The 133,246-nt window shown below is 41.9% G+C and overlaps 7 protein-coding genes and 2 gene segments (V, D, J or C); 2 read left to right on the top strand and 7 right to left on the bottom strand.

The window, feature by feature from the left end:
• Positions 1-32,300: 32,300 nt before the first annotated feature.
• LOC117058955 lies at positions 32,301-32,834 on the top strand. The segment is given in 2 exon segments: positions 32,301-32,372; positions 32,521-32,834. Coding segments are annotated over 2 exon segments (366 nt in total).
• Positions 32,835-42,050: 9,216 nt separating this feature from the next.
• LOC117059434 (vomeronasal type-2 receptor 26-like) lies at positions 42,051-47,023 on the bottom strand. Its single transcript, XM_033171175.1, has 4 exons — positions 46,223-47,023; positions 45,351-45,578; positions 44,301-44,427; positions 42,051-42,952 (listed from the first exon to the last, which is right to left on the bottom strand). The coding sequence occupies exons 1-4, from the start codon at positions 47,021-47,023 to the stop codon at positions 42,051-42,053; spliced, it is 2,058 nt and encodes a 685-aa protein (XP_033027066.1).
• Positions 47,024-63,191: 16,168 nt separating this feature from the next.
• Positions 63,192-66,635, bottom strand: LOC117058833 (vomeronasal type-2 receptor 26-like). Its single transcript, XM_033170209.1, has 4 exons — positions 65,838-66,635; positions 65,263-65,478; positions 64,911-65,037; positions 63,192-64,096 (listed from the first exon to the last, which is right to left on the bottom strand). The coding sequence occupies exons 1-4, from the start codon at positions 66,633-66,635 to the stop codon at positions 63,192-63,194; spliced, it is 2,046 nt and encodes a 681-aa protein (XP_033026100.1).
• Positions 66,636-74,642: 8,007 nt separating this feature from the next.
• LOC117058951 lies at positions 74,643-75,617 on the top strand. The segment is given in 2 exon segments: positions 74,643-74,695; positions 75,133-75,617. Coding segments are annotated over 2 exon segments (534 nt in total).
• Positions 75,618-78,828: 3,211 nt separating this feature from the next.
• LOC117058950 (vomeronasal type-2 receptor 26-like) lies at positions 78,829-85,910 on the bottom strand. The gene is made up of 5 exons (XM_033170370.1): positions 85,624-85,910; positions 83,812-84,103; positions 81,891-82,118; positions 80,533-80,659; positions 78,829-79,727 (listed from the first exon to the last, which is right to left on the bottom strand). Exons 1-5 carry the CDS (start codon positions 85,908-85,910, stop codon positions 78,829-78,831), a joined length of 1,833 nt encoding a protein of 610 aa, XP_033026261.1.
• Positions 85,911-95,121: 9,211 nt separating this feature from the next.
• LOC117058948 (vomeronasal type-2 receptor 26-like) lies at positions 95,122-98,629 on the bottom strand. The gene is made up of 4 exons (XM_033170367.1): positions 97,829-98,629; positions 97,126-97,353; positions 96,526-96,652; positions 95,122-96,023 (listed from the first exon to the last, which is right to left on the bottom strand). Exons 1-4 carry the CDS (start codon positions 98,627-98,629, stop codon positions 95,122-95,124), a joined length of 2,058 nt encoding a protein of 685 aa, XP_033026258.1.
• Positions 98,630-104,449: 5,820 nt separating this feature from the next.
• Positions 104,450-109,695, bottom strand: LOC117058947 (vomeronasal type-2 receptor 26-like). The gene is made up of 4 exons (XM_033170366.1): positions 109,405-109,695; positions 107,236-107,376; positions 106,144-106,270; positions 104,450-105,348 (listed from the first exon to the last, which is right to left on the bottom strand). Exons 1-4 carry the CDS (start codon positions 109,693-109,695, stop codon positions 104,450-104,452), a joined length of 1,458 nt encoding a protein of 485 aa, XP_033026257.1.
• A 9,654-nt stretch (positions 109,696-119,349) lies between these two features.
• LOC117058945 (vomeronasal type-2 receptor 26-like) lies at positions 119,350-125,054 on the bottom strand. The gene is made up of 4 exons (XM_033170365.1): positions 124,254-125,054; positions 122,200-122,427; positions 121,478-121,604; positions 119,350-120,251 (listed from the first exon to the last, which is right to left on the bottom strand). Exons 1-4 carry the CDS (start codon positions 125,052-125,054, stop codon positions 119,350-119,352), a joined length of 2,058 nt encoding a protein of 685 aa, XP_033026256.1.
• A 6,778-nt stretch (positions 125,055-131,832) lies between these two features.
• Positions 131,833-133,246, bottom strand: part of LOC117058943 (vomeronasal type-2 receptor 26-like) — a 5,376-nt gene continuing 3,962 nt past the window's right edge. Inside the window, exon 4 of the mRNA XM_033170363.1 lies at positions 131,833-132,731. Within this exon, the coding sequence (XP_033026254.1) occupies positions 131,833-132,731 (899 nt within the window). The remainder of the gene's footprint in view (positions 132,732-133,246) is intronic.

Here is a 133,246-nt window from a genome sequence, read left to right as displayed (position 1 = left end):
CCATTTTGGGAAAACAACGGCTCCATGGTCTGCAAGAAATTTTCTCCGCTCCCATCATCCACAACAAAAAGCCCAACCCACGTCCATCCAAAATGCTTAAGCAAGCTAATAATCCCCTTGTACAGAAGGACTTCATTTGGCACCATGTGGTATAAAAAGTGGCCTTGATCCATGTCAGTCTTCTTTGGTGGAAAGGAGCCGTAGGTGAGCTAAGAAAGTGTTCAAGTATTTACTCTTAAAGCCTGCATATATTTAAAGGTGTTAGTTGCATTATGTGCTATATCATTGTGTGTTTTGTGAGTGAGTTAATAAATGACTAAATATGTGGATTGTACCTAAATATTTGAGACTGTGACAATAATTTCATGCAAGTTATCCGTATGGACTACTTGTAGAACACTGTGTATTAACACTGAATAGATTCATGCCTGCAAAATAATGACTCTGTTGTCTGCAGGATTCCTCAGATCAAACCTGCTCCACATTCATCCAAAATAGCTTTCTTATGTGATGTTCTCTATGTATTGATAGGCTTCATTGTGCTCTATGTGGAACTAGGAAAGAACGTGATCTGGCCTTTTTTCTTTCAGTCAGAACTCACTGAAACTCAGTTCCAGCACCTCTCAGGTGGGTGTCGTAGCCATTCTAAGAGAATGAGGGAGCTGTTCTTGGTGAGTTCCGGCACCTCTCTCTCTCTCTTCTCTCTCTCTCTCTCTCTCTCTCTCTCTCTCTCTCTCTCTCTCTCTCTCTCTCTTAATTTATTTAATCATTTTTTCAGTACAAACATCAAACACAAAAAACACAAACAATAAAAACCATAATAACAATAACAGCACAGTTTGACAATTCAATTTTAAATACACTGGGATACCTAGGACTACACCTTTTTTTTTTAAAGAAACACTGTTCCCCCACCTCTCTTGCCTCCCTCTACCTCCCACCACTGTCCGCCTTATCTCTTAAATATTCATTCAAGATTTCTTCATATTTATCCATTCTTATTTTGCGACGACATGCAATTCGTTCGTATGTAGCTAATCTGTCCATATTATCAATCCATGTGCTCAATGGAATCTTTTTTACGGCTCTTCCAATTCATCAAAACAAGTTTTTTTTTTTTTTTTTGCTTCTAATATAGCACAGTACAACCATTTATTTATTTTTGATCCCCTGAAATATCCCATGTTTCCGGAATATAATTTAGAATTAAATTCAGTTCCCCTAAATAACAATTCCTTTTTATTCCTCTTGCTATAAATATCCTCACCTCGCACCAGAATGATCTTATCATCGGGCAATTAATCAACATATGTACTAAGTTCGCCTTTTTACTCCCACATCTCTAGCAGTTGTCTGCACTTGTTATTTTCTTCTGGTATAATTTTGCTGGAGTCCAGTGGACTCTAAATATTATTTTCTGTTGAATAAGTCTTAGTCTTAAATCCATAGAGGCTCTTTCTGTTGATTTTATACTTGACTCCCATATATCATTTGTTATCTGTACCCCTAACTCTTCACTCCATTTTTGTCTATCATATTCTAAATCATATTTCTTCCTGTTGAGTAGGGTTTTATATAGTGCAAATGTAGAGTATTTTAGTTTTTGTTGAAGATATTAAATCTTGTAGAAAAATAGCACTGAACCTGATGTATATAATTCCAATGTGAGGTATATTAGGTCTAAAAAAAAAAAAGTGCACATAACAAAAAATTATGCACAGAGGAGTTCTTAGACAGTGCTGAATCTATCACAATTTCTCCAACAGATCTTTCTCACAGTCTGGTAATATAATGCATTTGTGGGACAATTTCTCTTCAGTCATGTACGGAAGCACAAAATCACAATGGCAATAAAAATACATAAATCTTTGCATTTGTAATTTTTTTTAATGTCATCTACACAGGGTTAATGAGGATACACACAGGAAGGTGATGAATGGATGATGAAGGTTCCTGCATAAGAGGGAGGGAAGCGAAGATCTCTCAGGATGGAAGGCTGGGAGAAGAAAGGAAAGCTCCCAGGTGACACCTGGGAGGGCACACCACCTTTTGTTTGGGACAATAGTTAAGGTGCACCCATGATGGGGGACTTTGTATTTGTATTTATTCCGCATTTCCTTCACTCCCCCTCTCTCTCCCTATCTGTCTTGTTTTGGTTTATTCCTTCCTTTTCTATTCCCATTTATTGTACACTGAAAAGTTTCAATAAGAATAAAAGTGAGAGAAAAGTAAAGAAAAAGAATTGTTTCTGACAATCCCAACATCCCATTAACAAATCTTACTTGTGGAATCTTGAAGAGACCTAAGATGTCTGCCATAAGGGAAGAGGTCTCAGAGCCAAGTCCCCCAATGACAGCTATGAGCTTTTTATGACTGTCACATCTGTAGTTGAGGACAAATTGATGCGATTTGAAGAGCAGATCTAGAGTGGTTCGGTACGTCATCATGGCATCATAGTAGCTGTCATAGATGTGGAATCCAAGTGTAGCATTAGGCAAGATCATGGGATTTTCGTTGATCTCATTTATGGCAAATGCTAAGGCAAGAGCATGCTGGTAGAATTTTGTCACAACACTGCAAAAAAGAATGTATTTTACTATTTCCAAAGAGAAGCATACAATGTATAAAGATCTTATTGTTCTGTATGTAAATCCTTTAAGGTGTAATAACAGCCTTTGAAGATGTATATGAATTCTGATATTAGTGCTTTGCATGCTTGCTTGACATTTATCTGCTGTAAAGTCTGATACTTTTGCATTTGAAGGTTTCCTTTTTCTTTCACTTATTTCCTCCCCCCCTTCTTCCACTGTGGCTCTAATGGATACTTAAATCCATTGCTCAAAAAATCTAAAATATATTTTAAATTTTTTTTAAAAAAATCCAGTAGCACCTTAGAGACCAACTAAGTTTGTTCTGGACATAAGCTTTCGTACACATGCACACTTCTCCAGATACCTTCACATATTCCAAAATAGAAAGGGATATTATAGGTAAAGTCCTAATTTACTTTTAATTTCATAGAATGTGCAAGGTTTTGAGCATTCTGTGTCACTACACTCAACATTTTTTGTCATGTAAATACACTCAAACAATGCAAAATGAGGAAGAGGATAGATGTCTTTACCATGAAACATCAAACAGCTTCTGAGAAGGGTGTTCCTCAAAGTAAATTTCTTCGGAAACAGAAACTATATGAGAAGTCATCCCACCAATGCAGAGAGCAACTTGGTGGTACCACTCATTGGGAACAGGGAGGGGATCAATCATGGAGCACAGGCTAGAATGTATTTCAAATGTCATTGGAGGCAAGAGATATACAAGTACAAATCCCAACATCATTGCAACAAAGGTTAATTCTAGATACATCCCTCAATTATTTCTACACCCTCATCACTTAAGCAGAGGAGAAGGGATGGTGTGCAACCCGGCTAAAGCACTCCAAAGGAAAGTACCTCAACCTTCAGTTATGTTACAGGGATACAAAGCCATGCCTTCAACAGATGAGATTGGCAATGTTACTGTTTCAAGTCTGGCTACTATGAATAAAGAGAAAACTATCAGAGGTGAAATTAACAGAGCCCAGCCTGCCTCTTGCCTCTACTCCCAGCTTCTACTGGGGTTATTTATAACTACTTTTTAACTTCCTCATTCATTGTTGCCATTTTCTTGTGGAAAACCTTTGGAGCTCTGGGCAGCTGTGCAAATTATACTGATTTGAATAATTACAAAGTTAGAAAAATACTCGTTCAGAACATGGGCCCCAAGTGGCACTTTCTGTAAGAAACATGCTGGTAATTTTCTTCCTAGATTTCACCAATAGTCTCTCCTCTGTAATGGAATGTGAAGTAGCAGGTGAATAGTACACAAACTGTGATGAGGAAATACCAAGAGGAAAGTTGGGGCCTAAGATGAAGACACCAGCTTCACCAGGCACATAAGTCCTTGAAAATGTTGCTAGGTTCTCCTAACTCCACCCCCGCCCTGCCCCCCCCAAAAAAGCTTCATGGCTTATTTTCTGATGTGCAGCTGCTGCTTCAGAGGAACAGAAAAATAAAGAAAAGATCGCAAGACCCCTCCTTTCTCCTTTGCAATCCTTTACACTACTTGGTTAATCTTAAGCCATGTTGTTGCGTGTTGAGGTCCCCAAACCACCCCTCAAATAAATTCACACATCAGACAGAATATTTGTTTGGTTTTTGGCATAATGTTGGCCACAACTTTATTAAAATACAAATAATGTGAGTGGTTGCTTAGGCATTGGTTAAGACTATCTGTCCCACTAGGGACAGAACTGACAACCGTCAGTAAGGGGGAAACACTCTGGGGATAGAAAGGGAGCTGGAGGATCCGACTCTCCCGTCTCCCCAGAGGCTCCCAGAGGCTCTTGCGATGCCTTGGCCCCCGACTGGTGGATACGGACAAAAGCATGTCGAGCCCCTGGATTCCTTTAACGGAATTCCCCGAACACCAGCATCAAATGGAGGGGCAGACACAGTCAATCATCAACCTTCCTCCAACCAACAATAATAACCAATGCCTCACCGCCAACCTTACAAGTTGTGGCTATTTGTATGCAGTAGGCGAAAAACTACTGATCACCGAAGAATTGATGCTTTTGAATTATGGTGCTGGAGGAGACTCTTGAGAGTCCCACAGGCTGCAAAAAGATCAAACATATCCATCGTTGAAGAAATCAGCCCTAAGTGCTCACTGGAAGGACAGATCCTGAAGTTGAGGCTCCAATACTTTGGCAACCTCATGAGAAGAGAAGACTCCCTAGAAAAGACCCTGATGTTGGGAAAGGTGGAGGGCACAAGGAGAAGGGGACGACAGAGGATGAGATGGTTGGACAGTGTTCTCGAAGCGACTGGCATGAGTTTGGCCAAACTGTGGGAGGCAGTGGAGGATAGGGGTGCCTGACGTGCTCTGGTCCATGGGCTCACGAAGAGTCAGGCACGACTGAACGACTACAACAAAGGCGAAAACCCGATGGCACCAGCCAATCAGCCAAATGGAAAAATTCCTACCAGGCCCCTGCCCCAATAGCAGGCAACCCCATGACAGGCATAGCAAGGTCAATAAGCAGAGGCCTAAAATTAGGGAGGGAGGCGGGTGATCCGAAGCACTCAGCCAAGAGGGACTATATAGACGCTGGGCTGTCAGTCACAAGTTGCAATATAGAAATCTCCCCAACAACACCCTTGGGTCCAATCACAACAGTGGCCATCCATACCAACCTGCACAGCAACAAAAGGGGTGATTTGCTTGCCCCCACCGCAACACGTGCTCTCCATGAAGGAGAACCCGCTTTGCCAGCCAGTTGCTCTTTTATAGTATGCACCAATTTAAAATGTTCTGCACTTAAGCCAGATACCCTCTGTATGGGCTGTTAGCTTCCCACCTATTACTATTATTGGGTCAAGGAGAGAACTCTGCTGCATCATGTAATGGATAAATCCTCAACTTCTGAACTTTTTATACATGTCTTTTGCTGACATTTTGGCACAGCTATGCAGGGGGGGTGGAAATAAAATAAAATTGCAGGGGCCTGGAATAGATGACCCTCGGGGTCCTTTCCAACTTTCAAACTCTATGTTTCCATGATATTCTGCAGGTGGCAGACACATGCAAGAAGGAGGCCAGTTAACCGGAGACACCTGGAGATTATCTGCACCTGGCTTTTAAAGCGTCAGGATACTCCATCTCTATTAAAAAATTACTTGGCAATGAATCCAACAGCCAGCTGCGGAAATCTTAGAATGGGATCCAGCCCATAGGATTGGAACAAATGAGTTCCCTTTGGAATCGACTGACCGTTTTCTCATATCCCTCCAAGCGTGAATTCTCCATTCAGTTCATCTCCTTGACACTTGCAGACTCTGCTGCTTTCTACCGCGCTTGAAGAAACACAGTGCATTGGTGCCAACCCCTAGGGGCCAAGTTCCAGTCAGACCCCCAATAAAACATTTGAAGCGGCCAGCTCCCCCCCCCCCCCCCCGAGTAGAAGGACATTGCCATTCACATGGTGTGCATGCTTCGTGTCTTCTGATCATTTATGTGTGGCAGGGCTTAGCTCCCCCCCCCAACCATATTTTATTGAAGTTGGCACACCTGAAACAAGGGATGAGAAACAACTGAGACAAGGACTGGAATGGTTTACAAAAAAATAGAGAATACTGATTCAGGACATATATTTCTAGTGCTATTAAATGGCCAAAACATTACTGACTGCATACTCATGGCCAGCATAGAGTTACCAACATTTTGTGCTACAAAAAGCAGAAATTGAACTCTGTTTTCACATCACTCCCAGAGATGACTTTGGACTATTCATCCAGATACTGATGACCAGTGTAAATTATTCACATTTGCTACTATCGAGCTTACTATCATTTTGTGAGAAGGACAACTGGGATGAGAAGCAATGGAAAAGTTTTTCCCCTTCCACAGACTGAGAGCCTCAAGATATTAATGAGGATTAACAATGTTGAAATTAATGTTTGCATAAGAGAAGTTGTGATCAAGTGCTGGGTGTATAGATGTGATTGTGAAAGAAAAGATATTTATATGATGCATTAAATATATATCCTGTCAAAGACAATACACAATCCAGCAGTTAAAAGAGAGTAAACAACAGAAAAGCCCCCATAAATTTTAAATTTCTATGAAGCATCACTGATGACCTGCATAAGAAGTCAGTCTCAAAGCATACTTGGTTCCCCTTTATGCTGTTAGATGGAATTCCATTGCCAGACTGCTATGACGATATTCTTCATAACAGTGTCCCTATAATTGAAAACTATCCTTTATATTCAACCATTATTAGTTAAAAACAGCTACTCTCATGCTTAATAAACAGTGATATTTTAATATATTTCATTTTCAAATTCTATTGCAATTCAGTCATCAAAATACAAGTGAAGGCCAATACACGTAAGGATTCATCTATCAAGCAGGACAAATGAGAAGCAAACAATCGTGAGCAAACAAAGGGGAGCTCCTTTTTTTGGCTAAAGCCACTCCATACTCCTCATCTGAATTTCAACCAGAAAGAACAAAGAAAAGCATGGGCACATGGAAGGTAATCTGGAAACAATGATGACCAGGCAGTATGGCTATGGAGGAATCACAATTAGCATTCACTTTTTTGGTTTTGTGGTGTTTTCCAATCTTTCTATGATCTTAGTCTGTCATTTTTAATCTCTGAATGTAAATAATAATAATAATAATAATAATAATAATAATAATAATAATAATAATTTTTAAATATTCTTCCTTAACATCTGCTCTCTGCTGTTCAACTCAGGCTTCAAAATCATGATGTAGCATTTAGGAGAGAAGATACAGCCCAATAATCCAGCGCTGGAAGCCAGGATGGAAAAGATCTCCACAGTCACCATGTCTTTTCCTTTGGTGCTCAGGTAGGTTGGCAAAAAGGTGACCCACACACTGCAAAAGAGCAACATGCTAAATGTGATGAACTTGGCTTCATTAAAACTATCCGGTAGTTTCCGGGCAAGAAATGCGACAAAGAAGCTGGTGATTGCCAAGAGTCCCATGTAGCCAAGGACACAATAAAATATGGCAGTGGACCCTTCATTACACTGTAGAATGATTTCTTTTGTTACTGACTGCATGTCTAAATCAGGATATGGGGGAGAAGTTGCCAACCACGTAGTGCAAATAATGACTTGAATAAGGGAAGAGGAAAGGACAATAGAGTGGGACAGGTTTCGCCCCACCCATTTCTTCATTCTGGATCCAGGTTTTGTGGCCATGAATGCTAGAGAAACAATGGTGGTCTTTGCCAGCACGCAAGAAACAGCCACCGAGAAGACAATCCCAAAGGATGGTTGGCGCCGAAGACAGGTCACTTTCCCAGGTTTGCCCAGGAACAGCAAAGATGAGAGGAAGCAGAGCAAAAGAGAGATGAGGAGAGCATAGGTGAGGTCCCGGTTGTTGGCTTTGAAAATGGGGGTATCTCTGTACTTAATAAAAGTTCCTAGCACCAAAGCTGTGATCAGGGAAAAAGAAACAACAGCTGAAGTCAAACTAATCCCTAAGGGTTCTTGGTGAGACAGGAAAACGATAGTTTTGGGGATGCATTGAGTCTTATCATCTCCTGGATACTGATCTTCTGGGCATTTGAAACAAGCAACCATATCTAGAAAACAAAAATGAGTCTGATTTCAATGACTATACACATTGGTGTATAAACATTTCCCACTGTCTGCTGTATGGAAATTATAGATGTTTTAATGATGTCTTCATACGCATCCTGAAATGTAATGGGTGTTAGGGGAGGGTTAGTACCTCTGATGCGGGAGACTTGGTGCTCCTACTGGGACAGTTGGTCCACCTTTGGTCCCCATCCTGTGCTCAGCTATCACCTGTGGCTCTCAGAAGCAGTAACACTGCAGAAAACTGCTTCAACTCTCCCCCTAAACCTGGTGAGGGTAACCAATGGGTCTCAAACCCTCAGTCAGATACGGACTTTCCCTGCACATGAAGACAGACTTCAATGCCTTTTGAACTTTCCATGAACATCTTATTTGCCCCTGTTTGAAGAGAATGCAGGACCAAAGTGTTCTCCAACTTTTGCTCTTCTTACAATAATTTGATTTTTTTTTATTTTTTAAAATAATATTTATTTAAAAATTTAACATAACAAAACAACAACATAACACTACACTAGCAACAAACATAAAAAACAACAAAAATAACTTATTACTTCTTTAAAAAATAGATATTTCCTTACATCTTGGTGGGACTTCCTCCTATCTTCTCCTTCTGCGTCCCTTGTGAATACCCTTTTTGTAACTTCGAGAATCTAATAATTCTATTCTATTTCTAACAACAACTTATCCATTAATATCACTCATCTCTTAACTTATATTATATCATTATCTAATTAATTAAATCTATCTCTAATCCTAACCCTTATCAACTTATATCAACATCAACTAACTTCAACACTACAGCCTATCTTATCCTGAGAATATATCTAATTTCAATCTTACAATAGTCTTTTAGATACAATTTAAATTTTCCCCACTCTTTCTCCACCGCGCCGTCTCTCTGGTCACAGATTCTCCCGGTCATTTCTGCAAGCTCCATATAGTCCATCATTTTCATCTGCCATTCTTCTATCATTGCTAATTCTTCTGTCTTCCAATTCTTGGCTATCAAAACTCTAGCTGCTGTTGTGGCATTCAAAAACAAGTTCCTATCGCTTTTAGCAATGTCTTGACCTAGGATGCCCAGTAAAAAGCCCTCTGGTTTCTTCTTAAACGTGTTTTTCAACACTCTTTAAATTTAATTATATATCTTCTTCCAGAAGTCTTTCACCTTAGGGCACAACCACCACATATGGGAGAAGGTTCCTTCTGTTTGTTTTCATTTCCAGCATTTATTACTTTGGCCATGGTATATTTTGGTCAATTTCACAGGGGTAAAAAACCACCTGTACATCATCTTCATGATATTCTCTCTTAATAAACTGCATGCAGAAAACTTTATGTTTGTATTCCATAGTTTTTCCCAATCTTCCAACATGAGGTTTTGCCCCACATCCTTTGCCCATTCAATCATTGTTGATTTTACCATTTCATCTTGAATATGCCACTCCAGTAACAGATTATACATTCTGGAAAGATTCTTATTCTTAGGCTCTATTAGTTCAGTCTCCAACTTGGATACAATAATTTGATTTAGCTTCTTTGACAGAAAGCTTGGAGTAGTACATTACCTACCTGTCTGGTTGGCAAACTTCCCTTCTGAGCATGAAGCACAATCATAGCAACAAAATTTCTCCTCTTCCTTCCTTTTCTTCTGATTGCCTGGCTGGCAGGGTTCATTACACAAAGATAAGGGACATACCTATTCATAAACAGATATTAAGATGGGAGAAATCAGCCAAGACCCTTTTTCAGTTGTTGATCCTCAAACTAGGACAGCAGTGAAGTGAACAACTTCCAGATTTTGAATGTTCTTGGTAGCACTACATTTTTTGCAGTATTCCTCTACATTGTATTTCTTAGATGTTGATGGATTCCAGCTTCCATCAGGCTCAAATAGTGATAGGCAATATGTCCATTTTGGTTTGTCTCATGTCCTCATTTTTCTAATCTTAAATTGAGTCTCCAAATTTCCAATTAGTTTTTGAAGAAAAATTCAAAATAGAAATTGATCGGGAGTGGAGCTCAAATTCCTCACAATATGCATATTTTATATGCATGTTGGGAGATACCTATGGTTTTGCTAAGCAATTGCCATAAGTATATGTACTTTGGTACACAATACTTTTCTGGATAACTCCCTTGCAAAATTCAGAGAAACCTGTGTTTTGAAGGTTGAGGGATTTTGAGATTCAAAGTTCAATAACATCTTTTACCCAATGGGTTTGGGAAGATTCTTTTACAGTCTCTCAAAGCACCATGGTGGGCAGCAATAAAATAAAATAAAACTAACACTTGATGGCATCAAAATGACCTAAGACAATGCAGAAGCCACACCTGATTGAAACCTCTGTGCCACAAAATCATGTCCTCATCAATGATGAACTCCTTTCCTCCAAGATCATTAGGACCCACCCTTCCAACTTTCACTCTCTGGAAGGAATTGTTTGGGAATATGACCATGTTAGTGATATCAAGTCCACCTCCTATTTCCATTTTTCTATTAAATGTGAACATTTCTCCAGCTGAGTTGTTAAATGAAATGCCATGGAGAGATGAGTGGAGCTAATTGAAAGAGAGAAAAGAAACAAAGGGAGATTAAGGGAAGGGAAAGAACTACATAGACATATTTGTTTATAATTATTTATTCTGGGTCCCCCACCGTCCGCCACCAAAAAGAAAGAAAGAAAAATAAATACAAGAAGAATGTGAAGGAAACATAATCATCTCACAATTCATTTACCAACAATTCTTATTAATAATACTGTTTACAACGTTTCATCAAAAATTATAAAATATTGGCATTGAGCTACATTTATGTGCAATGGAGATTTCATACTGCTTTGTAGATTAAACAGGATTTTAATTCCCCAGGTTTAAGAGGAAATCTAAAGCCAAAAAAGTATTCTGAACAATGTTGGTGGGCAACTCCATCTTGTCAGTTATTCATAAATAAGAAAGCCGGATGGAGGCTCCCACAGAAGTAGTATGATACTATTTTTTCTTATAGTTTGTTTTAGTGACATTACTTGCCAAGGCTGCAGATCTTGAAGTTCAAATCTTTCTCTTCCCAGCATGGCTCTGTGCTTGGTTCTAGTTGAGTAAATGGCATGCAAAGCATGAGCTGCAACGTACACCGCATTATAGATACTGTAGCTATGGCCAGTCATGAGCATCTCAAACTGAGGACCAGGAAGACTTTCCAGCTTCTCCTCCCCAGTGCATCTCACACTGCTGTATTCTGGCCTGTCAGGATTTGGAAATGAACAGTCAAATGCCTGCTCCCAGAAATCATTAACAAATCCATCTCCTTCTGTCCAGTTAGGTTTTACTTTCAGAAGAAATTTTCTGAAAGCCAGAACACCTTGTGAATGAATGGTAAAGGCAATTGCACCTTGAAACATCTGAAGACCCCAGTCTCTTTGAGTGCTGGATAATGCAAAATCCATCTGAGTTGTAATGATCCAAACCTTTCTCAATGACCCATTTTCCTTATTTTCTGGATCCTGCATAAATATAATACCTCTTAACCACATTATTGTCCATGTTTCTCCATAGATGATTGATGTATTGACTTTGCTGTCTATGATACGTACATAATTCTTTAACATCACTTGAAAGTGTTTTTCCATGTCATCAAAATGGGCCAGTTGTAGGATTCTTTCTGTGAAGGCTGAACAGATTCCGTTTTGGGAAAACAACGGCTCCATGGTCTGCAAGAAATTTTCTCCGCTCCCATCATCCACAACAAAAAGCCCAACCCACGTCCATCCAAAATGCTTAAGCAAGCTAATAATCCCCTTGTACAGATAGACTTCATTTGGTACCATGTGGTATAAAAAGTGGCCTTGATCCATGTCAGTCTTCTTTGGTGGAAAGGAGCCGTAGGTGAGCTAAGAGAAAATGTTCAAGTATTTACTCTTAAAGCCTGCATATATTTTAAGGTGTTAGTTGCATCATGTGCTATATCATTGTGTGTTTTGTGAATGAATTAATAAATGACTAAATATTTGGATTGTACCTAAATATTTGAGACTGTAACAATAATTTCATGCAAGTTATCCGTATGGACTACTTGTGGAACACTGTGTATGAACACTGAATAGATTCATGCCTGCAAAATAATGGCTCTGTCGTCTGCAGCATTCCTCAGATCAAACCTGCTCCACATTCATCCAAAATAGCTTCGTTATGTGAAGATCTCTATGTATTGATAGGCTTCATTGTGCTCTATGTGGAAATAGGAAAGAACGTGACCTGGCCTTTTTTCTTTCAGTCAGAACTCACTGAAACTCAGTTCCAGCACCTCTCAGGTGGGTGTCGTAGCCATTCTAAGAGAATGAGGGAGCTGTTCTTGGTGAGTTCCGCCACCTCTTTTTCTAGAAAAATAGCACTGAACCTGATGTATCTCATTCCTGTGTGGGGTATGTTAGGTCTAAAGAAATAAATGTGCACAAAACAAAACAAAAAACATGCACAGGGGAGTTCTATTACAATTTCTCCAAAAGATCTTTCTCACGGTCTGGTAATATAATGCATTTGTGGGACATTTCTCTTCAGTCATGTACTGAAGCACAAAAACACAATGGAAATAAAAATACATAAATCTTTGCATATATAATCTTTATATTGCCAAATAGAGAGTCAGAATGCCTCCTTATTTTATCTCTTCACTCCCCTTTTTATTTTTTTAATGATTTCCTGCTCTTGTCTCCTTCTGTTAATTCTATCTATACCTTTTTAAATGTCTTCTACACAGGGTTAATGAGGATGCGACACAGGAAAGTGATGAATGGATGTTGAAGGACCCTGTATGAGAGGGAGGGAAGCAAAGATCTCTCAGGATGGGAGGCTGGGAGAAGAAAGGAAAGCTCCCAGGTGACACCTGGGAGGGCACACCACCTTTTGTTTGGGATGATAGTTAAGGTGCACCTTTGTATTTGTATTTATTCCCCATTTCCTTCACTTCCTCTCTCTCTTACTCTTCAGAATCGTTTCTGAAAACCCCAACACCCCATTAACAAATCTTACCTGTGGAATCTTGAAGAGACCTAAGATGTCTGCCATAAGGGAAGAGGTCTCAGAGCCAAGTCCCCCAATGACAGCTATGAGCTTTTTATGACTGTCACATCTGTAGTTGAGGACAAATTGATGTGATTTGAAGAGCAGATCTAGAGTGGTTCGGTACGTCATCATGGCATCATAGTAGCTGTCGTAGATGTGGAATCCAAGTGTAGCATTAGGCAAGATCATGGGATTTTCGTTGATCTCATTTATGGCAAATGCTAAGGCAAGAGCATGCTGGTAGAATTTTGTCACAATACTGCAAAAATAATGTATTTTACTATTTCCAAAGAGAAGCATACAATGTATAAAGATCTTATTGTTCTGTATGTAAACCCTTTAAGGTGTAATAACAGCCATTGAAGATGTATCTGAATTCTGATATTAGTGCTCTGCATGGTTGCTTGACATTTATCTGCTGTAAAGTCTGATACTTTTGCATTTGAAGGTTTCCTTTTTCTTTCACTTATTTCCTCCCCCCTTCTTCCTCCATGGCTCTAATGGATACTTAAATCAATCACTCAAAAAATCCAAAATATATTTTATTTTATTTTATTTTTAAATTGTCCAGTAGCACCTTAGAGACCAACTAAGTTGGTTCTGGGTATAAGCTTTCATGTGCATGCACACTTCTCCAGATACCTTTACATATTCCAAAATAGAAAGGGATATTATAGGTAAAGTCCTAATTTACTTTTAATTTTGTAGAATGTGCAAGGTTTTGAGCGTTCTGTATCACTACACTTAACATTTTTTTGTGATGTAAATACACTCTAACAATGCAAAATGAAGAAGAGAATAGATATATTTACCCTGAACTCTCAAACAGCTTCTGAGAAGGGTGTTCCTCAAAGTAAATTTCTTCGGAAACATAAACTATATGAGAAGTCATCCCACCAATGCAGAGAGGAACTTGTTGGTACCACTCATTGGGAACAGAGAGGGGATCAGTCATGGAGCACAGGCTAGAATCTATTTCAAATGTCATTGGAGGCAAGAGATATACAAGTACAAATCCCAACATCATTGCAACAAAGGTTCATTCTAGATACATCTCTCAATTATTCATCCACTTTCTACACCCTCATCACTTAAGCAGAGGAGAAGGGATGGGGTGCAACCCGGCTAAAGCACTCCACAGGAAAGTACACCCACCTTCAGTTATGTTACAGGGATACAAAGCCATGCCTTCAACAGATGAGATTGGCAATGTTACTGTTTCAAGTCTGGCTACTATGAATAAAGAGAAAACTATCAGAGGTGAAATTAACAGAGCCCAGCCTGCCTCTTGCCTCTCCTCCCAGCTTCTACTGGGATTATTTATAACTACTTTTTAACTTCCTCATTCATTGTTGCCATTTTCTTGTGGAAAACCTTTGGAGCTCTGGGCAGCTGTGCAAATTATACTGATTTGAATAATTACAAAGTTAGAAAAATACTCGTTCAGAACCTGGGCCCCAAGTGGCACTTTCTGTAAGAAACATGCTGATAATTTTCCTCCTAGATTTCACCAATAGTCTCTCCTCTGTAATTGAATGTGATGTAGGAGGTGAATATTACACAAGCTGTGATGAGGAAATACCAAGAGGAAAGTTGGGGCCTAAGATGAAGACACCAGCTTCACCAGGCACATAAGTCCTTGAAAATGTTGCTAGGTTCTCCTAACTCCACCCCCAGATAATTACAAAGTTAGAAAAATACTCGTTCAGAACCTGGGCCCCAAGCAGCACTTTTTTAAGAAACCTGTTGATAATTCTCTTCCTAGATTTGAGGAATTGACCATTCTCTCTTCTGTAATTGCTGTTGCTTAACAATGGTTCTTTCTAAAGTATACACTCTTTAAATAAGAACCTTGGGGCACATCAGAAAGCATAGATTTGACATTTAAGGAAGATACTCTTGTTTAGTAGTGCGGTTGATGGAGAATGTCCAAAATTCAGTGAACATGGAGAATAAGTAAAATATCTATGGGGTAATGAAAAGAGGTGTTGATTGTACAGTACATTTCAGACACCACCAGACTTTCTTCCGGGGAATTCAGAAATACAAGAATTCAATGTTCAAATTATTTTCTCAGCAAACGAAAAGCAGAGAAGGACCAGTGGATTTTTTTTTAAAGTTGGCCCTTTGCTTCTTCCTCCTTGTTTCTCCTTTGTTGTATTTTCCTAAATCGATAGAGACAACTTGCAATTTCTTTCTTTTTTTTATATAGAGAATTTATTGGTTTTTCAATACAAAGAACAATATAACACATACGCCTACACAACACATCAAACACAAACCCCACCATCAAAACACAACAAAACAAAATACACCAACAATTCTTATTCTTGTTTCACAAAAAAAACTTTTCTTGTTCACGTCACTACTTAGCGACTTCCGCCGTTTTCCTCTCCTTTGGTTCCAGATCAAATTTACTTTGGTAACTCCTCATCACTGAAATTAAATCATTAATAAATCTAAACTAAACAAGCTTCTTATAATCTTATTTTTACTCCAAAATATTCTATCACTTCTTATTTTATATCGGATCTATTCCAAATATTACTTCACAGTAATTAATAATACAACTTTATAACATAACATATTACTTCTTATATCATATCATATCAAACATCTTCTTTCACTTAGACTGCTGCTAATAACACAAATATTCAAATATCTCTTCTCTAGTTCAAAAGCTTAAAATCTTAACACACCGACTTCAGGGTACCATAATAAACCATCCTAATTTTTATCCTTAATATATTTCACCCTATCCCTTTTCTGACCATTTTCTTACGCCATCTCGAGACTTCCCCCCAGATGCTTCTCCAACTTATACCTCGACCAATTTCCAGAATGTCCTCTTTTCCTGTAAATCCACAGATCCAGACACAGTCTATTACAGTCTTTGCAGGGAGTATCAGGGTACACCAATCCTCATTTTCCAGCATCTCCGCTTCGAAATTCCATTCATCTTTTGATTGTAAGCGAATAAGTCTTTTCCCCATCATTCCTGGGCCCTCACCCCAGAAATTGGATATAAATTGTCTCCTAATCCTGGGACTCTCACTCCAGCAGGACGTTCCATCTCTTCGGAGTTGCAAAAACAATGTATTTTGTACTTCAATAATCCCCTTTAGCTCCCTGTCAAAGGTCTCTTCCAATTTAGCCATGTTCGCAATAGTCTGTTCTGTGGGATATAACTGTCTTGCCATATCCTGGTTCAACAAAGTTAATTTCTGGTTCAGCAGTTCCAATTTCAAAATAATAGTCCTTTGCTCATGCGTGAGACCAGAGTCCAAAACCAGCTTGAAAACAAAGCCCAACATGGTAGAAATGGGCACAGGGTATCAGATTACAGTATTTGCCATCTTAGTCACAGTATTTTTCCATTTCTAACACAGATCTCTGCAGCCATTTTCCCTGGAGTCAGGGTGAAAAGATCACATTCCATCCTTTTTAAAAAGAAATATTTCCACCAACTTTGATCCCTTAAAGGGGTCTGACCGATCTTGCCTGCTAAGTTCGAAACATTTGTATCCTCCATTGTAACAGCAGTCGCCATTGATACAGTTACTTTCTCTTTCTCCAAAGGGAGTCAAAACGGGCTTCCTTTTCATCATTTCTCCCGGAGAGCCAAATATCAGGATAAATCCACTGTTAGAGTACTCACGGCCAACGGGCTTCCTCTGTCTTTCTTTACAAGGTAGAACGATATCGCTCACCGCGAGCGGCGGCCGCCGCTTCGCCGGCCCGGTTGGGGCATTCCTCCTCAGCCCAGCTCCGTAGTCCCTTCACCCCCACTCCCCCTTTACAGGGGGAACGAGGGAAGGGTTCGGAGCTATAGTGGGCTCGCCGGAGGGCCCAAGCCGCGGGACACTCGACCCGCGGCTTACCGGAGCCCCGCTTAGCGGTAGCGGGGCTCCAACCCCCGGGTCGGCCTGAGTCACTTCGCTGCCGAAGCGACCCACGACCGCCCGCGATGGCGTCCTCGCCGGAAGTCCAACTTGCAATTTCAAGTGTGCTTGTTTGTCACAATTCAGCCCTTGGAATAGTGCCAGGTGGTTCTCTGCCCGCCCACCTCTTCCTTTTTTTTATTTTGTTCCCGTTTAAGTGTTGGGATGTCAAGGACCTTGCCATCCAAAGGCATTCTGGGAACCCCCGCCCCACAGTTCAGAAGGCCAGAGATTGTTTAATTAGCCAAAGGCCTGAGAGAAGAGGACTGTTTTTGCATGACACCCAAATATTTGCAATGAAGGTGCCAGGTGAGCTTCCCTGGGGAAAGCATTCCACAAGTGGGGAGCCACTGCAGAAAGGACCTGGTCTTATGTTGCCACCCTCTCACAGACGAGGCACCTGAAGAAGGGCCTCAGATGATGACTGCAGGGTCCGGCTCAATTCCTGAAGTATTTCAGTGCTATAATCTTCCCAAGTAGTTGTAAGGATCCTGAGTCCTAACAAGCAACATGAAAGATTGTGTAAATATGTAGGGATCGTAATTTTATAACTGATCACAACAGAGAGAACAAGTCGTTCTGAGTACTGTAGACCTCTGAAATTAATGACCGATACCCACCTAAAATGGGGGGCACTTTTTGCGGGGTCGCGCGCCACCACCTGATCCTACAGCCTGGCTTTGCCTCCCCAAGCTAGATACCTGGAGGTTCCCGCCTAACCTCAGACAGTTAGCCAATCCTAGCCAGGGAGGTGTTGCCAGGGGAGTTGACATTGTAGGGTTAGGACTTCCCTGCACACACAATAGAGGGTGGAACTTACCTGGGAGTCCTCAGTCGGCTCCAGAGCTACTCCCACCCTGCCCTCCCTCAGTTTATGCCTTCCTTTTGCAGGTTAACCTCTTCTTTACTGGTATGCAGGCACTGCTACGGTCATTGATGGTTGCTGTTGAAGGACCGGGAAGGAATTTCCCTGCATTGGCAGGTTTTGCCTTCTCTGTAGCAAAAAAAAAGTCACAACTTTGGCAGTTTCAGGCCTTGAGTGGAATCCTTTAGTCTATCTTCCCTAAATGGGGGGGGGGTGTTGAAGCAGTGACCCACGCACCTCCCTGTGGTGGCGATCCCACGGTTCCCCATTAAAGGGGTTGTTTGGAAGGCAGTCAGTGGCCATACACCGCTAGGTTGTCAGTGCTCACCCCTGCATTGTGACAAAATGGGGGGAGGGCTCTCTGCTTGAAGAGACATTCTCCAGAGCTAGCCCAATCCCTACACAGTTTGCATAACCCTGATGTTCCCCAGCTCCCCAGCCAGGGACTGGGAGGGGTAAACGCCCAATGCCTAAGCCAAGGTCTCCCTACATCTGAAATTATAATAAAGTTGTTGCCAATTTTAATCCCATAGCACATTGTCATGAGTTATTATTCCTCCCGGGGGTTGCCTGGGGTCGGGGGGGGGGTGTCTTTGCCTGGCCGCACAATTGGTACTGACTTCTCAGTGGGATTTTAATGGGATTTAAAGTCCTGCTTTTTTTTCTTTTCAATAATGAGATGCCATCTTGTTACCATTTTTAAATAAACTTTATTTTTAGGCTCAGACATTGTTTGACTTCATGCTGTAACCCTATGCAATGCATTTCAATTTGCTACATGTATCCTTCACTGCTGGTTGCAATGTGTCAGGGATTTGTCTTCTCCTCGCGAGGAGAGCCCGGGGGGAGGTCCTACTCATGAGGAGAGCCCAGGCGGGAGTACTCCTTGTGGGGAGAGCGGGGAAGTTGACACTGCTAGTGGGGAGGATCGGGGTAGGGAACCTCCTCGAGAGGAGGTCTTGCTCAGGTACAGGGAGCCCCAGCCACTGCTGTCATCTGACTCCTCTCAAAGCCCATCGCCAGAGCTCTCTCCCGCGGAAGAGGAGGAGGAGCCGAGGGTCAGGGATGCTGGGCAGAGACCCAGCAACGCCAGCCAGAGGTGATCAGAGGGGGAGTTGCAGCTTCCAGTGCCAGCACATCATCGGGGGGTCAGGGGACACAGAAGACGTTGTTTCAGGGTGCCGAGGCTTTGGTGCTGGACGGGAAACAGGAGAGGGGCACTTCCGGATTCTGCAAGTGACTGAGCGGTCATGTTTTTAGCTAGCTCTGTACTGTAAATAGTTATGCACAATAAAGTAGTCTTTAGTGTAAGAGGACTCTGTCGTTACTCATGAGCAACACCGTGGTGTACCCTGACACAATGCAGTGTAGATTCTGTAGTATGAGCTGAAGTGCAGGTATAATTGACTGCGATATTCATCAATGAATAGTTACAAAACAACTATTTTCATGTTTGACAAACCATAAAACTCCAAAGCTGATAATGCCAAGGCTGCAGGTTTGATCATCATATGGGATGGCTGCATATACCTGCATTGCTTGAGGTTGGACAAAATGATCCTCAGGATCCTTTCCAACTCCAAAATTCTATGATTCTATTTTTGAAAGTAAACTGATTAAAAAACAGGATTGGGTCAACTCAAAGAAGGATTCTTATAGGAATACAGTACTTCTCAGGTGCTCCATAAGACAATATATGCCGTACTGAGCTCCTATGAGAGGAAAAAACAGGATGTAAACCAAAATAATAATGATGATGATGAACAAGATAGTGTGGGGTGCCTTTGATGGTCCCAGAAAATCCATCCTCCCCATCTAAATTTGAACTTGAAAGTCTAGGGGAAAGTGTGGCTGCATTGAGCTTAAGTTATAAGAACACAGGATTTGTGATATTGCATAATCTCATTGCTGATCATTACATGCTGGTGGAGGCATCAGACTTACCTTCCAGCTTTCCATTATTGTGGAGCTTGACCTCAAATTAGATACCCTTAAATCAGATCTTAACTTGGAAAAGGTTGCACACCATTGAATAAGTAAACTAAAAGATTAATGCTTTTTTCTTATTATTTGCTCCCTGTTGTTCAGCTCAGGCCTCAAAACAATGATGTAGCATTTAGGAGAAAAGATGCAACCTAGTAGCCCGGCACTGGAGGCTAAGATAGAAAAGATCTCCACAGTTACCATGTCTTTTCCTTTGGTGCCCAGGTAAGTTGGAACAAAGGAAACCCAAACACTGCAAAAGAGCAGCATGCTGAATGTAATGAACTTGCCTTCATTAAAAGTATCAGGTAACTTGCGGGCCAGGAATGCCACAATGAAGCTGATGATTGCCAGCAGGCCCATGTAGCCCAGAACACAGTAAAACATGGCAGTGGATCCTTCATTGCACTGCAGAATGATCTCTTCTGTTGACGAGTGCATGTCTAAATCACGGAATGGGGGAGCTGTTGCCAACCACACAGTACAAATACTTGCTTGAATAAGGGAACAGGATAGGACAATAGAGTTGGTCAGTTTCTTCCCCACCCATTTCTTCATTCTAGATCCAGGCTTCGTTGCCTTGAATGCTAAAGAAACAACAGTGGTCTTTGCCAACAAGCAAGAAATAGCCATTGAGAATACGATGCCAAAGGTAGGTTGTCGGAGAAGGCAAGTCACTTTTCCAGGTTTGCCCAGGAATAGTAAAGAAGAGAGGAAGCAGAGCATGAGGCAGATGAGGAGAGTGTAGGTGAGGTTCGGGTTATTGGCTTTGACAATGGGTGTATTTTTATACTTAATAAATGTTCCTAGCACCAATGCTGTGATCACAGAAAAAGAAACAGCAAGCGATGTTAAACTGATTCCTAAGGATTCTTGGTAATGCAGAAAAGTGATAGTTTTGGGGATGCATCGGTTTTTGTCATCACTTGCATACTGATCTTCTGGGCATTTTAAACAGTCAACCATATCTGGAATATAGGAGGAAATCCCGTTTCAGTGCCAGTTAATATATGGACAGTTCTCACTCTGCCTCCTGTAAGGCAAAACAAAATAAAATAAAAAATTCCTTCCAGTAGCACCTTAGAGACCAACTAAGTTTGTTCTTGGTATGAGAAGAAGTGTTCTTGGTATGAGAAGAAGTGTACAACTAAGAACAAACTTAGTTGGTCTCTAAGGTGCTACTGGAAGGAATTTTTTATTTTATTTTGTTTTGACTATGTTTATTTTGTTTTGACTATGGCAGACCAACATGGCTACCTACCTGTTCCTGTAAAGCAGTTGTTGTCATGCTAATATGGTAGCTAAAGTATGCATATTCATGTGAGATTTGTGATTGCATGCTTGTTCAATGTTTCTATCTTAGATTTAATATATTTCAAAAGACTAGTTGCGTGGGGAAACCTGGGATGAGTAAAAATCAGAAGTCTTAGCAACTGGAAATCTGAAAGTGGGAATGTGAGAATTAGGGCAGTTAGGCCACGGAAAGTGGAAAGGGTAGTGAGGAAGAAGAATTTTGAAGTCAAATTTTTGATGGGAGATTGTGATCTAGTTCTGGTCAGATTTAGATAGAACTGAAGAGTGATAGACAAAAGTGTATACTGACTCTGAGGTGCAAAATACAGGGCCAGATGCTTGAAAGGGACTGCAGTGATGCTTTTCATTGCCAGAAGTGACTCAGCTGTGCAAGGATACTATATGCTGTAGAAAACGTATCCCTCCCCTCATCTTTCCTTAAATAAATGCAGGAAAAGTGTTTATACATAATTTCAAACTTCCTTCTGAAACTGTGAACTTCAAGTGTGGCTTTCAAACTAACTCACACCTGCTTGTGGCTGGTATTCCTATGACAACAAGAAAAGAGTCAATTCTGTGTATGGTTGCTCTGAAACTGCAACACTCATCATACTTGCTCAGAAACTTGTAGTTTAATGCCAAATATATGTACACAGAATAGCAACCTCAATGGCTCCTTATCATGATGGCTATATTACCACCAGTATCAGAGGTGATAGGAGTGTGAATACTGGGAAATAACAGAGGGAGAGTTGTGTTGTACTCAGGTCCTCCTTGTGAGCTTTCCATGGGTACCTTGTTGGCTACTGTGTGAAGAGCATGCTAGACCATTGAAGCCTCTGGATCTTCTTATGTTTTCATTATTTGTATCCACATAAATTAGTGGATAAAGGTTTGGAGATTATGTCTGAGTAAGTATGTGCAGGATTGAGCATAGAAATGTGTGCGTGCAAGGAAGAAAGCAAGAACTAGCCAAGGACTCACAAGCTTGCCTGGACAACTGATCACTCTCAAATTTACTCAGCTAAGACAAAAAAATAAAAAATGATTTAGCCTGGAGTAGCACATTACCTACCTGCCTGGTGGGCAAACTTCCCTTCAGAGCATGGAGCACAATCATAGCAGCAAAAATTTTCTCCTTCCTTCCTTTTCTTCTGATTGCCAGGATGGCAGGGTTCATTACACAAAGAAATAGGATGGACCTATCCATAAACAGAATTTACAATGGGATAAGATAGCAAAAAAGTTATTTTTTTCAGTTTGCTGATTTGCAAACAACTAGCACTGAACGAATACTGTTTTAAAGATGAGAGCAGGAGTTTAGAGATGTTTTGCATTTAAAGACTGTAACTAGATTTTGAAAATGATTGGTAGCACTGACTTAATTTCATGGCAGTCATTCTCTATGTGGTGTTTCTTAGATGTTGGTGGATTCCAACTACCTTCAAATAGCTCTAAAATAGTGATCGGCAAATATTTCAATTTCAGTTTCTATCACATTTTCCAATCTTACTTTCAGTCTCTAAATTTGCATTATATATATAAAAAAACACCCCAACCCTCATATTGAAAATCCATCAACATTTGATTTAGTTATTTATTTTATCTATTTTATAAGATTTATACATCACTTGATTGTTTAAAAACACACCTCAAATCAGTTTACAAAAAGAAATAAGAACATCTAGAACCAATACCTTAAAACATACAAAAACTTCAGCTGTGTAAGGGTTATATGCTGTAGAAAATGTATCCCACTCCTCATTTATCCTTAAATAAATGCAGGAAATGTGTTTATACAGGTTAAAATTTAAAGCAGTTTGAGTGCAGATTTCCCCCCTAATATGCAGATTTTATGTGTATTTTTTGGCTAATATGCACATTTTTGTTAAACAATTACCCTGAATGTATGCATTTTTGTAAAAAATATTTTTCAGATAACTCAAATTCATTAACTTTGGTTTTAAATGAAAATTGAACCAATTTTTATCCACCTCTAGTCCCAAACAACATGACCAAAGGTCAGGGAAGTAGGAAGTCGGAGCTCAGCAATTTCACCTGGAAGTAGTTTGGGGAAAATTTCTCACACAGCCTTTTAAAATACCACGGTGGACAGCAAAGAAACTTTATGACATCCAAATGAATACCTCAGAAGCCACACCTGGTTAAAACTTCTGGGCCACACAATGATGTTCTCATCAATGATGAACTCTTTTTCTCCAACACCACCAGGACCGACCCTTCCAACTTTCACTCTTTGGAAGGAATTGTTGGGAAATATGACTATGTTAGTGATGTCAAATTCACCTCCCATTTCTGTTTCTCCATTAAATGTGATAGTTTCTCCAGCTGAGTTGTTAAATGAAATGTCATTGAGAGAGAGGTGGAGCTAATTGAATGTGACAAAGAAACAAGAGAGGATTGAGGGAAGGGAAAGAACTGGAGGGGCATGTTGTGCAATCTCTTTTCATAATATATATATATATATATATATATATATATATATATATATATATATATATATATATATTCCATTTTTTATTTGGGGAGAAGCAGAATGAAAAGGAGAAAGAGGAAAAGTCACCTTCATCATCTCATGGCACTTTTACCAACTTTTCTCTTTATTAATACTGTTTAAAGAGTTTCATCTAATGATGACCAAGTATTAGCATCAAACTACATTTAACGTATGAGTAATGAAGTTTTTATATTGCATTGGAGATGATGTAAATTATTTTAATTCTTCAGCTCAAAGTGGAAATGTGAGCCGATAAAATATTGTCAACAAGTTAATTATGCAACTCCATTCCATCAGTTATTCGTGAATCAGAAAAGTGGGTGTAGGTGGAATCTGCACACATATAAAAAACCATTTCGAAAATGCTTTTTTAATCTATTGTCACATTGTATATTGCACTTAAAACACACTTGAAACGTTTTATTTTTGAGCTGTATAGCTGTCCGTAGTCTCCACTAGAGCTGATACATTGATTAAATTAAAATATTTTGTTGTAGTGATATTACCTGCCAAGGCTGCAGATCTTGAAGTTCAAATCTTCCCCTTCTCAGCATGACTCTGAGTTTGGTTTTACTTGAGTAAATGGCATGCAGAGCATGAACCACAGCATAGACCGCATTATAGATACTGTAGCTGTGGCCAGACATGAGCAGGTCAAACTGAGGACCAGGAAGACTCTCCAACTTCTCTACCCCAGTACATTTTCCAGTGAGGTTTGTTGGACCTAGAGAACTTGTAAATGAACAGTCAAATGCTTGTTCCCAGAAATCTTTAACAAATCCATCTCCTTTGGTCCAAAAAGGCTTTCCTTTCTGAAGAAATTCTTTGAACGCTAAAACATCTTCTGAGTGAATTGCAAAGGAAATTGCCCCATGGAATAACTGAAGACCCCAGCCCCTTTGAAAGCCTGTTAATATTAAATCAATCTGGCTTGACATGACCCACACCTTTTTAAATGATGTGTCTCTCCAATTTGCAGAATCTTGCAGAATTGTAATGGTTGTCAGCCATACAATTGTTATAGATTCTCCATAGATGATAAAGACATTGGCTTTGTCGTCTGTGAAATCTATATAATTACTTGAGAATAAGTCAACAACTTTATCCAAATCATCCAAATTGGGAGCCTGTGGGATTCTTTGTATGAAGGCTGAACAGATTCCATTTTGGGAAAACAATGGCTCCATGGTCTGCAAGAAATGTTCTCCACTGTCATCATCCACAACAAAGAGCCCAACCCACGTCCATCCAAAATGATTAAACAAGCTGATAATCCCCTTGTACAGATGGGCTTCATTTGGCACCATGTGATATAAAAAGTGGACATGGCCTATGACATTCTTCTTTGGTGGAAAGGAGCCATAGGTGAGCTAAAGAATAATATACAGATATTTATTTTAAAATAATGTATATTTGATAGATGTAGTATTTGCATTGTGATTTGTGATGAACACAGCCTAGTTCCTTTTTTATTTCTAACAGTGAGGTTTCTAAATATTTAAATGAATAAATAAATGAATGAATATGTGGATGGTATATAAATATTTTGAGGCTATAGAAGTATATAAAATTATGCATGGCATAGATAAGGTTGATAACAATAATGATTCTCCACTTCCCTCATAACTCTTCAAATCTAGGACATTGAATGAAGCTGGATGTTCAAAGATTAAGGATAGGCAATACCTGTAATTCTTTACACAGCACATGGTCAAACTACAGAATTTGTTCCAACAAGAGGAAGTGATGGCCACAAGTTATGTGGCTTTAAAATAGATTTTGAAAAATCAGTTGGAAGATAACTGTTACATGGCTGTTAGCCATGAAAATTGTTTTCTCTGTCACTTCCTGAAGCATGAAATCACAGTGAGAATGGAGTTGTTTGTGGAAAATTTCCAACACCCTATTCCGAGATCCTACCTGTGGAATCTTGAAGAGACCTAAGATGTCTGCCATAAGGGAAGAGGTCTCAGAGCCAAGTCCTCCAATGACAGCTATGAGATTTTTCTGACTGTCACATCTGTAGTTGAGGACAAATTTATGCGATTTGAAGAGCAAATCAAGAGTGGTTCGATAGGTCATCATGGCATCATAGTAGCTGTCATAGATGTGGAATCCAAGTGTAGCATTAGGCAAGATCATGGGATTTTGGTTGATCTCATTTATGGCAAATGCCAAGGAAAGAGCATGCTGGTAGAATTTTGTCACAATACTGCCAAAAGATTTATTTTACTATTTTAAAAGAGAATCATACAATTGATTAACTTTTTATACTTCTGTAGGTAATCACTGAGGGTGTGAAAATAGTTGTCAAATATGTTTCTGAATTCTGACCTTAGTCCTATGCAGAGTAGCTTGATAGTTTATCTCTTGTGATGACTGACACTTTTGCATTTGAAGATTTCCTTTTCCTTTTCCTTATCCCTCCCCCTCACTCCTCAGTGGCTCTAATGCATGCAAATAGCTTCAGAGGTGCCAAAATCTGTCACCCACACTTTCCAAAATAGAAACCGCTGTTACAACAGAGTCCATGTATATGTTAAATTTAGTGGAACGTGCAAGATTTTGCCCATCCTCTGTTACTCCTCTCAATTTTTTTGTGTGTGTGTTTAGAGCAGGCTCAAACAATAGAAAATGGGGAGTAAAAGTCTTACGCTGAGACCTCAAACAGCTTCTGAGAAGGGTGTTCGTGAAAGCGAACTTCTTGGGAGGCATAAATTATCTGAGAAGTCATCCCACCAATGAAGAGGCCACCTGGCTGGTACCACTCATTTGGAACAGGGAAGGCGTCGTTCACAGAGCACATGCTAGCATATATGCCGAATGTCATTGGAGGCAGGAGATAAATCACCACCAACCCCAGCATTCTTGCAGAAAAGGTTCACTCAAGGATACATCTCCACTTTATCCATTCACTTTCTTCATCCTCATCACTTAAACAGGCTAAATTGGGTGATGTGCACCTCTGCTAAAGTACTCTGATATGTTACATGCCTTGAATAGGTGAGAGTGGCAATGTTCCTGTTTTAAGTCTGGCTACTATGAATAAAGAGGTGGAATTAACAGAGCCCTGCCTGCCTCTTGCCTCTACTCCCAGCTCTTACTTTTACTGGGATTACTTATAGATACTTTTTGGCTTCCCCATTCATTGTTGTTGTTGCTATCTCCTCGAAAATGTTTGGAGCTTTGGGCAGCTGGGCAAATTATATTAATTTGAATAATTACAAAATGAGAAAATTACTTCTTCAGAGCCTGGTCTCTAAAGTGGCATTTTTTTTTTAATTTTGTAACAAACATGTTGGTTATCTTCTTCCCAGATTCAACCAAAAGCCCCATCTCTCCCCCCTACTGGAATGTGAAGTGTTGCAGTTGTTGTTGTTCAGTCGTTCAGTCATGTCCGACTCTTTGTGACCCCATGGACTAGTGCACGCCAGGGACACCTATCCTTCACTGCCTCTCGCAGTTTGGCCAAACTCATGTTAGTAGCTTCGAGAACACTGTCCAACCATCTCATCCTCTGTCATCCCCTTCTCCTTGTGCCCTCCATCTTTCCCAACATCAGGGTCTTTTCTAGGGAGTCTTCTCTTCTCATGAGGTGGCCAAAGTACTGGAGCCTCAACTGCAGGATCTGTCCTTCTAGTGAGCACTCAGGGCTGATTTCTTTAAGAATGGATAGGTTTGATCTTCTTGCAGTCGATGGGACTCTCAAGAGTCTCCTCCAGCACCATAATTCAAAAGCATCAATTCTTCGCCGATCAGTCTTCTTGATGGTCCAGCTCTCACTTCCGTACATTACTACTGGGAAAACCATAGCTTTAACTATACGGACCTTTGTCGGCAAGGTGATGTCTTTGCTTTTTAAGATGCTGTCTAGGTTTGTCATTGCTTTTCTCCCAAGAAGCAGGCGTCTTCTAATTTTGTGACTGCTGTCACCATCTGCAGTGATCATGGAACCCAAGAAAGTGAAATCTCTCACTGCCTCCATTTCTTCCCCTTCTATTTGCCATGTGAAGTTCACATGGAATGTGAAGTAGCAGGTTGATATTCCAAAAGTAATAATAATAATAATAATAATAATAATAATAATAATAATAATAATAATTTTATTTATATCCCACCCTCCCCAGCAAGGCCGGGTCAGGGCGGATAACATCAAAATATATAATACATTAAAACATTAAGTCAAACAGTTGATTAAAATACAGCTTAAAATTAGATTAAAATCAAAATAGAATAATAATAGATTTACCAAGAGGAAAGTTGGGGCCTAAGATGAAGACACCAGGTTGATTGGGCACATCATGTTCTATCCAATGCTGCAGTTTCTTTTGGACAACAGAGTTCCACCAGTACAATTGAATTTCCCACCTTCAACATTCATTCCTTCAGTGCCCAATCACAGAGGGTTGGCTACAACCCACAAAATGGGGATAAATCCTGAAATGGTCCGTACACACCACCAGTAACACCAGTGAGAAAGTGAGTCAAAGCCCTAATACAAGGTAATTTAATGGAATCCATGGGAGAACAGTTCCCAGAGTTCTCTTCTTCCCTGTAACCCTCACACGAGCCCATCACATAAAGGTTTGAACATCTCACAACCTTCTGGAAACATACATGTGAATACAAACATAAAAGGAGCAATGGACCTGTAGTCACCTGAATTGGGTCCAACCAGTTACAGGTAGGTAGTCGTGTTGGTCTGCCATAGTCAAAACAAAATAAAATAAAAAATTCCTTCCAGTAGCACCTTATAGACCAACTAAGTTTGTTCTCGGTATGAGCTTTCGTGTGCATGCACACTTCTTCAGATAGGGTCCAACCAATCTTCTTATTCAGATTGGGTCCAAACAATTAGCCAAGCCAAATCCCACCAGCAAGCTGGAAGACTTCTGCTCAGGGCTGGGATCAGAAGTCAGTGTTGTTGTTGTTGTTGTTGTTGTTGTTGTTGTTGTTGTTCAGTCGTTCAGTCGTGTCCGACTCTTCGTGACCCCATGGACCAGAGCACGCCAGGCACACCTATCCTTCACTGCCTCCCCTCCCCCTCCCCCCCCAGGCGGGTGGGAAGTCAGTGTTACTAGGCAGCAAATCAGGATTTGCTGTGGCTCCTCTTGTTAGTGCCACCTGGCTGTCATGGGGAAAGTGCTGAATGACTGAGGAAGTATAATTGTGCTATTACAGCGGCGGTGCCCCCCAACACTGCAAGTGGCTCTACTTTCCCCTTCCTAGAAATGATCGCTTTCTGTGGTGTTTTGATTCTCAGGAAGCATTTTTATCCCATCTTCATGCTGTCCTTTCCTAGGACAATTTATGCAAATCCAGGAGTACTTTCACATCCTCCTTAAATTCTCAAAGCCTGCCACCCACCGCAGATCTGTGGCAGCGCTTACAGGGTCACTTTGAGATCCAGACCACCCACCGCTCTGCTGCACCATCTTTCTTGCATTGCACTGGGTGCCTCTTCACCATGTGTGTTAAACTTTAGCTTATTTTATTTTTCTACCTATCAATTTGGGTTTTTTTTAATGACATACGTGGGATGTTGCTTCTCAGTTTTAGCTTGTTTCCCACTCTTAATTGTTGTTGTTTTCCCCACTATTGATGTTATGTATTGCAGTTCTCACCCTAGGCCACTAGGGGTGTTGTGTATATAGTTTCACTCTGCCTGCCATGGCTGCAGTTCTCACTCAGGTCCACACATGCAAATGAAGGATTGAGATTGCCACTCACGGATTGGGTAGCTAGAGAGAGAGTCGTTACTGTTGCATGTTACTGAATCTATATATATAAAATGCAAGTGTCTCTGCGTCCAGTCCGTGTGTCTCTGGGTTTGCACTACTGCGCATGTGCCCCAGGGACACAGGGATTGGCGCAGAGAGACATCGGGCCACGAGCAGCGTCGGCAGTTCAAGCGGGGCGGTTGAAATGGAATGTCGACGCTGCAGAGGACGAGGGGAAGCCGAAGAGGGAGGTCACGATGCGAGTGGCAGCTGCTGGGTTTCTTGGAGGTTTCTTTGCCCGTACTTCTCCCCCCCCCCTGCAGTCTCCTTTTACACACAGCAACAGGGGGTGGGGTGGGGGGCAAAGATGGTTCCCCTTCAGGCTGGGTGGTGTGGGTGGATGCTGGTGGGGTTTCCCCTCCCTCCTCTTTCTCTGCTTATTGGGGGAGCAGAGCAGAGGGAGGCGACTGGGGCTCCACGCGGCCAGCCGGTGGGCCAGCAGCGCTCCCTCTTTCTCCTCTCGGCGGGTGGAAAGTTAAACCGCTTCCCCGCCCTCGCGCCCATTTCCCTCCTCCCGCCTTTCCCGCAGACTCCGCTTTGGGCCGCAGCAGCCCGCAGCCATCCTTCTCCAGCGCCAACCCGGCCGAGAGGGGAATAGAGGAGGGGAGGGAGAGAAGAGGAGGGATGGAAGGCCCTCCTAGGCACCTGCCTCTCGTGGCACGAACACCCGCGGAGATCCCGAGGAGCCAGAATGTGCCTGACGTGCGCGGCGGCCAAAAGAAGGCTCCTGGCTGTTGTTGTCCTCCTCCTCCTCCTCCTCTCCCTCGGCCCCTCACCTGCCCCACATGAGCCTGGCTCACAGTCCCGCTCTCGCGCACACCTCAGCGGCTGCTCCCTCCCCACCGGGTCTAAGTGAAGGCAGGCTGTCGCAGCAGCAGCCGCATCGCTCCCGCTCTCTCTCCTTCCCACAACCTGCGTCTCCGAAAGCCGCGGCGACTCCGGAGAGGGAGGCAAGCAGACACCCGCTGCTGCTGCTTCTCGGCCTCCTCAACCCCGCACGCAAACTACGTGACGGCGGCGCCGCCACCCGGACCTGCTCGCCTCAGTCCAGTCTCGAGGCGCAGGCTCTCCCTCCCCGCCAGCCGGGATGTTGTTGCTCTTGCGGCGGCTGCCCATATGTTCTAGCGCCCGTTAATTTAACGGGTTTAAAGCACTAGTACTATATAAGCAGGCTGGCTCAGCCCTTTAGTTCAGTTCTGTTCCAGCCTGGGAATAAGGAGAGCTGCTTGAAAATCACTGTGTCGTCTGCTATGTCCACCCACTGTAGTTTGTTTCTTTGCCCACTACAGGTGCCCTCTCACAGCTGGTTTTGACTCAGTCAGATTCAGTATTGAAGAAACCTGGAGAATCCCTTAAACTGAACTGAATCAGCACCAGGTTTGATATTAATCTGTGACTTTGTATTGTATTTTAATATTTGTTGGAAGCCGCCCAGAGTGGCTGGGGAGACCCAGCCAGATGAGAGGGGTATAAATAAATTATTATTATTATTATTATTATTATTATTATTATTATTATTATTATTATTTTAGTGGCTTTGCAATGTACTGAGTCAAACAGCAACCTGGCAAAGGACTGGAATGGCTCCTGTATTATTATGATATTCATTTTGGGTACAGTAATTCCCCTGCAGACCAGGGGCATTTCACAGTTTCTAAGAGGGGCTCCAACTTCTGTCTTCACATGAACAACCTCAAAGCAGAATACACATCAATGTACTACTGGAAAAGATACGCAGTGAGACAGATCCCATGAGATCTCAGACAGAAACATTTTACTGCATGAATTTTGGCGAAAATTCTCAAGAAGTGCCACCAGAGAACCAGAAAATCATAAGACAGAAACTGCTGAACCAAGAAAAGAATTATCCACTCTCAACTTTGACCAATGACTGCTTTAGGGTTTCCTAATGATTCTCACCCAGACTCCTTTAATACACAATATTTTAAATTCTGTTCCTAATGGGGGGAATTATTAAGTCAAAACACATCTCATTATTTCTTTCTTTTTGTCCTTACATTGTGTTTCCTTTATTACTTCAGAATGAACTATGTATGCTTTGATTACAGTAACTGCCTTCAGTAACTGAGAAGCTCACGTTCCCACTGGTTGTGAACCAACCTGATGTTTAAGAAAGTAAGGAGTCCTATTGGTTCATCTAACACAATATTGGGCTCATCCACACTTCCACTTGCCCCATGCCTAGAAAGCACAGGCCTGAGTGGTTTTCCACTTGAAGTCCATTTTCTAGGCAGAGGTTTGAGTGGTTTCCCTCTTGTCCCACTTCTTTCCCAAGGAAAGTCTGCTCTTTAATACTAAATTGGAGCAAACATCAACCTGGAGAAAACCCGAATTGCTCTTTGCTCCAACTGCATGTTAAAGAGCAGCTCTACTCTGGAGGAGGGAAAAAGAAGCCGGGCAAGAGGATGTGTGAATAAGTCCTCTGTCTACATTGACTGGCTGTGGAACTCAAGGGTTTCGGGTTCAGGTCTCTCCCAGTCCAGCTGGAGATACTGAAGATACCCAGACTTGTTCCCTATCAACAGAACACCACCTTTTAATAGGGACATATGCAAATATTGAGCCTGCTTCCTTCATAAAGCACTCACTGTCAAAATGGAGAATACTCAGGCAATCCTACAGACTCCTAAAGTGTCAAGATTACCATATGAACAGTGAGCTCTTTTCTTGAACATAGCATGAAAATGTTCTCTTGGTATCAATGGGTTGTCCTTTCGGTGGTGTTGGAAGGTATGTATTCCTCTCCACATCCCATAGGCTGAGAACTAATAAGACATTGGCTTATGTTTTGAATTTCCAACAATTTTTAAATCACGATAACATAAATGGATGGAAATGACATTTCTGTTCCCTGCATCTTCTTTCCTTCTTCCTGCAGTTGCCCAGCTTCAAGTTGTTATAATCCAGTCCATGGCTATGGTGAAGCAACCTGGAGAATCTGCCCAACTGACATGCACCATGGACAAAGCTGACCAGTGGTGGATGTCTTGGCTTAGGCAGGAACCTGGGAAGGCCCCTGAGTGGCTGATCAGCTATTGGAAACCATCTGTGACAAACTACTATTCTCCCACCATCCAAGGTCGCTTTACAGTCTCAAAGGATGGCAATAATTTCTACATGCAAATGAAAAACCTGAAGCCAGAAGACACTGCCATGTATTACTGTACGAGGAGGAAGACCCACTGTGAGTAACCCTAAAGCAAAAAGGTCCTGGAATTGTAGGTGCCATCTTCTCATTTTGTCCACCAGGAGGCTTCAGTGGAACTACTTAGCATAATAATGCTTATCAGCTGTATGGAACATTTCAGCCATTCACTTCTCCTATTCATGCATCTCATATGTTGATTCGTATGTTATGTTATGTTATGTTATGTTATGTTATGTTATGTTATGTTATGTTATGTTATGTTATGTTATGTTATGTTATAACATATATTACGACAGGCAGTAACTCTTCAGCATGGCTTTACAGACCCACTATTTACATTTCGTAGAATGGTAGAGTTGGAAGGGATACCAAGGGTCATCTAGTAAAACCCACATAATTCCTGTTAATTTTTTTGGTGAAGCAAGTAATACTTAACTTCATTTCAGTCATAGATAGACAAATAGATAGATAGGCAGTGTTTTAAAAAAATTATAAAACTAAATTAGAAAGAAATGTGTTTCACTTCATTTTCCTCATAATTTGCTCCTTCTTGTTCAACTCGGGCCTTAACAGAATAATGTAGCATTTAGGGGAAAAGATGCAACCCAGGAGCCCAGCACTGGAAGATAATATAGAGAAGATCTCTACAGCTACCATGTCTTTTCCCCTCGTGCTCAGGTAGGTTGGGACAAAGGACAACCAAACACTGCAAAAGAGCAACATGCTGAAGGTAATAAACTTGGTTTCATTAAAACTGTCAGGTAGTTTACGGACTAGGAATGCCACAACGAAGCTGATGATTGCCAAGAGGCCCATATAGCCCAAGACAGTGTAGAAAATGGCAACTGACCCTTCATTACATTGCACAATGATCTTTTGAGATACTGAATACTTATCTAAATCAGGGAATGGGGGTGTGCTTAAGAGCCACACAATGCAAACACTTGCTTGAATAAGAGAACAAGAAAGTACAATTGAATAGGCCTGTCTTTTCCCCACCCACTTCCTCACCCTAGATCCAGGTTTTGTGGCTATGAACGCTAGAGAAACCATGGCAGTTTTGGCCAAAACACAAGAAACAGCCACAGAGAAGATGATGCCAAAAGCTGGTTGTCGGAGGAGGCAGGTTGCTTTCCCAGGTTGTCCAATGAATAACAATGAAGAGAGGAAGCAGAGCAGAAGGGAAATGAGGAGAATGTATGTGAGGTCCCGGTTGTTGGCTTTGACAATGGGGGTATCTTTGTGCTTAATAAAAATTTGTAACACAGAAGCTGTGATGAGGGAAAAAGAAACAGCAACTGAGGCTAAACAGATCCCTAAAGGTTCTTCATAGGAAAGAAATGTTATAATTTTGGAGAGGCATTGAGTTTGGTCATTGCTTGAATACTGATCTTCTGGGCATTTGAAACAGTCAGTTGTATCTGGAAAAAAAGAAATAAGGCCCATATCAGTCCCACTTTCTGTTTGCTTGCAGACAATCGTTGCATGAAAATAGTCCATTACTTTTATGCCACTTATGTGTATGGAAGGAACATCAAGCATTTCTGCTGTGTTTAAACTCATATAAATTCTGCATTGAGCTATCCTAAAATATATAAGCAGCTGAAACACATTAGTTCAATGACTGCTGTTTCCAAGTGGGTATGCCAAGAAGTGCTACTTGATTTGTAATCTGAAAGTGCAGTCCTAAATTAAAGCTTACATAAGGAATTTCAGTACAGACAAATATAAGGCTCTATACTTAGGTAGGAATAGATGCACAAATGTACGTTGGGGACACTGGCTTACTCATAGTACATGTGAAAAGGATCAAGAGGGTCTTAGTAGACCACAAGCTTAGCATGAGTCAACAGTGTGATGCAGCAGTAAAAACAAAACAAAACCACTAATGCTTTCTAGGCTGCATCAACAGAAGTATATTGCCCAGATCAAGAGAAGGAATAGTACCACTCTATTTTGCCTTAGTTAGACAACACCTGGAATGCTGTATCCAGTTCTAAGTGCCATAATTTAAGAAGGATTTTGACAAGCTGGAACGTGTGCAGAGGAGAGTGCCCAAGATGATCAAGGTCCTGGAAACCAAGTGCCTTATGAGGAAGGGTTAAAAGAGTCTGGCATTTTTGGACTAGAGAAGAAAGCACCGGGAAATGATAATATAGTCATCTTCAAATATCTGAAGGGATATCACAAGGAAGATGGAACAAGCTCGTTTTCTACTGCTCCAGAGGGTAGGACCAGAAGCAACTGATTCAAATTACAGGAAAATAAATTCCAACCAAACTTTCTGACAGTAAACTGCTCAACAGTGGAACAAACTACCTCAGAATCTGGCAGCCCCTCCTTCAATTTAGAAGAAGAGTTTGGATTTGATATCCCACTTTATCACTACCCGAAGGAGTCTCAAAGCGGTTAACATTCTCCTTTCCCTTCCTCCCCCACAACAAACACTCTGTGAGGTGAGTGGGGCTGAGAGACTTCAAAGAAGTGTGACTAGCCCAAGGTCACCCACCAGCTGCATGTGGAGGAGCGGAGACGCGAACCCAGTTCCCCAGATTACGAGTCTACCACTCTTAACCACTACACCACACTGGCTTTTGGTTCAAGTACTATGTTTTGGTTCAAGTACTATGATTTATTTATTTTTAAGTGAATTCCATTTTTGCCCTCAAATGCAAACTGAATCAAATATCCCCTCCATCCCTACGGAGATATTTGGTATTTAAATGCTATATCTATTTGATTTTAGCAGATGGCAAATATTAGTAGTAGGTAGCAAATATTAGAGCAGTGTTCCCCAACTTGAGGAAGACTCTCTCGCAATCTGATAAGCCATAGCTGTAAGCAGCTAAGAAAAGAATCACCAATACCCCATTGGTCCACTTGGAGAGCAGAGTTGACCACCACTAAGGATATCCAATTATTCACACCTGATTAAAACCTCTGTGCCACTCAATCTGGTCTTCGTTAATGACGAATTCTTTTCCTTCATGACCATCAGGACCCACTCTTCCAATTTTCACTCTCTGGAAGGACTTATTTGGAAATGTGACTATGTTGCTTATGTCAAATCCACCTCCCATTTCCCTTTTAGCATTAAAAGAGATTGTTTCTCCTACTGAGTTATTAAATGATATACCATGAAGAAATGGGCAGAACTAATGCAGAGACAAACAGAAAAATAAAGGGGTCAAAGGGATGCCTGCAATCCAACTAAGAGCAAGTACAGCACCAATCTATATTTAACATACAGTATGTTATTATTAACTTATTAATACCTACTATGGAAGGATGGTTATTGAAATTACTGGATTTGGCCGAGATGGCAAAATTGACGTGTTTAATTAGAGAAAATTCATTGTTCATATATATTAATGATGAGAAACCCCTTTCAGACTTTTTGCACAAAAAGGGAAATGAATTTGTGATATCTGGGTTTGAAGACTGGGGGGGAAAGGTTGGTTTATGGAAAACAGAAGAGTTGGACATTATTCTGGGGAATGTGTTTTGCATAAGTCCATATATAGCCGATAGGTGGATAATCGGAAGGCTTTCCTTTTCCTTTTCTTCCTTCCTTTCTTTTTTCTCTTTGAGATTTTAAGCTAGAAATACTTGGTAAAAGGTAAAGGTAAAGGTACCCCTGACCGTTAGGTCCAGTTGCAGATGACTCTGGGGTTGCGGTGCTCATCTCATCTCGCTTTACTGGCTGAGGGAGCCAGAGTTTGCCAGCAGACAGCTTCCGGGTCATGTGGCCAGCATGACTAAGCCGCTTCTGGTGAACCAGAGCAGCGCACGGAAACACCGTTTACCTTCCCACCGGAGTGGTACCTATTTATCTATTTGCACTTTGACGTGCTTTCAAACTGCTAGGTTGGCAGGAGCTGGGACCGAGCAACGGGAGCTCACCTCATCGCGGGGATTTGAACCGCCAACCTTCTGATTGGCAAGCCCTAGGCTCTGTGGTTTAGACCACAGAGCCACCCGCATCCCAACAAAAATACTTGGTACTTGAAGTCAACATTTACTTATAGTTTTTTATGTTTTTCAAGCTTTAATAAAAAAACCTTTCAATTTGAAAATAAAATAAGCTATGTTTATTACATGGTAAATGGACAGTTTGTTTTGCATTGTAGATGACTTAAATTCATTTAATTCTTCAGATCTAAGAGGCAACGTAAACCCACAATATTACCAATTATTTAGGTATGCAACTCAATCCCATCAGCTATTTGTGGATAAGAAAACTGCTTCTGGTCAGACCTAGAAATAATAGGTTTAAATTACTTTGGTGTGGAGACATTACCAGCCATGGCTTTAGATCCTGAAGTTCAAACCTTTTCCTAGTCACCATTCCTGGGTGCTTCATTGTAGCTGTGTAAACACCATGCAAAGCATGAGCAACAGCATAAACTGCATTATAGATACTGTAGCTGTGGCCAGACATATGCATTTCAAACTGAGGTGTAGGTAGACTCTCCAATTTCTCTTCCCCAGTACATGCTCCACTGTCATTTGTAGACCCTTCAGGATTTGTAAATGAACAGTCAAATGCTTGCTCCCACATGTCTTTAAGAAATTCATCTTCTTCTGCCCAGTGAGGCTTGACTGTCTGAACAAATTCCTTGAATCCTAGAATATCTTTTGAGTGAACTGTAAAGGCAATTGCACCGTAGAACACATGAAGGTCCGCAGCCCTCTGATGGCCTGTTAATATGAAGTCAATCTGGCTTGTGGTGATCCACACCTTTTTTAATTCATCCCCCTTGTTTTCAGGATCTCGTAGAAAAATAATGGTTCTCAGCCATGCAAGTGTCATAGAGTCTCCATAGATGATCAGTACATTGACTTTGTCATCTGTTAAATCTATGAAGATTCTGGAGAGTATGTCATGAAGACTGCTGAAGTCATCAAAATGGGCTATTTGTTTAATTTTTTGTGTGAAAGCTAAACAGATTCCATGCTGGGAAAACAATGATTCCAGTTTCTGGGGGATGGAATCTGTGCTGCTATCATCTGCAGCAAAGAGCCCCACCCAGGTCCACTGAAAATGCTTAAGCAAGCTGGCAAGCCCTATGTACTGAAGAACTTCATTTGGGACCATGTGGTAAAAAGAATGGACTTGACCAGTATCACTCTCCTCTGGGGGGAAAGAGCCATAGGTGAGCTGAAAGAAAATGTACAGGTAGTTATTGTTGGAGTAAAGGTAGTAAAAATGCAGCTAAGAAGCTCAGGTCATATATATGACTGACACCCTCCTTTGGAAATTAAACCAATGTCCAGACTTTAACATTCAGGAAATTTACTTGCATAAACTTATATTTATAGATTAATTAAAATATAATATGCACAGTCACATGCTTTTCCAAGCATGGGTTCACAGTCACTTCTTCTAACTTCCAAACATTTGTACTTTCCTCTCTTTCCAGAACTCATCACTTTCAGCCTCTGTATCTTAATTAGACCATGCCTAAAGACTAAAGAAAGATGGAGGGCACAAGGAGAAGGGGACGACAGAGGATGAGGTGGTTGGACAGTGTTCTCGAAGCGAGTGGCATGAGTTTGGCCAAACTGCGGGAGGCAGTGGAGGATAGGGGTGCCTGGCGTGCTCTGGTCCATGGGGTCACGAAGAGTTGGACACGGCTGAACTACTGAACAACAACAACAACAAAGACTTTCTATAGATGACAAATGTACTAGTTTTGTTTGTTTGTTTGTTTTACATATGAAGTGTATGTAAGTGTACCATGGTGCTATACCGATAATTTAATGAACACTATCAATATTCGTACTTGTGGGAATCTGAACAAACTTTACTCTGCAGAATAAGTGGTCCTATATTTTTCAATAAATATTGTTCACCACTATTGTTCTCAGGAAAGGGCCTAGTTTGCATCCAACCAAAATACTGCTAGAGCTGTTAATCACAATGTGTTGATGAGATTCATGGACCCCCATTTGGAAAATGCAAAGAACTGTACAGTATCATAATCCTTTAGTGGTAGTGAAGTATGTTAGCTTTTCTTTCTAAAATGTGCAGATATGGGATATGAAGATTGCCAGCATTCTCAGCATGTGCCTCTTTATTCAACCATTATGTGTTTAATCATTTCATTGGTTCAGTGAGAGCTGCCACCAAGTACATTTCTTGTGGAATTTTCTCAAGGCCTGGTCATGCAACTGGAGTATACCCCCTTCCTGAGACACAAAATCACAATGACCATGACAAGGGAAGAGAGCAGTTTGTGAAAACCCCCAACACGCAATTCACAGCTCCTACCTGTGGAATCTTGAAGAGACCCAAAATGTCTGCCATGAGGGAAGAGGTATCAGAACCACGTCCACCAATGACAGCTATGAGGTTTTTCTGTGTGTCACAATGATAGTTGAGGACAAATCTGTGTGATTTGAAGAGCAGATCTAGAATTGTCCGATAGGTCAGTCTTCCATCATAGTAGCTGTCATAGATGTGGAATCCAAGTGTGACATTGGGCAAGATCTTGGAACTTTTGTTGATCTCCTTGACAGTGAATGCCAGGGAAAGGATGTCCTGGTAGAATTTTGTCAGCACTCTGCCAACAGAACTGACATTATTATTTTGAATTATGCAATTCATAAAGTTTTGAGACTATAATTTTCACAATTTCTGTATGTAAAATATTTAGGTTTAAAGACTATCCTTTTATACATTAATGGTTTTTCTGAGCCAATAAATACTTCCTCAGTCCATTGCTAGTTCTACTCATTAACCCTGCAAAAGCTACTGTAGAAAGTGGATCAAAGTGGATCTGAAATATTATTGAGCATTCTGGACCCTTCACAACCAGGGAAGAATTTAAATGTGGGGTTCCAGAAAGGGTTTCTTCATAGAAGACGAAAGGGGAAAGGGAATAGAGGATCAGGCTAATTCAAATTGAAGGCCAGGTATAATAGCTCTGTCTTACAGGCCCTGCAGAAGGAGATCAAGGAGATCAAGGAAAACAGCAAGATGGAGCAGGAACTAGGGGGGGGGGGAGATGGGGAGTTTTCCTTACTCTGGCAAGTCATATAACTCTTCCGAAGGATTTCCTCTGAATTCAGGTTCATCAAAATGATACAGGATCTGAGAAGCAACCCCACCAATGAGGATGCCACCCTGCTGATACCACTCATGTGGAACAGGGAGGGGATCATTAACAGGACACAGTCCAGTATCTAATTCACATGTCTTTAGAAAGAGAAGATATACCACCATTCTAGATGCAAGCTGTCTTTTGTTCATTCAAAGAAGCAGCCTGACTTAAACAGGCTGAACTGGGTAGTCACCAACTACAGCAATCAGCAAGCGAGATAGTGATGCAAGTCACTGAAAAGCAATGCTCCTAATTTAAGTCTGGCTAATAATATCATTAAAGGGGAAACTGACAGAGGTAAAACTGACAGAGTCCAGGCTGCAGCTTGCTCCTATTCCCAGTTCTTACATACACTGGGGGTTATTTATACATACTTCAAGCTTGCATTTTCATGGCTAGCTTGTGTCTTCTGGAAAACATCTGCAGCTGTGTAAGACCAACAAAATTATATTAATTATAATGTTTGCAGAGGGAGATAATTACTTCTTGAGAGTTTGGGCTCCAGGTTAAGCAGGAAATTTTGAAACAAACATATAAGTTATTGTGTGTGTGCATTGCAAGATATGTGATTGAGGGGGTGAGAGGCTGCCAGCTCTGCAGGCAAAGGGTGTTCTAACTGGGGTCCTGAGCCCCACAGAATGAATGTAGTTGGTCAAGGGAGCCGTGGACTCAAAAAGTTTGAAAGCCTCTGTCCTATACCAATAATTTAGGAACCTTCACTACTTCTGACTAAGCTAGGTTTTACTCCCTGTGCAATATTTATGAAGCACATGAACCTTACCTTTAAAGTGTTTGCAAGTAAACTTAACCAAATGTGTCGTCTTTTCCCTATTCTGGATTAAGAGAGAAACTTTGGAAAGAAACTTGTTGACATTATGGAAGGGCATATTTTGAAGATCTAATGGTCTATATCCCCAAATCCCAAATATATTGAGCAATCAGTTCAATACAGTAGAATTCACACTTAACAGACACTAATATTTAGGCATTTTTTTATTAATTTGTTTAATAAAACGGATGTACTGCTTGAAACCTCAAAGTGGTTTACAAAAAAAGATAAAGTGATAATAAAATGCTGCAGCAAATTAAAATGCATACTATCGAAACATCTGGCTGGGCCTGTTTAAATAAGAATATCTTCAGCAAGCAGGCACCTACCTAGAATTATTATTAATAATAATAATTTTAATGATCTTATTATTTATACCCCACCCATCTGGCTGGGTTTTCCCAGCCACTCTGGGGACGCTCCAATAGGCAGGGAGCTCCAAAGTGTTGGTGCCGACACCCTAAATGATTGAGTTCTTACAGATATATCAGATCTACCAATTGAATGGGTAAAGTTGGCACATAGAGAGTCACAGAGTTGGAAGGGTCCCCAAGAGTCATCTAGATTAACCCCCTGCAATCCAGGAATCTCAACTAAGGTATACATAGCAGATCCAACCTCTGCTTAAAAACCTTCAAGGAACAAGAACCCACAACCTCCCAAGGGAGTCTCTTCCACTTTCAAACAGCTGTTATTTTCAGAATGTTCTACCTGATGTTTAGTCAGAATCTCTTTTCTTGAAGCCATTACCTTGGCTCCTACCATCCAGGGAAGGAGAAAATAAGCTTGCTCCATCTTCCAAGTCACAGCCCTTAAAATATTTTATTTCCTCTTAGTCGCCTCTTTTTCTTTACAGCATTGGACTTCCCTTTCGCTTCCAGGCATATCCACAACTGAGCGACCTTTCGGCTTTGGCCCAGCCGCTTCATCAGCTCTGAATCTACCTGTACTTGTCCTCCGCTCTTATTTCCTCTTAGTCTCCTCTTTTTCGCGACTAGCATGTGTTTGCCGAAACTGCGGGAGACAGTGGAGGATGGGGTGCCTGGCGTGCTCTGGTCCATGGGGTCACGAAGAGTCAGACATGACTGAACGACTGAACAACAACAACTCTTTTTCAGGGATGCTGTTTGCCAACAGGGTAGTCAACGGACCAGCAGCATCCCCAATCTGTCTTTCTGGCCCAACACCAAGTGCAAAACCTCTAAGCCCATTCCATTTTCTTCTAAAAAGCTATTGAACAGTAGGGCAATACAAGGTCAGGACAATGTCTGGAATCATTTCTGTTCACAGATACTATAATAACTAAATTAAAACATAAATATATTTTAATTCTTTTTCCTTACTAGTTGCTCCCTGCTGTTCAACTCAGGCTTTAACATAATAATGTAGCATTTAGGGGAAAAGATGCAACCCAGTAGACCAGCACTGGATGCCAAAATAGAGAAGATCTCCACAGCCACCATGTATTTTCCTCTTGTGCTCAGGTACGTTGGAATAAAAGACAACCACACACTGCAGAACAACAACATACTGAATGTAATGAACTTGGCTTCATTAAAACTGTCGGGTAGCTTGCGGGCTAGGAATGCCACAAGGAAGCTGATGATGGCTAAGAAGCCCATGTATCCCAGGACACAGTAAAACATGGCAACAGAACCTTCATTACATTGCACAATGATTTCTTCAGTTGCTGCGTGCATGTCTAAATCAGGATATGGGGGAGAAGTTGCCAACCACACAGTACAAGTGCTTGCTTGAATAAGAGAGCAGGAAAAGACAATTCCGTTAGTCAGACTTTTCCCCACCCACTTCCTCATGCGGGACCCTGGTTTGATGGCCATGAAAGCTACTACCACTGTGACAGTTTTTGCCAACACACAAGAAACAGCCACAGAGAAGATGATGCCAAAAATGGGTTGGCGAAGAAGGCAGGTCACTTTCCCAGGTTGTCCAAGGAATAACAATGAAGAGAGGAAGCAGAGCAGAAGGGAGACCAGGAGAGTGTACGTGAGGTCGCGGTTGTTAGCTTTGACAATGGGGGTATCTTTGTGCTTAATAAAAATTCCTAGTATGAAGGCTGTGACCAGGGAAAAAAAGACAGCAATTGAGATTAAGCTGAACCCCAAAGGTTCTTCATGGGAGAGAAAGCTCATTGTTTTGGAGATACATCCATTTTTGTCCTTGCTGGGATATTGATCCCTTGGGCAACTGAAGCAGTCAGACATATCTGGAAAATGGAAATTAGATCCATTTCAGTGTTGATTTCAATTGACTTTTGGATATTTATCGCTTTACCTCTTGTCCAGCACTTGTTGATACACTAACTTCTACTTGCTGGTCTTAGCTATGCTTGTGGCATTTTTATTATTTTAGTCCATTATGTTTAGGGTTTTTTTATCACCATATCACTGTGGTATTTATGTTAGTTGTCTTTAAAGTATATACCTTTGCTTTTAAGCTGTCTTAAAGCATGATACTACTCTAGATTCCCTACAGATTCTCTACAGGTAAGTAATATTGGATGTGAGAGTTTATTGGGGGATAAGAGAGAGGTAGAGATAGAAGGGTTTTTGTTTTTTTTTTACATAGTATATGTGTGAGGTTTGAGGATCAGGTAAGCTTTGTGACCTGCATAGCCATTTTCAGGTTGATGGGCTTATGTCTGGGTTTGCAGTTTATGATAGAAGAAGAAGAAAGAAGAAGAAGAAGAAGAAGAAGAAGAAGAAGAAGAAGAAGAAGAAGAAGAAGAGTTTGGATTTGATATCCCGCTTTATCACTACCCGAAGGATTCTCAAAGCGGCTAACATTCACCTTTCCCTTCCTCCCCCACAACAAACACTCTGTGAGGTGAGTGGGGCTGAGAGACTTCAGAGAAGTGTGACTAGCCCAAGGTCACCCAGCAGCTGCATGTGGAGGAGCGGAGACGCGAACCCGGTTCCCCAGATAACGAGTCTACTGCTCTTAACCACTACACCACACTGGGCACTTGGAGCACAATGCAAGCCACCTTTGGGCCCAACTTACTTCAGCACCCCTAAGCATTGGGGCAGTGGGGTGGTTGTAATGCTGTAAGGCTTCCTTAATCACCTTCATAGCATGACTGTAATAATGGGGTAGGCAGAATACCTAACTTGTCCTTGCTCTGGCGAGTGTAGTTATTGCCTGGTTTTCTCCTAACCATATTCTTCACTAATAGTTTTTTGTTAAGGTTTTTGGTTAAATTTAAGAATGTGGCCCATTGTTTCAAGTCGGCTACATTTGTCAGCATCTTTATTCATCAATCAGCCGCAAGCAGGGTGTAAACTTAGTTTATCAGAATGGTGCTTACTTCAAAGTAAATATGCACAGAGCAGAGCAGAATTGGAAGTCAGCAAGGAAAGGTTCTCATCCCATTCCAAGAAGAATAGTTTAATAGGTCACAAACTCACCTGGACGATCACTTCTGAATTTAGTCAGCTAAGGATGGTTGATGTTTTTATTATGATTTTAGATACGTTGTAAGCCGCCCAGAGTGGATGGGGTATAAATGATAAAATTGTTGTTGTTGTTGTTGTTGAAACAACAACAAGACCCACCTGTCTGGTTTGAAATCTCCCCTTCTGGGCATAAAGCACAATCATAACAGCAGAACTTTTCTCCTTCCTTCTTTTTCTTCTGATTACCAGGGAGACAGTATTCATTACAAATAGAAAGGGGAAGGCCCTATCCATGAACAGAATTTAGGATAGGAGTAATTAGTAACTAATGTAAGCCACTTTGAGATTTTGTTATAATATATGTTGGGAAACAAACAAACAACATTTTGACAACATCCACTGAAATAAATAACTAACATTGTTTTGAAACAGGGTGCAGGGTTTTAGGTGACCAATCCTATATAAAATAAGTTGACATAGAGCAACCTGGTGCAGAGTACATAGGAACCTTGCTCCATTCATGAGCAGGGCTATGCCTTGTTGAGCTAGGCTAAACCTTGAAAAGGGAAACAAGCCTTTAAAATAGTGTTTTGAGTTACCAAGCCCTTTGTTCCATCTTAGCTTACACCATCGTGCCAGGTCACATGACTGAGTTGACCATGATTCAGATTAATCCTAACTCCCACCCTTTCTGGTCCCAACCGTAGAAAGCCTCATTTTCAGGGTTTACTCCAGGATAAGGTCCACTGTGTTTGGATCAGACATCTGGGTCACAGGTGGGCAGGGATGGGAGAGAGATGCTGGTGTTTTGCTAGTTGAGTTGAGGTTGGGGAGTTACACCATGTGGTGAAGCTGCACCAGAAAACTCCTGGCTCAGCTGGATATCCACTGAATCCTAACCCTATGCAGATCTTGCATTATGATTGCTCCCTTAGAAAATGTGGTTTCAATGCAATAACTTTAATAAGGAAGTTACTAGGTATATCTGGTTACATTTCAAAGCTGTTTCCGGCAATGTGGTGCATTTAAGATGTTGTCTTCCAACTCCCATCAGCTCCAAACAGCATAACCAAAAGTCATGAACAAAACCAGAGCCAAAAAGGGGCACCAAGTTCGAGAACACTACCATAATCTGATAAACCATCATTGTAGTCAGCAAAGAAAATATCCTCCACCATCCCAACACTCAGAATAGCCTAGAATCCATACCTGATTGAAACCACTATGCCAAGTGATTTTGTCCTCGTGAATGATAAATTCTTGTCCTTTGCAACCATTAGGGCCCACATGTCCAACTTTCACTCTCTGGAAGGACTTGTTTGGAAATGTGACCATGTTGGTAATGTCAAATCCACCTCCCATTTCCCTTTTAGCATTAAAGGAGATTGTTTCTCCCGCTGAGTTGTTAAATGAAATGTCACAAAGGATTGGGTGGAGCTAATTGAAAAAACAAACAAACAAAATAATATCCAGTAAATCATATCTCTTAAGTTCTATGTCCAGCAGTGCATTCCTTTCAGAGGCAGTCCTGTACGCTACCTGCAATCCTATACATTACCCATTTAATACAATGAAGCTTAATTCTGAGTACACATATATAAGATTGCACTCCACTAGAATATATTTCAGCACTTCAGGGGCTGCACTCCTTTCTATTAATGCTATAGCAACTACAACTGCTAGCTGTTGCCAAGGTAAAGCTTTCCCCATATCCCCCCTCATACTCATTGACCAAAATTTATACAGATAGTAGAAGCGTAGCCAGAAATCCTTTGACATTTCCTGGCAGGTTCTGCTCCCCACACAAACAAACACACTTTTTTGTTGTTGGTACAGAGAACCAAAAACTTACAGTTTTAATTATTATTAATGAAAGCTAATTGTTTATGGAACTGTTCTCCAAATTCCAGGGACCCTCATTAAGTTCTGGGTGTCGTGCCAGTACTGCCTCTGGCTCCTTTCATCAACTATTTACTATTTATGGATGATGTATTTATTGATGTAGAACTTGCGTGTGTGTGTGTGTGTGTGTGTGTGTGTGTGTGTTGAGAGAGAGTGAGAAAGAGGTGTGATAAAATTACCTGCCATGGCTGCAGATCTTGAAGTTCAAATTTGTCCCAACCAGCTATTGCTCTGTGCTTGGTTCTAGCTGAGTAAACAACATGCGATGCATGAGCTATGGCATACACTGCATTATAGATACTGTAGCTGTGGCCACTCAGGAGCATCTCAAATTGAGGACCAGGAAGACTTTCCAGCTTCTCCTTCCCAGTACATCTTTCAATGTCATTTGCCGGTCCATCGGGATTTGTAAATGAACAGTCAAACGCTTGCTCCCAGAAATCATTAACAAATCCATCTCCTTCAATCCAGTAAGGTCTAACTTTCTGAAGATATTCCGTGAATGCTGGAACATACTGTGAGCGAATTGTAAAGGCAATTGAGCCTTGGAACAACTGAAGATCCCAACCCTTTTGAGAGCCTGATAATAATAAATCAATTTGAGTTGTCATGATCCATACCTTTCTAAACGATGCAGTTTCCTTACTTTCAGGATCTCGTACAAACATAATATGTCTCAGCCATACCATTGTCATAGACTCTCCGTAGATGATGAATGTATTGGCTTTGTTATCTGTGAAATCTACATAATTGTGTGAGATTATGTCGATAATGTTGTCAATGTCATCCAAACGTGCTTCTGGTGGGATTCTTTGTGTGAAAGCTGAACAGATACCATTCTGGGAAAGTAATGGCTCCAAAGTCTTCAGAAAATATCCTCCACTCTCATCATCTACAACAAAGAGCCCCACCCAGTTCCATCTGAAATGCCTCAGTAAACTGATAATCCCCTTGTACTGATAGGCATCATTTGGGACCATGTTGTAGTAGGAATGGATGTGACCTGTATCGCTTTCCTCTGTGGGAAAGGATCCATAGGTGAGCTAGAAGAAAATGTACAGACATTGCTGAAGACTCTCTTGCAATGATACACATTGGCTTTTATTTTCAGTGGATTGAACACAGGACTATAGCACTAATGTCAAGTTATCCATCTAGTGGAAGGAGTTAATTAGCTAACCTGTATATATTTACCTGAATGTATTGTTAGTCCAGTGACTGTATTAAGTATAAAAGAACTTTTTAAGCTTTTCTGTATGAAACATCTCTGTAAAGCTGTGAACTCTGATCTGCATTGCACTGGCAAATGATGACTAAGTGTCTGGAGATAACAGTAGACCTTACACAGAGAGTAGAACTGTCCTTGCAGAGAGGAACTGCCTAGGTCAAGAGATAGGGTGGCCTTGCTGGAGTGCGCATGAACCAACTGAGGGCTAAATGTTCTTTTGCCTTATATGTCCTTTTGCCTTATATGTACAACAGGAAATGTACAACAGGAAATGTTCCTTATATGGACAAGAGGAAGAGCCAGGGAACTGTCTATAAGAACTGTCTGAAATTTGACTAGTTTTGTACTTGCTTGGCTATCTAAACACCGAAGTACCTCTGCATGCAGAATAATAAATCTTTCTCTCTCTGAAGCCAGAAGCCTTGTGTCTTTTGACTGCTTCCATGTTTTCTCACCGGGCGCAACAATGGGAACCCGTAGGGGCAAATAAGGCTCCACTAGGGTATGAACAGATCCATTCCGTGAAATTGGAATATCTTGTACCTTTACAACCTTAAGTTTTCTTTTTCATTATTTGAAGAATATTATTTTGGTGAATGGCTTCAGAATAGATTTTAATATTATAAAAGCTGTAAGAATAATGATTTATAAGAAGTGTGGGAGTGTACCCCTTACAGACTTTGAATGGGTAGAATTTGTATAAATCATCCTAATAAATATTTGTGTTTTTGTAATATTTTGCAATCATATATTTAATGATAATATTCAAACCTATGTTGCCTTTAATCTGCTGTAATGCTATTTGTACTTACCAGTTCTTGTTCATTTTGGTAGTATCTTACTTGCTTCTTTTTGATGCCTTTGATATATTAACTGGTTTAAAATACAATTGTTTTTAAAACTGTTTTAAAACAGTTGTTTTACTATCCATTATATAAAATGACATTTTGTGTGGAGCTTTATTTTACAAAGATGTTTCCTGCAGCTCCTTTAAGAAAATCATTCACAACTCTGTGGCTTCATTTTATGCCTCCTGCTTACTTGTATGTGGCGTTTAACAGTATCCCAAACTACAAAGATTTGTTATTTGTGAGTCCAGTGAAGCTGAAGATATATTGGGCTTTGATTATTATTTTAGTATTATTTACTGGATATATACGCCACTCTATAACCACAGACTATCAACTAAGCTATCCTCAATGCTATATTTACTATTATCCAGGCTGCTAAACTTACTCATGTAGATGAATGAGATGTGCTTTTGCTCCACTGTATTTGTAGCACCAATTTATTAATATATGTGGAAGGTCAGTTTACCCTGTGTTCTGGAGGGGAAGTCTTTTTGTTTCCATTTTTCTTTGATTAAATTATCGAAATGCTTTGGCCACCTCACGAGAAGAGAAGACTCTCTGGAAAAGACCCTGATGTTGGGAAAGATGGAGGGCACAAGGGGGACGACAGAGGATGAGATGATTGGACAGTGTTCTCAAAGTGACTGGCATGAGTTTGGCCAAACTGCAGGAGGCAGTGGAGGATAGGGGTGCCTGGCGTGCTCTGGTCCATGGGGTCACAAAGAGTCAGACACGACTGAACGACTGAACAACAACAATGTGTCTCTAAATAATGAAGGCTACACCTTGATGGTATCCATTGGGTACCATGCTGAAAAAAGAAAGAACCAGAATTTTGCCCTCCTTCTCTGCAGGAAATGAATCGTATGTGGACTCTTGCTGTTGATTTTCAAAGTGCAGATAATGGGCAGGCAGATTGGGAGCTTTCTCTGTGAAAATGTCTATGTTTTATTCAAAACATATGTGTTGGGGCAATGTCTTGGGTCAATAAAAGTCAATGATTCATCAAACAAAATTCTATCAATGTCTGGTAAGTCTATTGGGAGATGTCTCACTCACACACATATTCTCCCCTCTATCTGAAGGACAAAATCACAATAAGAACAACATGAGACAATTGTTTGTTTTCCCTGAAAATACCAGCTCCCCTTTCATACATCTTACCTGTGGTATCTTGAAGAGACCTAAAATGTCCGCCATAAGGGAAGAGGTATCAGAACCAAGTCCACCGATGACAGCTATGACTTTTTTCCACGTATCACAGTTGTAGTTGGGGACAAATCTACGTGATTTGAAGAGCATATCTAGAGTGGCAAGATAGGTCACTCGTGCATCATAGTAGCTGTCATGAATATGGAATCCAAGTGTAGCATTGGGCAAAATCTTGGGGTTCTCATTGATCTCATTTATGGCAAATGCCAAGGCAAGGACATGCTGGTAGAATTTTGTCACCATGCTGCCAATAGAATACACAGAATCATAGTATTGTTGAGTTGGAAGGGACCTTGAGGGTCTTCTAGTCTAGCTCCCTCCAATACAGGTCTTTGGCTTCTGAACAAAAAGCATTTTCAGTGGATGGAACGTAAGGCTATCAGGCAGATACATTTCTAGCCCTACCTGGAAACAGAAATGCCAAGTCTTAGAGCCCTTCTGAATTCAGTATTGGTACAGCAATTAAGGGCAATCCATGCTTTTCCTCAGCATTATAATCAAATCATAGAATTGTAGAGTTGGAAGGTACATGGAGGATAATCTTGCCCAACCCCCTGCAATGCAGGAATATGCAGCTTGCCCAGACTGGGATTGAACCCACAACCTTGGCATTATCAGCACCGCTCTCTAACAAACTGAGCTAACCACTCACTTCAACATGTTTTTATGGCAACATGTATGCAATGGATAATACAATAGTTGATAGCACATGAGTATGGCACAAGCAATGTGTTTGCTTGGCAACAAAAATTGGAGATCTCATGATTACATTGACATTTCTAGCTTATTAATATGTGAATAGCAAATGCTCAGCAAAGTGGATCAACTGTACCAGATCCTTTTTAGCACTGATGTTTGAGACAGAGAAATAACATCACAAATACCCCTGTAGCCTGGATATTGTTCTATCACAACGCAAATATTTATCTTATATTTTTAAAAGCAAGAACAATTCTGTTAAACTATGATATCATTCAGAGCCCTTTTAAATACCCTTTCATTTGCTCAAAGGTTTGTATTACAAATTCCCCCCAATTGTGATTTTTTTTCGGGGGGGGGGGGTAAAGCCTGAAATATATCTCCAAGACACAAAGATACAGAAAGAAGAGAAAGAGAATTTCTTACTTTGGAAACTGAAACAACTGATTAGACGGATGCTCATGAAAATGTCGTTCATTAAAATAGTACATTATCTGAGAAGCCATCCCACCAATGATGAGGCTACCTTGCTGATTCCACTCATGTAAAACAGAAGGCTCATTCAGGGGGCATTTTATAGTGTCTACTTTACATTCCAGCAGGAGCAGGAAATATATCACCAGTAGCTGCAGCATACTGAGATCAGTCAATCTCAGTAACTACCTGATAGAAACCAGCTAAATTTGTTGTCATTGAACCTGCTACATCCCTCTAAAGACATTTAAGCCTTTCTTTTGCATCAAGAGATGTAGAAATTAATGTCTTGAATAGCTGAGAGCAGCAGAGTTCCTAAATTAAAACTGGTGAATATGAATAAAATGGAAAACATCAAAGGTGAAACTAACAGAGCACTGCCTGCCTCTTGCCCCTTGTCTGACGTCTTACTCGCGCTACAGGTTATTTATAACAATGTTCAGTGTTGCTTCTTGCTTGTTTTCTAGTGTCTTCTGGAAAAACCTCTAGGAAATTAACTGGTTAAATGAATATACTGATTATGATAATTGCAGGAGGAGATAATTACTTCTGCAAAGTTTGGGCTCCAAGCAGAGAGGCACTTTTTAAAACAAACATGTTATTCACACAGCAACCATATGCCCCCTTTGCTCCTTAATAGGATATGATGTGATAGGTTGGCTCTGTGAGCAGATTATACCTTCCAACAGTTTGACTTTATACTTCTCCATTGTCTCCCAAGATGGATACCATCCATTAAACCAGTTACAAACAAACAAAAACAACCTATTCATACCTTGTTCTGTCTCGAGTGTCAATCTCACATTTCAGTCTATTACCATTCAACTGAGAAGTTTAAAAAGAATTCTAGAGCCAGTTTGGTGTAGTGGTTAAGAGCAGCAGACTCGTAATCTGGGGAACCGGGTTCGTGTCTGCACTCCTCCACATGCAGCTGCTGGGTGACCTTGGGCTAGTCACACTTCTCTGAAGTCTCTCAGCCCCACTCACCTCACAGAGTGTTTGTTGTGGGGGAGGAAGGGAAAGGAGAATGTTAGCCGCTTTGAGACTCCTTCGGGTAGTGAAAAGCGGGATATCAAATCCAAACTCTTCTTCTTCTTCTTCTTCTTCTAAGGGAATATATGGCAGCATTAAAAAGCACACTGAGGAACTCTCAGATTTCCCAATGTGCCCGTGGGCCTTTTCTGCAGCGGCTCCCCATTTGCGGAATGCTCTCCTCAGGAAGGTTCATCTGGTGCCTTCCTTATATAACTACTGAAGAAGAAGAAGAAGAAGAAGAAGAAGAAGAAGAAGAAGAAGAAGAAGAAGAAGAAGAAGAGGAGTTTGGATTTGATATCCCGCTTTTCACTACCCGAAGGAGTCTCAAAGCGGCTAACATTCTCCTTTCCCTTCCTCCCCCACAACAAACACTCTTGTGAGGTGAGTGGGGCTGAGAGACTTTAAAGAAGTGTGACTAGCCCAAGGTCACCCAGCAGCTGCATGTGGATGAACGGAGACACGAACCCGGTTCCCCAGATTACGAGTCTACCACTCTTAACCACTACACCACACTGGCTTTAGGTGTCAGACACAAAAAAGTGACAACCATACCTTCAGCTGATTAATATTCTGATTAATATTTGGGGGGTATTGTTTGGTTGCTTCTGTTTCAACTATTTATTTGTGCTTTTATATTATGTTTTTATCTTGTGAACTGCCCTGAGATCTATTGATGAAGGGCGCTATATAAAACTAACCTAAATCAATCAATCAATCAATCAATCAGTCTGAACTGAGTTAAAATTATACCTAATACAAGGGTAAATTGATTTCCAAGAAACTCAGTGACTCTACTTTCCAACACACATCTATTTTTTTGGCTTCAGAACTCCATTCCAGAAGTTTATTGAATTATACTGATGATTACATGATGCCAATATGGTTCTCTGCAAATGATGCGAGAATACAATCCCATCATCTGAATGGCAAAAACCCACTGAACATAATAAGATTTAAAATAATCAAATTTTATTATTATTCTCAATAGCAATATATAACCAATGATTAAAAGCAGACATGCATGAAATCTAAGGAGGATTCCACTAGCAATAAAGTGCCATTCAAATGCTGCATGAGACTAGATGACCACCGGGGTTCCTTCCAAATCCACAATTCATTGATTTGTATGATGAAATGATGCTGTGGACTCCTTTGGAAAGAATTATGGGGTGGTGATTATTCAACCAGGGCAATGGATGATGGTACACCATCCTCCCTATTTAGATTTTATCCAGGAATCATAGGGGGAGGTGTGGGTGCATTGAGCTTATATTATGAACACACAGAATTTGTGATATTACACAATGTCACTGCTGATTATTACATGTCTGTGGATTCATCAGCCTTACTTTTCAGTCATCCATAGGTGTCAAGAGCTTGCATGAAATTGGATACCTCAGTCAGAGCATAGTGCTGATAACACCAAGGTGACCGGCTTAGCTTTGATCTTTACCTAGCAAGGTTTTGCATCATTGAATAACTAAATTAGTAAGAAAGATCATTCAATTCATTTTCCTTATAAGCTGTCCCCTCTTGTTCAAATCAGGCCTTAACACAATGATGTAGCACTTAGGGGAAAATATGCAACCCAGTAGCCCAGTACTGGAGGCCAAGATGGAGAAGATCTCCACAGCCACCATTTCTTTTCCTCTTGTGCTCAGGTAGGTTGGAACAAAGGACACCCATACACTACAAAAAAGCAACATGCTAAAGGTAATGAACTTGGCTTCATTAAAACTGTCAGGTAACTTGCGGACTAGGAATGTCACAATGAAGCTGATGATTGCCAAGAGGCCCATATATCCCAAGACAGAGTAGAAAATGATGACTGACCCTTCATTACATTGCACAATGATCTTTTGAGATACTGAGTTCATGTCTAAATCAGGGAATGGGGGGGAGCTTGACAGGCATACAAGACAAAGAATTGCTTGAATAAGCGAGCAAAAAAGGACAATGGAATAGACCTGTCTTTTGCCAACCCACTTCCACATCCTTGATCCAGGCTTTGTGGCTATAAACACTAGAGAAACTATGGCAGTTTTAGCCAAAACGCAAGAAACAGCCACAGAGAAGATGATGCCAAAAGCTGGTTGTCGGAGGAGGCAGGTCACTTTCCCAGGTTGTCCAAGGAATAACAATGAAGAGAGGAAGCAGAGCAGAAGGGAAATGAGGAGAATGTATGTGAGGTCCTGGTTGTTGGCTTTGACAATGGGGGTATCTTTGTGCTTAAGAAATATTATTAGCACCAAAGCGGTGATGAGGAAAAAATAAATAGCAACTGAGGCTAAACAGATCCCTAAAGGTTCTTCATAGGAAAGAAATATTATAGTTTTGGGGAGGCATCCATTTTGGTCATTGCTTGGATAGTGTTCTTCTGGGCATTTAAAACAGTCAACCATATCTGGAAAACAGAAAGAAGACACACTTCATTCTCAATTTCTGTCAGAAATTCTAATTCTAACTCCGTCTTCTGTATCACACTTACTGATGCATTCAGTTCTACCTGTAGGTCCCTGATCTGCGCTTGGCTACATACAAATAGTCAGTTACGTGTAGGTCAGTTATTTGGATGGGAGGAACATCAACACCAGCCTATTTATATTTAAATCCATATACATCCTGCTTTAGCCTATCCTAAAAAATATAAGAAGCCAAATCACTTTAGTTCAGTTACTTTTAAGTGGGTGTGCTTAGAAGCATAGCCTGATTTGTAATCTGAAAGCTCAATCCAATTCATATTTACTCAGAAGTCAGCCCTCCTATTTTACTCCCACATAAGCAAACATAGCAATGCAATTATAATACCGTATTTTTCCATGTATTGGACGAGTTTTTTTGACTCAAAAATCACGTCCAAATCTGTGGTCTTCCAATTCACAGATAGTAGCATGGCGGGGGAGAGAAGCGCCATGCTGCCAGCTATTCAGTTGGTGGGAGTGCAGCTTCCCCAGATGCCGCAGCGAGTGGGGAGCGATCTGGGGGGTGTTTCCTGCCTGCAGCTGCGTGGGTGGTGGGAGAAGCTGCATGCCACCAGCCAGCCCTTTGGCAGGAGTGCAAATTCACCCGATGCTGCTGCACATGGGAAGCACTCCCTGGATCATTTCCCGTGCACGGTGGCATCAGGGGAGGTTGCGCTCCTGCAAACCGGATTGCTGGAGAGAGCGCAAATTCACCCGATTCCACTGTGTGCGGGAAGTGATTTAGGGAGTGTTTCCCACCCGCAGCTGAGTGGAGGGAGAGGCTCAAAAACTTTGGGCCATCTCCCCTTATTTTCTTAAAATCTAGTCCCCCAAAATGGTGCGTGTGTGTGTCTTATACAAGGGGGCGTCTTATAGATGGAAAAGTACGGTAGTTACTAAACATGATGTTTATTATTATCACCGATTGCAGGGGGAGTATGCCATTTGCTACTCACTGCTGAGTAGGACATGTGCAAATACTAAGGTGTTAGATTCACGTTGTGATTAGGGATATCACAAGTGCATTGAAATGGCCACTGTTCACCATAATGCTATAACAGAGATGGCTTGGGTAGTCTTTTTGGTTATATGGAGGCACGGTTCCAACAGAGTAAGCTTCATTAAACATTATGGGCTTACATTAGAGTAAACATGAGCAGGACTGAGAAGAATGTGGAACTCAGCAAATAAATGTATGCATGCTTTTCCAATTACGACATCATGTTTAGTTTTTTGCAGAGAAAGTCGCTCAGATTCGGAAGGAGGTAGATTCCACCGTGGGAGCAGGGCTGGGGCGGGAGAGTGCTAGAGCTCTGTCTAGTCATGTTTCATGGGATCAATTTCAATCTGTTACCTCCGAGGATGTGGACAGGCTGCTTGGACGAGTGAAACCAACCACCTGTGTCCTTGATCCTTGCCCATCCTGGCTAATAAAAGCGAGCCGGGAAGGACTGGGCGATGGGCTCCGCGGGGTGGTGAACGCTTCCCTCTGTGAGGGAGTCTTCCCATACCCGCTGAAGGAGGCGGTCATTAAACCGCTTCTTAAAAAAACATCTTTAGACCCGGCCAATATGGCCAACTATCGCCCAGTCTCAAATTTACCATTCTTGGGCAAGGTGATTGAGCGGGTGGTTGCGGAACAACTCCAGGCACGCCTGGAGGATGCGAACCATTTGGATCCCTTCCAATCGGGATTCAGGCCTCATCATGGGACTGAAACTGCCTTGGTCGCGCTGGTCGATGATCTCCGGCGGGCTAGGGACAAAGGTGAGAGCTGTTTCCTAGTTCTGCTGGATCTCTCAGCGGCCTTTGACACCATCGACCATAACATCCTTCTGGACCGGCTAGAGGGGTTGGGAGCTGGGGGCACTGTTATACAGTGGTTCCGCTCCTTCCTTCTGGGCCGTGTTCAGAAAGTGGTGATGGGGGATGAGTGTTCAGACCCCTGGGCTCTCACCTGTGGGGTGCCTCAGGGTTCCGTCCTCTCCCCCATGCTTTTTAATATCTATATGAAGCCGCTGGGAGAGATCATCAGGGGGTTTGGGTTGGGTGTTCATCAGTATGCGGATGATACCCAGCTCTACCTCTCTTTTAAATCAGAACCAGTGAAGGCGGTGAAGGTCCTGTGTGAGTGCCTGGAGGCGGTTGGAGGATGGATGGCGGCTAACAGATTGAGGTTGAATCCTGACAAGACAGAAGTACTGTTTTTGGGGGATAGGGGGCGAGTGGGTGTGGGGGACTCCCTGGTCCTGAATGGGGTAACTGTGCCCCTGAAGGACCAGGTGCGCAGCCTGGGAGTCATTTTGGACTCACAGCTGTCCATGGAGGCACAGGTTCATTCTGTGTCCAGGGCGGCTGTCTACCAGCTCCATCTGGTACGCAGGCTGAGACCCTACCTGCCCGCGGACTGTCTCGCCAGAGTGGTACATGCTCTAGTTATCTCCCGCTTGGACTACTGCAATGCGCTCTATGTGGGGCTACCTTTGAAGGTGACCCGGAAACTGCAATTAATCCAGAATGCGGCAGCTAGACTGGTGACTGGGAGGGGCCGCCGGGACCACATAACACCGGTCCTGAGAGATCTACATTGGCTCCCAGTACGTTTCCGAGCACAATTCAAAGTGTTGGTGCTGACCTTTAAAGCCCTAAACGGCCTCGGTCCTGTATACCTGAAGGAGCGTCTCCACCCCCATCATTCAGCCCGGACACTGAGATCCAGCGCCGAGGGCCTTCTGTCGGTTCCCTCACTGCGAGAAGCAAAACTACAGGGAACCAGGCAGAGGGCCTTCTCGGTAGTGGCACCCGCCCTGTGGAACGCCCTCCCATCAGAAGTCAAGGGAATAAACAACTACCTGACATTCAGAAAATTCCTAAAGGCAGCCCTGTTTAGGGAAGTTTTTAAACTGTGATATTTTAAATGTATTTTAATGTTTGATGGAAGCCGCCCAGAGTGGCTGGGGAGACCCAGCCAGATGGGCGGGGTACAAATAATAAATAATTATTATTATTATTATTATTATTACGACAGCATGATGTGCTCCAATAAGTTATACCTACGGCCACCAAACTGGATGGCTTTGAGAAAATAGGAAGAGGGTCTTTGTTCTCCCTCCACTGGGGAAACAATAATTCTCTGAATACATGAAGCTTGGAATCACATGAGAGCTGTTGCACTTGAATCCTGCTTGTGAGCTTCTCTTGGGCATCTGGTTGGCAACTGCAAGAACAGAATGCCGAAATACCATAATATTTCAATGAATTCAGTAGGGCTATTATGTTTCTATGATACAGACCATAAGTTCTTATAGAACAGACCACTTGATTATCCAAGTGGTCACAAGAGCACCAGTTTGGAGTGGTTTCTTTAAAAAAACAAACAAAAAGCTAGTTCTTATGATAAGGCGACAGTCCTTTAGGCTGAATTTCTCTCAATATGCATGTATTTCTAGGCAACGGTGGCCAATAGCATATTTTTCCAAGCAGATTTCACTAAAAAAATACACCTGTGTACCATTTCCAGAAACATATACTGTTATGTATTGAAGTTCTCACCCTAGGCCACTAGGGGTGTGTGTATATAGTTCATTCTGCTGCAGTTTTCACTCAGGTCCGCATATGTAAATGAGGAATTGAAAAGTGACATTCAGGGATTGGGTAACTACAGAAAGTTGTCACTGTTGCTTTGTAGCTGAGTTCTATATAAGCAGGCTGCTGAGGCCTTCAGCTCACTTCTGTTCCAGCCTGAGAATAAACAAGAGCTGCTTGGAAATCACTGTGTTGTCTGCTGTGTCCACCCACAACTTAACATATACCTTTTAATGTAAATTGTTACCCCAGCAGTTGCATTCTTGTATACATTGCATGTCTGGAAGAGAACTGGATTTTTTTTTTTTAAAAAAAAGAAGCCTGGATATTTTGAAGTATAGCTATGTTAATAAGGTATTATTAATTTTAAAAAAGTGAATTCAGAGGTCTGCCTTTAAATGTAATCTGAATCATGTATATCCTCCAACACTACAGTACTTCCAAATTTAAACAACTGAGAAAATACTTTGAATTAATCATCTATGAGCAAAGTTTTGTAGATCTATATCACCTACCCATCTGGTTTGAAATCTTCCCTTCTGGGCACAAAACACAATCATAGCAGCAAAATTTCCCCCCTTCTTTTCCCCCTTCTGACTACCAGGTGGGCAGGGTTCATTACACACTGAAATGGGAAAAACCTATTCATAAAAAGAGGGGGGGCAGGTTCGATATCTGATCCTTGGATTAGTAAATTAAATATTCAAAATATAGCCACTGAAACAAAATATAGCCACCATAGAACAAGTAACTTAAATTGGGTACAAACCAATTAGCTAAGCTGCATGTCAGCTACAAGTTGGAAGTCTTCTGCTCAGGGCTGACCTCAGAAGTTGGCATTGCTGCCTAGAACTTCTTCCTTCTCATACTATTGTCACCAGGTAGTGGTGGGAATGGGCTCCAATGACAGAGGGAGAGTCAGTGTGTGATAATGGGGAGAGGAGCACTGGGCCCATGGTGCTTGAGGGCCCCACAAAATATAGAAGCAGTACTCCTTCCACTTTCTAACAAAACCAAAAAAAAAGACTGCTGTTTGGGATTCTTTGATTCTCATGAGAGATCTTGAGACCACATTAATACTGTGTTGCCTTGGGCTGAGCAATTTATGCAAAGCTAAGGGTGCCTTTGCTTTCCTATTTAAACCTCAAAACCTCCATTTTTACAAAGATCTCTTGAAATCCTGATCATCCCTTCACTATGCTGTCCTTCTTGCCAGTACTCATTGTGCTGGCTGCTTCCTCGCAACGTGAGCTGAGTTTTATCTTTTGATTCATTTTGCCACTTAAGTGGGGTTTTGTATGATTTTGGGAGGCTGTTGATTCTCTGTTTTAACTTGTCCCCCCACCCCTGTTATCAGATGTCCTCTCACAGGGAGTTCTGACTCAATCAGATCCAGTACTGAAGAAACCTGGAGACTCCCATAAGTTGACTTGTGCCACCACTGGGTTTGACCTTAGCAGCAGCTGGATGAACTGGGTCAGACAGACACCTGAGAACAAACTAGAATGGCTTGTGCACTATTATGGGACAGCTTCTGGGAAGAGTTATCATTCTCCTGCCATCCGAGAGCGATTCACGGCCTCGAAGGGCGGCTCCAACTTCTATCTTCAAATGAACAACTTAAAAGCAGAAGACACTGCCTTGTATTATTGTTCAGGAGACACAATGGGAGGGATCCCATGAGATCTCATACAAAAACGTTTCACTGCTTGCTTTTGGGAGAGATTTTCCATGAGGTGGCACCAGAGAGCCAGAAGTCAGATTATTTATTTGTTTGCTTAATTTGTTTGTTTATACCCCACCTTTTCCCCTGACAGAACTCAAGGCTGCTTACGAATAAAAACTAGAACCAATAAAAACATAATAAAAATAATAATTACTAAAAACATAGCGGGAAAACATTAAAAAGAATAAATAAATGATAGAATTAAAAACTATATACATATATACAGTCTATTAAAACCATATAAATAATTACAATTAAAAAATATTAATGATATGCATGATGAACTGATGAACCAAGAAAGCATATCATGCAGCTGTTATTCACAGTCAACACTAAACTTTTTGGCCTATCTATTGTTTCTATCAACTACTTTTTTTCCTTTATAAAATTGAGCATATGCTTAACAATCAATCCCACTGAAATCAAAAGGACTTAATCCTGTTTAACATCAGCTGAAACGCAAACATTATTTAATTCTGCATTCCCTACTTACGATTGTTTACATGAAAATGGTTTTGAGAGCTGTTTTTATGGGATTTCCAGCCGTAGCCTTAGCTCCGCGCTTCACTATTTCAAAAGATTTATTTAATTTTACAACACATGCCCCAATCAATGTTAACACATGCTCTAAGCATTTAGTTTTATTGTCCTTTAAGCAGTTAGACACACATTTTCATTAATTGAGTTATAAATACAATGCATTTGCACACCTGAGAAATTTTAACTTGCAGACTTCCTGACAAGTTACTGGAAAAGTTTCTTAGTGGTATGCTATGGTATTATATATCTGCAGTAAATGTTATTTTAAAATTGTAGCTCAGTTCCGATAAAATTGGTGTGGTTGGTCTATTCGCAAGGATTTTGGATAACAATCAGAAGATATTCCTTATCTGGGGCAACCATGATTTCATGTTTCTTTGATCTAATCTTGAGAAAGTTTCGATCATGCTGAGGGTCGACATCTCTCACTGCGCTTTTTGCTTTCATCATGAGCTGATGAAGAAGATCCATCTACTGTAGTGCAGTACTGGAGTTGTTGCCCTGCACTTCAGGGAGTCTCTGTTTCTATGGAGCTCTGCCCAGAAGCACAGAGCTAGGCGAGAGAGGCAGGAGGAAGGGCTCAATTTCTATCAACTACATGCCCAACAGATATTGGGCAGGTCTAATTTCTCCCCAAAGAACTTTGCAGAATTTACCTGCACAAGTCCTGATGTTTGGTTCCTGAACCAAAGGGACAGGAACAGAAATTAGCCCCCTAGAGCAAAATATACATCCGGAGGCTTAGTTTGGTCAGACCTGAGTATATTCTTTGAGAGTTAACACTAAATACTTTACTTCTGGTAAATGCGACATTTGTGTCCTGGACTTTTTAGACTCGTCTACCCATGTACTATCTGAAACCAAAGGTGCACATTGGTTGCCACATGTGAAATATATTGCCATTATTTTCAGCTCTCCTACACCACTATTAATTCCAGCCATACTCCACTTTATTCTGAAACACACACACACACATACAGAAGGAGGTATCAGAGCCAACTCCCCTAATGACAGTGATGATAGGTAAAGGTAAAGGGACCCCTGACCATCAGGTCCAGTCGTGTCCGACTCTGGGGTTGCGGCGCTCATCTCGCTCTATAGGCCGAGGGAGCCGGCGTTTGTCAGCAGACAGCTTCCGGGTCAAGTGGCCAGCATGACAAAGCCGCTTTCTGGCGAACCAGAGCAGCGCACGGAAACGCCGTTTTACCTTCCCGCCGGAGCGGTACCTATTTATCTACTTGCACTTTGACGTGCTTTCGAACTGCTAGGTGGGCAGGAGCTGGGACCAAGCAACGGGAGCTCACCCCGTGGCAAGGGATTCGAACTGCCGACCTTCTGATCAGCAAGCCCTAGACTCTGTGGTTTAACCCACAGCGCCACCTGGGTCCCACTGACAGTGATGATAGAGTTGCCATATCTTGAAGGGAAAAATAGAGGACAGGCCAAGCTGCTGCCAGCCTGAGCTGGGGAAAGAGGTGTGGGTGTGCGAGGCCACTGCACCTGCACGCCTCTTTCTCCAGCTTGGGCTAGCAGCGGACATGACATGCAGAGCCTCCTGAGCCTGAGCCGCCTGCACAAACGCCTCAGCCACCAGTGCCTAAGCCCAAGCCCAAGTCCAAAACACACATACACACACACACACACACACACCAATACAGGACATTTTCTTTAAAATGTTAAAAATTCCCCCAGTTGGGCCTGTTCCCCCCTCCCCAAAAAAGAGGACATGTCTGGGATTTCTCAGGTGTATGGCAACACTAAATGATGAGTTGTTTTTTTCCTGGATATCACACTTGTAGTTGGGGTGAATCCTAAATGATTTGAAGAGCATGTCTAGAGTTGTATGATAGATACACTCAGCTTCATAGTATCGGTTATAGATGTGGAACCTGAGAGTGATATTAGACAAGATCTTTGAGTTCTCATTAATCTTGTTCATAGCAATCACTAATACACTGCAAACAAATAAATTTAGCCTTTCAGAAGAAATTCTTCCAATGCTTGAAATCAGCACACCTCAAAGCAGTACTTTGCAGCTGCAAGTGATTTGAAATGCAATAATATCTTCCAGTTTATGGTTAAGAATTTTGAGCTAATAAACAACTCCAACCCATCAGAAGACTGTATGCTACAAATACTACATATGCTTTTTAAAAAGTGATGTCTTCATGCATCAAATAAAACATACTGTCTACTTGAAAACATCCGCCATAATAATTTGCTAGCTTTGCTTATTAGTAAATCATTAAATTTGCATGAGAAGAGGACTATTTTCTGATGACTATGAGCTAATGACTCTGAACTGATGAACTAATAGACATCTCCCAATTTGACCCAGTTTTAAGGAAACAAACTTTATTTAACACAGAACATTTCAGCATTAATTTAGAACCAGCAGAGCTACACAAATGAATGCCTTCAATTTTAGCTGAGATTGACATCATTTTATTTAATGTCTGCCTGCTGATGTGAGTAAAGTGGAATTGTTAGAAATGACACTAACAGAATTCCATAAGCCTCTTGCCCTACTCCCAGGAAACAATTTCCAGGTCTGATTATGGATTGTACACCACTACCTTCTGGAAATCCTTCAGAGACTTGTCCACAGTGAAAACAATTATTGCGTTTTGGATATTTTCAAGGGAAACAATTGCTTCTTTTGAGATAATGAATGGCACTTTCGGAATGAAACATGTTTGGTTTTAAAGAAAAAAATTCTACCCATATGTCTCATCTACGTCCTAGTCAGATTAGGTGCTTCAGAATTTAGGGTTGAGAATCTAGAATGGGGACTTGGCTAGAAAAGATTTTTTTTAAAAAATATTTTGAATGTGCTATAAACATGCAACACCAGATGGTAACAGAGGGGGGAAATTATATGCAATTTTTAGATAGCATCCCCCCCTTTTATTATAACATTTAAATTTCTGACTTATTCATAGCATGTAGTTCTACCCTGGGTGTTGCTAACTGTGACGCTGCAGTTATTGCTGGACTATGATTCCGTAATTCCTGACCATTATCCATGATGGTGGGACTAATAGTTGGAGACTTATTATCTCATTTAGTACAGTATATTGCCTGCCTGTGGATACCTATTGCATCCTTTCTCTTCTGTTCTGACCACAAAGGTGTCACATTTGACTTGATTTAATTGTAATAGTTTCTTGCTAGATACATAAGAGTAAAGGTGGTCTCAAATATTAGAGCATAGTTGTTTTTATTTTTTTTGAATTGCTAATAAGAGCTTATGATAAAGGATCCAATGTTAGTTACAGTAAGAACAGACCCATTGAAAAGAATAAACATAACCAATATGACATGAAATACTTAGGTTCAATAATTCTTTCTCTTTGTTAACTGTTCCCTGTTATTCAACTCTGGCCTAAAAATAATAATATAGCATTTGGGGGAAAAGATACAACCAAGTAATCCAACACTGGAAGCTAAGATGGAGAAGATCTCCACAGCCACCATGTATTTCCCCTTGGTGCTCAGGTAGGTTGGAACAAAAGTCAGCCAAACACTGCAAAACAACAGCATACTGAAAGTGATGAACTTGGCTTCATTAAAAGTGTCTGGCAGCTTTCTAGCAAGGAAAGCCACCGTGAAGCTGATGATGGCAAGAAATCCCATGTAGCCCAGAACTAAATAAAACACGAGGACAGATCCTTCATTACATAATGCAATGATCTCTTTGCTCTGAGAATGCATGTCGAGATCTGAGAATGGGGGAGAGGTTGCTAACCACACAACACAAATTCCTGATTGAATGAAGGTGCAAGAAAAGATAATGGAGTTGGCCAGTCTTTTCCCCACCCACTTCCTCATGCTGGATCCTGGTTTGGTGGCCATGAAAGCGACCACAACAGTGATGGTTTTAGCCATCACACAAGAAATAACCACAGAGAAGATGATGCCGAAAGCTGGTTGTCGGAGAGTGCAGGTCACATTATTGGGTTGTCCAAGGAATAGCAAGGAACAGAGGAAACAGAGGAGGAGGGAGACCAGCAGAATGTAGCTGATGTCCCGGTTGTTGGCTTTGACGATGGGGGTGTCTTTGTGTTTAATAAAAATTACTAGAACCAAAGCTGTGATAAAGGAAAAGGAAGCAGCAACAGAAGTTAAACTGATCCCTAAAGGTTCTTTGTAAGATAGAAAAGTTATATGCTTTGGAAAACATTGATCTTGGTCCCTGCTTGGATATTGATCTTCTGGGCACTGGAGACAGTCATCCATATCTGAAAAGCAGAAAGAGATCTCATTTCAGTGCCAATCCATGTTTGACTTATGAAGAATTTCCTCACTTCCTCCCAAATAATAAATGATACTTTGCATGATTTCTGTTTTGTAGTTCCAGTGTGGAGGTGTTCCTGTGAATTCATCGCTCACCACAATGAGAACAATGATGATTTGTAAATTTGTCTAAACTTGAGTTGACATGAGTGGTGGAGATTTTCCTAAATCTCAGAGATATTTTTTTTTTAAGTAATAAGAGATTCTTACACTTAAATGTGTTGGCAGCATGTTCCTTCTTTCTTCTAAATCCAGTTTAGAACATCTGAGTGTATACAATACTGAACTAGATGGACAAATATTCCTACTCGACATGACAGCTTACTATATTTTTTGCTGCTCTAAGAGGAATATTGGGAGGGAAATGACTCACTTTCTTCTTGAGTTGAAAAGCAATTACTTTCTTTGTGTAAAAAAGAAATGGGATAATAAAAGGAATTATGAAATGCATTGGCTTACATCAAATTTTAATAGCAAAATCATGTATAAGACAATGGAAACAAAGTTTCTAGCTTAAAACACCTATATATGACATATATATTTCACATGTAATTATGGGAATTCATTAAAATAAAATCAGTTGAAAATTGGTTGTTGGCATTTGTCCACCTCGAGAGACAATGAGAGACACCATCCTGCAATAAAGTGTTTACAACACTCTGAACCAGAGTCAGATACATCAACACACCAGATTGATGGGTAACAATCCTGAGTGCTTTTAGTTGGATGCTATGTCAGAAGAACAGTTGTATCACCTACCCTTTTGGTCTGAAATCTTCCCATCTGGGCATGAAACACAGTCATAACAGCAAAACTTCTCCCCCTCCTTCTTTTGTTTCCGATACCCAGTTTGGCAGGAGTCACTGCAGACCGAAATGGGAATCCCCTATCCATAGATAAGAAAGCAGATAGGTACAACATAGGAAATTTATATTGATCAAAGAAGCAGAGCATTTTAAATGTTCGTTGGAAGATAAATATATTCTATTTAGCCATACACTTCTCTTTTGCTTCCTGATTTCGTTACAGAGACTGATGCATAAAGTTGTACAACAAGTGGTGTTTTAGAACTGATAATCCAGTCAAGAATAGGTGGGAAAACAATCTGTACCTGGTTATAACCTCTTGGCCATATAATCATGGCCTTATGAATGATGAATCCTTTTCCTTCACTCACACTCCCAACTTTCACTCTCTGGAAGGATCTGTTTGGGAAGATGACCATGTTGGTGATATCAAATCCACCTCCCATTTCCCCTTTAGCATTAAATGATATAGTTTCTCCAGCTGAGTTATTGAATGAAATCCCTTGCAGAAATGCTTGCAGCTATTTGAAAGTGGAAAAGAAACAAAGGGCTAACATGACTCTATGGACATGAAATGCTGATTATTTGTACATTCCTTTCCTTTCTTTTTCTATAGCAAAGACCCAACCAGATGTGATAAATGGTAGATGAAGGAACATGGATAGTGATAGAAGAAAAAGTTGATTTCCCATGGCAGCCACCCAATTTGAGAGGAAATATGAACCCATTTCACTAATAATTCTGTGTAGGAAAAGGTTGGGTACTCTCTGATGATTTCTATAAAATTATTCTGGGCAAAGAATAAAAATGAAGAAGTTTTTAACTGTGACTACATTACCTGCCAAGGCTGTGAAGAAGTTTTTAACTGTGACTACATTACCTGCCAAGGCTGGAGATCTTGGAGTTTATGTTTTTTCCCATCAGCCATTCTTCTGTGGTGGCATCTTGATGAGATGACATGCAAGGCATGAGCCACAGCATAGGCAGCATTGTAAATACTGTAGCTATGGCCAGTCATGCTCATTTCAAAAACTGGATCAGGCAGGCTGTCTAACCTCTCTTCCCCAGTACATAGTTCATCTTCACCCACCAGCTCTTGGGGATTTGGAAATGAACAGACAAATGCTTGCTCCCAGAAATCCTTGAGAAAACCATCTGCCCTGGTGCTGTAGGGCTTTATGGTTTGAAGAAATTCCTGGAAGCCTAGCAGCTCTTTTGTGTGAATGCTGAAGGAGATAGCTCCTTGGAAGAGTTGTATATCAAAGCTCCTCTGTAGACCTGTTAATATGATATCAATCTGTGCTGTCAAAATCCACACCTTTGTAACTGATGCATTTCCTTTGTAATCAGGATGTGGGAGATAAGTAATAGTCATTAGCAACATGATAGTCAATGAACCTCCATACAGGATCAGTGTGCTAGTTTTGTTCTCCATCAAAGGTAAATAAACATTTGACAATGTATCAAGAAGTTCATCCATGTCACCCATATGTGCTTGTTTGGGGATTCTTTTTGTAAAGGCTGAACAGATTCTATTCTTGGAAAGCAATGGTTCCAGGGTCAACAAAAAATGTTCTCCACCATCATCATCCTCAGCAAAGATCCCAACCCATGTCCATCCAAAATGTAGAAGTAACTGAATAATTCCCATATATTGATGGTCTTCATTTGGGACCATGCGGTAAAAGGAATTGGACTGTTTTGTTTCAATCTTTCCTGGTGCAAACGAGCCATATGTGATCTATTAAAAACCATACCATAGTATTATGAGAGATATGCTTGGTAGAGTGTCTCCATATATGTGGCTGTTCACAGTAGAAATATTTCCTGAAGGACAATGTGAACTCTGTGAGAGGTAAAGAAAAAGACACCTCATCCAGAATTCTTAGCTGTTAATATGGCCGTGCTTTTTTGGAATGTCTAGAGATGTGTATGGCTTTCAAAATCTATTTAAAACAAGTTTATGTCTATCTATTCTCCTTCCTGGGGGGAATTTGAGTGGGGGGAGCAACAGCGTGCCAGTAATAAGGTAGGGATTAAAATGTATAACCCTCCCAGTATTTTTGGCCTGATCATGTTCAGATTCCTGATTATTGTCTTCCAAAGCAGCAACTCTACTCCGTACTTAAAACTGGAAAGCATAATGCTGGTGGTCAACAAAAGAGGATTAAAGACTCTTTCAAGGCAAAACTAAAAAAAAAAAGTAGTATAAATACCGACAATTGGAAAACAGTGGCCTGCAAGCACTCCAACTGGAGAACAGCCTTTAACAAATGTATTGTGGACTTTGAAGACGATCAAACTCAGGACGAAAGAGAGAAATGTGTTAAGAGGAAGGCACATTTGGCAAACCCTCACCATGATCAACTCCCACCTGGAAACTAATGTCTCCACTGTGGAAGGATGTGCGGATCCAGTATTGGCCTCCACCATCACCTATGGACTCAGCTGTGTTAACGGAAGACAATCTTACTCAGCTATGAGTGATTGCCAAAGAAGAAGACCCTCCCTTAATCCTACAATCCCAGGGCAGATTGCAATAATTTAAAATAAACTGGTGCGGCTACAAAGGACCTTACTAATTACCTCCGATTTAAGAAGGGCATGTATAAGAAAGGGGAGAAGGGGAAAATCACAAAGGAGAAGTATACAAGAGTAGCCTAAATTTGCACAGGGAAAGTCAGGCTGCCTGAAGTTCAGAATGAGTTCAGGCTTGCATGAGAGGTTAAAATTAATTTTAAAAAGTTTCTTGGGCTATGTTGGGAGGAAGAGGGAACACAAGTAAGTGGAAGGTCCATTGCACGGAGAAGACAGAGTAATGCTATTGGGTGACAACACATATTTTGCCTCTGTCTTCACCCAAAATAAAAGTAGTTCCAAACCTGGTGATAATATAATAATTGATGTCAGGAAGGATCTGCAGCCCAAGATAGGAAAAGGTAAGTGAACACCTAGCTACTTTAAATGTATTGATTTAAAAGGAGCAAATGTCTTCCCCATATTCAAAAAAATGAAAAAAGGACTCCCAGGTAACTACCAAGTCAGCTACACATAAATACCAATAAAGGTCATTGAGCAGATATATATATATATATATATATATATATGCCATTCAGACCTCTTCCTGCTTCTGAACCATGAAAGCAAAAGCAAACATGGCAAGAGATTAGCTTCTGCACATCCCCATGTCTCCCATACAGAGAGCCTACCTGTGGGATCTTGTAGGGTCTTAAGATATCTGCGATATGGAATGAAGCATCAGAGCTAAGTCCCCCAATGACAGTGATGAGGCTGTTACAGATGTCACACTTATAGTTGGGGTTAAATCTGTCAGATTTGAAGAGCATGTCCAGGGTGGTACGATAGGTCATCCTAGCATCATAGTAGCTGTCATAGATGTGGAACCCAAGTGTTACATTGGGCGAGATATTTGGATTCTCATTGATCTCATTCACTGCAAACACCAAGGCAAGGACATGCTGGTGGAACTTGGTCACTAAACTGCAAACAGAAGAATTTAGTGTATCACAAGATAATTTCATCATGCCTGACATCCCACAAAAAGCCACTCCTTTTTGGTTGTGACTGGTTAAGATTCCATGGATCTCATTTAATTTGTTACTGATGTCTACAAGATTCAGAACTAGAAATTTTTTTTATCTAAGGTATACAAACAAGAAGAAGAATCCTGGCATTATGTGTATTTGTATTTGTTTTTGTATTTGTAGGTGTGGGTTGGGGTTTGTGTTATATTATGAAAATGCTAATAAACTCTGTATAAAAAAATAAATAAAAATAAACTGCAAACAGAAGAATTTAGTGTATCACAAGATAATTTCACCATGCCTGACATCCCACAAAAATACTCCTTTTTGGCTGTGACTGGTTAAGAATCCATGGATCCCATTTAATTTGTTACTGATGTCTACAACCTACTAAATAACTCCCTCTACAAATCATGCATCAAAATACTGAGATCTTGGATCTGGGTGACCAACAGGCCCATGCAGGTGTGAAAAGAGATTAAAGGAAAATGGTGAGGGACATCTGATGGATCAGATGTTAATGGATTCCAGTTCCCATCAAACCTATCCCACAACCACTGGGGCAAAATCTGTTGGATTTGGAATCTGAGGGCCAAATCAGGAAGAGATCTCACAAGAGGATGCCAGAGTCAATTTTTCTCTCTAAACACTGTAGAATGCACAAGATCCCAAAAGGTGCTAAAGAATCACAATTGTATTCCTGGATGGGGGCAATCCCAGTGTGCCTTTCCTTGAACTTCATCAACATTATCATTGCTATACTGTCTTTCATCTAAGGATCAAACGTGGTCTACAATATAAAATTTTCTGTCGCTTAAAGAAACTCTTGCTTATGTTGGTGATATGACCAGAACAATGTTATAGGGATGAGGAAGAGGAAGGGAGGGGGAAAAGAAAGGTCCTTACTTTGGAAATTCAAATAACTCCTGAGAAGGATGTTTGACGAAGGATACTTTATTAAAATGGTAAATGATATGAGAAGTCATTCCACAAATGAGGAGGTCACCTCCTTGATACCATCCATGTTCTACAGGTATAGGAACGTTTGTGGGGCACTTACTGTTACCTACTCCACATGCAATTGGAATGAGGAGAAACATCTTCACTAGATCCAGCATCCTGACAGTTCAGCGTCTCCCTTGGCTCTATTTCACAGGGGGAAATCAATCATTGGCTTTTGAATCACCACATCTACAAAAATGCAGGTCTTAAATACTGAGTGAGATTAAAAGTATTCTACTAATTATCTGCCTAGTGACATAATGAAAGGGGATTTGTTAGAGATGAAACTGACAGAGCCCTACTCCCGGTTTTGTCTCCACCAGAAGCCGACTAATTTCCACTTTCAGGCTTGCCGAGTTATTGTTTTTCCTATTATCTGAAAAAGCCTCTGGAGATTTCTTTCTTTCTGTGTGTATATATATTTATATATGCAGTGCGGCGTGAATAATTGTAGAGGGAAGAATTCCTTCTTTAGAGACCCTGAGTAGCAATTTTGGAAGCAAACATGTTTTCTTTTGTTTTACAAAAAAAAGTTCTGGCTTTTCTATTCCTAATTTTGGAATCAGAGTCCAATAACCTCCAAAGGGCCAGAGGTTAGCCAGCCCTTGTCTAGACAACAAAGCCGCACTAATTCTTGATATGAATCACAATGTTCAGCTTCAGTTTGATCTAAGGGATAGAATAGAATAGAATAATAATTTATTGGCCAAGTACATTTTTCAATATACTCGGAATTTGCTTTGGCTACATTACAATGTAAAATACATTATACAAAAAATAGTAATAGTAAAAAGGATGATAGCGGTACCACTGTATAGGTTTCTCAGCACAAATTAAGATGGTGGAATACTGCAGTCGTATCATTTTTATGCTTTATATGCTTTGCAGTGTGTCCAGCTACTCTGCTGTCAAAGTTTTTACAAGGTCAGAAGGTGGGGTATGGAAGGGAAGGGAAGGGAAGGGAAAGGAAGGGAAGGGAGGAAGGCCCTAACAGTACTATTGTCTCTAAGAAGTAATAATAATAATAATAATAATAATAATAATAATAATAATAATAATAATTTATACCCCACCCATCTGGCTAGATTTCCCCAGCCACTCTGGGCAGCTTCCAACAAAAATCAAAATACATTAATATATCACACAGTGAATGAGTGAAAGTACAACCTAATGCATTTGGCAGTATTTTTTCCTTCCCAGAATTAACAACAACAACAAAAAAAAGCCTTCCTGTTCTGCTGAACACTATAACCTATTGATGGAGAACATTTACTTCAAGCAAAATGAAGTTACCTATGTATGGTAAATACACTTGTGATTCGAGGACCCTCCTCCCGCATGTCAGGAATAAAACACAACGACACATAGATTTTAGGTTAAATGGAGATTAAAAGGCCACAACTTTATTGGTTACAGCATGTGAGTGGTATTGGCTTAGGCATTGGGTTGAACAGACTATAGTTGACTCCCCCCACAGAGCGTGGAGTCACTCAAGGGTTTACCGCCCAGAAGGCGGAGCCTGTTGATGCAAGATACAACTGGAAGCTCCACCCCCTGAAGTCACCGAAGGTCGTGCCATGGCCCCTAGCCACCAACAGGGCATTGGACAGGATCCACGACCTCCGGATTCCTTTACGGAATACCCAAAATTTAGGAGGGTTAGGCGATGGCCCGAACCTTGCCCTCCAACACCACACTAAACCCAATGCCTAACCGCCAATCTAACAAAGTTGTGACAGTTTGCTACGAGGTAGGCGAAAAACCAATGAGGCCGTGCTAATTTGCCACATTGGACAAAAACTCCTACCAGGCCCCTTGAAAAGACAAGGCGACCAACCGAAGTCCATAGCAATGTCCTAACCAAAAACAACCTTAGGGAGGGTGGGCGGGTGATCCGGCGCAGGAACGAAGCGGAATGGCGGATGGGGGCCGCCGCGGCTGCTAAGGTACAGCCTAAACCCCGCCCCCAAGCCAGCCCTATTGGCTGACTGCTAGGGGCGGGGCGCGGCGGCGGGGCAGGTAAGGCTGGGGGCGAAACGCCCCCGCGCAGATGCAGGAGCCGGCTCCCGTTCACAACCCCTCCCCTCGCTGAGGAGGAGAGGCTTTGTGAGTAGAAACCCTTACCAAACACCAGATATATATTGCTCATAACTCATGACAAAAGAATTATTGATCTGTGGCTCTTACAGTAATCTTAATTTGAGTTCAGTGTGATTTGTATCTTTCTCAGACACCTAACCATGTATCTGTCTGTCTATCTATCTATCTATCTATCTATCTATCTATCTATCTATCTAATAAATAAATAAACAAATATTTTTGTATTTGGTACTGAAGTCTATTGGATCCTTTGCCCTGTATGGTTTTACTTTAAATGCCCCTGCAAATACGATGGTATATATTGTCTCCTGGGTGCTCTCTGCCTTGATTCCTCACCTCTAAATCAATTCTAAAAATATAAGTCATTTTGGAAGGGGGATTCCCTTCTCGTATTTGGAGTTTTTAACTCAGTCTGGTCTTTCTGTTGCTTCTGAATACCAAGCCCTTTTGTCTTCACTAAACACAGTCCTCACTGCCTCCATGATCCTGGCCACGGGATTCAAACAATTGTTTCTGTTGAATTCACTTTTACATATACTTTGTTTAGATGTTTCATATACACATGCTACCCATATTTGAAACAAAAGGAAGGATGTTGAAAAGCTTGAACGTGTGCGGAGGAGAGCTATCGAAATGATCAAGGCTCTGAAAACCAAGCTATTGAGGAATGGTTAAAGGAGCTGGGTTTGTTCAGCTTGGAAAAAAGAGAGTGAGAGGAGATATGATAGCCATCTTCCAATATCTAAGGGTTGTCACGTGGAAGAGGAGGCATGCTTCCCCCCCCCTTGCTGAGGAGGGTAGAACTCGAACCAATGGCTTCAAGTTACAAGAAAGGAGATTTTGACTAAACATCTGTAAGAACTTCCTGATAGTAAGAGCTGTTCAACAGTGGAACAGTCTCTGTTGGGAGGTGGTGGACTCTCCCTCCTTGGAGGTTTTTAAGCAGAGGTTGGATGACCATTTGTCATGGATGTTTTAGCTGAGTTTCCTGCATTGTAGGGGAATGGACTAGATGAGCCTTGGGGTTCCTCCCAACTATAATTTTTTAATGATTTTATCTGGACTAGAAACTCAAAAGCTTGGATCTGCACTTTTTTTTTTAATGAGTAGGTATGAGAACTCTGGAGTGACTGGGGCAGGGTTCTTTCAGGGTAGGGACACAAGGGCCTGGTGGATTTCTCTATCCCGGAGAGCCCAGAACTCTAGTGATCACCCAGAGCTCTAAATTTCCCTAGCAATCACTTCATGTATAAGACAAGAAGCTTCTCCCTGCGCCACCAACTTTACTCAAGGGGGCAGGAGAGATATACTGAAAAGCACAAGAAATTAAATATTTATCCAACTGTACTGTCTTGTGGTTTCAGCTGTGAGGCTGTTTTCTCATCCGTTTTCTTTACATAGTCACAATTGGTTTATTTATATACCACATCTTCCACAGATACAGCTGTGCTCAGATATAGATATATGAGAGAGAGATAAATACAGATTTATAGGTTCATAGAGATATGTCTTGAAATAATGATGCATAATAAATATCCAGCTGAGTTTTACTCACAGTAGCCCCACTGAAATAAGTGGACCTAACAGAAGACAGAAGTGCTGTTTTTGGGAGACAGGGGGCGGGTGGGTGTGGGGGACTCCCTGGTCCTGAATAGGGTAACTGTGCCCCTAAAGGAGCAGGTGCGCAGCCTGGGAGTCATTTTGGACTCACAGCTGTCCATGGAGGTGCAGGTTAATTCTGTGTCCAGGGCTGCTGTCTACCAGCTCCATCTGGTACACAGGCTGAGACCCTACCTGCCCGCAGACTGTCTCGCCAGAGTGGTACATGCTCTGGTTATCTCCCGCTTGGATTACTGCAATGCGCTCCACATGGGGCTACCTTTGAAGGTGACCCGGAAACTACAACTAATCCAGAATGCGGCAGCTAGACTGGTGACTGGGAGTTGCCGCCGGGACCACATAACACCGGTCCTGAGAGATCTACATTGGCTCCAAGTACGTTTCTGAGCACAATTCAAAGTGTTGGTGTTGACCTTTAAAGCCCTAAACGGCCTCGGTTCCGTATACCTGAAGGACCATCTCCACCCCCATCATTCAACCCGGACACTTAGATCCAGCGCCGAGGGCCTTCTGGCGGTTCCCTCATTGCGAGAGGTAAGGTTACAGGGAACCAGACAGAGGGCCTTTTCAGTAGTGGCGCCCACCCTGTGGAACACGCTTCCATCAGATGTCAAAGAAATAAGCAGCTATCCTATTTTTAAGAGACATCTGAAGGCATTTAGGGACGTTTTTAATATCTAATGCTGTATTGTTTTAACATTCATTTGGGAGCCGCCCAGAGTGGCTGGGGAAGCCCAGCCAGATGGGCGGGGTACAAATAAATTATTATTATTATTATTATTATTATTATTATTATTATTATTATTATTTTAATTAATTTAAATTGGTCTGCTCTGATTAAAGCTTGGTTTAATACTACTCATGATGAATACAAGATAACATTAAAAATCCAAGAATTAACAGTTCATTTAACATACATCAAAATTTAAATAAATAAACACAGGTCAAGTGAAACTACCCAAGAACTTCACTTACAAAATTGACCTGAATGCTGATGATATTGGTATGTGCAACTGCTACCACCTCACAGTTTTATGCCATGGTTCAGAAGGTCAGAATGTCCCAACTTAATTAATTTAATAAATTATTCCAGAAGCTATTTCTAGTTTATTTTATGCAGAAAGGAGCTGATGGAGTTTCCCACAATATCTGCTAAGCAGTCTCAGTGTGAGCTTTAGAAATCAAAATTGAAGTCTTTGTGTTTCATTTTGCACTGAATCTGCATTTCATCATTTAAGCACAACAGTCACCTGAGTGGAAAGTAAGGGCAGAGATGTGATTAGGATCCTACCAGAATTGGTCACAGTCCTTTTTATAAGCAAATGCAAAGAATGTCCTTGAATATGCAAATTTATCAATCTACTACAGATTTGTTTAAATACCAAGTTTCCTGCTTGAATTTTAGAGAGCATCATGGAGACGATGGTGTCCTTAGCCACATTTCTCTTTGTCTTTTCTATCCTTAAACCTGGTCAGTTGTATTATTTGTAATTGATTGTAGCGGGAAAATGCCGCCCTGCAGACTCTATATTTTCTAGTGATGAACTAGGTTACCTAGATGTTTCCCTGCTTTTCTATAATAGTGAGAAGCATGAACAAGTGCAGTCCCATTTTCAAAATTATCGGATTGCGTCATTAAAAATATCTCACTTTGTTCAGAAAGAGGATTAAGCATTGTTTAAAAGTTAAAAATGCAACAGCTTTATGATGTTTTATGATGTTTTTATATATGCAGGAAGCCACCCAGTGTGGCTGGGGCTACCTAGTCAGATGGGCAGAGTACAAAATAATAATAATAATAATAATAATAATAATAATAATAATAATAATAATTCATATTTCTTTGTTTTATATTCTTGCAGCATGTGTTAAAATTTAATGTGCCTTTCCCCCATTTCTTTCTGCCAGGGTCCCCCTCTGAAATTCGACTGACTCAGTCTGGTGAGGGAATCAGAAAGCCTGGAGAATCCCTTCAGTTGACCTGCGCTGTCTCTGGTTACACCATCACTACTGGCTATGGTTGGCACTGGGTCCGCCAGCCTCCAGGGAAAGGACTGCAATGGATAGGAAGGGGATATTACAGCAGTTCAAGATGGAACACAGATTATGGTTCAGCCTTCCAGAGCAGGATTTCCATCACTCTTGATTCATCCAAGAATGCATATCATCTCCAGCTGAATTCCCTGACAGCTGCAGACACAGCCATGTATTACTGTGCAAGGGAACACAGTGACACAGAGAAAGTCTGCCATCTGTACAAAAAGGAGAAGTTTCCTTTTTTTCTGCTTCTGTTGCAAGTTCTTCCTTCAATGCACAACTCTGTTTTTCATCCAGAAGGCATTCAAAATTACATGTTGATTGCTACAAAAAAGTGTGTTCCCTGCATTCAATGAATTCATTTCTTCTACTACTTTCCAAGGGGCAGATGGGGCTCATCAACCTGTGAAGGTAGCCCATCTAGGAGAAGCCCATCTCCACATGAAATCCTGAATCTCCAGAGAAATTCAGAAGGAGCCAGCGATCTGCACATTAAAATAAAACTGGGCAGACAGTGTGTCTATAAATATTAAAGCACTGCTCCTCTGGCTTATCAAATAAATTTCTGGGATGATGAGGGGTGTGGGGATCAGAAGAGTTCTGTGACTGATAATTTCTTAAACTGGTGAATCACACTTCTGATTAGATTCACACATGACTCCGATATTTGGTTTGCTTTTTGGCAGAATTTAGGCCACAACTTTATTGATTACAACCAAGTGAGTGGTTACATATGTTCTGGTTCGACTATCTCCCTGCACTTGTGCAGGCAGTCCTGTCCCAGAGCCACGTTCGTGGGACAGACAAGGATGAACACCAGGGACAGCTGATGAAAGGTTCACAAATCAGCCATTCTGTTGTCCCCGAGAATCGGCCACTGGCCGGACCCCTTTGGGGACTGACAAACCATTGAGTCCCTGGATTCCTGTACCAGAATATCCTGCATTTTCATAGGCATGATCACCTCATGTGTCATGCCTATCACCTGAACCAGAGCCTATCCGCAACTTACAAGTTGTGACTAATTGCTACGTAGTAGGCAAAACCCAAATGGCACCAGCCAATCAGCCAAGTGGGGAAAATTCCTGCTGTGCCCCTGTCCCAACGACAGACGACACACGACGGCATAGCAAGGTCAACTGAAGCCCTAAATATAGGGTGAGGTGGGTGGGTGTTCCGATGTGAAAGGCCCCAAAGAGGAAGATCAGCAGCCTCGCATGGGCTTAAATAGGTCCCGCGTTGCTGCATTTTACGACGCCCCATTGGCCAGATTTCACCTCAGTAACACGGAACCGACCTATCAGGGGTTGTGGCCTTGATTTCCAATTACCCCCACAATGCTGGGTCAGGTTGCCGGTCGCACCGCAGCACATGCCCTCTTTCAATGGAGGACCCGATTTTTGTCTCAAGTTATTTAGATTGCTGTGAATCTTTATGAATCATGCAATTGATGTCAGGAGCAAATAGGCAGTTCAGTCTTCAGTCCAAATATAATTTCCAATGCATAAAGCCATTTGTTTCTGTTTCTTTCTATACTCAGACTGTATGTACTGGACGGACACTTTTTTTGGGGGGGGGAATGGAGTCAAATCAGTCTGTTTCATCAAGCAGCTTGTCCTAGCCCAAGAAAACTGGCTCTATATTTCTCTGAATGAAATCATGGACCTCCAGCGCAATTTGGAAGGAGTCAGAGATCTGGATATTAAATAAAACTGTGCAGACATTGCATCTGTAAACATGGAAGCATTGCTCCTCTGTCTTATCATACTGGAAATTACCAGGGCAGTGAGAGGGTGGACGCAAGAGTTCTGCAGTAGAAAGTTATAGCTTCTCATCAAAGAATGATTTTACCAGGGCATTGAAATCACAGTGCTTTTAAGGAGAAATAATGAAGCAATGTTTTGTTTTGTTTCATCTGCTCCATGTACATTTTTTCACACATATCTTTACAATTATTTATGTATCTGTTTATTTCATTAAATTTATACACAGCTTGATTGTAAAACAAACAAACAAACAAACACCACACCACACAACACAACACCTTCAAGGCAGATTACAAAAAGAAACGCATCCCTCAAATATATCCATTTTCAAAAAACATTGTTTGGAAAAATGCATGGCAAATTTCAGATAAATTTGAATTTCAAAAAAGAACTGTATTTTGGACCATATATTATTTTGGAAAGTGTGAGTTTGATAGATTTGGCTTTAAATTTGTGCTGCATTGATTCTTTTTTACCTACCCCTAGCACAGAAACATTACTATCTTCACCTATGTTCTATAAAGATCTTGTGTGGCATGTTTCATCTCCCTACATTGTGAATTTCACACAGGTACAGAAGGAAAATAAAATATGTAATGTAAATATGTAAAGGAAACTGCTGAACATCCAGATTTTGCTGGATTTCAATTCCCATAATCTCTTTGGTTGAAACAAAATAAAAATAATTTGAAAAAATTCCTTCCAGTAGCACCTTAGAGACCAACTAAGTTTGTTCTTGGTATGAGCTATCTGCACACCTTTTCCTGGAGCATCGTGTTACTTCTATAAACTGTTCCTGAGGTCTTTGATACGAGCCAAACTAGTTTTAGAGAGAATTTAGGAAATCTAACTTTGGAATCTCAAATAATTCATGATATGGCAGTTCTGTGAAGGAGGGTTCAGCAAAATAATAAATTATGTGTGAAGCCATACCACCAATGAGGAATTCACCTGGTTGATACCACTTCATGTGGAACAGTTTATGGGATCATCTGTGGGGAAATTACTGGTATCTACTTCACATGCATTGGGAGACAGGAGAAAAAACCATAATTAGGCCCAGCATCCTGGCAATAAAACAAATTGCACTGCATTCATCAAAAGCATCAGCTTAGTTTAGTTTAGTTTAGTTTAGATGAAACATGGGCTTCATAGCCTAGAGGGGGTGACAAATTATCAAGGAACAATTACTGCCCTACTAAGGCGGTTCATTAAAAAAAATAAATTTAAATGCCTGCTCCAAAGATCTTATCTTACTATACTAGGGATTATATAGCTTATTATTATTATTTACAATTGAGCCATGTATAAATTTTATTAAATAAATCAATCAATGTGAACTAAACTGAAGTCCTCTGCCATTTCTACTACAATGTACATGTTGCTGGGTCCTTGTCAGCAGTGACACAGCTGGGAGGGTAACACAGTGGAGGGTGCTCAACACCATGCACTGTGACTGAATAACTTTAGATCAGGGGTCAGCAAACATTTTCAGCAGGGGGCCTGTCCCCTGTCCCTCAGACCTTGTGGGGGGCCGGACTATATTTTGGGAAAAAATGAACAAATTCCTATGCCCCACAAATAACCCAGAGATGCATTTTAAATAAAAACACACATTCTACTCATGTAAAAACACCAGTCAGGCCCCACAAATAACCCAGAGATGCATTTTAAATATAAGGACACATTCTACTCATGTAAAAATATGCCAATTCATGGATCGTCCTTGGGCTGGATTGAGAAGGGGACTGGGCTGGATCCAGCCCCCAGGCCTTAGTTTGGGGACCCCTGCTATGGATTCTTAAAGTCTTTTTCTTATATGTTCCCTACAGTTCAACTCAGGCGTAAGTACAATAATGTAGCATTTGGGGAAAAAGATACAGCCCAGTAACCCGGCACTGGATGCCAAAATGGAGAAGATCTCCACAGCCACCATATATTTCCCCTTGGTGCTCACATATGCTGGAACAAAGGACAACCAAACACTGCAAAACACCAGCATGCTGAAGGTGATGAACTTGGCTTCATTAAAAGTATCTGGCAACTTCCTGGCCAGGAATGCCACGGTGAAGCTGATGATGGCCAGAAGACCTATGTAGCTCAGGACAAGATAAAACATGGTGACAGAGCCTTCATTGCATTCTGCTACAATTTCTCCAGTTACTGAATGCATGTCAAAATCTGGAAAAGGAGGAGAGGTTCCTAACCACACCATACAAATACTAGCTTCAATAAAGGAGCAGGAAAGGACAATGGAGTTGGTCAGTCTTTTCCCCACCCACTTCCTTATGCTGGAACCTGGCTTGGTGGCCTGAAATGCTAAAACCACAGTGATGGTTTTCGCCAACACACAAGACACAGCCATTGAGAAAATGATACCAAATGCAGATTGACGGAGAGTGCAAGTCACCTTCCTTGGTGGTCCAAGAAATTGCAATGAACAGAGGAAACAGAGGAGGAGAGAAATGAGTAGAATAAATGTGAGGTCCCGGTTGTTTGCTTTGACAATGGGAGTATCTTTGTGTTTAACAAAGATAACTAGCACCAGTGCTGTGCTTACGGAAAAGAAAACTGCAACCGATACTAATCCAATCCCTAAAGGTTCTTCATAAGACAAGAAACTTATCATTTTGGCAATACACCCATCTCTGTCCTTCCTAGGGTATTGATCCTCTGGGCACTTAAAGCAGTCATTCATGTCTAGGTCAATATATGAAAGACAGAAATAAAGAGAGTGGTGTCATATTTCAGTTAAGATAAACCGGGGGGGACGGGGGACAACACATTTGTTGATTAAAAAGCAATTGGAAATAAATGGAAGGAAGAGCTTGAATAGAGTTACTATCAGTTACATAAATGTAGGTAAAAATGGTGAAGGACCCTGGACGGCTAAGTCCAGTCAAAGGCAACTATGGGGTTGCAGCACTCATCTCACTTTCAGGCTGAGGGAGCCGGCGTTTGTCCACAGACAGCTTCCCAGATCATGTGGCCAGAATGACTTCTGTCACTGTTACATAAATGTACAAGAGATCAGTAAGGCAGTGTAGGTGGGGCACTATTGCTCTCCTAGCACACCAACACAACAGGTCACTGCCTCTAATTGAGATGAGGAGGTCAGGGGCAAAACCAGAGGAGTTTGGTCCAGTGTAATGTGTGAGATTAGCTCCATCTCACCAGCCACTACTGAATATATGCCTCTGGAAAATAGGGTTGTGCGTCTGACCACTAGCAGCTTTTCAGTCTAGTCCCACATGCTACTGAATATAATATTCAACAGCTCTCTAATATGATCCTTAGCCTGAAAATGTCTCCCACCTTTGATAACACTTGCTGACTTGTAGATGAATGCATGAATAAACTCCATTAAAAATTATTGTGTTTAAAGAGACCCCATTCCCTAGATTTTCCCTCATAAAGATACATATATACCACAAGAGTTAATACTTCTTAACGGGTCTCGTGGTTTTGTTCTGCAACGGAGTATCTATTGCATTGTGTCACCTACCCTTTCGGTTGGAAATCTTGCCTTCTGGGCATGGGACACAGTCATAGCAGCAAAACTTCTCGCCTTCCTTCTTTTTCTTCTGATACCCAGCATTGCAGTACTCATTACACACGGAAAGGGGACAAACCTAACCATAAACATGATTTTTTTTTTTAAAGGAAAAGTGAAATTAGATCTGCTATACACAATTGAATACGTTAGTAGGATTACAGGAAGCTTTGTAGTAAAAAATAAATATTATTGTATGATGAAATAACAGAGATTATTTTAATTACGAAAATTAAAGCAATAATATATGGAATAAATATAATAACAAAGAAATGATATTGTGAAAACCAGAAGGAAGGTTTGAGGGAAGTCTGGACCTTGAGAGGTCAGAATATAGAATGTTAAATTATAAAGAATTGTAAATATAATGTATGTTTGAAAATTTCGAATAAAAAGAGTATTTAAAAAAGAAGAAGAAAGAAATTAGATCTGCTGTCGGTGCTGTTCAACAGCTGATCTACTGCTCATATTAGTGTAACTGTACCAAGATTGAACTTTAATCTGTTTTAGTATTTTAACCTTTGTATATTTTAAAGTAGGGTTGTATTCCACCCCACCCCCCTTGATTTTACTGTTTTACCTTTCGTAAAACACTTTTTTATATAATTAAGCGGTGTGTGACTTTTATGAAATATAATAAATAAATAAAACAGTTTGAGAGAAATGGCAGTATGCAGAACATGTTCAAACAGAATATTTTCTGATAATGGCAGACATTCTCTTTAATGGAAGAAAATTGTGGGTACCAGAGCAGGGGAAAGGACCACTCAGTAGAGCATTTCATCCAGTAAGAAGACTTGCTGAATCAATCTAAAGGCCCATCTAGTCCAGTTTCCTGTTCTCATGGTAGCCAACCAGATGCCTGTGGGAAGCTTGCGAACTCCCAAACAGGGGTGATCAAAGAGTGCCCTACAGTCCTACTGATCAAGTTGATTTTGCTATCCTGTTAAGAATCTGCCGTTTTTCACTTGCACAGAAAACTTTAAATTGTTTCCAGCTGTTATGAGGAATATATAAACCTAACACTTGAATGTTACATATGTGATATTTACATGTGATACTGAGTTCATTACAGTACACCAAGTAAGAGGAAGCCTACCAGATGTTGTTGAATTATAGCTTTAATCAGCCATAGTCTACATCTCTGTCAGGGAAGATGGGAGTTGAAGGACAGCAACTACTAGATAACCAAAGATTCCCCCATCTCTGCAACAGACTAACTCTGACAGAATGCAGAAAATTACATTTCCAGTCCCAGATCACCCATTCAGAAAAGGTAGCACCACCAACAAATATTATAGAATTCAGACCTGATTGAAACTTTCATGCCACACAATTATATCTGCATTGAGAGCAATTTCTTTTCCTTCAGGAGCCTCGGGATAAACCATTCCAATTTTCACCCTAAGGAAGGAGATGTTTGGAAACGTAATCATGTTCACAATGTCAAATCCACCTCCCATCTCCCTATGATTATTCAAGGACACCGTTTCTCCAGCTGAGTTGTTAAATGAAATGCCTTGGAGAAATGAGTGGAGCTAATGGAAAAAGTAAAGAGACAAACAGAGAACTCAACTGTTTCCATGCCAAGATTTACAAACCTTCCCCCCCCCCCCCCAAAAAAAAAAAAACAGTTTTAGGAAAATTCTCATATCTAGTAGTGGTAGAAGACTGGAAAAAATACAGCTTACCTTTTTCATTCTTCACATATATGGGGAAATAAGACTCCCCCAAAACACACACTGTCACTCCATCCTCTTTATAGTTGAGAAGTTGTATCCAGTGTTAGTCATATTCAGAGACAACTCATTGAGATTACGTGACACGAGAAACTTACATTCATTAATTCTAAGGAGTCAGCTCTGTGTAGAGCTTAGTTGGACTTGAATACAACCAAGTGTACCAAATTTACCATTGGATGATACAGTTGTTTCAATTTACATGAATATATTCACAGCAATAGCCATTTCGTAATTAAGTCTGTACCTGCCAAGCCTGAATATCTTGAAGCCTTTCCCCCTGTGCCATCGCTCTGAGATTGGACCTGAATGAGCCCAGGCTGTGCAAAGCATGTGCCACTGCATAGACTGCATTATAAACGCTGTAGCTGTGGCCAGTCATCTGCATTTCAAAGATAGACTCAGGGAGATTCTCCACCTTTTCCTCTCCAGTGCATATGCCATCAACATCCATTGGCACACTGGGGTTTGACAATGAACAGTCAAAGGCTTGCTGCCAGAAGGCTCGGAAAAAACCATTATCTTGTGTCTTGCAAGACTGTATATTTCGAATATATCCCTGGAATCCCACACATTGATTTGAGTGAATTGTGAAGGAAATACTGCCCTGGAATATTTGAAAATTACTACGTGTTATTTGGCCTGTTACTGCAAAATCAATCTGGGTTGTCATAATCCACACCTTTCCAATGTATGTGTTTTCCCTATATCCAGGATCTTCCAGAGCCACCAAGGCACTTAACCACAAAATGATCATACTTTCTCCATAGACAACAAATGTTCTGACCTTGCTATCCAAAAAAGGCAAATAAATTTCAGAGGTCATATCAATCAGTTCATCAAGGGAAAGGAAGCGACCTTGGTTGGGGATTCTTTGTGTGAAGGCTGAACAGATGCCATTCTGAGAAAGCAGTGGCTCCATAGTCTGCAAGAAATGGTCTCCACTGTCATCGCCTACAGCAAGGAGGCCAACCCATGTCCATCTAAAATTCTGAAGCAAACGGATAATCCCCATATACTGATTGGCTTCATTTGGGGCCATGCGGTAAAATGAAGCAACCTGCCTTGTTCCGGTACTTTCTGGGGCAAATGACCCATAGGTAAGCTGAAAAAGAAATGCACAAATATTTTAGGGATGGGTTAGTAGGAATACTTTAGTATATGTGAATGTATTTCCATGCAATGAGTATTGGGCGAGGTTGACGAAACCATGATCTAAATGTGCAGGTTAATATTAGAAGTCAAGACAAGAACTCTCTTGGAGGACATAATACAATTTACCCTAGTCTATACCTTATGATCCCTTTCCCTACCACCTGTCTTGGATACATTTGGATTTTGTTTTTTAAACATCCCAAAATATTTTCTTAATAAATCAATCATAACTACCTGTCTTTCTGAACTGCAACACTACTGTCTTAATGCAAACCCACCTAGTTCACACTTGGTAATGGTTTGTGAACATTCCCATTCATCTTCACACAATTCTTACCTGTGGAATCTTATAGATGTTTAAGATGTTTGCCATGTGGAAAGAGATATCAGAGCTCAGGCCCCCAATGACAGCTATAAGATTTTTCGGGAACTGACATTCATAGTTTGGGATAAATTTATGAACTTTGAAGAGCAGGTCCAGAGTGGTTCGATAGGTCATCCTTGCATCATAGTAGCTGTCACAGATGTGGAACCCTAGTGTGATGTTTGGCAAGATCTTCGTATTTCTGTTGATCTCATTCACAGCAAATGCCAAGGCCAGGACATGCTGGAAGAACTTTGTCACTATGCTGCAGAGAGTTACATGATATTTCCATGGAGATTACAATACTGGTCCATTAAGGTTTTAAATTAATGCAAACTATTTTTTTAATCAACTCATTAGATTGCATCATTGTTATAATGTTAGAGAGCAAATCACCACAGATAGGAACTGCCAAGAAGCAGAAAGTGTGATCAGTGAGTAAGAGAGGAGAATGAACCACAGAATTGTATCAGTGGAGAGAGTGAAGCAGAAAAGACCGTCCATTTGTACCAAATGAAAATGAAATGGGGAAAAAGAAGACACCAATTAAAGTTTCACTTATAGGGCTCAATAATTAGTTTAATGAAATCTAGATCCATGCCTTTATTTGACATGTCAAGTTGCCCCGTTTTGACTGCTTGTATGTTTATTACTTATTCTGGTCTTTTATTAGATATTTATTTATAAAATATAGGCAATCTCTAACATTTCTGGCAAAAAAAAATCACAAAGCAGTTTACAGAAATGACAATATAAAATGCAGTAAATAAAATGGAATACGAAATACCGCAAATAAACATGAAAAAGCAATAAACGTAGTTAGTGATTGAACAGGATAAAACTCTAACGTAAAGGGGCCTAGGTAAATAATTGTTGTTGTTGTTTTAAAGTTTATTGTAGCCTTATTTTTATTTCTGTTAATATATCAAGTCATTTGTTCATGTCATTTTAGGTATTTGATTTTGGAGATATCTTCCTTTTTCATAATGATAAAAAGAACTATGGCCAGTCACAATATTTGTCCTAATATTAGCTAGTGTCTTTCATTGCCTACATTTCACTGACTAGTCTATTTTGTTGTAAAACTGGCACTCCATTAATGTTGCCTTTTTCATTGGCAAGAATAATTTCCACCAACTTTTCTCTACGCCTTCCACATTGGCCAATGTCTTGGCACTACCCTTGGCACTACCCTTGGCACTACCCTTCACAGCCTTTTTAGACTTCATGTGGATTTGCTTCCTTGTGAATTCTAATCATGCCTGCATGTCTGCCCATCATTTATAATGAAGATCTCTTTTACACATTTGGTTTCCCACTCATCTGTTTTCCCTATATTAACATGTAATGCAAACTCATCTAGAAATGAGCTTTCGAGTTCCTTTCATTGCCTTTAATTTCCTCAAACAGACTAACATGTTATTGGACCGCTTTAAAGTCTTATCTGGCTGCAGGCAGATTCATTACAATTTATGAAACCACTCAACAGTGCAGTTCTGTAGAAGTAAAGCTTGCTGAGTCCAGTGGTATTTACCCCAGATAAGTGAGTGAAGAACTGCATCCTGAAGCCCACCTTCCCTCAAAAAGAATACCTATACGATTATGAGGTGAGGAAGTCTAGGCATGCTTTAAATGAGTTCAAGAGTGTAAGACTCACAAAATCACCAGTGGCTGAGAAAGGTGCACAGACTTCAGTTTGCATGCAATCTCTGAAAATTCTTGTATTAAAAATGCTCCCCAGCTCACGTGGCATAGGAAGAAAAGAGAAGACCAAGTATTCCTTACATTGGAGCATCCAAGCCCAGCTCCTGAGATGGGTGATTGTGGAAGGAAAGTTGGGGGAAAAGGTACATGATCTGAGAAGCAACTCCACCAATCAGGAGGTTCCCAGGCTGATACCACTCGTGAGGAAGAGATACGGGATCATTTACAGGGCACCTGGTAGCTTCTGCTTTGCAAGCCATGTGTGGCAACTGAAGCAGCAGCAGCAGCAGCAGCACCACAAACAACATCTGGTGGCAGAGCTTCTCGGCAGATGCAGAGGTTGCTGTGCTCAGCAGGTGGTCTGTCATTGCCATCAGCCTAAATGAAACAAGCTAAACTGGAAAACAGCCAACTCTGCTGATAGGCATGCTAAAGAGAAGTGTATTAGCCCAAACTCAATCAGTCTTAAGGAACACGTCTTGTATGACAACTAAGGTACACTTTTTGAAGACTCTCCAATGAAATGAACAGGGCTCTGCCTGTCTGATTATTGCCCCTGATCCCAGCTCTGAATGGCAGAAGTCACTGAATTTTTAATCAGTTCTGCTTTTGCTTGTGGCGTGTTTTTCCTCCACCTTCTGGAAAGCTGTTGGAGCTTTGATGAGGAGAAGCAATAACAATGATTCAGATAATTGCAGGGGAGATAATTATTCCTGATGTGGGGTTAAGCAAATGACATTTCCCCTATTTTTCTGCTTAGCGGGACATAAAGTGGCATTTTGGTCCTGATGAGCAAATAACATTAAGAGCCTCTGCACCCAGGAGATTTTGAATTTCAGTATCCATCAGCCCCTAGTCAACATGGTCAATGATGGGAGATGGGAGTTGTAGTCCATCAGCAACAGAAAGGTGCCTCATTCCCTCTTTATTCTGAAGCTAGGAAAGGAGATGAACTCTATGACTTACAATGTAATTCTACAATTGTCCCCTCACCATCATTTATAAGATAGCCATTGCCTAAGGGGAACTCATTGCTGGGATCCCCATCAGTAAGTCAATTATGGATTTGTGTTGATGTTATATATGGATACTATGTATATTAGGAATTCTCTTGCTTGAGTATGCATGGAACCTGATCTCTCCCACTGAGTAGTTCCTGCCTAGAATACTGATGTGGATTTTCCATTTGGGAGAACACTTTTCACTTATGTTCCTCAGTGACAGTTCTTGTAAGAGCAGGAGGATTGTCATGTATGAATTCTCCACCCTCTACCATGTTCAAACATTTTACACATGAAGAGTAGTGAGTGTCACTAAGACTCATGCTGTGAAAATATCATGCTGTCAGTCAGGGCCAGGGTGGAATGGTCAGCACCAACCCTACCATTGGGCAGAGTTAGGCCACCTCAGGAAACAGATGCTACAAGTACTTAGGTGTCTGGTGGAAAGATGTGTGTTATGTATTGAAATTCTCACCCTAGGCCACTAGGGGTGTGTGTATATAGTTCATTCTGCTGCAGTTTTCACTCAGGTCAGCACATGCAAATAAGGGATTGAAAGTGACGTTCAGGGATTGGGTAACTACAGAAAGTTGTTACTGTTGCTTTGTAGCTGAGTTCTATATAAGCAGGCTGCTGAGCCCTTCAGCTCACTTCTGTCCCAGCCTGAGAATAAACAAGAGCTGCTTGGAAATCACTGTGTCGTCTGCTGTGTCCACCCACAACTTAACAATGTGTGCCATGGAATACACTGTCTTGTAACATGCATTGAAGTGGAGAATAGGACTAGTAAAGGCTATTAGATAAATAGCTATGTTCTCCCTCCAGTGTCAGAGCACTAGGCCTCTGAGTACCACTTTATAAGAAAACATATGTAGGGAGAGAGCTGTATTACTCTTTTCCTTCTTAAAGGCTTCCCATAAGCATCTGGTTGGCCACTGTGAAAACAAGTTGAGTTGGATGTCGAGATAGCAATGATTTTGAGATGGGCATAGGGGGTTCCTTCTCTTTTTTAGGGAGTATCTTTATTTGTTTCAACCAAGGGCTTTCAGATCTATGAGTACTTTCAGAGTGGCTAGGGCAACCCAGTCAGATGGGTGGGGTACATTTTATTTTATTTTATTTTATTTTATTTTATTTTATTTTATTTTATTTTATTTTATTTTATTTTATTTTATTTTATTTATAATAATGAATATAATTATATCCCACCCATCTGGTTAGGTTTTCCCCAGCCACTCTTATTATATTATATCATTATCATCATTTTAGTATCATCAAAAGACTTACAAAACTACACGCTACAAGCATATTCTTGTTTCATTTTATTTTTGGCTGTTGCTGCCACTTCCTATGGTATCAGCAGTATTCTCAGGATCATAGCTGTCAACCCTCCCTGCTGTTTCCCAATGCTATAATAAGGGAAGTTCCCGCAAAAAAGGGAAAAGTTGACAGCTATGCCCAGGATCAGGAGTGTTCACATTCATTCTGGAATCCAGTGTTGATTTCTGTATCCTTGCTATGCAGATGGCCACAGATTGAGGAATTGCTTCCTCATTTTTTCTGCCATCAGTCTGATTTGACTTCATGATGCCACCAGAATGAAGAGAAGAGAAAGAAGCAATTCTTTGTACCATTACTTGGGTGTCTGAATAAAGAAATTTAGGTCACCGGAAAGAAAAAGCGGGTAGATGCTTGGTCCCTGTTCACATGCCCAACTTTGCAGTTTCTGAAAAGGAGTGACGTGATTTGGAGGGTTCACACTGGATCTACATATAATAGCATTAGAAACCAGAAATAAGGAGGAACTGTTACTGTACATGTCAAGCAGGGGGTACATGTCTGTTTGTGGGTGATAGCCATTTAAAAATCGAGGTAAGATGATGGACTAGTGCAGACATAGGCAAACTCCGTCCCTCCAGATGTTTGGGACTTCAATTCCTATCATCCCTAGCTAACAGGACCAGTGGTGAGGGATGATGGGAATTGTAGTTCCAAACATCTGGAGGGCCAGAGTTTGCCTATGCCTGGACTAGTGGATTTCTCCATAATCACTGAGATCAAAGAACTTGGGCTTACTACAGACCTGAAAAATTCCCTCTGAATCTATTCAACTCTAAAAGAATAAGAAAGAAAAATAAACTTCATCTCAATTCTGTTACCTGGTTTCCAAAAGGGGGCAGCAGAGATGTTATGAGAAATAGGAGTTTTGTGGCTTCAGCTGGGAGGCCGGTCACTTCCTTATCAGTTTCCTTTGAAACAAGCATCTACCCTTTCCATTCCCAAGAGACTTTCCCCTGGTTCCCTTCTAAGAGCCGTTGCTGTTATGTGGTTTGCATTGTGCTTGGTCTGCCTTGGTGGGAAAAGATTCGTTTGTGTGTGTGTCTGTAAAAAATAAAATAAATGTCATCAACAGTGGAGGACGGTATCTAGCAAAAAGCTTAGGAAGGGTTTAATCAACATGTGGCCCTCCAGATGAATTGAATTACAATTGCCTTCAGTTCCTGTTGCAATGACTAAAGACCAGGAAATGATAGCTTTAATTAAACATGTGGAGGGTCACATATTCACCTCCACAGGCATATGCTTCATGAAATCTGTTATTCTTTATGTTGCCTCTATTTCCAAACTCTCTGCTGGGAAAGATTCAGTTCAAGTTACCAAAAAAATAACTTGCCGCCTAGTAGTGTCGCCTTATTCTGAGAAACCTGAATTGAAATCCTCATGAGCTGGGCTCAAAGGTGCCAACTTGAATAAAATATTGGGGGCCCAGGAGAAGCCCCACCCTGCATAATCGATCGCATGATGTGGTGCATGCACACCATTTGAATGGCAATGCCCATCAACTTTCGGGTTGCCCAGCCTTCTCAAATATTTTGTTGGGGGAGCCAAAGACCGCTTGGCCCCTAGGAGTTGGCTCCTGTGGTGGTGCTTCCTATGCTGAGCATTTTACTGATCTACGAAGCACAAAATCAATCCACATGAAAAGTAAGAGGAGGAATATGAGGTTCTGCTAGACTCAAGCTGACACACTGTTTTAAATAAAAAGACAGGTCTTGAATATGCAAATTGGTCCTTGCATTGCATCTTTATTTAAACAGAAGCTTCCTGCTTGCAGTTTAGAAAACACCATGGAGATGTCTCTAATTGTATTTCTCTTTCTCTTTGCTTTCCTTAAGCCTGGTAAGTGCTCAGAATGGAACTCTCCTTACTTCTAAAGGGAAATAATGCAGAGGGCAGAGAGAGGACTTGGAGGTCAAAAGGGATCTAGATGATTCTTCCTAACCTTTAGAAGCATCATTTTAGCATTCCTAGTTCTTAACCTAGTAGCATTTGCACCTAAAAGCAATGTTTCGCATATTTTAGCCAATGTGTTGAAGGGAGGATTTAACCAACATGGAGAAAGTTAGCAAATTTGTATTCAGATATGAAAAATATAACATTTTGTACAGAAAGGCAGCAAATATATACCTGGAAAACCCACAGCCATGCATTTCCCCCTCGAATCATAATTTAGAATTATCAATTTGAAATCAATGCATATTGTTTCTCATTTCTTTCTACCAGGGTCCCCCTCTGAAATTCGACTGACTCAGTCTGGTGAGGGAATCAGGAAGCCTGGAGAATCCCTTCAGTTGACCTGTGCTGTCTCTGGTTATACCATCACTGCTGGCTACAATTGGCACTGGGTACGCCAGCCTCCAGGGAAAGGACTGCAATGGATAGGAAGGGGATATTACAGCAGTTCAAGATGGAACACAAATTATGGTTCAGCCTTCCAAAGCAGGATTTCCATCACTCTTGATTCATCCAAGAATGCATATCATCTCCAGCTGAATTCCCTGACAGCTGCAGACACAGCCATGTATTACTGTGCAAGGGGACACAGTGACACAGAGCAAGTCTGCCGTCTGTACAAAAAGGAGAAGTTTCCTTTTTTTCTGCTTCTGTTGCAAGTTCTTCCTTCAATGCACAACTTTGTTTTTCATCCAGAAGGCATTCAAAATTACATGTTTATTGTTACAAAAAAAGTGTGTTCCCTGCATTCAATGAATTCATTTCTTCTTCTACTTTCCAAGGGGCAGATGGGGCTCATCAGCCTGTGAAGGTAGCTCATCTAGGAGAAGCCCATCTCCACATGAAATCCTGAATCTCCAGAGAAATTCAGAAGGAGCCAGCGATCTGCACATTAAAATAAAACTGGGCAGACAGTGTGTCTATAAATATTAAAGCACTGCTCCTCTGGCTTATCAAATAAATTTCCGGGATGATGAGGGGGGTGGGGAGAAGAAGATTTCTGTGACTGATAATTTCTTAAACTGGTGTATCATACTGCTGAGTATTTCTGTCTCAAGTAATTTAGATTGCTACAAATCTTTATGAATCATGCAATTGGGCCATTCCATTGTCACGGGTGGGACACTTTGACCATGTTTTTTGGTATTCACACATGTGTAACAATGTAAATATACATAAAAATTAACAACCAAAATTAAAACTATGTTCTTAATTAGATGCTGAACATTTTACTAATTTTTTATTATTTTTATGGATATTTTTGACAATTTTATTAAATGTTAAAAGTGTTGTCACGGGTGGGACAAAAAAAGGACATGGAGCTTGAGATAAGTTTGATTTATGGAAAAACTCTGTGAGTTGGGAGGTGAATCAATGATAAACTCAGCATATCTGTTTAAATCAATGTTTATTGGTTACAACTATGCAATCAGGAATTAAGTTTAAGAAATTTAACGATACAAAATTAAAGAAAAAATGCTGTCACGGGTGGGACAATCATCAGAAAACTTTTAACTTGAACACTTCTGTGAAGACTACGTGGGTGGACTTTTGAAAAGAAGGTCCATAAAATAAACTTCTTTTGTCTTTAGCTTTTAAAAAAATGGTTAGACTGCATGTTTGGAATCTTCCTCACCAAAGTTCAGCGCTCATCTAGCATTCTTATCAGGCTCATTTTTCATGGAATGGCCCAATTGATGAGCAGGATTTCAATCTCTCCTGATTCATCCAAGAATGCATATCATCTCCTGCTGATTTCCCTGACTATTGCACAAACAGCAATCTATTACTGTGCCAGGGGACAGAGTGACTCAGAGCAGGTTTAGCATCTGTAGAGAAAGGAGAATCATATAATCATAGAATCATAGAGTTGGAAGAGACCACAAGGGTCATCCAGTCCAACCCCCTGCCAAGCAGGAAACACCATCAAAGCATTCCTGATAGATGGCTGTCAAGCCTCCACTTAAAGACCTCCAAAGAAGGAGACTCCACCACACTCCTTGGCAGCAAATTCCACTGTCGAATAGCTCTCACTGTCAGGAAGTTCTTCATAATGTTTAGGTGAAATCTTCTTTCTTGTAGTTTGAATCCATTGCTCCGTGTCCGCTTCTCTGGAGCAGCAGAAAACAACCTTTCTCCCTCCTCTATATGACATTCTTTTATATATTTGAACATGGCTATCATATCACCCCTTAACCTTCTCTTCTCCAGGCTAAACATACCCAGCTCCCTAAGCCGTTCCTCATAAGGCATCGTTTCCAGGCCTTTGACCATTTTGGTTGCCCTCCTCTGGACTCATCTTTTCCAACTATATGGCAGTCAATTTACTTGTACTGCATGTTCTTCCTCCAAGGAAACTTTTAGCTTTTTTATTCCATCAGAAATTCAATATTGCATGTTTCTTGTTCTAAAAAGGTCTGTGATCCAAACACTCGGAATTAATCTCTCACTCTCCCTTTCAAACCCATGTGAATGCTCATTAACATCTAGATACATCCTATAATGTATGTGCAAATACTGATATGACTCTAGAACTGCCATATATTTCTGTCTCAGGAGGATTTTAAACCAACCCTAATATTTCTTACTGGCCCTCTTCTTTCAGTGTTGGTCCAGCTGCTGTAGCAGCTTAAAGGCTATCATGAAAGGAAAGGAAAGCTTTATATAACATGGAAAGGATAATGTGAAATCAAATTTAGGTGGGACACTTTAGATGGGATACTTTTCAGCATACCTTCCTGCCATGATTTAAGTAAGCTGAATCCAACTTGAATTAGATTCGGGGATATAAATGATTTACAGAAAGGTTGAGACGTTGTTGTTGTTGTTGTTATTGTTTTTGCTGCAGCTGCTGCTGTTGGGAATGGCTCCCTTTTTAGAAACCTCCCTTTTTAGAAATCTCCAAGAATGAGGTGTTTCTTGAGCTAAACTCCGTGGGCGAAGCTGACACAGCTGTATATTATTGTGCCCAAGAAATGGAAGATGAGTAACACAGTGACTAAGGCTCTTACAAAATCTTCTGTATTCAGAAAGAAGGGGATACCAGGGGACTAGGAGATGGTTACATGCATCTGTGTCTGGCATTTAAAAAGGTATTTATTTTCCTCTTTGACGAGATAAGTAAACCCAAATGTCTATTCATATGTTCTCGTTTTATCTGCTACTGTAGAAGGTTGGCCTTGAAGTTGCAACTAATGCATTATGTAGTAGTTTGCTCATGGGGGTAGAATCTGAAAGAATTTCTCTGTTTGCCAGTTAACTATTGGGCTAAGAGTAAGGCACTGGTTTTGGAGCTCAAATACTGATACAGCTGGAGATCACAATACCTCTATCATTATCTCACTCCTTATATACCCAGTTAATCACTACACTATGCAGGTGAGGCTTTCCTGCATCTCATCAAGAGGTCCATTCTCCACAATGTAGGAATCAAAACTTTCCTTTGGCAGTGCCTACCCTTTGAAAGTTATTCCCATATTAGACAGGCACCATCTATAATGTCTTTTTTGAACTTACTAAAGACCTTCCTGTTTCAGCAATCCCTTTAAGGGGGGCTTTTTATTGAAATTGTTTTTTTATATGTATGTTTCTTGTTGATTCTGGGGACCCAGGTGGCGCTGTGGGTTAAACCACTGAGCCTAGGGCTTGCTGATCAGAAGGTCGGCAGTTCGAATCCCTGCCACGGGGTGAGCTCCCGTTGCTCGGTCCCAGCTCCTGCCCACCTAGCAGTTCGAAAGCATGTCAAAGTGCAAGTAGATAAATAGGGACCGCTCCAGCGGGAAGGTAAACGGCGTTTCCGTGCGCTGCCCTGGTTCGCCAGAAGCAGCTTTGTCATGCTGGCCACATGACCCGGAAGCTGTCTACGGACAAACGCCGGCTCCCTCGGCCTATAGAGCGAGATGAGCGCCACAACCCCAGAGTCGGACACGACTGGACCTGATGGTCAGGGGTCCCTTTACCCCTTTACCTTTACTTCTTGTTGATGCTACTATTGTTAGAGCTTTATTGTAGATTGCGGCTTTGTACGGTTAATCACTTTGAGATGTTACATGGAAAATGGTTAATAAATTTAATAAATAAATAAATGTGCAAATATTGATAGCACAAAACCTTCCAGAAATGCAATATGTGATAAGCAAACATGCAATATGTGATAAGCTGTCTTCAAAAACTAAACTAAAATTGGTTTGAAACCCTAACTCTTAAATCCATCTATGTGGAGTAGAAGGAGAGGTATAGAGTGGATTACTAGTCACAGGCATGACAAGTTCTACAGTAGGTTTCAAACCAATTTATGAAGGGCGATCCTTACGAACCTTGAGTTGAAGATTATCTGTTATCCTCTCCTGTGAATCGTTCTTTTGTCCTCCAGGGATTGCAAAAGCACAGCAAGCAAGTCTTGACTGTTTCCCCTTTCAATTTGAAGTAAAGAATCTGGGCCAGAAAGAATCACACTGAACATAAACCAAGAGACCCATATTTTATTCATGAAAAATGCTTGTACATCACACAGAGTATTAGCACATTTCTCAGGCAGCTGAAACTCAGGAGGGCTTGGACCATATAAAAACTATGCATGACTGGTGGTTACCATTTCAATTGCTCACAATGTCATTTCACATCCATCCCACCTTGGCCACCCTCCCTGCCCAAATTTAAATGTGGAGAAAATGAAATGCCTTATCAGTTCTTGGGCTCATCTTCTGAAGCTCTTGTGAATTTTTAAAGCTCCTGGTCACAACAGCCTCCAAATCTAAAAGAGAAACAACCCATTTTTCATCTACGAAGAAGACACAGAATGGATGATGCAATTTCAATTCCAAAAACTAAAGAAAAGTAGATAAACAAACATTTGCCTTTTTCTGCAAGATCATAGAACACTGTGTCACATCCCTGAATGGCTCATTCAAATGAACAGAATCCATCAAAGGACTCAGGAATGGTGACAGCTACCTGAGGGTGATAGTTAATGAGGTGGCTAGGGGGAACTTGGATGAAAAACAGAAAATATGTGGAGCATGTTGGTCTTTAAACATTTGTGAGTGTGAGTGTTTAGGGTAATAAAAAATACCTTCATTACTGGGGACACACTGAGCCAAACCATTGTTCCAGCTGGTTTGATATTTTCTACACTGACTGGCAGTGATTCTCCAGGGTTTCTGACAGTGGACTTTCACAGCCCTACCAGGAGGTGACAGGCAATAAACCATACATGCCAAGCAGATTTCTAAACCATGTACTGTTCCTACATAATGAGAGCACAAGAGAAAATCAAAGAGAATCTTTAATTCCTTCTCCTTATAAGTTGCTCTCGGTTGTTCAGCTCTGGCCTCAGTATGATGATATAGCATTTAGGGACAAAGATGCAGCACAATAGTCCAGCGCTGGAAGCTAAGATGGAGAAGATCTCCACCATCACCATGTATTTCCCTTTGGTGCTCAGGTAGGTTGGGACAAAGGACAGCCAAACACTACAAAACAGCAACATGCTGAAGGTAATGAACTTGGCTTCATTAAAACTGTCTGGTAATTTGCGGGCTACAAATGCTACAATGAAACTGGCAATGGCCAGGAGGCCCATGTAGCCCAGGACACAGTAAAACATGACAACTGACCCTTCATTACATTGCACAATGGTTTCTTTTGCTACTGAATCCATATCTAGAGCAGGGAATGGGGGAGAGGTTGTCAACCACAGGATACAAATGTTTGCTTGAATAAGGGAGCAGGAAAGAACAATGGAATGAGACAATCCTTTCCCTACCCATTTAGTCATGCTAGACCCTGGCATTGTTGCTATGAATGCAAGAGAAACCATGATAGTTTTGGCTAACACACAAGACACAGCCAATGAGAAGATGGTGCCAAAAGTTGGCTGTCGGAGAAGGCAGGTGACTTTACCAGGACGACCGATGAACAACAAAGATGAGAGGAAGCAGAGAAGAAGAGAGATGAGGAGAGTGTAGGTGAGGTTCCGATTGTTGGCTTTGACAATGGGGGTATCTCTGAACTTAATAAAAGCTGATAGCACAAAAACTGTGATCAGGGAAAAAGAAACAGCAACTGAGACCAAACTGAACCCTAAAGGTTCTTCATAGGAAAGAAAGCTCATAGTTTTGGAGAGGCATCCATTTTTGTTCATATTTGGATACTCATCTTCTTGGCACTTGAAGCAGACATCTGTGTCTGAAATATTGAAACAGAACACATTTCAATGCCAGCTCATGTGTGACTCATGAGCAATTATTTACTTTCCATGTGGTATGGTTGTTTCTCACATTGACTTGAATTTTGTATTTCCAAGTGAACTAATGTTCATATAAAAGGCATTTTAATATTATTTCAATTATTATTTGACAGCCTAACTGTCTTAAAACCAAATATACCTTAGATATGAAAATGTTTGTGTTTTTAAGGTACTTTAATTATAACTTAATGTACATCTTGTTGCATTCAACGAGACTTACTCCCCAATCAATGCACATAGTATTGGAGCATTATTAGTTTGAAAATGTTATCTTGAAAAGATACTGGAAGGCAGTGGAAAAATATTTTAATATCTTCCCAAGCCATGTTGTGTGATTAAAAAATGCAGATCAGCATTGTAATTTTCCAGTTGTGAATTGATTTGATGCAACAATCTCTGTTAATCATCAATGATGAAGAAGTAATGTACTCCATCACCTACCTGTCTGGTTTGAAATCTTCCCTTCTGGGCATGGGGTACAATCATAGCAGCAAAATTTTTCCCCTTCTTTCCTTTTCTTTTGATGACCAGGGCGGCAGTGCTCATTACACACAGAAAGAGGAATCCCCTATCCGTAATCAGAAAATGAGTTTTAGGTGGTAAAATGTTTACACATGCTCTCCAATTGCTGTTCATCAAGCAAAAAACAAAAACAAAACAAAACCTGACTGTATTTGAAATTATACCACAACAGACCATTTGGTTGTTTTATGCAGTATCATCTATACAGACCTCCTGGATCTTCCCCATCTGTTCCAGAGATATTAATTCTGAGCCTGGAAACTTTTCCATACAAAGCAACCAAGATATGTCCAATACAAATAGGGACAGCCATCTGGCTGCCCATCAATACATTTTAGCTTTGTGTTGAAAAATAGAGAGCTACCTAGTAGTTCAATTTCCATTTTTCCCCCAATGTGCTAGATAGTCAGACAATTCCTCGAATAGTTATGTTAAGCTAGGGTGCATGGGTAGTTTCTGTCACCAGAATGACCCATCTCAAGAATGAAAGGTGCCATCAAAATTCCGAAGATTCCATACCTGGTTAAAGCTTCTGTACCAGTCAATTGTATCATCATAAATGGTTATTTTCTCCCCTTCAATAGCATCAGGATTGACCTGTCCAATTTTCACTCTAAGATAGGAGATGTTTGGGAAAGTGATTGTGTTCACAATGTCAAAGCCACTTGCCATTTCCCTTTTATCATTAAAAGACACTGTTTCACCAGCTGAATTGTTAAATGAGATGTCTTGAAGAATTGCGTCAAGCTAATTGAAAGAGAAAATGACACAAATGGACTGAGCGTATATTTTTTATGTATACAGGCAATTCCTGATTTGTGCATTCTTGGTCATCGTGCACTTCTGTGAAATCATTTGCAATTGAGAAAAGCCTTACCTGCACTCTGCCCTTGTCCCACCTTTTTGTAATATCTTTTATTATGTTTCTGGGTCACTTCTGGGTTTACTGCTGTGCACATGTACTCAATAATGCACATATTGGTCGTATCTAAAATGGCGATTGCCTGTATTAAAAATGAACTATTTTGATGCAAAATACTCCATGCAGTGGTAGAAAACAAAAATATATGTTGAATTTCAATATAGAAGAGAAATTTGTGAATCTGCAAATCTTAGAGCGATATGCAACACCAGTCATACTTAGAGTAGCTCCAATGAAATTAATGACCTTATGATGAACAATGTTATTTCATCATTTATGGGTGAAATGAGTAGGATTTACCTGCCAAGCTTGCAGATCCTGAAATTCAACAGGTTTACTGCCCACCATTGTTCTGTGCTTGGATCCTGATGAGTAAATAGCATGCAAAGCATGAGCCACGGCATAGACAGCATTGTAGATGCTGTAACTCTCACCAGTCACATCCATTTCAAACACAGGCCTAGGGAGGCTCTGAAATTTCTCGTCCCCAGTACACATTCCATCTTGCATTTCAGGCATACTGGGGTTTGAAAATGAACAATCAAATGCTTGTTCCCAGAAGTCTTTGAGAAAGCCATCCTCTTGTATCACACCAGGCCTTGTGTTCTGAAGAAATTCATTGAATCCTGGAAGATCTTTGGAGTGAATTGTGAAAGAAATGGCACCTTGGAACAGCTGGAAATCCCAGGTCCTGTGAACACTTGTTGAAACAAAATCCACCTGAGATGTCATAATCCACACCTTTGCAAAGGTTGTGTTTCCCTTCTTTGAAGGATCCCCGAGAAAAATGACAGTTCTGAGCCATGCTATTGTCAAAGCCTCTCCACTGATGATAAATGCATTGACTTTATCATCTGTAAAATGTTCAAAAATACTAGAGAATTTATCCAAAACTTCATCCATTTTGTCCCAATGAGCTTCTCGTGGTATTCTTTGTGTGAATGCTGAACAGATGCCATTCAGTGAGAGCAATGCATCTACTGTCTGCAAGAAACGTTCTCCCATATCACCAGCCACAGCAAAGAGCCCAACCCATGTCCACTTGAAATGCTGAAGAAGCTCGATAATCCCAATATATTGATGAGATTCATTTTGGACCATTCGGTAAAAGGAAGGGACCTGACGTTCATCACTCTCCTCTGGAGGAAAGGAGCCATATGTGAGCTAAAAGGAAATGTGCATATATTTTAGAGAGGTATTAGAAGTTTCCTTGCAAAATACTACTGATTCAACAAATATTTGATGAAGTGATGTGTAAGTTCATTGCAGCTGAATCCATGAATTGTTCCAGCTGTGTGGGAGAATCTATCTGGCTAGTAGGCCAGATCAGATCTCTCCTACTTCTTCTGAGCCAAATCTGACAGGGGGGCATGGCCATCACGTGATGATTGATGAGACTTCAAAGCAGTATGCAGGTGTTGTAAAGAGCCCTGTGTGGTGCTTTGAAGCACCACTGACCAGCAGGCTTGCTACTGGCATTTACCAGCTGATGGACAGTGACTTCAAGCCTGCTTTCTTCCACGGCCACCTGAGCTCAGAACTTGTTGGATGCCTGGCCTAAGAATATGAGGAGGCCACCTGAATCAGAAAAAAGCCCAGCTAGTCCAGAATATAGTTCTCACAGTGACCAACTATATGCCTTTGGGAAGCCCAGAAGGGGCTCTGCAGTGTCTTGGTGGAGTGTGTGGGGTGTGGGGGTGTGGGGGTGTTGTGCACATCAAGGGAATATTGGATGGTGGCCATGCCCCTAGATCTGATTGTGGCTCCCTATCTACTGCAGTGGTGGATTGCCAATATTAATGCTCAGAGTAGGGAGAGATGAATCCATCAAAGTTGGTATCTCCCAGTGCCTCATTTCTCCAATCTTAAATTCAATGCTCCCAATTTACACACAAGTTTGCATTGTTTAAGGGACCCAGGTGGCGCTGTGGGTTAAACCACAGAGTCTAGGGCTTGCCGATCAGAAGGTCGGCGGTTCGAATCCCTGTGATGGGGTGAGCTCCCGTTGCTTGGTCCCAGCTCCTGCCCACCTAGCAGTTTGAAAGCACATCAAAATGCAAGTAGATAAACAGGTACTGCTCCGGCGGGAAGGTAAACGGCGTTTACGTGTGCTGCTCTGGTTCGCCAGAAGCAGCTTTGTCATGCTGGCCACATGACCCAGAAGCTGTCTGCGGACAAACGCCGGCTCCCTTGGCCTATAGAGCGAGATGAGCGCCGCAACCCCAGAGTCGGACACGACTGGACCTAATGGTCAGGGGCCCCTTTACCTTTACCTTTGCATTGTTTAAAAATATAAATCAAATGGTCATTGTGAGTGTTTGTTAGTATTTAAATGCACAACTCTTCTAAAACACCCAGTTTTGTTTGTGATTTGCCTTGCATATATGCTTTGATACAATGCAATTTTGGATGTTATTTTATTTATGAACAGCTTCCTATGAAACACTGGAAAGCAATTTAACAATAAAAAGCATGTATTTGTGTTTGAGGGGATTATCTGGGGGCTGTATCCACAGTTTTGTTTCTCAAAATTCTAAGATATAAAATATATATGATAAAATGCTGGATCAAGACAACCCACACTGTGACACTGATTTTTCAAACGGCATGCAATGCTGTCCAGGATGGGTTGGCCATCTTGTACCCAGACAAGGGAAACATAAACTCACAGAAATTCATTCTTCTCAGGACTAAGTTTCAGTCAATACATTCCATCTTTATTTGAATGGCAAATGCATAAATTGTGTGTGTGTGGGGGGGGGGGGAACCCATGTTCCCATTCATATAGCTTTCCTGTGGAATATTGTAGTGATCAAGGATCTCTGCCATACGGAAGGAGATATCAGCGCTAAGTCCCCCAATAATGGTTATCAGATTTTTCTGCATGTCACATTTGTAGTTGGGGACAAATCTATACGATTTGAAGAGCAGATCCAGAGTGGTCCTGTATGTCATTCTCTCATCAAAGTAGCTGTCATAGATATGGAACCCAAGTGTGACATTGGGCAAGATCTTGAGGCTGTCGTGTATTTCCTTCATAGCAAATGCCAAAGCTAGATTGTGCTGGTAGAACTTTGTCACTACACTGCAAAAAAAGAATTCATTTACAAATTCAGATAAGAATTCTTCAATTAGTTCCAATCGGCGAGGTAGGGTTTACTTTTGAGTAGATGCATATAGGCCTGCACTATGATTCTTCAAAATGAGAACCCATTGAAATCAGTGAGACAAGTTGGTCATGATGGGAAGCTGAACTAACACAGTGCTACCATATACAATCCTACTTGGAAGACAGTGCTTTTTTCCTGTTAAAAAAATGTTTAGGGATACTCTCATTTTCCTACTCATATTGAGGCCAAACTTAGATTCACAACATGTTTAGGGGTATGTGTTTCCCTGCAACCCCCCCCCCAAACGAAAAAGGCACTGTTGGGTGTGAATCCCTCTGAGTTTTATAGATCATACTCCCAGTTATAGGATTGCAGTTTTAGTTTGAATCCAACCAACAGTCTTTATGAAGTCTGAATAGCCTTTCCTAGTTTTGCTAAATTGGGGAATCAGGTATGACAACGGTGGGAAATGTTTTCTTCTCTGATATTCATTATACTCATCTTCTTTTATTTCCCACTTTTTACAAATTTTCTGTTCTGAACTTGCTAGCTGAATGAACTAAGCCAATGGGAAACACTGGCCTGTGAGCACTCCAGTTGGAGAACAACCTTTACCAAATGTGTCATGGGTTTTGAAGATACTTGGACTCAGGACAAAAGGGAGAAATGTGCTAAGAGGAAGGCACACTTGGCAAACCCTCACCATGATCAACTCCTACCCTATGTCCCCACTGTGGAAGGGCATGTGGATCCAGAATTGGCCTCCACAGTCACTTATGGACTCAACAGTGTTCATGGAAGATAATCATACTCGGCTACAAGTGATCGCCAAAGAATGTTTAGTGCTAGGTACCGTAGGATTTTTATTTGCATTTTTACAGACATGCTATGGACAACATTGTTGCTGTTGTTGTTGCTTCTGTTGCTAAAATCAGTATACCACTCTTCATCTGTAGATCTCAGGTTGGTTCACAGCATAAAATTACGGGTACAAGATATAAAACTGAAAATATATGGATGGGCAGCCACAGTTAGGAAACCCCTAAACTAAGCTCCTCAGACATGTTCTTATTTCTGTAAAGCTATACAGCAGTAAGCAAGTCATATGTCTTGCTCCATATCCATATGTTGCTTTCCAAAAAAAAGAAAAAAAAAGAATTGGCATTGTTGCAGAACAAAATCCACATTTACTTCCTGTAAAATTAGTTGACTTAGAAATAAGTGACTGAGAAAGTCAAGTACCCCTGGGGCAGACTGACCCTCCATGGGCTTCCTGTCAATCATTTAAATGATTGTCTGTGAACTGGTGAGGCTCAGAAGGTGCATTGGAGAGGAAGGGGCAAGATCCTTACTATGGAATCTCAAACATATTCTGTGAAGGGTGTTCCTTGAAGTCCACTTCATAGAAAACATAATACATCTGAGAAATAATCCCACCAATGAGAAGGTCACCTGGATGATACCACTCATGTGGAACAGGGAAAGGATCGTTTCTGGGGCACCTGAGAGTATCTGCTTTAGACACAACAGGAGTTAGGAGAGGCAGCAACGATAATGGCCACAACATCCTAGCATCAAGGCTAGTTCTCTCTAAATGCGAACTCTCCTGTGTCCATGCATACTAGCTGCTTGACTAAAGCAGCCTGCAGTGGATGTTGCCTGGCTCTGCCAAAGCAACCCAACAAAAGGCATTTGCAATACTTATTTTAGAATCAAAGGGTAGCAAATAAATGCCTTGAATAGTAGCTGGTTTTTTTTTCCAAAATTCCAATTTGAGTTCTCTCCAATGATATTAAATGTCTGTGTGTGTCTCAAATCCAAGTGACAGAGTCCCCCCTGCCTCTTTCCTCTACTCCCAACTCTCTAAAGACCAAGGGGGATATTTGTAAGCACTTCCAGACTTGCTTATGGTGCCACCTAGAAAATGTTTAGATCTTTTGGCCAGGTGAACTAATTACAGGGCTTGGGATAATTGCAGGGGAAGATAATTACCTCATCTGAATTTTGGCTCTGAGTAGCAATTTTGCTCCCTGCCCCTCCACATCCAACCACAAGTCTCTTCTGATGTTTAGTGACAGGAAAAAGTTATCCATAGTAAGCAAACAGCAGGAGGAGACCTGTGCCTTTGGGGACACAAAGCATGAGAGCCAACTCTTGAAAAAAGGCCACTACTGAACTCCAGTTTTTGTGGACTCCTAAAGTCAACATTTATCCATATAATCCAACTGTAGCTAAATTTTTGAATAGAATATATTAGAGGAGAGGGGATCCTTAATCTAATTCAAAACAGTGCCTAGGATTTGGTATGAGATGGGACAGTGTTGCATTATTTAACTGTTGTTCTTCTGATTTGTAGCTGCCTGAGTACATCACATATGTACAATATAAATGAATGAATAGACAAATAAAAACAGTAAAACTAAGAAAATGTTGAACCCTCTTGAAATTAAATTCAGCACAAATGTCCATGAGAAATTGTCCAGAAAGACTGAGACGGTTATTGCAAAATAAAATAAAAATATAATATGAAAAAAGTTAAGAGGAGGCTGCAGGGAAGAGTTAATTTGTATGGTCATCAGTGGGGTCTTTCATCTGTTTTCAGCAATGCCCCTGGAGCAACGCCTAAAGCCTGATGCAGGTGTCTTGTTTATGTGCAAAATCATGAATGTAGAACCTTTGGCCCTTTAGATTTTTCTGAACCACGACTCCCATTATCCCTGGTCATTGGCCATATTTGCTAGGGCTGTTGGTAGTTGTAGTTCAGCAACATGCGGAAGCCCAAAGGTTCCCCTACCCCATTGCAATGGAACACTTGCTAGGAAAACATTGTGAATGTTCCCCGTCACTGTGCTTGGTAAAATCTATTTTTTAAATCTAGACTTCCAAGTATGGGTTTGAATTTCTCCCACAACAGAGTAAGACTCTTTAGTCCTTAATAGTAACCACCTCTAGAGTAAATCTCTGAATATATAACAAAACAATAAGATAAAAAAACAAAGGTCTTGTTCAGTTCTTTCTCTGGCTGGGAAGGGCGGGGTATAAATAAAATTATTATTATTATTATTATTATTATTATTATTATTATTATTATTATTATTATTATTATTATTATTTGCTCCCTATTGTTCAGCTTAGGCCTCAGCACAATGATGTAAAATTTGGGGGCAAAGATTCAATTACATTATGTAATGAGCCCAGGGGTATTTCTAGCCCCTTGGCTGCCTGGAGCAGGAAGCCAAGAGGCACCCCTGGGGGCGGGGCATCACGGCGTGTGCGTGCGTCATGATGTGCTCGTGCCTGCACAGGGGAAAAAAGGGAAGCATAGCGGGTGCTTGAACGCGCCCACTTTGCTTCCCCCCTTTTCCCTTTCGACTGCTCCTTTCGAAAGAAGCGACCAAAAGGGGAGGAAAAAGGAAAAGGGGGGAAGCAAAGGGGGTGCGTTAAAGCCACTCTCAGGCACTTTTTTCGGCGCGAGGGTCGGGCCAGTGACGCTTGTTGCTGGCATAACATCCCCTCCTCGCTGGCCCGCCCCTCGCGCCGACAAAAGCCGCTGGGAGGGGGGAAAGGGAAACAGAGCAGGCACGTTTACCAGATTACGAGTCTACCGCTCTTAACCACTACACCACACTGCCTTTTCTACAGTAGTGTGACAGAGCACTTTAACAGTAAAATAAAGAAATAAATTTCCAAGTATGTGTTTGAATAGCTTCCTTAAAAGAGTGCCACTGTGGACTCAGTCATAGTAACTACCTTTATCGTAAAACCCTGAATAAAATCAACAACAAAGATAAGATAAAAATGAAGGTATTGTTCACTTCTTTCTCATTATTTGCTCCCTATTGTTCAGCTCAGGCCTCAGAACAATGATGTAATATTTAGGAAAAAAGATGCAGCCCAACAATCCAGCACTGGAGGACAAGATGGAGAAGATCTCCACCACCACCATGGATTTCCCTTTGGTGCTCAGGTAGGTTGGGACAAAAGACAGCCAAACACTACAAAACAGCAGCATGCTGAAGGTAATGAACTTGGCTTCATTAAAACTGTCAGGTAATCTGCGAGCTGCAAATGCCACAATGAAGCTGGCAGTGGCCAGGAGGCCCATGTAGCCCAGGACACAATAAAACAGGGTCACTGAGCCTTCATTACACTGCACAATGATTTCTTCTGCTACTGAGTCCATGTCTAGTTGGGGGAATGGGGGTGAAGTCATCAACCACACAGTACAAATACTTGCTTGAGTAAGAGAGCAGGAAAGGACAATGGCATAGGCCAGACGTTTCCCTACCCACTTCCTCATGCTAGACCCTGGCTTAGTGGCCATGAAAGCTACAACTACAGTGACAGTCTTTGCCAACACACATGAAACAGCCAGTGAGAAGACAATGCCAAACGTTGGTTGGCGAAGAAGGCAGGTCACTTTCCCAGGGTGTCCGATGAACAGAAATGACGAGAGGAAGCAGAGTAGGAGGGCTATAAGGAGAGCGTAGGTGAGATCCCTGTTGTTGGCTTTGACAATGGGAGTATCTTTGTATTTAATAAAAGTTCCTATCACCAAAGTTGTGAGTATTGAAAAAGAAAGAGCAAGGGAGGCCAAACTAATTCCTAAAGGTTCCTTGTAAATAAGAAAGATTATTCTTTTTTGGATGCATCCATTTTTCTTCTTGTTTGGATACTGTTCTGCTGGGCATCTGACACAGTCATCCATATCTGAAAAAGAGGATAGGGTCAAATTTCAGCAGCAATTCATGTGTGCTCTTCGCTTTCATTGATTGGATCCTTCTAATTTTAAGGGAGCTGATGGTCATATAACATTATGTGAACCATCCTTTGAGTATTCTGCAGAATTTATCATATTTGTGCTTAGGCCATTTAAACTGCTACTCCATGCACTCTGCACATGAAGGTCTTGTTCCAGGAGAACCAATACTGTTGTTTCGGCAGATCATTGGGCACTAGTGGGCTCTTTGTGTTGTTGGAGAAACCAGAAGGGTTCTAGTAGAGCACAGAATGAGGCTGGCCTTACCTAAACCAATATTATGGTTGCTTAGTGGGATTCTTCACACTTTTCCTGAGACACACCAGTGTCCATTCCTGGTTAATGCCTAAGCGTATTGTGTGCATCTCACTCTTTCAGTGCAATTTGAACAGCAGGTGCTCATTCAAATGTTAACCCTCTGTAGATCCAAATACTTTTGCCACCCCTGCTTACCTATGCAATAATGAATAAAGTCTGGCCTAATTTCACCCAACATGGATGTCTGCTGTGTTTCATTGCAGTCATACACACAAGCCACACTCATTTGACATGTGTGGGCAGCACTTTCAAATCTATGTACACTGTATTGCACCAGGCTTATTTACTTTTTAATATTTCCTTCAAAAGTTACTGAAAATCAGCAGAAAAATATTAGCGTACCACTCTAAGCAGGATAGTGTGGTTGCATGTGAAATGCAGCATTTAAATAATGTTTACCAATATGGAACAATGAAAAAGTCATGTACCATTTTGGCTGGAAATCTTTTCTTCTGGACATGGAGTACAATCATAGCAGCAAAATTTCTGCCCTTCCTTCCTTTTCTTCTGATTACCTGGGCTGCAGTAGTCATTGCACAGAGAAATGGGCACCCCCTACCCAGAAACAGGAAATATTTTCATAAGGGAGACATATTTCTTTAAAAATGTTTTCACCCATTGCACTTGAAATAAGAAATGAACTCTCATGAAAAAAGGCAACAGACAATACATAGATTACATTAGGGCCACTTTATTAACTGTAACTTTAGTAACTGATAAATAGCAAAGGGGGAAATGTCTAAGTCTTCTATCAGGCTCCTAAACATGCCATAATGAGGTGATGTCTTCCTTATTCACAGTACCATTGATTCCCACCAGTCCAAGTTAATGACATAGGTTTATCTCACAAAGTCACCCATACTTTGCCACACATTTCAAAGAGCCCTGTGATGAGTCACAAGAACCAGAATTCACATTTGTGCAACTTAGGCAAAGGAGGAGAAGGGAAGCATGTGGAAGTCACTTTAGATCCTTTGTGGGCTCCTAACCAGTGGCAGAACACATCCACAAATGAAGCCAGGAGAAGCTAATTGAGATCCTTCTGGCTCTGCCCAGATGGGGTTCAGATTGGGAAGTAATACTAGCACTTTAAGAACATCTCAAAGGTTCAGGTTTTGTCAGCCCTATTTAGACATGAAAATAATTTGATATGGGATCTTCAGTTGAGCCATGGACCCTTTTCAGTTGAAGCAGAAACCACCCATATTTACACCATGGATATATTTTATCTGAATCATCCTAAGCTCTGCCATACATGCAGTAAACAAAGCATAATAAATGCTATTAAAACTTCAACCAAGAAAAGACAAAAAAAGCTTTGTGCACAGTTGCATCCATCTAGGTTTCCAGACTTTTCCCATGAAGACATCAAAGAGAGAAGTAGTGCTTATCTCAAAAGTGCATCGGCTCAAAGCGGTACCCGGAATCCAGACCTGGTTAAAACCTGTGTTCCATGTAATCATGTCCTCATGAATGATGAATTCTTTTCTACTGGGAGCCCTCGGATCCACCCATCCAACCTTCACCCGAAGGAAAGACTTGTTTGGGAACGTGACCATGTTCATGATGTCAAATCCACCTCCCATTTCTCCTTCATTAGTAAAGGACACTGTTTCTCCAGCTGAGTTGTTAAAGGAAATGTTAGGAAGAAAATGGTGCAACTAATTGAAAAAGAAGGATGAAGGGGAAAGAACATAATGGAGATATTGAACAAAATGTCGTGCTTTACAAATACCTTTCTTTATGAGCATTAGTTATGGAACTTCACTTTACATACCTGTAGACCAAGTATAAAAATCACCTGTTTTTGACATAGCAGATGGAGACTTCTGGGGAAGGAAGAGGGCGGACTGATGCCTTTTGTCAACAAGTGATTGATCATACCTGAATCACTCTGAAACAGCCATTTTCTACAGCTCCTGGGAACCCAGACAGGGCTGAAGGACTTAAGAGCAGATGACACAATATATTGCCAAAAATCCACACAAGAGCGATAATGGGCATAGGGCCTGCCAAAGCCCCCCTTTCTCTGAGATGGTTATAATTTGTGACTGAGAGAAGCTTGCCTACTGATGCAAATTTCCATCTGGTGTATGAGCTACTTCCTGGTTTTAAGAAGTGAATTAATTTGATACATTTGTGTTCAAAGATTGGAAAATTATTGCCTAACAGAAAGTAGATGAGTTGGATATCTTTGATGAGTGAATATTTTGAAATTTTTATTTAATGTTATAGTACTGACAAGCAGAAAAGCAGAAGTCTTTTTATTTTAAAGGTTTTTACCAGTTTTTTTCATGTTCTCTTCTCTTCTTTAGATTAGTTTCTCTCATCTTATTGCATTATTTAAAAAAACTTCAATAGTATCATATTAAAAAGACAAAAAAGACACAGTAGATGGAAGATTTGTTATGCAATCAGTAAAAAAAATATCAGCAGAAGGAAATGTTAAAACTAATAATAATAATAATAATAATAATAATAATAATAATAATAATAAATTATTTATAACCCACCCACTCTGGGCAGCTTCCAACAAAATATTAAAGATGTAATAAAACATCAGACATTAAAAACTTCCCTAAAGAGGGCTGCCTTCAGAAGTTTTTTAAAAGTCAGATACTTGTTTATTTCCTTGACATCTGATGGGAGGGTGTTCCACCGCAGTATTACTTTTGTAAGAAAATTGTGATGAAATCTTTTTGTATTACCTGCCAAGGCTGTAGATCTCGAAGTTTTAATCTTTTGCTGCTTCTCATTACTCTCTGCTTGGATCCAGACAAAGAAAGGGCATGCAAAGTATGAGCCACAACATAAACAGCATTGTAGATACTGTAACTATGGCCAGATATCTCCATTTCAAACAGAGACCTTGGAAGACTGTCCAGGCTCTCCTCCCCAGTACACACTTCACTGGTGTCCATTGGCACACTGGGATTTGGAAATAGACAGTCAAATGCTTGCTCCCAGAAGACTTTGAAGAAACCTTCTGTCTGTGTCCAGGAAGGGTTTATGCTTTGAAGAAATTCCCTGAATACTAGTAGATTTTGTGAATGAACTGTGAGCAATATGGCACCTTGGAAGGGCTGAAAATCCAAAAATTTACAGAATCCTGATAATATGAAATCAGTCTGGGCTGTCAAGATCCACACCTTTCTAAATGCTATGGTTTCCGTATTTGTTGTGTCTTGCAAAAATAAAAGACCTCTCAGTGCTATAATTGTCAGGGATTCTCCATAGATGATAAAGGTAGTGACTTTATTATCTGTGAACACTGCATTCATATTTAATCCTACATCATGTATTTCATCCAGGTTAGCAAGATGGACTTGTTGTGGGATTATTTGTGTAAAGGCGGAACAAATTCCACTTTGGGAAAACAATGGCTGGAATTTATTGATGAAATATTCCCCACTGTTATCATTGGGAGCAAAGAGCCCAACCCATGTCCAACCAAAATGCTTAAGCAAACTGATAATTCCCATGTACTGGTGGGCTTCGTTGGGCACCATGCGATAAAAGGATGGGAATTGAGTAGTGTCACTCTCCTTGGGAGGAAAGGAACCATATGCCAGCTAAGAGAAATTGTACAGATGTTATGCAGTTATGTTAAAATAATTCATCCTGCACCATGTGACATTGCGTAGAGGATGGAAGAATTAAATCTCTGTGAAACCCTACACATAGCTTACCTGTGGAATCTTGTAGAGACCTAGTATGTCTGCCATATGTGAAGAAGTATCAGAGCCAAGTCCCCCAATGATGGATATGAGGGTTTTCTGTGTGTCACATTTGTAGTTGGGGATGAATCTACCCATTTTGAAGAGGAGGTCGAGTGTAGTGCGGTAGGTCATCCTTGCATCAAAATAGCTGTCATGGATGTGGAAGCCAAGTGTGTCATTGTGCAAAATGTTGGGATTCTCATTGATTTCTTTCACAGCAAATGCTAAGGCAAGGACATGTTGGTAGAATTTGGTCACCATGCTACAAATAAAGTAAATGATTTACAGAAATGAATATAGTGTAATATTGAACACTTTCTCTTTCAAAATAATTCATACTAGTCAAAGGCTAATGGCAGCAGAGTTGGCCTTGTGCAGAGTAGACATGAATAATTTCTCCACCACAAGTAAGAGCCCCAAATGTTTCAGTGCAAACTGTCTTATACTAGTTACAAAATAATAACCTAATATCCACAATCTAAAATACCTGAGTAAAATGAAAAATAGGATTTTGAGATATGTATATTTCAGGGAATATGTGACTGTTTTTGTTCTTCTTTGCTGTTTTGAAAAATGCACAATACTAAGAATGTGACTGAGAAAGAGGAGTGCCCAGGTTTGATGAAGTCGGTTATTTGAGGACTCATAGATTTATTGATTCAAGCATTTCTTTGCCCCTCTCTTCACCTAAACAAATCTGCCACTCCAGTGGATAAATATTAACAATGTGATGCTACCTTGTCTGAGGCTTGCAGTCTAAAAGGCATGACGCAAAAGGAAAGGAAATTCAGAGAGATGTAGAGAGGGAAACAGTCTTACTGTGGAACCTCAAACAGATTCTTTGAAGGGTGCTCTTTGAAGAAAACTTCATAAAATACATAATAGAGCTGAGAAGCTATCCCACCGATGATGAGGCCACCTGGCTGGTACCACTCGTGTGGAAGAGGAAATGGATCATTCACAGGGCATGCCAAAGTATCTTCTTTGCATGCAACAGGCGATTGCAGAAAGAGAAATACCAAAAGTGACAACATCCTGCCTCTCTAAAAACACAGAGCTTCCTGTGTCCATCAGTACCAGGTTCCTGTCTTGAACTGGCTACTGTGAATGATGCCTGAATTTGCCAATGCAAGAGAGCTCTGTGAGCTGTTTTTGAGAATCAATTTCTTGGAAACAGGTGCTTTTAATAGACTGTCGACACTCTGATTTCAAGTCTGGCAAATAATATGGGGCGGGGGAGTCAGAAGGGAAAATGTTAAAGTATTGCCTATCTCTTGCCCCTATCCCCAGCTCTCTATGGCTCACGGTATATTTTATAACAATATTCAGACTTGGATTCGACTTTTCTAATGCCTTCTTTTAAAACCTCTTTGGCTGTGTTTATGTGAGGAAATTATAGTGATTTGGATTATTGGTGGTAGAGATAATACATTGCTCATGCCTCCCCAATGGCACTTCTGGCAACAAGAGGCTGGTATTTGAGTGCTTCCCCAAAGTCTCCTCATAAGTAGCCTCTGCGCTTTTGTGGCACACAAATAGATGGCAATTGCCTTTCTGTTTTCCTGTGTGAGTCAATGCCATTCAGAGTGAAGCCATTTTCTTTGGGGTCACAGCCCAACTCCAGTTTCAACTTCGCAGTGAATATTTCTCTACACATAATCCTCGGATGTCCTTTTCACTCATCGGCCAGGAATAAGTTTCTTGCTCCGTATCTAAAGGGAATTGCAGATGATTCGAACGAAACCAAGCTGAGATACCTGCTGAATGATGAAGACCCTTTAAGATCACTTTCGGTTGCTAGATTTCTGATTAGCGCCCTATCCCTAAAGAAGAAAAACGGACTTCCGTGTGGCTCGGATAACCCTTTAAATTATGATCCACGATGGAATTATGTGATACCATATTGATGTCCTGTATATATTTCTGAACAGAGGGAATGTTTTATCTCGCAAATTCACTGTATCGCACTGTACTGCATCTTCCCAAGTTTTTGGATGTTTTACAGCTGGAAGTTTTAAGTGTATTTATATGTTGTCTTGAGAAATTGTTGTAAGATGGGCCAATGGCCGTAATAAATATATCTATCTCTACACATTTTTTTTAATGTAGTCTAGAAAATGACAGTTACAGGCCAATCCTATAGACAAAAGGCTGGTATAAAGGTAAACTAATCTGGGGAGAAGCATACCAGTTTGAAACACCATTCTGGAGCAGGGCTACTGCGGGCTGACACAGTCAAAACTTGTATAAGGAAAAGATGCTTTTAAAATAGAATTTGAATCCACTGGCGGATGAAGGTGCGTGCGGGGGGAGGGAGCCGCCCTGGGTGTCACCGCACGCCGCACCCCAGGGCGTGCGCCTCTCGCCACGCACCCCCGGGACATGCGCCGCTCACCGCACACTCCCAGGATGCTTGATGCTCACTGCACCCCCACCCAGTCATGCCCCGCATGTGCTCCACAACTGTTTGAATCCCCCATGCAAAAGAGGGATACTCTGGAGACATTCTTAGTAATCACCTTTAATATATAACAAAGCGTGTTCTCCCATTGAAGAGAGCACGGGTTGCAGAAGGGTTAAAGGAGCAGCTCCAAGTTATTGGGAGGGGGTTTTGGGCTGGCCACAGCTAGGTTTGGTTGAGGCAAGTTGCTGGGGAGTTTAGCTTGTTGCTAGTTGGTTGATTGACAGCTCTTGCCTTTAAAACCTAAGTTTGTGAAACTCTGGTTTCACTTTTGCGGTGTGCAACGGATCTCGGTCTGGTGTGGCGCTGCAGAAGGAGCCTCAGAGCAAGACGGTTGTATTGCTTTGCTTATTGGCTTTGGCCTTGAATTCTATTTCTCCTCCTTTCTGCCTTTCCTTCGCTTGCCCTAACGGTAGCTGAGAGAAGGGAAATATCTCCTCTCCCCCATTCCCGGCTTCATTTTCCCCGCCCCACCCCCACCCCCACCTCATTCCGATTGCCCCCCCTTTCCCCCCCTTTTTCTTTCCCCTGGTTGTGACCGAGCCGCGGGTCTCACCGGCGCAGCTTGGCGCCTTTCGGCGCGGCCTCCCGCGATCCCGCGGGGCGTTCCGGCGGCCCGGGGCCTCTGCCTTGCCTCGAGCCGCGGCTGCCGTTACCGCCCCGACCGTGAGCTGCGCGGCCGGGGGCGGTTGGCGTCGGGGACGATTGCCTCGCGCCCCGCCCTCCCTTTATCGGGCCTGCAGGCCTTTGGCGGGGCGGCTTGACGCCGCTGTTGCAGCTTCCCCGCGCGCCCCGGCGGCGGCTGGCGGGCTCCGCGGCATCGCACGGCGTTTTTCCGCCCCCACGCGACCCAGCGACGCGGGCTAGGAGTGGGGCGCGTGGTCGGTGTCGCGGGCCCTTCGCCCTGTACAGCCCACCCCCGGACGTTTTACGGTCTATGAGTGCTGCACCAACGACAAACGGTCCCCAGCTGCAGCCCTCCAGACTACTAGCTGGATCCTGCTTACTTCATTCACCACAGACGAGGATATTGTGAACTAAAAAGTTGTTTATTGAGTACAAAAGCTTGTGGTTGCGGATAAATAAAAGGTTGTTCATTAAGCTTATAACAGTTGTCCTATACCGGCCTATTACCTCTAAATGATACCGGCCTATTACCTCTAACAGTTAACTAAATGCCAATAACAACACGTTTCACAATCTGTTTATCCTCTCTGCTACTTCCACTTCAGACTCTAAACTCCCAGCTCTATCTCCTGACTCACACTGCTCAACTAACTCCACTCTCCTTCTAACTCTCCAACTCCAACTTCAACTAACTTCAACTGCCTTACTGCCCACTGGGAGGGGTGTTTTATACCCAGGCTAAGCCCGCCCCTGAGGGTTCTAACTGTCGGAAAATTTAACCCCTACCTGGCGTTGGGCTAGTTCTCCACAGTCGGCGCCCCCGCCCTTCCCTGGTGCAGCTGCCCCGTTCGGCCCTGATCCGGCATTCCACAGCTAGCGGCCGTTAGCGGCGTGGGGGGGCGCCGCCGGGGCCGCTGTAATCGCGGGCGCTCTCTCCTCGCGGCTAGCGCGTCCTCCGGCGGGGCGTGGTTCATCCCCCCGCAGAGAGGCATCCAGGCCTTCGGCCTCTCACCCCACCCCGCTTGCTGGCTAAATTTGGCGGCAGCCCCTGACGACTCAGGGGCCTAGTAGGCCCAGAGTGTTTGGAGCCTAGCAGCCTCCAGCGCAGGGCCTGGTAGTTGGGAGCTCCCCTGGTGGTCACCGGTGCTACTGAGCGGTTAGTGCTGCCTCATTGGCGGGCCCAAGGGCTGCGACCTCGGCCCTCCGGCCCCCTCCCCCAGCCTGGGCCTGAGGCCTAGGGGCTGGTGGAGGTAGGTGAAGGAAGCCTGACTCATCGGGCGGCCATTTTGTGACCGGCAGCCATTTTAGGTGGCTGGGTCTGGGCACCCCCTACTGGTGGTTAATTTCAGGCGCCTTTGGCGGGCAGGAGCGAGGCCCGGAATTGGTAGCCTGATTCTTTCACCTGTTGATTTCTTGGTTACAGCAGGGATGGCTCCGAAGAAGAAGGCGGCTCGCCGGCAACCTCTACTCCATCGAAGAGGGTGATCAGGGGTCCATCCCAATCGCTGCGATCGCAGGCCCCCAACCGGACGGCGGGAAGGGTCGAGTCCTTCGTCGCTAGCCTGGCGGGCGACCCCGAGGCTTTGGCCCGCCTCGCGTCGGGGCTGGATGGCCTGCTGCAACGCCCGGCCCCTCGCGGACGGGGCCGGGCGGGATCTTCTCGCCGGGTCGCGGCCTCCCCTCCCACCTCTTCAGGGTCCAGCGAGGAGGGCGAGGGCACCTCGTCGCAACAGCCATTTGTTGCCTCCCGCCCTGTGACCCGCGCGGCGGCACACGCATCGCCATCGCCGGCTGCCAGAAAGGGGAGGGGCAGGCGGGGGCGATCCACCACACCCCGGGCAGGCCGGGCGGTGGAGGTCATCCCAGCGCCTGCTTCCGGTATTGCAATTTCACCTGTTGTTTCTTCTCAGTCTATTGCAGGCACGTCGGCGCAGGACCCGTCTTCTGAGTCCTCGGCTGAGGACAGCTTGCCTGTGCCTTCTAAAGTTTCATCAGGCGGAAAGCGTCGACGCGGCAGGCGTGCCAGGAAGCGTGCTAAGCGGCGCAAAGGGGACACTTCGTCTTCTTCGACAGGTACGTCATCCGACAGCTCGGGTGATGAATCTGATTCCCCTTTAGGCCTTTATTGGGGTTTCGGGGAATCAGTGCCAGGTTTGCCAAAATGGGTGTGGCAGCGTAGGGCCAACTCTCACAGGGCCCGGTATGGTGCCACTCAGGAGTGCCTCAACGGGGTGTTGCTTTCGGATGTTACGGTGTCCACCAAAAAGGCTCGGGACATAGTCCCGGGGTGCCACCTGTCCTCTAAGATGCGGGCCAGGATCTTGGATGGCCGTTATGTTGATATTTTCAAATTAGCCCCCCCAGCAGATGAGACGCCTGGTCAGGCCAAGTCGGATTCGGCGTCCAAGAAACGCTCAGGTTCGGCCAAGGTCGAACGGACTTTTGAACGTTGGCTGGACTGTTTTCAGGAATTTGCAGGTGTGGTGGCAGCCGCTTATCCCCGGAGGGCGCTGCACCTGATGGTGTATCAGTCCATCGTCCGCTCGGCCTTCTCCATGGCGGGAGAGGCGGCGGCGATTACTTACGACGAAAAGTTTAGGCGCAGGGCCAACCGCATCCACACGGCACGGTGGGACCATAGGGATCTGGACCTTTGGACCACGCACGTGGCTCCATCCATCAAGAAGGTACCTGTGGAACAGCCGAAACAGAGGGCAGGGGCGCAAAAAGCGCCCCGCCGGCTGTTGTGTTCGGACTTTAACAAAGGGTCATGCCAAAGGCAGACATGTAAATTCTGGCATGGGTGTTCCAAGTGCGGCGGGAATCACCCTGCGAACAACTGCTTCGGAGGTAAGCGGCCCTTTCAGGGCGGGAGAGGGGGGCCTCCCAGGCTGCCAAGCCTGCCCCCTCCCCCGCAGTTGCCGGGGGCAGCAAATAGTGTTCTTTTTTCTTTGGCGTTCTCCCCGATTAAGGTTCAGGCGCTCCTGCGTTGGTTGGACCTTTACCCCAATGCGGATGCAGCTGCCTACCTGCGGGATGGTTTTGTTCATGGCTTTAGGATTCCGGTTGCTGCGTTGCCCGTAGCACGGAATCCCCCTAACCAAAAGTCGGTGCGCGAAATGCGGGACGTGGCCAGGAAAAAGATCGATAAGGAATTGGCATTGAATCGCATGGGGGGCCTGTTCGAGGCCCCCCTTTCCATAATTTGCACATTTCCCCATTAGGGATTGTGCCCAAAAAAGCCCCAGGGGAGTTCCGCCTCATACATAATCTGTCCCATCCCAGAGGCACGTCAGTAAATGAGGTAATTCCCCAGGAGCTGTGCTCAGTGAAATACACTTCGCTGGACTTCGTTATTAAACTGATCAGGAAATTCGGCCCTGGGGCCTTGCTAGCCAAATGCGACATTGAGTCTGCATTTCGGTTGTTGCCTATTCACCCACAGGACTTCTGGCTCCTGGGGTTCCATTTTGAAGGGGCGTATTACTTCGATAAGGCTATGCCAATGGGCTGCTCGGTTGCCTGTGCGGCCTTTGAGAGTTTTAGCACCTTTTTGGACTGGGCCCTCCGCTTTAAGACGGGCTTGTTGGGGGTGACTCATTATCTCGATGACTTTCTGTTGGTGTCATCAGGGGAGTCAGGTGACTGTTTGACTCTAATGAGGGCCTTTCAGGCCCTGACGGAGGAGCTGGGAGTGCCCCTCGCTGTGGGCAAAACGGAGGACCCCTCCACTCAGCTCACCTACCTGGGTATCCAACTGGATACGGTGTCTCAAACGTCCCGTCTGCCGGAGGAGAAGTTGGCGGCATTGCGGGGGGTCATTCATGACCTCCTCCCCTTGAAGAAGGTGACATTACGGCAACTGCAGTCTCTGCTTGGTCACCTTAATTTCGCCTGCAGGGTGGTAGCCCCAGGGCGACCATTCTGCTCACGTCTGTATAGACTGACAGCTAGGATGCGCAGCCCGCATCATAGGCGGAGGTTGCCTAAGGAAGAGAAGGCGGACTTGAGGGTATGGTTGCAATTCCTGGAGGAATTCAACGGTGTGTCCCTTTGGCAGGATGTGCAGAACCTCCATACTGACTTTCAGGTGCATTCGGACGCGGCGGGGTCCCTGGGATTTGGCCTCTACTGGAATGGGCGCTGGTGTGCGCAGCCATGGCCCACCGCATGGCAAGGGGAGGCCGTCACGCGTGACCTAACCTTCTTGGAGTTTTTTGCCATAGTGGTCACAGTTCACATATGGGTCGAGGACTTCAGGGACCGGCGCGTGTGTTTCTGGTCTGACAACCAGGCGGTTGTGACCATTTTGGCGAAGCAGTCCTCGCGCTCGCCCAGGGTATCGGCCCTCCTCAGGGCTTTTGTGCTTCACTGTCTCCGGTCCAACATTGTGTTTTCAGCACGGTTTGTTAACGAGATTGCTGACGCCCTGTCCCGTTTCCAGATGTAACGCTTCAGGTCTCTTGCCCCGGACGCGCAGCATCTCCCGGAACCCTTCCCGGCGCACCTGTGGACCATTGGCAGCACATAGTTTGGCAGGGAGTAGCAGCGTCGGTTTCCCCGTCCACCCTGCGGTCTTACGACAAGGCCTGGAAGGACTTCCTGGCATTCCACCGGGGGCCGGTGGCTGTGGGGGTGGAGCTCCGCCCATCCTCGGCCCAGGTGCTGCAGTATCTTGCGCACCTTTTCCAACTGGGGAGAGCGGCTAGAACTATTAAACTGCAGGCAGCCGCTATCTCCTTCTTTTCTAAGGCCCTTTTTGATTCGGACCCTTGTGCAAAATTTGTGGTGCGCAGAGCGTTGGAAGGCTGGGGTAGGCTTTGCACTCCCCGAGTGGCCGCTAGGCGGCCCATTTCCTTCGAGCTGCTTGCCGATATGCGTTCCAGATTGCGCTCTATTTGCTGGTCTAAGTACGAGGCCCGGCTTTTTGCAGCAGCCTTTTCGGTGGCCTTTTTTGGCGCGCTGCGAGTTGGCGAAGTGGTCTTGGAAACTTCCGCGGCTGGGCTTTCCAGGGGCCTGCTCTATCAGGACATCAGCCTTTCGGCCGCGGAGGTGGCCCTGACGATTCGAAGCTCAAAAACTGACCAGCTGGGGAGGGGTACGGTCATAGTTTTGCCAGCCACTAGCCAGGGTGGGCCCTGTCCTGTGAAGGACTTGTCTAAATTTCTGGCAGTCAGGCCCTCGGGTGATGGTCCCTTATTGATCCATGCCGATGGGCTTCCCTTAACGCGCCAACAGTTTTCTAGGGTGATGCGCAAGGCAATCTGCGCCTGCGGGGTTTCGGCTTCCGGATTCGCCCCTCATTCCTTTCGCATTGGGGCGGCAACCACGGCCGCACATTGGGGTTTGCGGGGGCACGGATCAAGAACATGGGGCGGTGGAAGTCCAAAGCGTATAAGGGTTATGTAAGGAGGCGGCGTTAATTTCCGGTACTTATACCTTTTTGTTTGACCCCCAGGTGTAGCGGCTACCCGGATTTGGATTGTGGGACACAGCATTGTCCATTGGGCTGGCGTTCGGGCTGCGGAATCTGGCCTCGGAGCCGGGCTCGGCTTTCCGCCACATGTGCAGGTTTCTTGGATGGCAAGGTGGGGGATGCGGTGGTGCGAACTGCTGCCAGTGATCCAGCACCAATTCAATTGGGATGCCCGCCCCGACGCCATTGTGGTGCACTTGGGGGAGAACGACTTGCCGGCTATGGACTGCCTTACACTTTGTTCCACAATCCAAAGGGATCTGGGGGTTTTGAGGGCGCTAGTGCCTGACTCTAAGCTTTTTTGGTCTCATTGGCTCCAGAGACGGGAGTGGCGGGGTAGCCTACGTCCGCAGGGTACAGAGAAGGCTAGGAAGCGCGTCAATGCGGTTGCTTCAGCTAAAGTCCTTGAGTTGGGTGGGGTCCCTATTAGGCACCCGAGGATTTATGCCTGGGCGGATCAGCTCTATCGGGTTGATGGAGTCCACCTTTCTTCCCGCGGGAGTGATATCTGGCTGGAAGATATTGCGGAGGGTTTAAAGGCTGGATTGGGACTGTGAGCGGTTGGCGGCGAGCTGGGATAGCTCGTGTGGTGGTTAGGCATTGGTTAAAATTGCTTGCACTAGGGGTCAGGATAGGCTGGGCCTGTCCCTAGTAACGCTGCTTCAGGGGTATGGATAGGCTGGGCCTACCTCTGAATGCGCGGGGCAGGGGTAGGAAATTGGCTGGGCCTACCCCTGAAATAAGGGTATTCTGTTAAAAGAATCCAGGGACTCTTCCTGCTTTTGTCCACACCCACCTCAAGTGGTGGGAGGCTTGGGCCAAGCAGAGTCCTTGGGAGCATTTGGGGGAGAAGCCTGGGTCGTGGCCCGACTCCGTTTCTTCCTTAGGTGTTTACCCTTTTCTGACTTCGCCCTTAAAGCGAATGTCAGCTGTCCCATGGCTGGGGGGACAGTAGTCGGAACCAATGCCTAAGCAACCACTCACATTGGCTGTATTTAAATAAAGTTGTGGCCAAAATTATGCCAAAAACCCAAACCAAAATTAATGTGTGATGTCTGAATTATTGGGGGGAGCTGGGACGGTAACCTCGACATGCAAATCAAGCTAAGCATGGTTGCTCAGAAATGTCCAAACTATTGGGGCCTAGGCTGCACAAAACTGGGCCCACTGGCCAGATGTTCTTGTTCCCTCATCTAAGAAGACAGAGCATTTTTATCTGCTTTAATTTCAGAAATTTAAAACTTCCAAGATCCTTCCCGCAGGAGTATCACCTTGGAGGAGGAACCCCAAATAAACATTTTTATACTTAAACATGTAATATACAGCATATATTAAAGGGGGAAAGTTCAGTTTACATCTTTCTCCTTATCAGTTGCTCCCTGTTGTTCAGCTCAGGCTTCAGCACAATGATGTAGCATTTAGGGAAAAAGATGCAGCCCAATAATCCAGCACTGGAGGACAAGATGGAGAAGATCTCCACCACCACCATGGATTTTCCTTTGGTGCTCAGGTAGGTTGGAACAAAAGACAGCCAAACACTGCAAAACAGCAACATGCTGAAGGTAATGAACTTGGCTTCATTAAAACTGTCAGGTAGTTTGCGAGCTGCAAATGCCACAATGAAGCTGGCAATGGCCAGGAGGCCCATGTAGCCCAAGACACAGTAAAACAGGGTCACTGAGCCTTCATTACATTGCACAATGATTTCTTCCATTACCGAGTGCATGTCTAGATCTGGAAATGGGGGAGAGGTCATCAGCCAGCCAGTACAAGTAATCACTTGAATGAGGGAACAGAAAAGGACAATGGAGTTGGTCAGTCTTTTTCCTACCCACTTCCTCATACTGGACCCAGGTTTAGTGGCCATGAAAGCTGCAACTACAGTGATGGTTTTGGCCAACACACAGGAAACAGCCACAGAGAAGATGATGCCAAAAGTGGGTTGGCGAAGAAGGCAGGTCACTTCCCCTGGTTTTCCTAGGAACAGCAAAGATGAGAGGAAGCAGAGCAGGAGGGCGATGAGGAGAATGTAGGTGAGATCTCTGTTGTTGGCTTTGACAATGGGCGTGTCTTTGTGTTGAATAAAAGTTCCTAGCACCAAAGTTGTGATCAGGGGAAAAGAAAGAGCGACTAAAGCTAAGCTGACACCCAAAGGTTCCTCATAAGAAAGAAAGCTTATAGTTTTGGGGATGCATCCATTTTTCTTCCTATTTGGATACTGATTTTCTGGGCATCTGAAGCAGTCATCCATGTCTGAAAAATAGAATAAAGTCAAACTCAAGTAGCAATTCATGTGTGTCTTTTGTCTACTGTATAAGATTTCTGCTGAATCTCAAATAGGTTTTTAAAAAGTATTTTGAGGAGCCATGCTGTGCACCCAGCAGAGTGTTGGCCTTTGTCCAATGTCACCCAGATGGCAGAGCGAGTGGAAACTTGCTTTTTTGGGTTCTTAGTTAACTGAGACAAAAATGTATTCTACTGCCATATTTAATTGTCTGCAGGTTAGGATACAATTTGCCTTTCATTTGGTGTCAGTAGCCATTTTTAGGCATTCTAAAGCCTTTGTGAAAATGATGGGCAGAATAGCTATTAGGCAGAACCACATCAATGGGGTGCACCATAAAAGGGCTTATAAAATGATAGGAGCAAGGAACGTCCAATCTTGCCTATCTCTCTCTCTCTCTCTCTCTCACACACACACACACACACACACACGTAGTTACCTACTGGGAATCTGGAAGCTTATCTTACCAAACACAAAGGTCCAACCTTGTTCAAATCTGAAGGGTGCAGAGTGCGTCTGCAACATCAAATAGAATGGCACTCAAACAGCAAGTGCTACTTGGAATAAGAACCCTATATGCACCTTAGTACTATGCCATTCCCTCTTAAAAAGGTAAAGGTAAAGGTGCCCTGACAGTCAAGTCCAGTCGCGAATGACTCTTGGGTTGTGGGGCTCATCTTGCTTTACTGGCCGAGGGAGCTGACATTTGACCTCAGACAGTTTTTCCGGGTCATGTGACCAGCATGACTAAGCCGCTTGACCAGAGCAGCTCATGGAAACGCTGTTTAGCTTCCCGCCGGAGTGCTACCTATATATCTACTTGCACTTTTTCAGCATGCTTTCTATTACCTGAAGCATAATGACTAAAGTTATGGCCTACTTTCACCCATGATGGATGTCTAGGTTGTCCCAGCCACACCATAATTCTCAAATACACAACTTTTTGTACAATTGTACTACTTCCCAGTTTGTCTTAAATTATGTCTAGAATGAAATCATGGGGGGGGGGGCTTAATTTCAGATCCACATGCATGGGATTTCACCAGCCTTCTAAATTTTTGATGTGAAGTTACTGGAAAGTAGCAACGAAATATTAACAGTACTCTGGGCAGCATAGTGTAGTTACATGCACAACATATTATTTAAACTATTTTCAACAAATATTTGTTGATCTTGTACAATGAAACCTGTCTACCAATCTGGTTTGAAATCTTCCCTTCTGGACATGGAACACAATCATAGCAGCAAAATTTCTGCCCTTCCTTCCTTTTCTTCTGATTCCCAGGGCGGCAGTAGTCATTGCACACAGAAGTAGGCATCACCTATCAATAAACAGGAAATAATTTCAGAAGGGAGAAACATTTGAAAGTAATGTTCAGCCTCTGAACTTCAGATAAGAAAGTGGACTTCTCTTCACATAAATATCTGCATAGGACGGCTGCTTTGTACAAAGAACAGGTATTGGCTTATTTTTGTTGGGAAACCAGAAAAAGAGAGGCAGTACACTAGGGCCCCAATGACTCTGCTAAACCTGTCAGGATTTTGTAATCCCTTTTTGATTCACACTTCCTTTGAGGCATAAAACTCCATGAAAGTGAAACAAGTCAACCTGAAAAGACATCCTTCTCTGCCCCACAGGCTTAAGAGGCCACCCCTGGCCCCTTTTCTATTGAAACAGAGACAACCCTTTCTTCGCACACGAATCAATTTTATCTGGATCATCCTGAGCACTGTTGTACACAGTAAATATTATTTTAAAATTCATTTCAACTGGGAACATAAATTTGTTTGGCATGTTCATAGATTCATCTACCGCTATCCAAAATATTGCAATGAAAATAGTAATGGTTGTTTTGGATAATATGAATGACCCATATGGAGAATGTGGAGGCCACAAGAAAATCCTAGTCTCCAGACCTGATTAAAACCATTGTGCCACATGATCTTGTCCTCATGAATGATGAATTCTTTTCCATCAACTGCACCAGAATCAACCCATCCAACCTTCACTCGAAAAAATGACCTGTTTGGGAATGTGACTGTATTCATGATGTCAAATCCACCTCCCATTTCTCTTTGATCAGTAAAGGATACAATTTCTCCAGCTGAGTTGTTAAATGAAATATCACGAAGAACAGGGTGGAGCTAATAAAAAGAGAAAAGAGTTAAATATAATGAATGTTCCCCACATCAAAAGGGGTGTTCGTTTTGCGTGGTCGCAAGTAGCCCCCTTGGATCACAGTGCAGCTCCTGGCAGTTGGGTCTGGCACCACCTTCCCAGGTTGGATACCTGTGGACTCCACCTACTCCAGCAGCCGCCCAATCCCAGCTGGGGAGGTGTTGCTAGGGGGATTGGCCAGGTAGAAGGAGGGATTATACAGTGCACACAATAGAAGTTGAGTCATACCTGGGAAGCAGCTGTTGGATTCGGAGCTTCCCCACCCTCCACTCCCTCAATTGACATTAACTTTGCAGGTTAACCACTTTGTTTTCCACAGCCACACTGGCACACAGGCACTGCTATGTCAAGGTTGCTGTTGAAGGGCCGGAAAGGACTTTCCCTGCATTGGCAGGTTTTGCATTTCCCGTAGCAATTCGTCACAACTTTGGCGATTGCAGGCCTTGGGCGGAATCCTTTAGTCATCTACAAAATTGGGGGGGGGCGTGTGGGGTGGTGACCCCCGTCCCCATTGTGGCGGCGATAACAGGGTTCCTGTTAAAGGGGTCTCAGGGGGAGGCATTGACCATACACCCAGAGGTCGTGACTGCCCTCCCCCTCCAGCGGCGGCAAACAGGGGGGGGCGAGCTATCTGCTTGAACATATGTTCTCTATAGCTCGCCCACTCCCCACACATGCTGGATAACCTTAAAAATACCCAGAACCCCAGATTTTCACACATCAGATGGAGACTTTATTTTGCATTCACTGAACACCTAATATTATTTCTATCAACATATACACAATTTAAAATGCACACTTTTGGATCAGAACACAATAGAGTTGTGTGTGTGTGTGTGTGTGTGTGTGTGTAAATATGATAACGATCCTAAATAAATACTATTTCAACAGGCTGAAAGCAGCATAGTGTTGAACATTATAATTGAACTTGTTATTCCAAAACATAACCAAAAAATAAAATTTTCCCATATATGTGTTAGGCTGGTCTGTATGTATTCTTTTATAAGTTACTGTAATTATAGCTGTTGTTGTTGTTGTTGTTCAGTCATTCAGTCGTGTCCGACTCTTTGTGACCCCATGGACCAGAGCACGCCAGGCACGCCTATCCTTCACTGCCTCTCGCAGTTTGGCCAAACTCATGTTAGTAGCTTCGAGAACACTGTCCAACCATGTCATCCTCTTATAGCTACTATGCACCAAATTTTCTCAGTCCATTCAAATATAGTTGGAGAAATGCTACTTTCTCCCATTTTCAGAAATTTTACTCTCCACAAACATAATAAAATTGCATACAATTACTTTATCATTTTCTGGAACAACATATTTTAGATAACCAAGCAGAAATATTTTAGGTTCCAAGGGTATGTAAAATCTTCTGTTGTACTAATGCAGATATAATAACTTTTTTTCTCTTCAGAAGTTAAAAATGCATTGACTAAGGTATGCAATGCCATTTAACACCACTTCTGGATGAAAATTATGATTAAGTCTGCTTCAGTGCCCATTTTCTAGAAAAAGAGGTGCCGGAACTCACCATGAACGCCTCCCTCTTTCTCTTAGAATGGCAATGGCACCCATTTGAAAGGTGCCGAAACTCAACTGAGATGTTGCTGAACCCACCTGAGACATGCCGGAATTGAGTGTTTGTGAGTTCCCCTGAAAAAAGCCATGGTCTGCTGGTTTTAATCTGTCGGGGGCATTGTTGCTTGGACACAGTCCCACATCAGCGATCCTGTAATAAACTATTCATGAAAACAATATATTTTGTTTCTCTTCATTCTGAAAGCATTACCTGCCAAGGCTCCAGATCTTGAAATTTTAATCTTTTACTTCTTCCCATTGCTCTCTGCTTGGATCTCAGAGAGTAAATGTTCTGCAAGGCATGAGCCACAGTATAGACACCATTGTAAATGCTGTAGCTGTGACCAGTCATGGCCATTTCAAATAGAGACCTTGGAAGACTCTGCAACCTCTCCTCCCCAGTACACATGTCATTGACCTCCATTGGCTCATTGAGATTTGGAAATACACAGTCAAATGCTTGCTCCCAGAATTTCTTGAAGAAACCATCTCTCTGGGTCCAAGGTGGCTTTATGCTCTGAAGAAATTCTTGGAATGCTAGAATGTTTTGTGAGTGAATTGTGAAGGAAATGGCACCTTGGAAGAGCAGAACATTCCAAAACTTAATAAGACCCATAGATATGAAATCAGTCTGGGCTGTAAAGATCCATACCTTTATAAATGGTGTGTTTTCCTTATTTGTGGGATCTGGCAGAAATATAATAGCTCTCAGTGCTATAATTGCTAGAGATTCTCCATAAACAATAAATGCAGAGACTTTATTATCTCTGATTTGTACATACATATTTAATGCTATATCATGCATTTCATCCACATTATCAACATGGAGTTGTTTTGGGATTTTTTGTGTGAAGGCTGAACAAATTCCATTTTCAGAAAGCAATGGCTCCAGAATCTGCAAGAAATGTTCTCCGCTGTTATCATTCAGAGCAAAGAGTCCGATCCACGTCCATCCAAAATGCTTAAGCAAATGGATAATCCCCACAAACTGGTGGGATTCATTGGGAACCATGCGGTAAAAGGAAGGAACTTGACTTACATCACTCTCCGCTGGGGGAAATGAACCATATGCAAACTGAAAGAAAAAATTGAATATAATCTCAAATCATATGGAAAACATTCACCCTGTACCATTTGGCTTTTTATTCAACAAATTCTAAGCTTTCTTTTTTTAATTGCACAATTGATTTGAGCTGTGACCAGATCAGTCTCACATGTCTTGAATTAAAACAGAAAAAGCAATTTACAAGGAATATAGGATAAAGATGCAGGTTTGTATGCAACTAAATTTTAAATTATTGATCCATGAATTTTGAAGAGTCTGCTCTGAGTAAAACTATTGACTAGAATACTTCCCAATTGGTCTGCTCAGTGTAGAACAAACATGGAAGTAACCCATAGAAGGTGGAAGAAAAAAATCCAAGGCACCCCTTCATATCCCTTACCTGTGGAATCTTATAAAGACCTAATGTGTCTGCCATATGGAAGGTGGTATCATGGCCAAGACCCCCAATGGTGGATATGAGGGTTTTCTGAGTGTCACATTTGTAGTTGGGGACAAATGTCCTCATTTTGAAGAGGAGGTCTAGAGTCGTACGGTATGTCATCCTTGCATCATAATAGCTGTCATAGATGTGGAAGCCAAGTGTGGTATTGGGCAAGATGTTGGGATTCTCATTGACTTCTTTCACAGCAAATGCCAACGCAAGGACGTGCTGATAAAATTTTGGCACCATACTGCAAATATAGTAAATGATTTACAAATATGAATTTACTACAATATTGGACATCTTCTGTTTCAAACTCAAATGAAAATATCGCATTTGTCATTAACACATCAAAGTGAATAAAACTCATGCCCTCCAAAGAAAATCCATGATTGATCAGGGCATTACTACTTTTTATGGCTCTTTCTCACACCTGCTGTTCTTCTATTGCTTGACATTTCCATCTCGGTCGATAAAAATATTAATAAAACTAATGTGTTTCTCCTTAAGTATGTTAGGACTTCATTTAACTGACGAAATATGTTCTGTACGGTGAAAGCTGCAATGATAACCCATATATGAAAGTATAATTGAATTCTATGAAGCTTGCTTCTCAGCATAGAGTTGGGGTAAGGTGAGGGAAATTGGTTGCACATCAGAATCACAGGTCTGATGTGTGCAGTCCACATTAGCTAAACACAGTCATTGAGCCTTCAGGCGTCATACAGAAAGGGGAGGTGGCATTGGATTTATCTTCTTGCTGGAAGAAACTCCTCCTGATGGTAAATTTGGCCCACTACCTCTCTTCCTGGCCTAATGCCCTGTCCTTACAACCTTGTGCCATCTAATCTGACTCAATGCAATTCAACCAATCTCCAGTACCCTCCAAATACACCCACTTACTGAACTTTCATTAAAGCCCAGGGAGTGGAACTTCTTCAGATCAGTAAAGAAGAAATGTTTCCCCCCCCCCCAACATTCACCAAATATTTAATGGAAATAAAATTTCCCTCAAGTACAGTAATTAAAACCCAGCACACACTGAAACTTTAAAACATCTGGAATATGAGGTTGTAAAATATAATATTCTTTTAAACAACAAGGAAGCTTTGGGATATTGAAGGACAGTGTATGGTAGAGCTCTAGTTTTTTTTTTAATTTCTCTGCAATGTAACCTTATCTATTTGTTTACATTTTCACCCTTCTCTTCCCCACAAATACCCTCGGAGTAAATGTAATAAAAAATATGAAGACTCTTTCCCCATCCCTTTACAAAATAGAAATCATGTTTTACTATTGGAGAATACAAGCCATATTTCCTGTCTGCAAACATAGTAGACTGTGGAAGACTCAGGAGATGACGGAAGAGTCTGTCAGGAGTACATAAAGGTTTCTTGTCAATCATTCAAATCATTTTTTGAGCTGCTAGTATATATATATATATATATATATATATATATATATATATATATATATATAGCATTTTTATTCCACCATTCAGTCAAAATGTGGCTCCCACTGCAGCTGGAAAACATCATTGATAAAACAGGCCCTCCCTTTAGGATTCCTGCCTGAAAGACATGAGACAAAGGGAAAGGCAATCCAGAGGGGGAATGGGAAATTCTTACGATGAAACATCAAACAGGTTCTTTGCTGGGTGTTCCTTGAAGGGAACGTCAAAGAAAATGTAGAAGTTCTGAGACACAATCCCACCAATGATGAGGTCACCTGGCTGGTACCACTCATGAGGAACAGGAAAAGGATTATTCCTTGGGCACCAGGTAGAATTAGAGGTATTCGAAACAGGAGTTATTAGAAACAGCATCACCAGTAGCAGCAACATGCTAGCAGCCTAGCTTGTCTCTGAGTTTGATTCTGCTGTGTGCATCCATAGAGGCTACATTCAATTATGAGCTAAAAAGGGTTACAAATACATTCCTTGAGTAATAACAGAGAATATATTTTTGTAAATTGAATTGATAAAGCCCTGCCTGACATAGGCTCTACACTATCTCTCCATAGCTCATGGGCTTATTTTTAATCATGTTCAGGCTTACTTGTTGATTGTTTCCTTGTTCCTTCGGGAAACCATCTGGAGGTTTAACCTTTTGGGAGAAAGATGCAGTGATTTAAGTAATTGCAGAATAGGAGTATTAATTACATGTTCAGAGTTTAGAGTCTGAGTGACACTTTCCCTTTTTTGCTCCCAAAAATATATTTCCTTGATGAGCGAATAGGAAAAGGAAGCTCAGATTGAACATACTGGTTCTGGGAAACAAAGCAGCAGTGCTATATTTTGAGATTAAAGCTAGTTCTCAACTCCACATCTCTTCCAGGAAATTGGACTAAATTCTCCATAAGATATATATATATATATATATATATATATATATATATATATATACACACACACACACACACACACACACACACACACACACACGTAGCTTGACTCATGTACGTGACAGCTTAGTTCTAATTTTAATTCTAAACTTTAATACCCTACCAGGTTAGCCCCCTAAAAACTCTGGTACCCCATAATTAAATACAGATACTCCCATAGTAACCACCTCTATCATAAAACCCTGAATAAAAAACCCACAATAAGATAAAAACAAATGTATTGTTCAGTTCTTTCTCATTATTTGCTCCCTAATGTTCAGGTCAGGTTTAGTTTACATATTTCTCCTTATCTGTTGCTGACTGTTGTTCAGCTCAGGCTTCAGCACAATGATGTAGCATTTACGGGCAAAGATGCAGCCCAACAATCCAGCACTGGAGGACAAGATGGAGAAGATCTCCACCACCACCCAGTGGTCTGGCTAGGTGCCCGGGCTCCTGCGAAGGCGCAACCTGCACACGGGGACAGGGCAACCACCAATGGGGCAGGGCAAGCTGGGGCAGAGCATGTTGCAAGGAACTTTCACAGAGTCTGCAAGCCCCAGACGTGTGGCTCAGGCGTGCTGCAGATCAGGCCCCGCGGTCACCCCCCTCAGTGATGACACCCGGGGCACATCGCATCCACCACACACAAAGGTATTGTTCAGTTCTTTCTCATTATCAGTTGCTCCCTATTGTTCAGCTCAGGCCTCAGCACAATGATGTAGCATTTAGGGGCAAAGATGCAGCCCAACAATCCAGCACTGGCGGACAAGATGGAGAAGATCTCCACCACCACCATGGATTTTCCTTTGGTGCTCAGGTAGGTTGGGACAAAAGACAGCCAAACATTGCAAAACAGCAACATGCGGAAGATAATGAACTTGGCTTTATTAAAACTGCCAGGTAATCTGCAAACTTATAGAGCTGATGGTCATATAACCTTGTGTATTCTGCTGCATTTATCATATTTTTGTTTAAACAATTTAAACTGCCACTCTAAGCACCCTGCACATGGAGGGCTTATTCCAGCAGAAACAATACAGTTGGATATCAGTGGGCCTGGCAGAGCATAGAATCAAGGGAATGGGAATAAAGACCTCTCTATACACTTAAGCTGTGTTCTTTTTTTTTTAAAAAATAAAGTGTAGGTTGACTGACTTGCATGAAGGAAGAGAAGGTGATTGAAGGAGTGGGGAATCTTTTTCAGCCTGAGGATTGAATTCCCTTGGGAGTAATCTTCCAAAAGTCATATGACTGTGGTGGGTGGGACCAGATGTGAAAACGGACTGAGCACCTAATGCAAATTTTACTAATGCATAGTGTCTACTTTCTACTCACACACATACATTCCTCTCTATTCCGATTCAGGTCACCAGGAGGCATTGTCAGAGTTCAAGGACATATTCTAGGGAGGCAACAACTCAGAATATGAAGCAGAGCCAGTGAGCAATACAAAATAGGGAGAGCTCTGAGGTTCAGAAAAAGACATTTTTGGGGCCATATGTAGCCAGTTGGCCAGAGGTTTCCACTACCCAACTGAATTGAAACCACTCACCATAAACCAACCCACAGTACTGTTTTCCTCAGCTCAGTATGTCAGTTTGTTCTGTTCTCTTTTCTCCCTTAATATTGCTTTGTACAAATCCTTTGTCAGCCTGTCCTATATTATATTGTAATGAACCTCAATCCAATAAAAGAGAACACCACACCGAGTTTTCAGATTTGGTCATTTAAATTCCAGAAACCATCATGGGATGCAAGTCTGGTTGTAGTTAGCTGGTTCAGACACTTGCACACTCTCCAGTATTCCTCAGATGAAAATAGGGACATTCTATTCTACATAAAGGAGAAGGAGACAAGGAGAAGGGGGCGACAGAGGATGAGATGGTTGGACAGTGTTCTTGAAGCTAACATGAGTTTGGCCAAACTGCGAGAGGCAGTGAAAGATAGGCGTGCCTGGCGTGCTCTGGTCCATGGGGTCACGAAGAGTCGGACACGACTGAACGACTGAACAACAACAACATTCTAGATCAGTATCACTGCTTGACTCTTGGTCAAGTATAAATGTTATTAGAGGAAACACACAAAACTCCAGTATTTTAACATAGGTGAAACATCTTCATTTCAAACAGTCATTTAAATAAACAGTTGCTTTTCATTGCTATTGCCCCCACTTCCAAATGGATTTTTTTAAACAACAGACGTTCCTACAAAACCCTATGCTACTACCGAATGCCATAACATAATGGCAGCAGAGTTGTTGCAAGTGGAATCCCAGAGCTTGCACAGAATAGAAAGGAATAAGCTCTCCACCACGAGAAAGAGCCCCAAATGTTTCAATGCAAACCATCCTAAACTAGTTACAAAATAAATAACCTAGGGTCCAAAATCTAAAATACATGAGTAAAATGAGAAAGGGGATTTGGAGGGATGTATGTTCCAGGGATTATGTGACTGCTGCTGCTTTTTGCTGCTTTGAAGAATGCACAATACTAAGAATGTGACTGAAAAAGAGGAGTGCCCAGATTAGATCAAGTCGGTTACTTGATTCAAGCGTTTCTTGGCCCCTCTCTTCACCTAAACAAATCTGCCATTGTTAAATATTAACAATGTGATGCTACCTTGTCTGAGGCTTGCAGTCCAAAAGGCATGACACAAAAGGAAAGGAAATACAGAGTGATGTAGAGAGGAAAACAGTCTTACTGTGGAAACTCAAACAGATTCTGTGAAGGGTGCTCTTTGTAGAAAACTTCATAAAATACTTAGTAGAGCTGAGAAGCTATCCCACCGATGATGAGGCCACCTGGATTGTACCAGTCGTGTGGAACAGGAAGTGGGTCATTCACATTCAAATGTAAATTTATGTATTGTTTGATGTTACCAGCTGACGAAGGTGTCCACATTGAAACAGGGCCCTGTCCTGGTTTTTGACGTAGAATCATCTCATAACTTTGGCTCAATACATGAAACGGCTATTCTGAATATGGACTAATATGAATTTGTTGTTACTCAAAAACTATTGTATTCTTATACTGTAACAAATTATTGTGCCACACAAATTATTGTGAGTTTGAAGCTGTCATGTTTGTTAAAGTTTGCATTCTTTGTTTAAGTTTGTAATTCTTTTCAGAATACTGTACACACTTTTGTTTGATTTTTGACTTGTGAGTAGGATTTATTCCCCCAATCGAACTTTACTGGCCATAGTTCTTGGTGCACTTTTTTCTTGGTACATATCTTGCCCATGGCACATGGTAATAATTTTCAAACTTGCTTTTGGCCTTTTCTAGTGCCTTCTTTAAATCCTCTTTGGCTTTGTTTTGTGAGGAAATTATAGTGATTTGGATTATTGCTGGTAGAGATAATACGTTGCTCATGCCCCCCCCCCCCCGAATGGCACTTTTGGTAATGAGTGGCTGGTATTCAACTGCTTCCCCAAAGTCTCCTCATAAGTTACCTCTGCGCTTTTGTGGCACACAAATAGATGGCAATTGCCTTTCTGCTTTCCCATGTGATTCAATGCCAATCAGAGTAAAGCCATTTTCTTCATGGTTGCAAAGCAGCAAATCCCAAACTATGATAACAGCCCAACTCTGGTTTCATCCACACAGTGAATATTTCTCTATGCAATTTTTTAAAAAGTGTAATCTAGAAAATGACATTTGAGGCCAATCCTATACACATAAGGCTGGTATAAAGGTAAAGTAATCTGGGGGGAAATACACCAGATTGAAATACCATTCTGGAGTAAGGCTACTGCTGGCTGAGACACCCAAATCTTGTATAAGGAAAGATGCCTTTAAAATAGAGTTTGAATCCCTCCTGTAAAAGAGGGACACTCTGGAGACATTCTTATTAACCAACTATATACTAAAACTCTTAATATATAACAAATCAATAAGATAAAAACAAAGGCATTGCTCAATTCTTTCTCATTATTTGCTCCCTATTGTTCAGCTCAGGCTTCAGCAAAATGATATAGCATTTAGGGGCAAAGATGCAGCCCAACAATCCAGCACTGGAGGACAAGATGGAGAAGATCTCCACCACCACCATGGATTTCCCTTTGGTGCTCAGGTATGTTGGGATAAAAGAGAGCCAAACACTGCAGAACAGCAACATGCTGAAGGTAATGAACTTGGCTTCATTAAAACTGTCAGGTAATCTGCGAGCTGCAAATGCCACAATGAAGCTGGCAATGGCCAGGAGGCCCATGTAGCCCAGGACACAATAAAACATAATCACTGAGCCTTCATTGCACTGCACAATGGTTTCTTCTGTTACCAAGTGCATGTCTAGTTGGGGGAATGGGGGAGAGGTCATCAACCACACAGTACAAATACTTGCTTGAGTAAGAGAGCAGGATAGGACAATGGCATAGGCCAGACGTTTCCCTACCCACTTCCTCATGCTAGACCCTGGCTTAGTGGCCATGAAAGCTACAACTACAGTGATAGTCTTTGCCAACACACATGAAACGGCCAGTGAGAAGACAATGCCAAACGTCGGTTGGCGAAGAAGGCAGGTCACTTTCCCAGGGTGTCCGATGAACAGAAATGATGAGAGGAAGCAGAGTAAGAGTGCAATAAGGAGAGCGTAGGTGAGATCCCGATTGTTGGCTATGACAATGGGAGTATCTTTGTATTTAATAAAAGTTCCTATCACCAAAGTTGTGAGTATTGAAAAAGAAAGAGCAAGGGAGGCCAGGCAGATTCCCAAAGGTTCCTCATAAGAAAGAAAGCTTATTGTTTTGGGGATGCATCCATTTTTCTTCTTGTTTGGATACTGATCTCCTGGGCATCTGACACAGTCATCCATATCTGAAAGAGGGGATAAGGTCAAATTTTAGCAACAATTCATGTGTGCTCTTCACTTTCATTGATTGGATCCTTCTAATTTTAAGGGAGCGGTTGGTCATATAACATTATGTGAACCACCCTTTGAGTATTCTGTGGAATTTATCATATTTGTGTTTAAACCATTTAAAATGCACATGGAAGTCTTGTTCCAGTGGAACCAATACAGTGTTGGCGGCAGAGCACTGGGGATCTTTGTGCTGCTGGGAACACCAGAAGTGGCATTCTATGCTCTAGCACAGAATGAGGCTGGCCTTACCTAAACTAATATCATGGTTGCTCAGTGAGATTCTTCACACTTTTCCTGAGACACACCAGTGTCCATTCCTGGTTAATGCCTAAGTGTATTGTGTGCATCTCACTCTTTCAGTGCAATTTGAACAGTAGGTGCTCATTCAAATGCTAACCCTCTGTAGATTCTAATTCTTTTTCCACCCCTGCTTACCTATGCAATAATGAATAAAGTCTGGCCTAGTTTC

Source organism: Lacerta agilis, chromosome 14 (assembly GCF_009819535.1).
Source record: "Lacerta agilis isolate rLacAgi1 chromosome 14, rLacAgi1.pri, whole genome shotgun sequence".
NCBI lineage: Eukaryota > Metazoa > Chordata > Lepidosauria > Squamata > Lacertidae > Lacerta > Lacerta agilis.
This window is presented reverse-complemented; position numbering and strand designations above follow the sequence as displayed.

Excerpts from the sequence above, each read along its gene's own strand:
- LOC117058947 (XM_033170366.1), bottom strand. The coding sequence starts at position 109,695 with ATGGTGACCAAATTCTACCAACATGTCCTTGCCTTAGCATTTGCTGTG. Across the intron at positions 107,377-109,404 it reads GTCTCTACAAGATTCCACAG|TTGCACCATTTTCTTCCTAA; the intron begins GTAAGCTATGTG and ends TTTTTCAATTAG. Across the intron at positions 106,271-107,235 it reads AGTCTTTCCTTCGGGTGAAG|GGGGTGCCCATTTCTCTGTG; the intron begins GTTGGATGGGTG and ends GTTTCTGGGTAG.
- LOC117058945 (XM_033170365.1), bottom strand. The coding sequence starts at position 125,054 with ATGGTTCCCAATGAATCCCACCAGTTTGTGGGGATTATCCATTTGCTT. Across the intron at positions 121,605-122,199 it reads GGCACAATGGTTTTAATCAG|GTGATGCCTACTTCTGTGTG; the intron begins GTCTGGAGACTA and ends GTTTATTGATAG. Across the intron at positions 120,252-121,477 it reads GAAGATTTCAAACCAGATTG|ACATGGATGACTGCTTCAGA; the intron begins GTAGACAGGTTT and ends TCTATTTTTCAG.
- LOC117058948 (XM_033170367.1), bottom strand. The coding sequence starts at position 98,629 with ATGGTCCAAAATGAATCTCATCAATATATTGGGATTATCGAGCTTCTT. Across the intron at positions 97,354-97,828 it reads AGGATCTGCAAGCTTGGCAG|CTTGACGCAATTCTTCAAGA; the intron begins GTAAATCCTACT and ends TCTTTCAATTAG. Across the intron at positions 96,024-96,525 it reads GAAGATTTCAAACCAGACAG|ACACAGATGTCTGCTTCAAG; the intron begins GTAGGTGATGGA and ends TCAATATTTCAG.
- LOC117058833 (XM_033170209.1), bottom strand. The coding sequence starts at position 66,635 with ATGGTCCCAAATGAAGACCATCAATATATGGGAATTATTCAGTTACTT. Across the intron at positions 65,479-65,837 it reads AAGATCTCCAGCCTTGGCAG|CTGCAAGCATTTCTGCAAGG; the intron begins GTAATGTAGTCA and ends ACTTTCAAATAG. Across the intron at positions 64,097-64,910 it reads GAAGATTTCAGACCAAAAGG|ATATGGATGACTGTCTCCAG; the intron begins GTAGGTGATACA and ends TCTGCTTTTCAG.
- LOC117058950 (XM_033170370.1), bottom strand. The coding sequence starts at position 85,910 with ATGACAGACCACCTGCTGAGCACAGCAACCTCTGCATCTGCCGAGAAG. Across the intron at positions 84,104-85,623 it reads CTGGGCTTGGATGCTCCAAT|CATAGTGACAAAGTTCTTCC; the intron begins GTAAGGAATACT and ends AACTCTCTGCAG. Across the intron at positions 79,728-80,532 it reads CAAGATTTCCAACCGAAAGG|ACATGAATGACTGCTTTAAG; the intron begins GTAGGTGACACA and ends ATATTGACCTAG.
- LOC117059434 (XM_033171175.1), bottom strand. The coding sequence starts at position 47,023 with ATGGTCCCAAATGATGCCTATCAGTACAAGGGGATTATCAGTTTACTG. Across the intron at positions 45,579-46,222 it reads AAGATCTGCAGCCATGGCAG|CTCCACCCAATCCTTTGTGA; the intron begins GTAATTTTATCA and ends TTTTTCAATTAG. Across the intron at positions 42,953-44,300 it reads GGAGATTTCAAACCAGACAG|ATATGTCTGACTGCTTCAGT; the intron begins GTGGGTCTTGTT and ends TCCATTTTCCAG.